At 40.2% G+C, this 144,179-nt stretch overlaps 2 protein-coding genes and 2 long non-coding RNA genes across 6 annotated transcripts; 3 read left to right on the top strand and 1 right to left on the bottom strand.

The window, feature by feature from the left end:
• The first annotated feature begins 55,040 nt into the window (after positions 1–55,040).
• LOC144042709 (uncharacterized) lies at positions 55,041–56,770 on the top strand. The gene is made up of 3 exons (XR_013290964.1): positions 55,041–55,329; positions 55,415–55,486; positions 55,570–56,770. It is a non-coding gene; the product is annotated as an uncharacterized LOC144042709 (long non-coding RNA).
• A 13,593-nt stretch (positions 56,771–70,363) lies between these two features.
• Positions 70,364–127,230, top strand: crhr2 (corticotropin releasing hormone receptor 2). 3 transcript variants are annotated; one of them, XM_077558891.1, is made up of 13 exons: positions 70,364–70,566; positions 70,653–70,772; positions 104,330–104,415; positions 107,456–107,562; positions 108,389–108,506; positions 108,580–108,733; positions 115,484–115,544; positions 115,818–115,890; positions 116,118–116,203; positions 118,997–119,132; positions 120,530–120,571; positions 121,406–121,507; positions 125,320–127,230. In XM_077558891.1, exons 1-13 carry the CDS (start codon positions 70,446–70,448, stop codon positions 125,368–125,370), a joined length of 1,257 nt encoding a protein of 418 aa, XP_077415017.1. In that variant the 5' UTR covers positions 70,364–70,445; the 3' UTR covers positions 125,371–127,230. The 3 variants fall into 3 exon arrangements, with proteins under 3 accessions (XP_077415017.1, XP_077415018.1, XP_077415020.1); XM_077558892.1 differs by lacking the exon at positions 125,320–127,230 and having other exon boundaries at positions 121,406–125,079; XM_077558894.1 differs by lacking the exons at positions 70,364–70,566; positions 70,653–70,772 and adding an exon at positions 74,736–74,814.
• A 3,190-nt stretch (positions 127,231–130,420) lies between these two features.
• On the bottom strand, positions 130,421–139,752 carry myl13 (myosin, light chain 13). The gene is made up of 5 exons (XM_077557089.1): positions 139,609–139,752; positions 134,277–134,304; positions 133,911–134,060; positions 131,930–132,103; positions 130,421–130,716 (listed from the first exon to the last, which is right to left on the bottom strand). Exons 1-5 carry the CDS (start codon positions 139,711–139,713, stop codon positions 130,610–130,612), a joined length of 564 nt encoding a protein of 187 aa, XP_077413215.1. The 5' UTR covers positions 139,714–139,752; the 3' UTR covers positions 130,421–130,609.
• Positions 131,019–134,224, top strand: LOC144043444 (uncharacterized). Its single transcript, XR_013291107.1, has 3 exons — positions 131,019–131,094; positions 131,774–132,127; positions 133,874–134,224. It is a non-coding gene; the product is annotated as an uncharacterized LOC144043444 (long non-coding RNA).
• Positions 139,753–144,179: the final 4,427 nt, after the last annotated feature.

Raw genomic sequence — 144,179 nt, 5'->3', positions numbered from 1 at the left:
CTCAGATAATATGTTTATATCATATACATCTTTGCTCCAAAAATACAAAATAACAAACGGAAATTTTGGGAAATGGGAGACAGACTTGTCTATAGCTCCGGAATCTGACTTTTGGATTCAAGTTTGTGAAAATGCATTTAAAATGACAAAACACACAAATTTACAACTTATCCAATATAAAATTATCCATAGAACATACATTACTCAATATATGATGAAGAAAATGGGGCTCTCCGACTACAAAACACTACAGACACTTATTTTCATGCTTTATGGTTATGCACTCCGGTTATGTATTTCTGGACTAAAGTCTTAGAAAAACTTTCCGCTATCTTGGACTATAGGATACCTTTATCTCCAAACTTGTGTTTGCTAGGTGACCTAACAACAACTGACTTACCACACAAACAATTTCAATCTACACTTGTAGCCCTTACTATCACAAAAAAAACAATTCTTGTTAACTGGAAAAATAAACAAACTCTGAATATTGACCAATGGTCTAACCTCCTCATGAATCACATTTTAATGGAAAAAATATCGGCCTCAAATAACAAACAAATATCAAAATTCATAGAAATATGGTCTACGTATATAGAATATTTTAACCTAATTTTGGTTATTTAATTCTGCCTGTTAGCGAGAGCCACCACATCGTGATAACTTACATTGATGTCTCTGCATTTGACAGTTTGTAACTAATGGTTGTATTTTTATAGTCAGGAACCCAATTGCTGCCAACAGGATCGAGCAGATTCACCTCCAATGGGCACTAAGGGCTAATATTCGGATTCACTGCATGCCAGGGGACTAATTCTACAGGTGCTGTCCCCCCCTGGCTGGGCGTGGGCGGGTCTGCCCCTCTGTGGGCTGCTGGGTGGCGGCTGCGTCTTGGTCGTTCCCTGGGTCTCGTGGGGGGTGCTGTGTTGCGGGGCTCTCCCTGGTGTTCGGGGCGGCGCCGCCCGGGCGCGGTCCGTCGCTCTGGGCCCGGCGACGCGGGTCGGGGCCTGTGGGCCGCCGGGGTGCCCCGTGGTTCCCTCTCCCCTCCCCCTTCCTCCCCCTTGCTTCCTCTCCCTCTTCGCCTCTCCCCGCCCGTCCTCCGCCTCCCTGTCCCTTCTCCCTTCCTCCTCCTCTCCCCCTCTCTCTGCGGCCCTGCCGCTGCCTCCTGCCCTTCCTGTCGTCTCCTTCCCCCGTCCCCTCCCCCTCCCCTGTCCGCCCTCCTCCCCCTCCCCTAGGCCGGGGGTTCCATCCGTGGCCCGGGTCTCGGCGCTCCGGGGGCCGGGAGAGTGGGCGGGATCGGTGTTGTGCCCGCCCCGCTCCGGTGGACCTCTGGGCACTTCGGGTGGACCCCGGTATCCGGGGGGCGAGCCCCGCCGGGGTCCCGGTGGGGTGGGTGGGGGATTGGTGGGCGGATGCGCCTCCCCCCCGCCCGGTTGGGGGGGGCCCCAGCTGGTCGCTCCTCTTAACTCACGGCACTAGTTTTGCACAATACATTTTAGGGCACATAACACACTTTGGGGGGGAGTGGGGTAGGGTGGAGACACCGTCTCCGCCCTGCAGCTCTCCTCCAATTTTAATGCACCACACAACTGGGGGGGGGGGGTCATCGGTTGGGGCGGGCCGCAGCATGGAGCAGTGCTGCGGTCACCTGTCCCCCCCGAGGCCCCCCCTCCCATTAATTTCTTTTAATGCATCACATACGCTCCTTGACATGCCTGGGAGGCGGGTGGATCGGAGCAGAGGGGGATATCATTTCCCTCTGCTCCGGTTCACCTGCCCCCAATTTTAATGCACCACACACACACACTTATGTATATACACTGGGTGGGGTCACACTCACGGTTTAGGGGTAGAGTTCGCCAGTCGGCGAGCTGGCGAACTCAGTAACAGGGTTAGTTTTTCACTTAGATCGTTGGGCCTCTCCCCGCTGGGCCTGGGGTTCGGGGATGCCGCCCGTCCTCCGGTGCCCCCATCTCCCCTTCTGCCCCTGGTGTTCCGTCCCTCCGCGTGGTGGGGTGGGCGCGGGTGCCCTCTCCGCTCCGCTGCCCGGCCCCTCTTCGGCGCAGATGCCTGGGTGCGGTGTGTCCCCGGGGTCTGGGGGTCGGGGGCTGGGGGGCTGTCGGTGGGTGGTGGTGGTGGTGGGGGCGGGAGGTGGGGGCGGCTTGGTTGGGGGGTGGTGGTGGTGGGGGTGCCGGGGTGGGGGGTTCTGGGGTGGGGGGGTGTCTGGGGATTTGGGGACCTGGGGGCGGTTGGGGCTGGGTTGGGGTGGATGGCGGGGGTGGGGGGGGGGTTGTGGGGGGAGTGGGGGTTGTGGGCCGGTGGGGTGCCTGGTGGGCCTGCAGTGCCACGTCCTGCTGCGTTGGGTTGGGGGCGCGGGCCGCATTGGGGTGGGGGGCGCTCCTGCTCCTGGGTTTGCTCTCCGGCCGGTGGCCCCTGCGGGGCCCGGGGGTCGTCCTTTGGCGCTGCCGCGGCCTGGGGGGCCCTGAGGTGTTGCGCTTGCTCTGTCCTGGCGGGGGTCGACGGCTCCCCTCTTTGGTGGAGATTTTCATGCATGCCAGATTCACCACACCAGCATCTATCGAAACTCAGACACAATTTGTTTCTCCCTCAGGTCATTGATTCGGTGGAGGCGGGTGTCTGTGGATCTCACTCTGCTTCGTCTGTCCTTTCTACCTTTCCTCAGTTTCTCCTTCGGGCCCTTGAGGTCTCCCTGATTTGTTGGAATTTAGATGTCTCTGGGGTTGGTGAAGGACTCTGGTTAGTGGCCCGGTGGGTGGTGTCTGGTCGGTGCTGGGCTTCGCTTTTCTTTCTTTTCTTTGGTCCCTCTTCGGGTCTCCTGGCGGCCCCACGACTCTGGCTGGATTTTGAAGTGTTCGGTTTAGGTGAACGGTATGGGAATTCTTATTTTTTTTTACAAGCACGCACGCACGCACGCACGCACGCACACATACCAAAAAAAAAAAAAAAATATATATATATATATATATATATATATATATATATATATATATAAAAAAAGGGAGAACAATGATGATGACATGTCAAATGATCAATACTGAGCTCTCCCCCAAAAAAAAGACAGAAAAAAAAAAAGAAATAGTTCAAATGAATTTTTGACGTCTATAGCCGTCAATGGCAGTGAATGAGTTAAGAGCCAATGTATGTGGGTGTAACTGTTAACCTAAAGCTAAGCACATTTCTTAAATACGCAGGTCGATTGTGAAGAAATGCCACATGAATAAACAGTACACGATGTTTCTCTCTTCTCTGAGTAAAAAGGTTGACAGTAACGGGTCACATAACCATCACTATTAATAAATCTAGATGCAGCATAATAAACATTATCAAATGGTTTTAGAAGAGTTTACAAGTACAACACGGTCAACTGTGTAAATGGTTTGGAAAGATCAACAAAAAGGGCAATGCAATAAAGTTTGTTATCCAAAGCGTACATCATTCACACTTCGAGGTTGCTGCTCTGGTTTAATGTTTAGGATGTCCTGCGATGATAAAAAGGAACAAATGTGATCGCTTATTAGACGTTCCAATAGGTTTTTCCAAATACTGTAGCGGAATCTTGAAACTGGCTGATCATTTTCACTTCATTTGTCCGACCAACATTATGAAGAGGAGTTACGTTGCATAATCGTTTTTTACGCACACAAATAAAAAAAAAAGTGCAGCAGGACATCAACAATAATCCAGAAAGTGCTAGAAATTGTGGGTTTAATTTGCAGCCATGGCAGCTTTCCTTCATTAAAATAAACAGAGAGCATTGAACACCTCAGCAGTAGATAAGGGCCTGAAGGAAAAAAGCAATGTCGAAGGGATAATTGCTACATTCGGGCCAAGGCTGTGTTGATTAAAAATGTCCGTAAGTTATTTTTTATTGGAAATAGGTCCGTCTGGGTATCTAGGATTTCGTTGATGGATTTCCATGGCAGTTGGTTTAGCTGTACAGATTAAAAGAAGGCAAAAGAAATAGCACAGTCTGTTAGTCTGTTAAAAGGCAAAAGCCTTGTTCCAGGCAATGTGCCCGTTACGCAACAGTGGAGCAATTTCAGGCAAGAATTAACGGTTATTTCTGTCCTTTACTCGTATTTATGTTCTTAGGGTGTATGTTTCCCAATAGTTACATGCTTTTGCAAATACAGCTGTCAAAATGAATCGATTAATTGACAAGTAATCGCTGATCAAATTCATTGACAACTATTTTAATAATTGAATAATAGTTTGGAGCCATTTTTTAATTTAAAATTCTCCAAAATCCAAATTTCAGCATATCAACAGTTATTGTTCATTGATTTATGTAGTCCTTAATGAAAGAAGACTGATTATCTTCTGTGTTTAATCAAAATAAGGCATTTGCTAATATCTGTTTTTACTGTAGAAAGCAATGACAAAACAGGCAAAATAGTACAACAAAGTCCCCCCCATCCCTTTTTTTTATCACTATGCAAATACGAAGTACGAAATAAACGGCAATCACTGGTTAATAAACCGTAATCAGGGAAAAAAAAGTTTTTGTAATACTTTAATGCAAAATTAAGATGATTCTGATTAGTAAGCAATAGATAAATAGATTCTAAAAATATTTGTGACAGCACTATTTACAAAATTGTTTAAAATTATATTAAGATCTTAGTAAGCAGATATTAAATGGATATCACTCAGGGACAAATCAGATAAAAAAAAGTAAGGGTCCACAAAGTTCTTAAATGTCCTTTCAGCAATAAAACGAGGTTTCCATAGTTCCTGCTAAATATTCCCGATACGGTCACTAAAATTTAAGGAGAACAACTCCAGAGGATTTAAAGCTATGTGGCGTGTTGGTTAAAATGAGGACCAATAAGGTGGCCTTGCCTTCTCAGGCTTAACTAGAAGGACCTTGTTGGAGCAGAAATCATTTCTATGAGCTTTTAGTCACTGCACAGGTCTTTGAAAGCATCAGACACACTGAGAAGATTTAGATCACAGGAAAGATGATATGATATGTGATGAGCTAAAATAGAAATGGAAGACTGTATTGACGATATATTCAACATTTTTGTGAAAGATGTTTTCTAAAAGATTTTTTTTTAATCCCAGTTGAGTTGTACAGTTTATAGGTCACATTAATGGCGAAACAGCTTTGGTCTATTTTGGGTTTTTTTATATCACAAAAACCTGGCATTCGGATGGTGTGGTAGTCTGTTGCCATTTTTCTGGTTTAAAGATGTTAAGAAACAATATTATTTCTGAAGAAAAAACAAAGTGCCACTTGTTTGATTTTGTAATAGCCCGCTTGCTTTTGTCAGAGTGCACAGATTTTGTCCGGAAAGCCTTTAAAGAGGCACTTCACACACACACACACAAGGCAAGAAAGGACTGTAGCGGCAAAAAGGAACACAAGTGGTTCTTCTCTCGTCACGTAAGGGTTGAAAATCACGAGTGCCCAAGCACCATCAGTGGAGATATTACACGTGTAATATTCATGGCATGCAGGTAAACAATAGGCATGTAGATGTTGCGCCATTATCATGTAAATCTCCTCATATTTAACTCATTCACTGCCATTGACGGCTATAGACGTCAAAAATTCATTTGAACTATTTCTACTGGTTTAACATTTTTTTCCACTTTTGTTAGCAAGAGTATGAAAACCTAGAATTTTTTTTTTGAAATACAGATATCAAATGTGTGATTAATCGTGAGTTAACTATTAAAGTCATGCGATTAATTACAATTAAAAATTTTAATCGCTTGACGCGACTTAAAGATTAAACACAAATTTTATATCTGTTCTAAATGTACAATAAAAAAAAAGGTTTTCAACAAAAGTGGGAAAAAATTTAAACTAATAGAAATAGTTAAAATATTTTTTTGCCGTCTATAGCCGTTAATTAGGGGTGTGCAAAAAAATTGATTCTCATAAGAATCGCGATTCTCATTTAGTACGATTCAGAATCGATTTTAAATGTCCCAAAATCGATTTTATTTAAATTATTTTTTACTGTCTTGCCCTTGTTTGAGTGTGTAGTTAACTCACAATTAATCATAAATTGTATATCTGTTCTAAATGTACAATAAAAAATATATAGGTTTTCCTACTCTTGTTAAGAGAAGTAGAAAAAATGTTAAGCTAATAGAAATAGTTCAAATGAATTTTTGACGTCTATAGCCGTCAATAGCAGTGAATGTGTCATGATTTGGGTCAGCTGGTGGGCTCCGCCCACCATACACACCTGCTGCCCATCATGCAATCAGACCTCAATAAAGGCCTGATGGACACAGCAAGGAGTGTCGGGTGATTACCCCGAGACGCCGCTCTCTTGACCCGACTGTACTCGTCTTACAAGTTTTCTCCTGCTGCCCATGACTTACTTTTTTGCCGCCACTGTGCGTGATTTTGAGTTTGTTTGCTATCCGCCTGTGCGCGTGAGTTTGTGTTTGTTTTCGTCCGCCTGTGTGCGTGATTTTGAGTTTGTTTGCTATCCGCCTGTGTGCGTGAGTTTGTGTTTATTTTTGTCCGCCTGTGTGCGTGATTTTGTGTTTGCGTTTATCGCCACATTAAATCAAAGTTATCCGCATCCCTGCCGTGGCTCGCCTTCCTCACTGCATCTGGGTCCGCCCTTCTCAAGCCGTGACAGAATCACCCGACCAACTATGGACCCCGCAGATCCCAGCAGCCCGCGCCAGGTCCTGGCCAGCCATGGACACTTGCTCGACCGGCACGAGCAATACTTCCAGGATCTAAAGGAGGTGATGTCGGCACTAACTGCACAGATTGGATCGCTCACCTTAAAGATGGAGCGGAGACCGGAATCCACGGCCGCGGAAGACTCACGACCTGCCAGAGCGTCTCCTGTTTTCCCCACTTCCCGATCAGCAGGCAATCTTGTCTTCCGGGAACCCAATATTCCGCATCCCCCCCGCTACGCTGGCGAGATTGGTGGGTGTGACCAGTTCCTTCATCAGTGTAGCCTGGTCCTCGACCAACAGCCGTACACCTTCCCGGACGCCGGCTCCAGAGTTGCTTTTATTATGAGCTTGCTTTCCGGCCAGGCAGCATTATGGGCGATGGCGGCCAGAAAAACCAACCCGGAGCTCCGAGCCTCAGTTCCTGCCTTCCTGACTGAATTCCGTAAGGTCTTCGACCACCCAGTAAGAGGGAAAGAAGCAGGCAGCCGCTTACTGGACCTCCAGCAAGCCGGCTCCTCCGTGGCGGAATTCTCCATCTCTTTCCGGGTTTTGGCCGCCGAGAGTGGTTACTGCGACGCGGCGCTGTGCGGAATTTTCCGGCAGGGACTAAACCCGCGGATTAAGGATGAGCTGGCGGCACGGGACGAGACGTCCACGCTGGAGGAGCTCATCGGCTTGGCCATCCGGTTGGATAACCGGTTGCGGGAGCGACGGCGGGAACGGGAGGAGGAGGAGCGACGACCGGAGGCAGCGGAGACGTCTGCTCAGCCGGTGTCGGCCACGTCCGCGGGGCGCTTCGTCGACGCCCCGCCTCCCAACGCTTCATGGCGATGCGCGCCTGCCAGAGATGGCGCGGAGCCTTTGCAGCTGGGAGGAGAGCGGCTCTCGGCAACGGCGCACACGGACCGGTGGAGACATCTAGCGGCCAAGTGTGGGAGGCGGCCTGAGAGACACAGGCACGTCGCACCTGTTCCAGCCCCAACCATCCCATTCCAACGTAACCCAAGGAGACTACTAGTCTCAGGAGAGATGACATGGGGGGGGGGGTAAACGCTAGGATGACGGCTCTGGTGGATTCAGGGTCGGATGAATGCATTATTGACCCGAGGATGGTGGACATCCTGAAATGCCCGGTGGTTGAACTCAAGAGAGCCAAGGAGATGCGCGACCTCGACGGGCGCACCCTGGGTGTGATTTCACACCGAACGGAGAGCCTACAGATGCGTCTATCGGGGAACCACGTGGAAACAGTTCAGTTCCTCATTATGCCGTCCCGGTCGGCCCCAGTGGTCCTGGGCCTGACTTGGCTGGCCAGGCATAACCCGGACATTAACTGGGGCATTCCCAGGGTGGAGAGATGGAGTGTTTTCTGTCACTCGCATTGCCTGCAGTCAGCAGTGGATGATCACCGTGGCCCAGCCAAAGCCACGTTAGAGGAGATTAACCTGGATGAGGTACCGGCAGAATACCACGACTTGCGGGAGGTGTTTAGCAAGGACCGGGCCATGTCTCTCCCTCCACATCGACCTTACGACTGCGCAATAGAACTGGTTCCTGGGGCACCGCTGCCTGGTACACGCCTATATCAGATCGCCAAGCCGGAACGTCAAGCCCTCACGGAGTACCTCACCACGTCCCTGGCGGCCGGACTGATTCGGCCTTCCAAGTCACCGCTAGGGGCGGGGTTCTTCTTCGTGGAAAAGAAAGACAAGACCCTACGCCCGTGCATCGATTTCCGTGGTCTGAACGACATAACTATCAAAAACAAATATCCGTTGCCGCTAATGGACTCAGCGTTTGCTCCCTTACATTCAGCCACGGTATTCAACAAACTGGACCTTCGCAGTGCCTACCATCTAGTGAGGATAAGGGAGGGCGATGAGTGGAAGACAGCATTTAAAACACCTATTGGGCATTTTGAGTACTTGGTGATGCCGTTTGGCCTCTCAAACGCTCCCGCCGTGTTCCAGGGATTCATTAATGACGTCCTGCGCGACATGCTCAATCATTTTTGTTTTGTTTACCTGGACGACATTTTGATTTTTTCAAGAAATCAAACCGAACATCGACAACATGTTCGGCTGGTCCTGGAACGACTGCTGGAAAACCGGCTGTATGTAAAAGCCGAAAAATGTGAGTTTCACGCCAGTTCAGTCCAATTCCTCGGCTACATTGTGGAGAAGGGTCGATTGAGAGCCGACCCAGCGAAGATCCAGGCCGTGGTCGAGTGGCCCACTCCCACATCCAGGAAACACCTACAGAGGTTCCTTGGATTCGCAAACTTCTACCGTCGATTCATTCGCAACTACAGCTTAAAAGCGGAACCACTAACAAGACTGACATCCACCAAAATTCCGTTTGTTTGGACCCAACAGGCAGAGGCCGCATTCGTCAATTTAAAAGTATTATTTTCGCGTTCCCCGGTGTTGACACACCCCGATGAGACTCTTCCCTTTATCGTCGAGGTCGACGCTTCAGAGACAGGAGTGGGGGCAGTGTTATCCCAACGGTCACCGGAGGACCAGAGGCTACACCCATGCGCCTTCTTCTCGCGCCGGCTCAACCAGGCTGAGCGCAACTACGACGTGGGCAACCGGGAGCTGCTGGCCGTTATCCTTGCGTTGCAGGAGTGGCGGCACTGGCTGGAGGGCGCGGCGGAACCTTTCCAGATCTTTTCTGACCACAAAAACTTGGCGTACCTCCGGTCCGCCCGAAGGCTGAATCCCCGCCAGGCACGCTGGGCCCTGTTCCTAACCAGATTTAATTACACCATCACCTACCGACCAGGAGCCCGGAACACCAAGCCGGACGCCTTGTCCCGAATACACAGTCCAGCCGCCGAGGGGTCTCCACCCGAAACCATTGTCCCGGAGGACAGAGTATTGGGAGCCCTCCGGTGGGAAGTGGAGCGGAAGGTGGCGGATGCAGCGGACGACACGCAGACCCCGGTCGCGTGCCCTGAAGACAAGTTGTTCGTGCCCACACACCTTCGGCAGGAAGTGCTGCAGTGGGGGCATGCGTCGAAGGTAGCATGTCACCCTGGGGTGGGTCGCACGCTATCCTTGGTAGCACAGAGATTTTGGTGGCCTGGGCTGCGCAAGGACGTCCAGGACTATGTCACGTCCTGCACGGTGTGTGCCCGTAATAGGTCCTCCCGCCTGAAGCCATCCGGCCAGCTCCGACCCCTGCCCATTCCCCACCGTCCCTGGTCGCATGTGGCCCTGGATTTCATTACCGGACTACCTACTTCCAACGGGCGGTCGGTAATCCTGACGGTGGTGGACCGGTTTTCAAAGATGGCCCACTTTATCGCCCTGCCCAAATTGCCCACCTCGCTACAAACGGCGGATATCCTGATAAAAGACGTTTTCAGGATCCACGGGATTCCAGTGGACCTCGTCTCCGACAGGGGGCCCCAGTTCGTGTCCCGGGTTTGGAAGGCCTTTTGCAAGTCCTTGGGGGCTACGGCTAGCCTGTCGTCGGGCTACCACCCCCAATCCAATAGGCAGACGGAGCGTGCCAACCAGGATTTGGAGGCAGCGCTTCGATGTGTGTGCCATCAGCACCCTTCCTCGTGGGCGTCCCACCTCCCTTGGGTCGAATACGCCCACAACACTCTCGAGTGCTCGGCCACAGGCCTGTCCCCGTTCAACGCGGCCTGTGGCTATCAACCCCCCTTGTTTCCTTCCCAGGAGGGCGGTGTTGCCATTCCCTCAGTCCAGACCCACCTCCGCCGGGCTCGCAGGGTTTGGCAAGACACTAGGAAGGCCCTGTGCCGCACCTCGGACCGCAACAAGCGGCTCGCGGACAGGCACCGGGTTCCGGCACCGCTCTACCGACCGGGTCAGAAGGTGTGGCTCTCAACTAGGGACCTACAGTTGGCGGGGAGTTCAAGGAAGCTGGGGCCGCGGTTCATCGGCCCGTTTGAGGTCAACGCTATGGTCAACCCGGTAGCGGTCCGGCTCAACCTGCCCCCTACTCTCAAGGTACACCCAGTGTTCCACACGTCCCTGCTTAAGCCTGTCTCTGCCAGCCCCTTGTGCCCGCCGACCGCGCCCCCGCCGCCTCCCCGGGTCGTGGGGGGGCAGCCGGTGTACACAGTAAGGGACATTCTGGACTCTCGAAAGCGGGGCAGAGGGTTTCAGTATCTGGTCGATTGGGAGGGGTACGGACCCGAGGACCGCCAGTGGGTTCCCCGCTCCTGGATATTGGACCAGTCCCTCGTTCGGGATTTCCATTTAGCACACCCATCGGCGCCGGGTGGTCTGCCTAGGGGCGTCGTTAAGGGGGGGGTACTGTCATGATTTGGGTCAGCTGGTGGGCTCCGCCCACCATACACACCTGCTGCCCATCATGCAATCAGACCTCAATAAAGGCCTGATGGACACAGCAAGGAGTGTCGGGTGATTACCCCGAGACGCCGCTCTCTTGACCCGACTGTACTCGTCTTACAAGTTTTCTCCTGCTGCCCATGACTTACTTTTTTGCCGCCACTGTGCGTGATTTTGAGTTTGTTTGCTATCCGCCTGTGCGCGTGAGTTTGTGTTTGTTTTCGTCCGCCTGTGTGCGTGATTTTGAGTTTGTTTGCTATCCGCCTGTGTGCGTGAGTTTGTGTTTATTTTTGTCTGCCTGTGTGCGTGATTTTGTGTTTGCGTTTATCGCCACATTAAATCAAAGTTATCCGCATCCCTGCCGTGGCTCGCCTTCCTCACTGCATCTGGGTCCGCCCTTCTCAAGCCGTGACAGAATGAGGATACATGTCAGGCTCTGGTGTGGGATTGAAGCCCCAACTGTGTCGTGAAACAATAGAGCAACAATTATCACACACATAAGACAGAATGGACGTTAGACGAAACAAGCTTTCGTGACAAACATCTATTGTAATTATGAATATGGAGTCGACGTCCAATAATGGCGCCGAATGTGGCCAAGGTTATCTAAAAAGGGAGCGAGCGATCACGTGACAAAACTCTGTTCCAATATGAGAATATTGATCTGGTTAAGAACAGAAGGTCAGACCGCAGTATGTTTATGATACCATTACGGCGCTAGATGATGATAAAGCTGGCGGAATGGATCAGAGCCAGATGAGAGCGGATCGCTTAATTGTATGTTCAACCCCCTTTTGTTGTGGCTCTGTCCTTTGTTTGCGGTGTTTTATTACATCATTAAAAACTTTTTTTTTTTAAAGAAAATCTTTACATCTTTAGCTCACACAGATCCTATCACCTCTGGAAAGTTTAGTGCCCTGTCTTTAAGGCGGCTAAACCTGTTAGCAGGGTTGCTATCAAAGCTGAAGTGAGGTTGGAAAAGTTCATTCACATCCTTGATGATCATTTTGCCTTAAAAGGCCGGAAGCTGATCGAGTATGTGTATTGATGCTCGGGAAAGTTTGTGTCCTCCACTGTTTATGGTTTAGGTCGGCTTTGCTCGTCGCCTCAACTTAGGGTACAAACTATGAAAGATACACAATTCTGTTTTTATAAAAAATAATAAGGGTTTTCTTTGGTCCTTCCTCGGGTCTCCTGACGGCCTCACGACTCTGGCTGGAAGTGTTTGGTTTAGGTGAACGGTATGGGATTTTTTAATAGGTTTTAGGGGAACTAATGAATACACGCACGCACGCACACACGCACATACACATTCTCACCCACATACAAAAAAAAAGAAAAAAAAAGAAGAGAGCAATGATGATGACATGTCAAATCGGTAAAATTACCGAATGAACAATACTGAGCTCTCCAGAAAAAAAATAAAAATAGAAAAACAAACAAACAAAAATAAATAAAAATGAAAATAAGGCCTAGTTTTGAATAATAATATCATAAAGGTGGCTATTGACACTGGCTATTGTGGTGGGAGTTTGCAGAGTTGATTAAGTGCACAAAGTAACTTAAATTTTTTGTTTTTTGCTGCACGGTTCAAACGAGGGCTCAGAGGATGTCAACATTTTTAACTTTTGGCCACTATTTTGTGTTTATGGATGGCCCTGCTTTGGGGCCCAGATTAACGGCCCTAAAATCTTCCAAACATCTGAGCATCCGAAAAAATGGAAATTGCTCCATTAAGGCTATTTGGGAAGTTTGGACATTTTTGTTCAGGTTCGTGGTTTTCTGCAAATGAGGTTTCAAGTGATTTTTTTTTTCTTAAACTAATTACAGCGTTCCCTCATTACTTAACGGTTCACTTATTGCGGATTCACTGTATCGCAGATTTTCATTTGTGCCATTTGTAATACGGGTACAATACGGTAATACGTTAAGCCATTTTAAGATTAAAAAGAAAAACGTCATCAGCATGTCGATAATGAGTCTACATTTTGCATGCTAAAAGTTAAATTTATTAATTGTAACAAGTTTTTAGTTGGGTGGGAGCTGTATGTGGGGTTCATAATGGCTTGATAGAGGTCAAAATCAACCTAAAAATAAAATAAAAAATAATTTATAAAAGTGAACCTCTTCTTTGCGAACATATCACCAGCGAAAAGGGAGGAAAACTGTAATTGCATAATTTCTGGTTCTACTGTATTCTACATTGCAGTGAATGTAAAAATCATCAAATAGAAAGCATTTTTTTCTTCTTTTTTTTTCCTGGAGAGCTCAGTATTGTTCATTCGGTAATTTTACCGATTTGACATGTCATCATCATTGCTCTCTTTTTTTCTTTTCTTTTTTTGTATGTGGGTGAGAATGTGTATGTATGTATGTGTGTGCGTGCGTGCGTGCGTGCGTGCGAGTGTGTGTGTATTCATTAGTTCACCTAAAGCCTATTAAAAAATCCCATACGTTCACTTAAACCGAACACTTCCAGCCAGAGTCGTGAGGCCGTCAGGAGACCTGAGGAAGGACCAAAGAAAAAAAAGCATATTTAATAATATATAATGATATAATATAATAATATATGTAATAGCTTTTATTTGATCTTTGAATAGATTTCTTCTCCTGTAAAATATAACTGTTGAACAAATGGACTAAAACTGGCACAGCTTTACAGGCATCTTTTTTTTCCTCATAGAAACAACTCTCAAAACTTCTTAGCCTAAACTTCCAAGTTTTATTGTGCCCCCAAGCAGCACACTCCAGCAGGGTGCAGTTGATAGGACGCAAAAGAAAGTATATGAAACCTCCAGAGTTAACGCTTTCATTTTGACAGCCCTAGTTTATGGTATTATTTGCTAATGACCTTAAAATGAAAAACACAAAGCCCAAGCACTTGAAAATCGCATTAGACCTCAGTGTGCAAGGGGATCAACATAAGAACTTGGCTTATTCTTTCAGGTCCACAAGTTCCCAAAACTGGGGTTCACCACTGGCCCTGCCGTGACCCTGAACCTTTTCAAATGGCTCTAAACACTTCTAAGATGACATTTTTTTCCGCTATATGACCACTACTAATTCAGTGGCATAGCCTTGCCAGTTGACTTGTCAATTGGGAGTCCAAGGAACAATTTTATAGGTCAGTTGGATGAGTCATAAAGTTCTTTCATCCAGATTTGAACCACAATTGAGTCATACAGTAAATAAGAAGGAATGTTGCAGAAAATGTATGAAGCTGCCAACACATTCACAGTTACGTGTATTAATTTTCCACCCATTCCAACTTAAACCCACAATGGCCCGATTATCGACCGTCTCAAAAAGTTTAACCTGCGCCATTACCCTGTCTTATGGGGTATGTTAAAGCAACACTAAGGAACTTTCTGTTTACGTTGATTATGGCAACGCCATATGGACAAAAACGGTATTGTTATGTCTTTTTTTACTTCAGTATTGTTCATTAGGTAATTTTACCGATTCAACATGACATCATCATAGCCCTATTTTTAATTTTTTTTTTATTATTTTATTTTGTATGTGCGTGTGTATATTAATTTTCCACCCATTCCAACTCAAACCCACTATGGCCCGATTATCGACCGTCTCAAAAAGATTAACCTGAGCCATTATCCTGTCTTATGGGGTATGTTAAAGCAACACTAAGGAACTTTCAGTTTACGTTGATTATGGCAACGCCATATGGACAAAAACGGTATTGTTATGTCTTTTTTTCTCTCAGTATTGATCATTTGGTAATTTTACCGATTCAACATGACATCATCATTGCTCTCTTTTTAATTTTAATTTTATTTTATTTTGTATGTGCGTGAGTATGTGTGCGTGCGTGTGTACTCATTAGTTCACCTAAAACCTATTAAAAATCCCATACCGTTCACCTAAACCAAATACTTCAGAATCCAGCTAGAGTCGTGAGGTTGTCAGGAGACCCGAAGAAGGATCAAAGAAACGAAAGGAAAGTGAAATCCAGTACCGACCAGACATCACCTACTACCCACCGGGTTGCCAACCAGAATCTTTCACCAACCCCAGAAACATCTAAATTCCAACAAATTAGGGAGACCTCAAGAGACCAAAGGAGAGACTGAGGAAAGGAAGGAAGGACAAATGAAGCAGAGTGAGATCCACAGACATCAGCTTCCACCGGTATTGTTATGTCTGAAGGAAGACCATATTTCCTATGAAGACAAGCCATAAAGCAGTCAGCACATTTGTAGTTTTTTGTGTGGCAGTATTCCTACCATCTTCCTCAAAGTTGCTTAGTGCCAGTAAAAATGATACAGACCCCCTCAGGCTTCGGCAAAGGTACCATTCAACTAGTTTTAAGTCGATGCTTCATCAGAAGAAGAGTCCCATTTTTATAATCTTTGGTATGATCCAGCCGGGGATCGAACCCACAACCTCCCAGTCTCAGGGTGAACACGTTTACAACTAGGCCGCTGAGCTATGGTAGCAAATCAAAGTTAAAACATAGACCATTCAAATTGAGGATTTGCGGTACTGTATTTGCAATATCGTACCAAAAAAGAACCACACAAGCGGCAGAGGGGCTCGTCTGTGCGGCAATGAGGGTTAATAATAAAAAAATAAATAAAGCTTCACATTGACAGGTAGCGCCAAAATCTTTTAGCAGCTGCAAAAATTCCATTGTTGAGGACTGCGCAAGTTACATTATGGCTGCACAAGCAATGTTTTTTTTTTTTTCCTGGAGAGCTCAGTATTGTTCATTCGGTAATTTTACCGATTTGACATGTCATCATCATTGCTCTTTTTTTTTTTTTTTTTTTATACATGTGGGTGTGTGTGCGTGCGAGTATGTGTGTATTCATTAGTTCACCTAAAACCTATTAAAAAATCCCATACCGTTCACCTAAACCGAAGACTTCCAGCCAGAGTCGTGAGGCCGTTAGGAGACCCGAGGAAGGACCAAAGAAAAGAAAGAAAGGAAAGTGACTTTCCCACAAGCAATGTTTTTAATGTCTTCCTCGATGTAAGACAGTTCTGTGAATCCGCATGATGTGTGTTGACATTATTAACATTTTTAATTCTTTATTTTATATTTTAACCATGTTGAAATGTTTTATAGATGTGTAGAGCAGGTGAAATAGTGTTGAACTCAGTATAACTTGACCTTAACCTAACTGGTACCTTGTTTTGTCTAAAATTCCTTCTCAGTGTCCTGCGTGAAAACATATTCTGTTCGTGAGAGAGAACGCACGCACAGCTCCCACAACTATACTACATTAGGAGCTGTCAAGTTCAATTTGTTTGTGAGATTTTGTTTTGGGAAAAAAGTACGAAAAGTACACTGAGAGTAGATTTTGTCTAAAAGATAAAAACAGGTGTGACCTGTGTACTGAAAATTCTGTTTTTGTTCTCTGTTTTTCTTCTGTTATATAACATATTTATTTATTCATGAGGGGAGGAGAAAGAGGCATTTTTCTTTCAAACTTGATTGTAATAAAGAGCTCGCTCTTCGAAGGAGGAGGGGCATTCTTGAATGAAACTGATTCTGGTTCTATTCAATGATGTGACTGGAGGCCTCCGGAATAAATGTCCTTGCAAGGAACCCTGTTCACAGAAATCTCATCATTTGATTTATTGGACACGCAAAAGTTTATAATTGGTAAGATAACCTTCTTCATGTGCCAACAGTCCAAATATGTTGCATCATTCCAACCACTTACCACGTCACATGTAGAATCCTTGTTAGATCTTGACTGGAATACAACGGTCACAAAGTGGAACTAATCAGCTGAGCGTCTCCTGAAGTACGCTGCACCCGCTGCTGTGTCGTCAGCTGTGCCCAAGCGGGTGATTTCCACCGCAATCAATATCAGCCATGTCTGGGCAGGAGACATAAATAAGCAACTGAAGTCTGGAATATTTAGATGCTTGAAGAAATGGGAACATATAGCAAAGAGCACAACAATACGGTTCCAATAAGAGTGATGTGCTACAGAGCAATCAGCATCTTACATCATCACTGACAAAGGGTCGAACCAGCGTTTGGCTGAGTGACAATTTGTCACAACATCTGTTACGGCGTGAGTTAAGATAACAGCAGAATGCAAGCATATGTGTTGATTAAAGGTGGTCAAAGGTGAACGCCCCCTGGTGATCTCATTTGGAAGTGAGATAATAAAACGGATCTTAGCAAACATCTAATTAAAGATGCTTTCTCTCAGGCCATCACAGCGGTAATTAATTGGTAATTACTTGACACAATAAATCCCAGAGTGCTTTTGCCAGTAGGTTCTAAAGGCAATTAAATCCTTGGAAAATAGCACCACCATCATGGGGGAATTGAGGTGGGCGCCAAACCTCGTGTAGTGGAGTGACTGCGTAGTCATTAAAAAATTGATGGTTCAGCGACTGCTTACCAGCGGTTATACGATGTGATGGTAGCTAACTGGAACCCCCCCACCCTAAAAGAAATAATATTGATTAGCAAGTTTTGCATTAAAGAAGTAGTTAACCGCAGACACGAATGGTGCTCAAGCTTATATAATGGAGGAGGTGCGACATGTCACATGCCCAACTAGGGGTGTGAATTGCCTAGTGCCTGGCGATTCGATTCGTATCACGATTCATAGGTCACGATTCGATGCCGATTAAACCCGATACGAATCTATAAATTGATTATTGCGATTATTATTTTTTAAACTCAAATTTAGAAAATACAAATCAGTAAACTTGTACATGTACACTGTAAGATTTGTATGAAAATTTATTGATCTTAAAATTCAGGCTTATAACTGAGCCACTGCATTTAACAAACAGGTTGCAGTCTGTTTCATGTTTGAACAGCACTGAAATCAAATATTAAGGCTTAATGTTCCACTAATATAACATTCTTCCATGCTTAATGTGTGAATCCTAACCCTTAGTAAGACGTTTTGTTGAATATTTCCATAAAAAATTTGATGTTTAAAAATCTATTTGGCCGCATATTGAATCGATTTGAGAATTGCGTGCTGTAATATTGCGATATATTGCCGAATTGATTTTTTTCTAACACCCCTATGCCCAACCAAGTGCGTCATTAAATGTCATTTTAGCACCCCCCCCCCCCCATTGTTTTTTTTTTATAGAAGACTGAAGTAGTCAAAAACAGTGTAATGCTTTACCTCCACATTTTATCTACTATCTATCAATTAGGAGCTGAACTCACTCCTAAAATCCTGATTTGCTAATTGTGTCAACATCATTGAATACATTTTGGTTGGATTCGTAACCTAATATGACGTATTTCCGTGAGGGGGAAAAAGTACGTATTTCCCTAAATTTGACATGAATAGTAAATGGAGAAGACTTTTAGCGCCTTATCTACACCATATGGTGTCAAAAATGCTTTAAGAAGATTCACTTATCTGAAAACTTATTATTATAATCAGCAGACGTATTGCTGCCGCATTGATCTAACTCAGAGGTGGGCAATCTCGGTCCTCGAGGGCCAGAGTCCTGCAGGTTTTGGAGGTTTCTCACTTCCAACACAAGCTGATTCCAATCAACAGGATCGTTATCAGGCTTATGCAGAGCTTGCTGATGAGCTAATCATATATCAGCTGTGTTGGAGAAGGGCAACATGCAAAACCTGCAGGACTCCGGCCCTCGATGCCCACCTCTGATAACTCATAGGTCTCAAACTCCGGTCCTCGAGGGCGCAGTCCTGCATGTTTTTGAGGTTTCCCTTCTCAAACACACGTGATTCAAAGGATCAGCTCTTAATCAAGCTCTGCAGAAACCTGATTACAATTTACGATCCTGATTATTTGATTCAGTTGTGTTGGACGAGGGAAACCTCTAAAACATGCAAGACTGCTGCCCTTGAGGACTGGAGTTTGACACCTATGTATCTAATGTTGAAGAAAAGGATCTTTTTCTCCGCGTGTTCGTTTTCTTTCGGGTAGCGAGAATGTTGGTTATCCGAATGCAGGCTGGAGATCGATGAACAGTCACTTCAAAGCTTTTATTTCTTCAGAATATTCCGGGCACAAGCGAGTTCCCAGACAATGGCTGCAGCCTCTCGCAAGTGCGAAGATTACAGTGGACTTACAACATTCTTATACTATCTTGAAGGGCGGTACCACAAAACCCCCAAGCCCCCAGAGTTCACCAGACATGAGATAAGATTTTTACAGACATCATTCAATACACATTGACTTCAAACACAGACAAATGGTCTATTGTTGTGAAAATAGAGGCCATACAGACATGACGGCACGAGCAGAAATTGCGACAGCACTCACAAAGACACATCCACAGATAAAGGTTCTACTAAGGAAATAAGTAAATTAAAACAGTTATGACTAAATCTGGGCAGAAGACCCTCTTCACTAACTACAGAATAATTGTTCTTTAAAATTCCAAATGGCTTACATAAAGTATAAAATCATGTGCTGCATTGTAGCAAATTATAGTATCTGATAATTGCACACTTTGGTGTTGTAAAATACAAATAGTACTCGTCCTTGCGGCAAACATGTTGATTAAGCTAGCCTGTATGCTACTTTGTACATTAGCTAGCTGCGGAGACCATGGATATTAGATAGCTAGAGTAAGCCTCAGCGTGTTTTTGGCTCCAATAAGTTCATAACGCATTGAATTCCTTAGCAATTTTGATGCAGATTGGTTTGTTACAAACATCAGACGTGCAGCTATGATATAAGCCACGAGTTATTTTATAACTCAACATCGCAGCCACTCAGAGTGAAGACACTATGTATAAGATAGCTATGCCGACAGCCACTTGCCAGAAATTTATGCGTTTTGCTTCCTTTTTCTAAACAATCAATCTTACGCAGCTTGGCAACTAGTTGTCGCGTTTGAACTAATAACCGGGAAGAAAAAAGCCGCTGGATCAAAACGCGCATTTGTGTTTACTTTATGTCAAATCGCCAAATAATATTTGCAGGGTGCCATGAAAAGATTCGGAGCATTGTCAAAAGAATATCTGGTATGATTTCATGTGTATGGACTCCAAACACATTCTCTTGTAAAATGCATCAACTGGCGCCCCCACATGGTTTAAGTCTGTAACTGTCACAGAAAATAGACTTGCGTTAAACAATTACCATATAAACAAAACACCGGTGACGTCACACCAAGTCAGCAAATTATGATTCAATTATTAATTTGCCACATTCACTTGAATGAATGTCCATATTACCATGCATTCATGCACTAGTATCTATCCATCCATCCATCCATCCGTCCGTCCGTCCGATCGATCAATCGATCGATAGACGATCTATCTATCTATCTATCTATCTATCTATCTATCTATCTGTCTGTCTGTCTGTCTGTCTGTCTGTCTGTCTGTCTGTCTATCTATCTATCTATCTATCTATCTATCTATCTATCTATCTATCTATCTATCTATCTATCTATCTATCTATCCATCCATCCATCCGTCTATCTATCTATCTATCTATCTATCTATCTATCTATCTATCTATCTATCTATCTATCTATCTATCTATCTATCTATCTATCTATCCGTCCCTCTATCTATCTATCTATCTATCTATCTATCTATCTATCTATCTATCTATCTATCTATCTATCTATCTATCTATCTATCTATCTATCTATCTATCTATCTATCATCTAATCACCTATCCATCCGTCCCTCTATCTATCTATCTATCTATCTATCTATCTATCTATCTATCTATCTATCTATCAGAGCTGGGACAAAATATCGTTTGGCAATACATAGCGATACTTGTTCACACGACCCGCAGTATCGATCCATTAAGTGGTATCGCGATACTTAATTGATACCATACATTGCCGTGCAGTGCAGCTGCATTACAAATAGCCAGCCATATATTAATCTGCTAATCCCAGAGGGGGACCAGCATTGCGCCACCACAGTTTAGAGCAGAGGTGGGCAATCTCGGTCCTCGAGGGCCGGAGTCCTGCAGGTTTTGTAGGTTTCTCACTTCCAACACAAGCTGATTCCAATCAACAGGATCGTTATCAGGCTTATGCAGAGCTTGCTGATGAGCTGATCATATATCAGCTGTGTTGGAGAAGGGCAACACGCAAAACCTGCAGGACTGCGGCCCTCGATGCCCACCTCTGGTTTAGAGGCAACTCCAAAAAAAAAACATGAACAAGAGTGTAGCCTACTAGCCATTATGTTCGCCTTGGACCGGGAACAACCAAAGACGAATGGCACTTTTCCTCTTCACTCGCCGCTACCGGTTAGTTTTTTCCCCTCTCTTTTTAGTAATGTGCTTAAATTCAGCAGGTCGTCTTGTCTGATCTCAGGTCTGCCTCGTCTAGGTTTTAAGGTGGCCCCCTCAGCCGAGCCCAGCGGCCGCAACTTGGGCTGCAGGCTATGCGCGGGGAAATATATCTTCCTCCACCGGCATCCGCGAAGTGCTGCGCTTGGAGGAACGGAACGGAGGTCGAAGCGGCCTACGACAGCCCCAGCCCCTATTAGTCACTCATGCTATCACTTGTTAGCATATTAATGTCACGGTGTGGTCACGGAGCGGCGTGGTGTCTGTCGGTGTGTGAGGTGGAGGACCCAAAATGCAGGGAGGCAGGAGAACCACAGCAGGAGTGCAGGCGAGACTGGCGTGCTTTATTTTACAGAACATGAGAACACACTAACCAGGGTACTGGTTAGTAGTGATGGGACGAACAACACTGGCGCGCCAGCACTGTGCCGAGTGCGCAAGTGTGAAACCCCGTATCGGCGCGTTTATCGCTTTAATAAAAAAATCACGTGACCGAAACAGGAAGTGTGTCGTTTGGATGTGCCGCGCCAAATTGTATTTATAGGTAGACAAACTGTATCAACATGTTGCGTGTTTGTTGGATGGAGATTAAACTGTTTGCTGTTGCTGTAAATTTACCTTTACCTGTGCCTGTTGGATTTTTGTTTGCTTCCACTCATGGATCGTTCTAGAAAATTTTCACAAGTCTGGAATCATTTTGATCAAAGAAAGTATCCACACCTTTATCAACTGGCACTTAAATATTTATGCACGCCAGCTTCCTCTGTTCCCTGTGAACGAGTGTTCTCTAAGGCAGGGGAACTGGTGTCCAAGAGAAGAAATCGCCTTGGAGCAATCACACTTCAAAAACTTTTGTTTTTCAATAAAAATGTATGACAGAATCAGTTTTTAGTGTGTTATTAACATTTGGTTTAAAACTTTTAACAAAATCCCATAAAGAAGTTAAACATTTAAACTTTTATTATTTATTTTATTTTATTTATTATATTAATATTTTTTTATTACATACAAATTTGCTATATTTTACAAGCCAACTCATATGAGCATCTAATAAACAATTTAACTCAGCAAGCAAATGGACCAACTGAAATTATACAAAGATGGGATCATATTTTAAGTAAAAGACTAGCAAGTGAATAAATAAAATGTATTACATTTATTTTATAAATATAAATTCATAAGCTAATATTAAGGTTTACAGCATGCACGTTTTACCATCTTATTTTCATTTTGTTTATCTGCAATGATTTTAGATCTACAGCAGAGGTCACTATTGAGTGACCAACACAGTGTCAATACAGTTTGTGTAATGTGTCAATACACTCCTTGAGGTATCATCGTCCCATCACTACGAATAAACAAGGAACTGAAAATATACCAAATCAAAGTGACAGACAAGACTCCGGGGGTGACCGTGACAAGCGGCAATGATCCCACACGGACTGATCACCACCCGGGAACTAAATACACCCACACTAATTGGGTAACAAGCCACACCTGGGGCCAGGCACAAGTGGCTGAGGGCCCGGATTGGTCAACCCGCGGAAGGGTGGGAACCCACTCAGGGCCCTCAACCAAAGCCAGATCTTCCCAGACATGACAATTAATGCGTGATAGAACCTAGATAAGTGAAAGGCGTCATTTTGGAATAATTTTTATATATTACCTGTATTGGTTGTCACCTGTGTATAGGCCTTCATACTGGTGATGATTTGAGAACAGTTCTGACAGACTAAACTGATTAGAGAGTGATTTCCAATGCAAAATCTCATAAAGTTCCTACAGTATGTATTATCTAATTAGAGTACAATCCGTTCTTAAGAAGCAATCACTTACTGTAAGCGAGTGACATTTAAATTCAGGCTGCCTACCCCCAGAGATTCTGCAAATATTACTCTCGCGACAATTATTCACCTTTGCCTTTTTCGCAGAAGTCAGCAAAATAGAGATAATGAAGCAAATGTGTGTCATAGGTCTGGCAAAAAAAATAATTTCAGGAATGGTGTCCGTAACCCAAAACAAATCCAGGTTTTCCCCTCAATGTTGGCTAGACAGTCAACCAACACGTTTTCAAAAAGTTCCCATGATCTTGGCTTTGCTCAATGCGTGAGAAGAGGTGAGATTTCTGGCAGGTTCACCATCTTTTGTGAGACCAGTCCTGGAACCTTTCTGACAAGCCTCACCTAAAAAACTTGTCTGCCAACAAAAAACAGCTTGGGTGGTGGGTGGTGTCTGGTCGGTGCTGGATTTCACTTTCCTTTTTTTTCTTTGGTCCTTCCTCGGGTCTCCTGACGGCCTCACGACTCTGGCTGGAAATGTTCGGTTTAGGTGAACGGTATGGGATTTTTTAATAGGTTTTAGGTGAACTAATAACACACACACTCACACGCACGCACGCACACATACAAAATAAAAAAAAATAAAATAAAAATAAATAAATAAAAATAAAAATAAACAAACAACAAAAAAAGAGTGCAATGATGAAGACATGTCAAATCGGTAAAATTGCAGAATGAAGAATACTGAGCTCTCCAGAAAAAAAAAAAACAGCTTTCAACTCAACAGGGCAAAACAAACATATTTTTACAGACAGTGTCTAAGGAGCTAGTTAGCAATAGTTTAATCTACGGCTAATTCTGTATGAGACTGTTTTCTACATCAACCGATCCGGACAAAATCTAATGTCAACCACTCCATTGGAGGTGCTGGAGGATTCTGCTATTATGTTCCTCATTCCCTTTTTTTTTTTTTCTGGAGAACTCAGTATTGTTCATTCGGTAATTTTACCGATTTGACATGTCATCATCATTGCACTCTTTTTTTTTTGTATGTGGGTGAGCACGTGTATGTGCGAGTGTGTGTGTATTCATTAGTTCACCTAAAACCTATTAAAAAATCCCATACCGTTCACCTAAACCGAACACTTCCAGCCAGAGTCGTGAGGCCGTCAGGAGACCCGAGGAAGGACCAAAGAAAAGAAAGGAAAGTGTTGTTCCTCATTCCAACAACATGAACTTTAGATTCATTAAAGACTGCAAAGTGCTCATTGCTGTTAATGTCTACTTATCTATATGTGCCCGTGCTTGGTTGGCAAAAAATCCAGAGAGTTATCACGCAAAGTCAGCAGGAATAAGCTCCAGCTCACCCGTGACCCAAATGAGGACAAGCATTATAAAAAATGGATGGATGAATGATTCAAGACTTCCCGAAGAGGGTCATCTGACAACTTTGAGATTAAAGGAAGAACAGAGAACCTCTTCAGTGGGATATCATTACAATCTAAAGGCCTTGATACACCAATCCGACGTCGGCCAAATGTGACGACGCCTACCCCCGTGGTGTCGGCCCAGACGTCGGACGTCGAGTAGAAAAATGACGTGAATACACACCGCACCGACTATTATGTACCTTCAGTGCATACCATACCATCGGCGGTGGTAGTCATTGTCCAGTCACGTCCCCATGTCATGCCATAGTTTGGCTTTCATACCTTTGTCGGCATACCCTTTAATGGTAATATCATACAATGCCCGTCTCTCTTGAACCAAAGAGACAAAGTCATCTTTCCAATCTTCTGTCCAGACTAACATTGTTCAAATGCGGAGGGTACAGCAGGGTGACAATGCGCAAAAATGAGCGGGAAAAAAAAATGTCCCAGGCTTTCCATCAGTACTATTTATCCGCATTCGTCACTTCCTCTTCTAGCCCCGTGCGCTTATTCGCTAGCTAACAGCCAATCACAGTGATCAATTGCCCCGACGCCGATTCAACATGTGGAATTTGCTGAAAACGCCTCCTGACTTATTCCAACTCGATCCGACTTTTGCGACAGTAATTTATACACTGATCAGACGGCGCATGCCCTCGGCCCAACGCTGTCCGACTCCCAACTGTCAAGAAGGCAAAGTTTGGTGGAGGACCCAGTCGCAGGGAAGCAGGGCAAGGAGGCGAAAGTGATGTACAAAAAAGGACTTTAATTACTACAAAACAAAAGCGAACTCCAAATGGCAAGAGAAAACAAAACGTGGGGAGGCCAAGGCAAAAACTGGTAGCATGACGGGAGGGAAATGACAACGAACCGGCACAGACAGAGGGGAGACAGGAGACTAAATACACACACGCTAATGACACAACAAGACACACCTGGGGCAAGACACAAGTGGCTGAGGGCACTGATTGGTTCTGGTTGACACGAGGAAGGGCAGGATTACACTTAACAAAACCAAGGGAGACACACAAGGAAAAACAGAACCCAAACATGACACCAACGTCGGATTGGTGTATCTAGGCCTTAGCAGGCTTATTGTTTAGAAATGGCTGAATGACTGAAGGCTGCTGTCTGAGTCTTTGCTTGTTCATATTACTAAAGGTGGTCCCCAAGAAAGCCCACGCACAAAAGGTCTGTGAGTAACTTGGCAAATGACATTGTTTGTCAAACAAGCAATCTGTACTTTTTTGCGAGCCATAGGCTGACCTGATGGGAAATTTAAACAGTAGGTGCTCCATATCCATCCTGGACGAGTCACCAGCCAATCATAGGGCATAAGACAATAATAAAGACCCACATTCACACCCATGGACAATTTAGAATCTCCAATGAGCCTAACATGCATGTTTTTGAAATATTGGGAGGAGGCCTGAGAAAACCCATGCAACTATGGGGAGAACATTCAAGCTTCACACAGGAATTGGAACCCGCAACCTAAGGGCTTTGAGACAGATTCAAAGCATTTGAGGAACACTGAGCTAGACATTTAGAATAAAAAAAAAACAGCTGTCATCAAACCCCTCATTCAGTGCCCTATAATTTGATTCTTATTTGCATATTATGATAGAACACTGTGTTTAATTTGTCACCTGCAAAATATCCTGCACAGTGAGACACACTTTCAAAACATGATTGACGATAAAAAAAATGTCTTAAAAATGCTTTTACCTAGAGCGTTGAACTTTTGTTGTTGTTGCCAATTTCCAGTCCTTTGGGGTAAGTGAGATCAATGTCAAAAATGTTATGCAGCATAGTGCACAGTACAGATTGTTGATTCTCTCAAACCATGAAGTCTGCTATTTGATTTTATAATGAAGCAAGCTTTCAACTCACAAATGAGCTCAATAAACAATTAATGGTTCAAATTAAAGTACAGTGGACCATGGCTATTCATGGGAGATAGGGACCGAACCGTCCCGCAAATAGTGAAAACTAGTGAAATGACACAGTTATGCTGGAATTGCATAAAAAAAAAGACAAAAAAATAATATACCGTCAAGCGTATAAAAAAAAAACCCGGGTTGGTTACTCTACTAAATAAATCAATAAATATATTTTTTTTTTAAATCAGCAAATAGGTGAATATACTGCTTTGTGTTTAAAAATGTAACCTTCAGGCAAATTCCTGCATGATATGCTCTGTTTACTCCACATGGATAACCCCTACCTAATTGAATTGGAGGGGAAATGTGATTGACGTGTTGTCCCTGCAAGGCATAAAAGCTGATTAGTAAATCACCGGTGGCCATCTGTACGGCACAATTAGGAATTTTGCATATATACAAGCACACGGCCCCAAATTGCACACAAATGCTTGTCTTGGGATTTCAAGGGCAATACATGCAAATAATCCTCTTATGCGTGTGAGTAAACAGCTGATGAGCCAGCGTTGTACATGTCGGCGGATCCACACAGGACAAATCAATGGTAACGTGTAGTGCCGGGATGTTATTAGAAAATTCTCCACAGGCAAATGTTCTTTTGCTGGCAACATGGCACGCCATATGTCACGTCTTTGTGATAAAAGATGGAGCTGATCATTAGAACATGTACAGGAGGCGACTCGCCCTCATTACGTGGCAGATATGTCGGAACTAGCACGCATGGCCATCACTCGGGACCAATCGCCAAACCGCCGCGCAATAAAAAGGATGAAACTCAACGGATGGAAAGGGTGGTCTGAGAATAATTGCATTAATGGTATGTATTGATCAAAGCTTGTACCCACCTTCAGATAAGCAGCATTTTCCTGTTGATGTGAGCAGTTTGGATGGCATCCAGAATATATGCAGACGACCCATTTGTCTTTCAGACACTGGCACTTTTGTATCAGCTAATCTCCTAAAAGTGATTTAGAGAAGGAGATGTTTGCACTACCTGACAAATAAATAGATTTTTCTGGGCAGGAGGTTGGCATTAATTTGTTTGAAATAGAAAGAAACAGTTCCCCCCAAAAAGACATAGCGAAGATTGTGGGTATGGGAAATTGGGTAGATAATGGATGGTATAGATTAGAAAAATTAATGGTTAAAAAAAAGGAAAGAAAAAAAGAAAAGAAAAAAGGAAATTAACTCTTTGACTGCCAAAAACGTTAAATAACGTTTCGTAAAATCCTACGGAGGAGCGCCAAAGACGTTAAATGTTCACGTTAAAGCTTTTTCTACATGCTCAGTGTTTAAAAGCCATTAAAAGTTCACTACTAATTGTCGCAAAATAATAGAATGCAGCCGAAGCGCGTGCATTTCAAAGCACTTGCACTACGGTGACTCGGAGAGACCAATCTTCGCACTTCTACCATCAATTATTTGGCGTGAGCGAAGAGCATCACGGCGAGCGCCGAGCGACTTGGCAGCCGGTGAGAACCTTTGCTTAAGCGACACTGAAAGACTTAGCGATCCCAAGTTAGCCGGAGCAGCTAGCAAGAGTGGCCAGTGGGAGTTACCCCGAGGCATAGGCTGGATCGAGTGGCTAACACTAGCGGCCCCCTTGAACTTGGAAATCCCACTTGCAGTCGGAAAAAAGTACCCCGACTTCACTGACGAACTACAATGAGACGTCACTCTACAATTGGGACCCCTTTGGAAACTGAAGAGGGTCTTCTGCCCAGATTTAGTCATAACTGTTTAAATTTCCTTATTTCCTCAGTAGATGCTTTTATCTGTGGATGTGTCTTTGTGAGTGTTGTCGCGATTTCTGCTAGCTGCCGGCATGTCTGGGGGGCCTCCTCTATTTCCACAACAATAGACCATTTGTCTGTGGTTGAAGTCAATGTGTTAGTATGATGTCTGTAAAGTATCTCATGTCCGGTGAACTCCGGGTGGGCTGTTTGCTGGGGGCTTTGTGGTACCGCCCTTCAAGATAGTATAAGAATGTTGTAAGTCCTCTGTAACTTCGCACTTGTGAGAGGCTGCAGCCATTGTCTGGAACTCACTTGTGCCCGGAATATTCTGTAGAAATAAAAACTTCGAAGTAACTGTTCTTTGATCTCCAGCCTGCATTCGGATAACCAACATTCTCACTACCCGAAAGAAAATGAACACGCGGAGGAAAAGATCATTTCCTTCAACAAAACACAGACCATGAATGGTAAAACATAATTTACTCGAGCATAAAACTAGAGATAGCTTTCTTCATTCATTAATATTCTACAGTATATAACTTCACGCAACACAACGTATGTAACAGTATGCCTCTAACTCTTTGCATGAAATTATACGGTGAACTACTGAACTGTATGAAATGCTTGTGAAATATGATACAAATTTTAAAAAAAGAAAGCAAAATTGTAAGAAGTCAAGTTTGCTGGAGGTCAAGGTTTTGAAGACCAAAATAAAAAACTGTTTATCACTATCTGCCATTTTAGTTTACTTTCGCCTCGAACGCTTTCAGGTCGGAACTGGGAAAAGCCAACTTGGATAAATGCGACTTCCGACCATCCTCGAATGCAGCAAATGTATACGTTGATGTGATAGCACTTTGTTGAAATGAATTGTGTAGGTTTTAAATCCATGAATTATTAGCTCACCACCAGATGGCGCTAATTATTACACACTTTGCCTTTAAATCTTCCAAGCAGTGAATACGCTCTCTTTTGTTCTATCACCAAATAAATTCATTCCTTCAAAGACAGATCGTCATCATGATATTTTTTGTGGAAATATCCAACTCAACTTTATTTATGCAGTGCTTTAAAAACACAGCTGGAAACAAAGGGCTGTACACAGATAAGAATCAAACAGACAAGTAACACATACGAATAAGCCCTCCATCCATCTATTATTCAAACTGTTTAAATTCTCATGAAATTTTAATTTCAACAAGAAGGATAAAACAAAAAACTTGAATTCCATTTCCTCATAGCTTTAATCTAAATCAAAGCGCACGGCTGTGAATAATGGAGAGAAGGTCAAATTCACCATGGGTTAATGCATAACTATTGATTAAGGGCACTTTGAGGCTTGTTCATTGTAGTGCAGCATAATGTGGGGATCAGTGGAATCGAGTTAATCAAAAGAGTTGTGGCCTTACCACGGAGGACCGAGGAGCGGAACCTAAAGAGCGCATACATATACAAGTAAGTAGTATATTATCATCATGGAGACATGCATACATAAAGACATCGGGCCAGCACAAGGCACTCTCTCACATGACAGCTCCTGGAAAAGGTATCACCCTCCGTCATCCATGATTTAAAAAAGCGAGAACCTCGGTTTTAGTCGGGTGCTCCTTCTCAAACAAGGGACAAAGAGATAAGATGTCCGTTAGGTATTAGACATGTTTATTGATGTGAGAGGTTTTTGGAGCACAAATAGGGAAAGAGGCAAACTGTCATAAAAACACAGGTGAATATATCCACCGTAAACAACCAGCATAACTTACATAATGCTATAAAGTTTGGAATTAAATATCGCTATTGAAAACTAGGCAGTCCACACTGGACAATACAAAGACAAATGAGTAGACGGTCAAAAAACAAAACAAAACAAAAAAACGGTTAATTGTGGCAACTAGCCCAGAAACACCAAGGTTGGCACTTAATTTGTAAAAAATCGAGATTTTATTATCTGTTCATGCCAGTAAGAGATTATAAATTATTGACGGAAAAGACATGACATTGGGCAGCTGCTACAAAAATAATACACAAAACTGCAGGGATTTTTGTGTGTGCATTTAATAGTTTTGTCCTACTAAACCCATGAACAGAGTCTTGCCAGGTACTTTGTTATTACACACACAAAAATGTCTCCACTAAATATGTAGCCTAATGTAATATGTTTTTGTAACGAGGAACAGTTGGCCCCAACCCTAAGATGAATACTAATGTGTCCTTGTGTCTTTTCAATGGAACTACACTTTCAGAGAGCCACTTTACTTTTCCCGCTGTGTTGCCTAACAAGTGGTGCGTAATAGCAGCATGACTGATAGTACGGGTTCCACCTTGGCGTTTAAACATTCTGCTCCGAGAGTATTGGAACAGTGAGACCATCTTCCTCATTATGGCTGTAGACAAGATGAACGTCACGAAACAAGTGAGCAGCATCTACTATTTTACGGTAATTGCGTCTGGCTCTGATACAGAACCTTTTTGTTCAGTGTGTTCTGTTGTCTTTATTGGAACAGATAGACATAGTGTGTGCATAGATGAAATTGAATTAATGTAGACTTAGAATTCATATTTACAGTGGTAACTTACTTACAAGTTTAATTTGTTATGTGACCAAGCTCAGAAATTAGAATTCAAAACACTTTACTTATTTCAAATCATCTTTACCAATTGAAATAAATGGAAAGGGAGTTAATCCATTCCAGTCGCAAAAAAGCTAATATTTTTATAACAGACTTTTTGAAATATTTTTAAAATAGCACTATAATATTATATTCAACAAAAATATGCAGCAACTGAAAGTCATTTTTTTTATTTAAAAACAAAAATCAGTATAATACAGAAATGCATGATAAAGAGTTTGACAACCACTGTATGTGTCTCCCTAAGCTGCAGTAATAATATTTGGGATTCACAGAGGAGAACGACTATACCTATTGCCTGTCTACTGTTGTTTTTTCAAACATCTGTTCCTTAAAGACTTATAACAACTACATCATCCATGCTAGTTTTGTTAGCCACTCAATGGTAGGGTGATCAAACAACCTCTTTTGCCCAGACATTAGTGGTGCAACGGATCATCATTGATAAAAAAAATAAAATAAGTGCGCATTCAGTCAATACTATTCTGACATATCAAGGAAGATGAAAATGTTAACATTATTAACATTTTTAATTCTTTATTTTATATTTTAACCATGTTGAATTTAGTTATAGATGTGTAGAGCAGGTGAAATAATGTTAAACTCAATATAACTCGACCTTAGCCTATCTGTTATCTTGTTTTTGTCTGAATTTCATTTCAGTGTCCTGCTTGAGAAAGTTCAATCTGTTTACTGAGATTCTGTTTTGAGAAAGTGCACACTGAGAACATGTTTTGGCTAAAAATGAAGAAAGTGCAAGCTGGCATATTGAGATTCTGTTTTGTTCTCACATGAAAGATCAACATAGCATATTGTGAGAACCAATCTGTTTTTCTTATTTGATGGGAGGAGAAGAGGCGTTTTCTGTACAAACTGGGATTGTAATAAAGGGCTGTGTTTCATGGGGGGGGGGGGGGGGGGGGTCACACATAATTTGGATGAAACTGATTTGGTGATATTCAGTTATGTGACCAGAGATCTCTGTAATAAATCCTTGCAAGGGCCTTTCCACAAAGAAGTCTCATCTCCAATTTTTTGGAACACGCAAAAGATTACAAATTATTGTTTACGCCTTCAAAACGTACTCAACTTAACACGCTAAGCCTAACTTCAAAATAAAGTTGACCAAATACAGTAATACATAGACAGCAAAGCAAATAGCCTTAGTACACTTTTACTTTGAAGTTCGTGGCGTGATGGCTAGCTTGACTTCCCTTTTAAACGTTACTTTATCGTAGTTGACATTGTAATTGCGACCAACATCAACACAACGCTATCCCAAACTCATATTCAATCGCTCATTTAGGACAGTAAGAAACCGCTAATTAATTACGCCATCATTGTACAATAGAGCAGAAGTCTCTGACGCAACTGGCTAACGGCTACCTGTTAGCATGACCAACGAGTGCGCATCGTGTCCTCCTCAATTGTGAGTTGCTTGCTGTCATTGTCTTTTTCTCTCTCCTCCAAACTGGCCTTAATTCAAGCCCGCACAAGTTTTATAATAACACTGAGGTTGAAGGCTTGAAAGGGGTTTGAAAATGTTGGCTGTGGGGAGAAACAGAGCAAAGCAAGTGGCTGCCGGCTGCTTAGTAAGTTTGGCAGCTGGTATTGTCTACTTTATTTATTTTTCAATATTCTGGACCAAGGCTACTTTGTAATTCACTCTCCATGTTTAAAGGAAGGGAATGTGCCTTAAATTGCACGTTGAGATCTTTTCAATCTCAAAATGTTAAATTTAGCTGTTTAGAGTGTAGGAACACAACTTTAAGCCATTAATACCTTATTTTACAAGTGAACCATGTAAAATGTTTCTGCCTCATATTGGACTTAAAAGTTATGTTCCTAAATCCTAAATGGCTCTACTAGACATTTAGAATTTATTTTAATTTAATGGGACAACACGCTTTACAACATAAATTAATACAAAGTACTATTTATCTTCTTTTTTTTTTTTTTTGCTGATCCGAAAAACCATCCGTGACTCAAATCCATGATCCGATCCGTGACTTTTGAGATCCATTGCACCACTACGTCACTATGTAATTTTTTTTTTTACATTCTGTCTGGGCGTCCGTTTTTTATTTTAATTTTATTTTTTTATTCATGAAAATGTTAGTTTTCCATTATTTCGCAACAAATGAGAGGCCAAGAGCACCATGCTGACTGGTAAACCGCGGACAGCTTCCAAGTTGATCTTGAGGGGTGTAGGGAAAAAAGAATGGCAGGTTTTGTGAGTGTATTTCACAATTTTTATATATAAAATGTATTTTATTTTTTTTCTAAAAGAAAAAAATAGGTCAGCATTTTAAGTACCTCACATTCCAATATGGTCCTGAGATTGTGTTGACAGCCGAGAATTTTAGCTCACTGGCAGCACTCTGCATTTGAAAAACAGAGGCCGTGGGTTTCATACCCGTCCACCCCCATAAGAGAGAAGTTGGGCTTGTAACATTGTGTCAATATTTATTTATTCATTTGTCAAGTAAGACTTCAAAAGAGAGTTATGTTGTTGTTGTTGTTTTTAATTTCCTATACCTGTACAGAGGAGGAATATATTAAAATATTTATAATGTGGTTATAATGTGGCATCTTTGATTATATTTTGAGTTAGCGCTGCTCGATTATGAAGAAAATATTAATCATGATTAATTTGGTAATAATTGAAATCACTTTTAGGACACCCCTCCGTGAGTCATCACCTTATCGTGGTGGAGGGGTTTGCGTGTCCCAATGAGCCTGGGAGCTATGTTGTCCGGGGCTTCATGCCCCTGGTAGGGCCACCCAAGGCAAACAGGTCCTAGGTGAGGGACCAGACAAAGCATGGCTCAAACGACCCCAATGATGAACACAAACCTTGGATCTTTGTTTCCCTTGCCCGGACGCGGGTCACCGGGGCCCCCCTCTGGAGCTAGGCCTGGAGGTGGGGCTCGAAGGCGAGCGTCTGGTGGCCGGGGCTATACCCATGGGGACCAGCCGGGCACAGCCCGAAAAGGCAACGTGGGTCCCCCTTCCCATGGGCTCACCACCGGTGGAAGGGGCCAAAGGGGTCGGGTGCGCAGTAAGTTGGGTGGCAGCCAAAGGCGGGGGCCTTGGCGGTCTGACCCCCGGCTACTGAAGCTAGCTCTGGGGACATGGAATGTCACCTCTCTGACAGGGAAGGAGCTCGAGCTGGTGTGCGAGGCTGAGAAGTTCTGACTAAATATAATCGGACTCACCTCCACACACGGCTTGGGTTCTGGTACCAATCCTCTCGAGAGGGGCTGGACCCTCTTCCACTCTGGAGTTGCCCACGGTGAAAGGCGCAGAACAGGTGTGGGCATACTCATTGCCCCCCAGCTAGCTGCCTGTACGTTGGGGTTTACCCCAGTGAATGAGAGGGTAGCCTCCCTCCGCCTTCGGGTGGGGAGACGGGTCATGACTGTTGTTTGTGCTTATGCACCGAACAGCAGCTCAGAGTACCCACCCTTTCTGGAGTCCTTGGAGGGTGTGCTGGAGAGCGCACCCCCTAGGGACTCCCTCGTTCTACTGGGGGACTTCAACGCTCACATGGGTAATGACAGTGAGACCTGGAGGGGCGTGATTGGGAGGAATGGCCCCCCCGATCGAAACCCGAGTGGTGTTTTGTTATTGGACTTCTGTGCTCGCCACGGACTGTCCATAACGAACACCATGTTCAAGCACAAGAGTGTCCATATGTGCACCTGGCACCAGGACACCCTAGGCCGTAGTTCGATGATCGACTTTGTAGTCGTGTCATCGGACTTGCGGCCGTATGTGTTGGACACTCGGGTTAAGAGAGGGGCGGAGCTGTCAACTGATCACCACCTGGTGGTGTGTTGGCTCCGATGGCGGGGTAAGATGCCGGTCCGACCAGGCAGGCCCAAACGTACTGTGAGGGTCTGCTGGGAACGTCTGTCAGAACCCCCTGTCAGAAAGAGTTTCAACGCCCATCTCCGGCAGAGCTTCTCCATTGTCCCGGGGGAGGCGGGGGACATTGAGTCCGAGTGGACCATGTTCCACGCTTCAATTGTTGAGGCGGCCGATCGGAGCTGTGGCCGTAAGGTGGTTGGTGCCTGTCGTGGCGGCAATCCTCGAACCCGCTGGTGGACACCAGCGGTAAGGGATGCCGTCAAGCTGAAGAAGGAGTCCTATCGGGCCTTTTTGGCCTGTAGGACTCCGGAGGCTGCTGACGGGTACCGGCTGGCCAAGCGGAATGCGGCTTTGGCGGTCGCTGAGGCAAAAACTCGGACATGGGAGGAGTTCGGTGAGGCCATGGAAAACGACTTCCGGACGGCTTCGAGGAAATTCTGGTCCACCATCCGGCATCTCAGGAGAGGAAAGCAGTGCACCGTTAACACTGTGTATAGTGGAGACGGGGTGCTGTTGACCTCGACTCGGGACGTCGTGAACCGGTGGGGAGAGTACTTCGAAGACCTCCTCAATTCCACCAACACGCCTTCCTTTGAGGAAGCAGGGTCTGGGGACTCTGAGGTGGGCTCCCCTATCTCTGGGGTCGAAGTTGCCGAGGTGGTTGGAAAGCTTCTCGGTAGCAGGGCCTCGGGGGTGGATGAGATCCGCCCGGAGTTCCTAAAGGCTTTGGATGTTGTGGGGCTGTCGTGGTTGACACGTCTCTGCAGCATCGCGTGGACATCGGGGACGGTGCCTCTGGATTGGCAGACCAGGGTGGTGGTTCCCCTTTTTAAGAAGGGGGACCGGAGGGTGTGTTCCAACTTTAGAGGGATCACACTCCTCAGCCTCCCAGGTAAGGTCTATTCAGGGGTGCTGGAGAGGAGGGTCCGTCGGGAGGTCGAATCTCGGATCCAGGAGGAGCAGTGTGGTTTTCGTCCCGGCCGTGGAACATTGGACCAGCTCTACACCCTCAGCAGGGTCCTCGAGGGTGCGTGGGAATTCACCCAACCAGTCCACATGTGCTTTGTGGACTTGGAGAAGGCGTTTGACCGTGTCCCTCGGGGAGTTCTGTGGGGGGTGCTTCGGGAGTATGGGTTACCAAGCCCCCTGATACGGGCTATTCGGTCCCTGGTCCGCATTGCCGGCAGTAAGTCGAATTTGTTTCCTGTGAGCGTTGGACTCCGCCAAGGTTGCCCTTTGTCACCGATTCTGTTCATAACTTTTATGGACAGAATTCCTAGGCGTAGCCGAGGCGTTGAGGGGGTCCAGTTTGGTGGCCTCAGCATTGCATCTCTGCTTTTTGCAGATGATGTGGTGCTTTTGGCTTCTTCAAGCCGTGACCTCCAGCTCTCACTGGAGCGGTTCGCAGCCGAGTGTGAAGCGGTTGGGATGAGGATCAGCACCTCCAAATCCGAGACCATGGTCCTCAGTCGGAAAAGGGTGGAGTGCCCTCTCCGGGTCGGGGAGGAGGTCCTGCCCCAAGTGGAGGAGTTCAAGTATCTTGGGGTCTTGTTCACGAGTGAGGGTAGGTTAGAGCGGGAGATTGACAGGCGGATCGGTGCAGCGTCTGCAGTGATGCGGACGCTGTATCGGTCCGTCGTGGTGAAGAAGGAGCTGAGCCGAATGGCAAAGTTCTCGATTTACCGGTCGATCTACGTTCCTGCCCTCACCTATGGTCACGAGCTGTGGGTCATGACCGAAAGAACAAGATCCCGGATACAAGCGGCCGAAATGAGTTTCCTCCGCAGGGTAGCCGGGCTCTCCCTTAGAGATAGGGTGAGAAGCTCGGTCATCCGAGAGGGACTCAGCGTCGAGTCGCTGCTCCTCCACGTTGAGAGGAACCATTTGAGGTGGCTCGGGCATCTGGTTCGGCTGCCTCCTGGACGCCTCCCTGGGGAGGTGTTCCGGGCATGTCCTACCGGCAGGAGGCCCCGGGGACGACCCAGGACACGCTGGAGAGACTATGTCTCTTGGCTGTCCTGGGAACACCTTGGGGTCCCGTTGGATGAGCTGGCTGAAGTGGCTGGGGAGAGGGAAGTCTGGGCTTCCCTGCTAAAGCTGCTGCCCCCGCGACCCGACCCCGGATAAGCGGAAGAAGATGGACGGACGGACGGACTTTTAGGACAATCATTTGGTTTTTTTTTGGTACAAAACAAGAAAATGTTTAGACATGTAAAAAATATTAAGACAAATAAATTTCTTTGAAACACTATAATTATGCATGTTTCTTTTGACCAAAAACATTTATTAAATTAGTCATTTTAAAATAAAAAAAGGGGCAAATATATACATTTTAACAACTTAAATTGAGTAATAATTATCTTTTATTTTTGTTGACGACTATGCTGATTATGTAATTGTGGCTTGTAATAATTGAAACTGTCATTAAATTCTGATTAATTACACAGCCCCGCTTTGAGTATTATTTAAATGTCTCAAGGCCGGGCCGAGTGTACAATTTTTGGGGAAATGAAAATAGTCACCATAGACAATGCCGTTTTGCATTGCCATTGTGCGTTAGCATTAAGCTATCTTGAAAAATGGTACAGAAAATAGATGATTGGATGAAAGAGGTCTATAAATTCACCATTTTACCATGATCTTCTTGAGTTATTTGTTTGCTGTTCTGAGATTATGGACTCAAGATCAGAATAACAAGCGGTTGCAAATAACTTTGAAAACAGTGACGGCCAAAATAAATGCATTGAGATAGCACCAGTGCTGTACGATGCTCTGTAGTGAGAAAAGGCCCAGAGAGTTGTTTTGCATTTTCACCCTAATAAATCACAGCTCGGTCTGAAATGTCAGGTCTCGAACAACCCACAGTTGCGAGAGATTATCCACTTGCACACTCTGAATGTAATGCTCACTGGGGAAAATATATCACATCAACAAAGACAAAATGTAGTTTTCTCATTCTCGACCTTCATTCTTAATTTATGACTTGAAATACTCTACAAAAGGAGTAAGTGCATAATCCAATAGGATCCTGCTTTACAGTGACGTGCGGTCAGGATAGGCAAGGTAGGCACTGCCTACCCTAGGCTGAAATGAACGTTGAAACCGTTTGGCTTTTTCTATTTATTTGAATTATTTATTTTATTTCAGAAAGTCTACACTACCTATAGGTTTAAAAATGACAACATTTGGTGATTTTCATACCTCAATTAAAAATGAAAAAACGTCATCTTTTGAAGGATGGGAGACCAACGCCTTGGCCTTCAGCTAAGTAAGGGACAAAAAATTATTCGTACTTTTCACAAAGAATGGTGCAAAAGGAAAGATTGGCCTTGTGGATGTGCTTCGATTAACTGGCTGTTTCACTTTACATGGTGTTTGGCATTGCTATTGCTAGCTTGATTTTGTGATGAATTGGGCTGTTTTACAGGGAGATACTCACTATATTATGTTCTTTTAGCGTCTGGGCGAGTTTGAAATTGTCTGTTTTTCATTGTGTGGCGTCCGTTTTTAAAATTTTTTTTTTTTTTTATTAATTCATGAAAATGTCATTTTTCCGTTATTTCGCAACAAATAGGAGGCCGAGAGCACCATGCTTTTACCGTGACTGGTAAACCGCGGACAGCTTCCAAGTTGATCTTGAGGGGTGTAGGGAAAAAAGAAAGGCGGGTTTTGTGCATGTATTTTTATATATTAAAAAAAAGTATTTTATTTTTCTAAAAGAAAAAGTAGGTCAGCATTTTAAGTACCTCACTTCTTGAGCATTCCAATATGGTCCTGAGATTGTGTTGACAGCCGAGAATTTTAGCTCACTGGCAGCACTCTGCATTTAAAAAACAGAGGCCGTGGGTTTCATACCCGTCCGCCCCCATAAGAGAGAGAGGGGGGCTATCAATCACGGAGGAAAAAAAGTTGGGCTTGGAACATTGTGTCAATATTTATTCATTTGTCAAGTAAGACTTCAAAAGAGAGTTATGTTGTTGTTTTTAATTTCCTATACCCGTACAGAGGAGGAAAATATTAAAATAGTTATAATGTGGTTATAACGCGCTGGTTGACGGTGGCCCAGAACTTAAGCTGAGTACGAACCCCGCTCGAAGTAAGGAGGCAAAAAATGTAAGACTTCAAAAGAGAGTAATGTTTTTTTGTTTTATTTTCTACCCATACAGAGGAGGCATATGTTAATATGTCCTCTTTTATTGGAAATGAAAATATGGTCACCCTAGGATACGTTGTACACTCGCCTGCCGACACACAAATTTGTAATTGGTGTATGTGTCTCAATTTGCGACTGCCTGCCTACCCAAACCTCGAGCTCACTGCACGTCACTGCTGCTTAAAACCAAAACCGATGTCTTCCTGTTCCATTTCAAGCGGTGGCCCTTGAGACTTTTTTTCTGCATCCTGTTATGAGACACCTACCAAATTTTGTGTTGATTGGTGAAACTGGTGTCAGGTGCCTACACCAGGGGCACTACAGAACGATTTTGAGGGGGCGTATTCAGCATTGAAATATTTCCGCTGTCCTGTCATTCGGTGAATATGTTACACATGCTTTTTTTCTGGTATTTTGCGCCACATGCCTCCATGGCCCGGGTCATATGTGGCATCGAAAATCCAATCGGGGTTGGTGAAGGACTCTGATTGGTGGCCTGGTGGGTGGTGTCTGGTCGGTGCTGGATTTCACTTTCCTTTCTTTGGTCCTTCCTCGGGTCTCCTGACGGCCTCACGATTCTGGCTGGAAGTGTTCGGTTTAGGTGAACGGTATGGGATTTTTTAATAGGTTTTAGGTGAACTAATGAATACACACACACTCACACACACGCACATACACATACTCACCCACATACAAAAAAAAAAGAGAGCAATGATGGTAAAATTACCAAATGAACAATACTGAGCTCTCCAGGAAAAAAAAAAGAAAGAAAGGAAAAAAAGAAATCCAATCGGCCAACTGGAATGCTCTGATCCTCGGCCTAATGAATCTGGGAGTCAAGCTGTTGCCGCTTATCATGCCACCTGAGCAACTAAGCACCGCCTCAATAAAGTTGTACTGAGGCCCGCGTAGTGAGGATGTTCAGCCGGCAGCGGGCTTTTCACTGTAGGCGCTAAGTAGCTCTTGCTAAGCCGACGTGCTGTCACGCAAAGCTGCTCGGGCTGACTTATGACTCCACGAGTGCATCATCACAAGGCGTTGGCTTTTAACACATGGTCAGGCTTGTGGCTTGTCACGCAAACATGCAAACACTATACATTTTTAGTACTGTGCTGCATATGATAAGCAGAGGTGGCAAAAGTAATTACTCTGTACATTGTTGACAGTCTTCTGCCCAGATTTAGTTATAACTGCTTAGATTTAGTCATAACTGTTTTGATTTCCTCAGTAGAGCTGGGTGAGTTTTTAAATGATGTTTGGGGGAGCTTCCTCTATTCCGACACCAATGGGCCATTTGTCTGGAGTTAAAGCAAATGTGTTAATATGATTCCTTTGAAGGTCTTATCTTATGCTGGGTGACGTCGGGGCTGGGACCTACTATATTTCCACATCAAGAGGCCATCTGTCAATGTGAATGAATTAGTCTTGGCTGGGGGCATATGGTGGCTGGGGGGGGATGAAGGGCTTGGGGGAAAAAGAGGCGTTGTAATACTTTTTCAAGATAGTATAAGAATGATATGAGTCCGCTGAAAAACACACACGCGCGAGAGGAACTGCAGCCATTTGTCTGTAAACTTGCTGTGTCCAGAAGATTCTGTAAAATAAATCCTTCGAAGGACCTGTTCACCAATCTCCAGTCTGTATCTCTCTACCCGAAAGAAAACGAACACGAGGAAGACAAAGTGTGTCATTCCAACAACGTAAAGGTAGAATTTGCAATGTTGAAATGTATGAAAGTAGCCTCTCTTCAATAACTCACATGCATGAGAATTATTCTTAAACGTGAACATTTTGTAAAGGCGTGCGATTGTCAAAGTGCATATTTGTGATAAATAGCACAGCTAGGTTCAATAAAATAACAGAGATAGCAATATTAAGCTAGCATTAGCACTGTCAACATGCCCATGCTAGCCATAGCTGCTATTCAATGGTGGCATGCCTTTTTCATAAAGCCACGATTGTCACTGAGGGTGTTTGTGAGTGTTGGCAAAGGTAGCGAATGCGCGCTCCCGTATGGGTTCGTTCAAGGTTCACAAACATTTTGCCAAACGTTCGCTGGATGTTCGTCTAGAATGTACATTTTTTGTCGCAAGAATAACTATTAAAAAATGTTTAGAGAATGTTTGGAGAATGTTTAGGAAACCTTGACAAGAAAATCAACATTTGCTAATTTTGCAAATTACAACACGAACTGTTATTTGGTTTGAAGTTTTATTATTTTGGAATGCTTAATTAATTAAAATTCTAAAAGAGCTGAAAACCGTACCAGTCGAGAATATCTGTTGGCAAAATTTGAGAAATGCTTACATGCTAAAATAAATTATCCATTAAAAAAAACAACATTAAATCAATCTTCCAATTACATCAGGTTCATTTTGATAAGTTAAAGTAGCACTAAGGAACTTTTCAACCTTCCTAACTCTTCTGCTGAAACATCAACTTAAAACTAGTTGTATGGTATCTTTGCCATGGCCAGAGGCATTTTTGCTGGCACGAAGCAACTTTGAGGAGGATGGTAGGAACACTGCCACACAAAAAACTACAAATGTGCTGACTGCTTTATGGCATACGTCAAAAGCTACATTGGATGAAAGGACAGTCAAGGATCAACATTGGCCCGGATTTCACTCGCTGGAGTGAGCTGAAAAACGACGCAATGCGCTCATAGGAAAGGTGGTCTTCCATCCGACATAAGTATACCGCTTGTGTCCATATGGCGTCGCCATAATCAACATAAACTGAAAGTTCCTTATTGTTGCTTTAAATGAGTAAGTAGAAGTATAGTTACTTGTGTAAAAAAAAAGAATGTATTTCACTTCAAAAGTAGAATGTGAAAATTAGGGACGCACCAAAATGATTTTTTTTGTCCGAAACCGAAAACCGAAAATGAGAAATGCTTGGCCGAAAACCGAAATGCTGAAAAAATAATGCCAATTTTTTATTATCATTGCATTTATTATAATTAAATAAAATATTTAGGCCTATTTAGCACGGGCATTTTAACAAAGCACAATATAAATTGAAATGCGCCACAGCACAGACATCAGAGACATGTTGGCGAATGCTACATTAAAAACCAAACGCGGGGTAAGCAACTGAGCATTTTCTGGCGATGCAATTGCACTTTCAAGTCAATGTACAGTACTTTGCACCAGCGGGCACGGATGCGTGCGGTGCGGATGACGCATTTGTAGGCTATTTAGAGCAGAAATGCCGAAAATGCACATTTTTGCCATTTTCGGCTGAAAAATTTCAGTGGCCGACTATTCAGTGCATCACTAGTGAAAATGAATTCAACTTATAAAATGTCTCAGGGGTAGAGACGGTCGTCCAGTAACCAGAAGGTTGACAATGTAAATCTTTGAGTGTCTAGAAAAGCGCTATATAAACCTGATGCATTATTATTATTATTATTATTATTATTATTATTATTATTATTATTATTATTATTATTATTATTATTATTATTATTATATATAAAACCCATTTTGCAAATTAAATAAACTTGAAATGAAGCCGCCAAAGTTCTCCTCGAGGGGTAGACTCTGTATCATTGGAATCACTTGGAGAAGATATTTTTCACCTAAATGAGGTTGCTCCAAACATCTGGGATTTCAATGTGCCAGTGGCAATAGAGTTGCCAAAGTGCAAAGAGACATTAATATTCATATGTTTTTTTGTTTTGTTTACCACAACATCCTGACCAACCAAACACAAGTCAACATAAGCCACTCCACAGGCCACCTTCCAGGCAGTGATTCATTCTAAGCCACATGAAGCCGATTCCTTAACTGCTGCCTTTTATTATATTACATGACCAAAACAAGTTATCCCTGAGCTACACCCCCACGCTGCGATTCATTAGAGAAATCCCAACTTAATTGCATAAAGTATGTGCTTCTGACTTAAGTAGCATTGGGCTTTAACATGCGTTGTACTGTATGTGAAGAAGCTACACACTTGAAATTAAGTGGTGACACAAGCATTGCAGACAGGTTAATTGTTTAATACAAGCCGTTTGTTGAAGAATGTGCACATCAGAAGCAGGGAAACTGTGACGCACGACAGTTTGTCGTGACTGGTCCACATGAAGTAATTGCTGATTTACAGCGAGGTAAATTGAAAGACCCCGCGATGTGCCACCAATCAGAAAGATACATGATGGAAATAGACCGGGTCCTATAAGGCTAATACATCTCAGCGACATTACTTACGGAAAGGTTTCAATATTCCCTAAAAATGGGATGGAAATTCACCAGAACATGTGCTCAAATTATGTCTTTGTTTTTAGACTTGGAGAGACAGAACGTAGCTCATTATTATTATTATTATTATTATTATTATTATTATTATTATTATTATTATTATTATTCCCAGTAACCGTAAACATTTGTGTGTTTGGATTACTTGATTCCCCTAATAAATGTACAATAACAATCCAGAAGTCTAACTAATGTCTGATATTAATCAACTTGTGAATATTTAATAGGGATATTAGGCCGATAAAAGGTCAAGCTAAAACCATTTTAATCTCAGGGAACGATTTATTTTAAAATTTCACTTAACTTTATAAGTGATGCTGCTGACCCTGGGAACCTTCTGAACCTTTTGTTTTTGTTTGATATTAAAATGAAGAAATGTGAAAGTTTAAGATTTCAGTGTTTTTGTTTGGCAAAAACAGAGCTACCTCTTTCAGTTTCAATTTAACTTTTTAAGACGTATTGATACCCTTGGGAGCTCCCTGAACATTTTTTTTTCTAGAAATTTAAAACAAAGTATATTGTCAAAGAAAAAAAAAAGAAAACTATAAAAAAATTCTACATTTTGAAAAGTCTGAAAAATTGTTTAATTAAGCATTAATGCGTAAAGACATTAACACAAAGTCAAGATTGGCATTTGTATTTTTAAAAATTTTGACACGAATATCAAACAAACCCCCCCCCCCCCCCCCGCCACGAAAATTATTATTGGCTTCAAATATCGGTTATTGGCCTCCTTGACTACTAATAATGGGTATCGCATCGGCCCTGAAAAAAACATCTCGGTCTATCTCTAGTATCTAATGTCAGGAATGTTCAAGTCATTTTGGTCGCAGGCCACATGCATATTCACGTGTTGGAATTCACATTATCTGCTGTCTTTTGTACTCAGGCCAAAGTAATACTAATGCTTTTCCGCCATCTTGTGGCCTTTGGTGCCAAAGAACTATGTTGAAGTGAGTTAAGAGTTATGTTTCGGGTATGGCAATGCGTTTTTATTCATTAATATCGCACATTTCATACACAACGTAACTCAATGTGCTTCATGAAATTAAAAAGTTAAGTAAATAAATAACCATTTTATTTACTTACATTACTAAAAGAACAATCAGGGCTCACCTGTTTTCTGGGTTTGGTCATGTGACATTCACGAATAGCCATGATTGGTTGTTACCAGAGCCCTGAGCACAGGTGATGTCATTTTTAGCCGAAAGGAAGTGGCAAAATGTGTTTCTTTTAAAGGTATTAAATGTACATGAAAATTAATGAAGTCATCAAATTATCCCTGTAAACATATATAAAAAAAACAAAAAAATGACACGGGGAGTCCTCGAATTACGAACGAGTTCCGTTCCTACGCTGGCGACATCGGATTTCACCACTAAAGTCTGAATTTACGTCAAAATACTTACAAAATACAGTCATTTTAATAAACATATTTGTGGCACCCGGAAGTTGCTGGAACCAATATTTTGTGTTTCCGCACAGACATTTACTGCTGATGGACAGCAAAACAGAGCTTGGGAACTTAAACACAGAAATGTGACGCGATTGACCTGCTCGATGGACTCCCATTGCTGGAAATAACAATAACACAACTCTGTGATTAAAGTGGGAAATGTTAACGAACAAGAAGGTGCTACGGACGAGGCACGGGAATCGTAAAGTCGAAATATCGTAGGTCGCATACGTCGTAATTAAAGGACTCCCAGTACTGCTTTTTTTTTTTAAATACATATTTTGACCATTTTTCATTTTCTGTCAATAAATGCGCATGCTTTTGGAATGTGGGAGGAAATTTTAATATTGGGAGAAAGCCAAAACAAGCACGGGACCACGTGCACACTCCCAAGCAGGACGAGCTAGGATTCAAAACATGAAGCCACCCAAACTGTGAAGCACAAGAGCTGATTGCTTGGCCCCCATGCACCTCTTTTTCAAACTAAATCCAAAATTAGATTCTTAAGACGACCAACGTCATTGAATGGATTACATTCCACCTTTCATTCCAACAACATTTCTTGATACATAAAAGCATGAATGACAGTCGCCCTGCAATCATACAAATTACAGGGTTCTTTCACAGGGTAATGATTGGCACTTGAATGCACTTAGTGGTTACATCTAACAAAGTGGCCCCATCTAACTTACAAAAATAGATTTGTGTGTGATTTTAAATGAATAAAGCTCTTTGTTTGACATTGAAAAATATCCTCAAATGTCTGGACTGGTTACTTAATCAGGTTTCGAAAACTGTCATGATCCTGTGTTTCTCATTAGGTTGTTATTTCCACCTGACCCTCAGCACTGTTCACACGGAAGCAAAGCCGGCGTCGTTCCTCAAAAGAATCTTGTACAGACAGAAAAGTTTCAAGACATGCGTGTGTCCAAAAGAAGACGCTGAAGACGTTTAACGGTTGTAATGTGTATGCCAAGTCTGGAGTGGCGCTGTAGCGCAGCCACAGGGAGTTAACGGAAAGTGTAGAAGAAGAATCAGCGACGAAGACGAACCACTGATCTGACTTTTGAAGCCGCGAGGCCGCCATATTACTCCTCCCAAGAAACGTTTCTTGGCATACGATCCTATACATTTACAGTATCAAAATATATAGAGATATATGTGTAAATATATATCTATATATTAGTGCTGTCAGGCGATTAAAAATGTGAATCTAGTGAAGACATTTAACATTTTCAATTTGTGGTTTTACTGTTTTTGAATTTACTTATAGACATATAGATGTGATATAATCATGAGTGTTTAAAAGAATACAGTGGTCAGATTTTGATTACTTCTGCTCCCCCAATCAAGAAGGGGAACTGTATAAAGATGTCTGTTTACCATCAACCTTACACCTTTGTTCAATCTAGGAGATGACATGTCTGTCCTTTGTTCAATCAAGAGCCGGGAGGAGGATCCTTTTATCCTTTGGTTATAAATGAGTGGATGTTCTGTAGACTGTTACACACTTGGGGGGTCCACATCGCATTCAGATGTGGGTGTCGTAATGGTGTCTTTAGAAGCTTCTAAATAAATTTTGCCAAGAAAACTTCATCAGATCCTGAATACAATTATTTGGACACGCAAAGATTACACTTAATATAGTAATCAAAATATTCCTTCAAAATGGTGACGCCCCGACGTGGACGTATTGAGACGTTTTTAAAACAGCTGTGATTGCTTCTGCACACCGGATTTCTAAAGCGCAAAAATATTAACAAGGTGAGTGGACATTTTATCCACGTAGAGAAATTCTGGTTGTTTAGGATCAATACAGTTGCATTTCATCTGTGCTAGGTTGTATTTGGGATCTGTGAACAAGTTAGGGGGGTTAAAGTAGTATTTGTTACGGAGGGACGCGAAAGTCCTCGATTTTGAAAATTACTAACATTGAACCATGCATGGGAGTTTTTTCCGCGGTGGAATAGGCTGTCTTTTTCATTTTTTCGTATGAATAAGCCGTCCGTATAATTCTACGGGGCGTGCAGAGTGGATTAGCCGCCCATGTGGTATCATTCACACAAGGTGTGTGCTGTGTGGAATTGCTAAACCGAGGGACATAATTCCTCGGTGTGTGTGTTGTGTTAAATCAAGCCGCTCGTGTGATATCATTCACATCGGAGTGAGAGCTGTGAAGAAGCCGCGAAAATCCTGGATACGTTTTTATTAAGTCGCACATAAAGATGCCCCGTGTTTACGAAAGTGACGTCAAGTCGGAGCGCTCTGCCATTTGAAACAGCATAAGACATTGAGTACCACGGAGGAATAGGCTGTTTCTGTTGTTGTAGTGTTATAAGCAGCTAGTGGTGATCGCACTAAGTGTATGCTGATGTGTGTTGTGAAATAAGCAGCTCGCGTTGATCACGCGTAGTGATTGCTGACTTAAACGCCCGTATATCGCTACGGTGTGTGGAGTGATATAAAGCCTGCCGTTTCTACGGTTCAAGTGCTGTGTGAAATAAGCCGCCCGTGAAGATCCTGGATATATTTATTAAAGTCGCGCAGAAGGTATTTAATATCTGTTTTATTTTCGTCTTGTTTGTATTTGTCTGAAAATAAATAAATAAATAAAATAATAATAATAATAATATTTTTTTGGGGGGGATTAATGAGAATAGTTTTGATCTGTTATATCGTAGTATCATAAGTGAGACGTCACTGACTTTATAAATATTAAAAAACGACTAATTACTACATATAATGGACGACATTTTTGATCAAGACTCCGGCTGGTTTGATTTGCATAAACTTCCGGTCCATATTCTGAACACTTCGCTGAGCAAACAGATAAAGGCTGCAACGCTTGTGATGATTGAAGCGCTCCCACCACGCCAGAGAAGTAAGTCGAAAAATCTTTTATATGAATGGATGCGTACTAATTGTGATGATGGTTGGTTTCCATGTCTGGAGTCTAAAGTATGTTTGATTGCATTAATGAAATCCGTGGAGCTTGCGTGTATAAAACAACGCCGGTGGCTGACTAACTCCGTGAAAAACACATCTATATTTTCTTTGAATGGAAGGAAAGTTAGACGACAATGTAAGGTCGTGGACCAAATGTTGGTCAACGCTAGAATGCTTGCTTTGGGCAGCTCTGTGAAAGTTGCTCGAAAAGCTGTGTTGAGCGAGTCCGCTAGCCACGGCTCGGCTAACGGCAACGTGTTTGATGACCGCATGGCTAATGCTAGGTTAATGACTCCTCCAGCGTATGCGGAAGCCAGTGCGAGTGATGTATTTGGTCCTAAGAACCCGTTTACTGAATCACCGTATAGTACGGCTATTCAGATGCTACAGGATTTGCAAGCTCCTATATTGACAGTAAATGGTGGTAATATCGATGTGAAATGGGAGTCGGGGAATCGTGATGAGGCGCTAACTGGCGACTCCGTTGAGAAGGCGGCTAGTGCATTATCTGCGGGCGTAAGTGCTTCTATTAAGCGGTTGGAATGGAATTTGGATAAATTGTTAGACATGAGAAATGACCCGGAAGACAGATTAAATAAGGCAAAAGATTTCGGATTGGAATTGGCTCGGCATGCGGAGATTCCACAGTCTTTTCGTTCGAGATGGCGTACTAATCTGATGCGTTTCGAAAAGGCCGCTAGAGATGAATTGATTGAACAAGATTGTGCATTGAGGGCCGAACGTGAGGAATTGATCCGACAGCGAGAACATGAGATGACCGGAGAAGCATCTGTTAGCTGTCAAATTGAAGATATACATAGAAAATTAGCAAAGCTAACATGTGCGGTGGAGAATGTTTCTGGGTCATGTGATCCCAGCGTGCCAGATGGACTTTTAGACAGTGCTTCTAATGAAATAGTGACTCGCTCTAAGTCAAGTTTGCAGGCACCCATGTTGACGAAAGTTGATCCGGCCACTGGAACTTCTGCTACGATATATAAGCCATTTCTGCCTACAGATCTGAGCGTGTTACTACAAAGACTGCCGCCATTGCAGGCGGGGGGGCAGAATTGGCTGAGGTCTTTGCAGAGAGAGGTGATAGGTCAGATTTTGACAGCGGGGGATGTGCGTGCATTGTTAACTCTTTGACTGCCAGACGTTTTCAAAAACGGGTTGTCGCCAGTGCCAGCCGATTTAAGCATTTTGAGTGATCTTTCAAGGTCCACAGAAAATGTTGTGTTTGGACTATGGAAACACACATACTACCAAATGAATACGAATGAAGATTGGACTCTCAGCTTTCATCAGAAAAAAAAAGTTTGTTTCTACCTTATTCCGTTCTTCAGTAATCAACAATAGAAAATGGTTACTTTCACCGAAATTCTCTCTTTTGAAACAAAAAACGGAGAAAAAGAGCTTTTTGTGAAACGATGTTATTTCATGCACTCTAGTGAATTGTACACTTCTTTTTGTCCATGAATGATGCCACAAACACCTAAATAGTGCTTTACTTCTGTAAAACGCTTTCACCAACAATGAAAAAGTGTTTTTTGATTGCAAAATACGTTTATTTCCATTCAACAGTGTAACAATTTGACAAAACAATTTCGCAAACTATTTACAAATGTGTGCAACTGTGGTACTACTTACAATTATGTGGATGTTTCAAATACAGTTTTTCCTTTTGTAACGCTCTCCTGCGTGCAAGGAGACGCCGGGACGCGCACAACAGTTTACTTTCACTTTCACATTGGTCCGTTTTGCGTGCAAACGTTACACTTTCTTGACGGCCTTTTTTTCCGGGGAATAAAAAGCAAGTAGCAGACTGTACACACTTCCTCCGATGAATATGCATTGGACTCGGGGCACTCTCCGTCGTCCGATCGAACGTCCGCCTGTGCGTGCTCGGTTGCGTTCCGCGTTACGACACCGTCATAGCCGCCGCGTCAGCGGTTCCAATTTCGCCGTCAAGCTCGGATTCACCTTCATCATCATCGAGGATGATCACCGTCGTCATCAATGTACTATTTTAGCGTTGGTCGATGCCTTTCGTCTTGTAAGTGTAGAGCTGCTTGCAAACGCTCGCCATTGCCCGTTCCCTCCTCCATCTAGCTCCATCTAACGTCTTCTACTGCCGCGTCAATGCTTTCCAACCACGGAGTCACCATCATCTTCATTATCGATAATGATCATCGTCATCAACAATGTGCTTTTTTAGCGATGCTTTTGGTCTTTGAAAAAAACGGCTCTGGCGTTAGCTCCTCGCGACCGGCCGCCATTTTTCCTTTGTTTTCCATTCTGATCTCCTGCTCAACGCTCTAGCTCCGCCTCTACTGACGCCCACCCGATCTTGTCAAAAGAGAGTCATCGCTGCCCTCTAGGGGCCAAAAATAGTCATTAGGCTCAAAAAACCTGCTTAAAACTTTCAGGAGAGCTCCGCAAGCCTTCCCAGCACCCGTTTCAAAAAAAAAAAAAAAAAAAATGGGAGGACGTCTTTTAACGTCTTTGGCGCTCCTCCGTAGGTTTTTGCAGAACGTCATTTAACGTCTTTGGCAGTAAAAGAGTTAACACAGGCGTGTCCCTTGTCTCAACTTGAGACCTTAATGTCTAATTCTGGGATGCCTTCTCTACTCAATGGTGAAGCGCTAGCACGTGAGAATTATTTATCACTTTTTGAAGTATTAGGTGAATTATTTCCGATTCCAGAAATTGTCATTTCGGATTTATTTTTCACTCAGAAAATTTATGAGGACGCTGCTACATTCATTGATCGGGCACTTGTCGAATTCTCCTTAAAGACTGGACACTTGCCAACCGATTCTGTATTGTATTCACAAATTTTTCGGTCTGCAATTCTAAAAGGAGCTCCAAAACCAATTGTGCAAGCTATGGAAACCAATCCGGACTTGCCAGGCGCCAAACATGTAAGGTGGTTAAGTCATCTTAAACATCATTTGAGAAGGTATGCAAAAGATATCGTATCAAAAAATGAAAAACTTAAGAATACTGAATCACAATTGACAATGCTACAATTACAAACTTTGAGAAAACAAGAGGAGGACTTTGTGAGTTCGGCTTCTGTGGATATGTCATCCCCTAATACTGTTGGATCAGATTTGATTGAATGGGGCATCATATGATCGGCATCGTTGCTATATTTGTGGAAGAACAGGCCACTGGGCAGACACTTGCCAGGAGGAATCAGTTGTCAGAAGCAGAGGTCGGCGTCAAAGAGGACGGCAGAATGAAAGGCAGAGAGGCCGTGGCTTCTTTCACCAGAGGGGGCGTGGCGCTATACGTGGCTGGTCAGCGCCACGACAACAATATCCCTCCATTCCCAACCAGGAGTTCCTTCCGCCAACTGGGGGGCAATATCCGCAATGACTGAGCTCTGAATCTGCTCTCTCAGAACCGATGCTGGATATTAAGATAGGGGGCACAACTCTATCATTTATGGTGGACACAGGAGCACGACATTCTACCATAATGACATTGCCGCCAGAATGCAAGCTCACAGAAAATGACATTTCGCTGGTTGGATTCAAGGGAAAAAAAACTGTCCTGAATTTGACGAGCCCTATACAAACTCAATGCTATACACAAACTTTCCTACATGAGTTCGTCTATGCACCAAACTGTCCGGTGAATCTAATGGGACGGGACCTGCTCATAAAAACTGCGCCACTGATCCAGTGTGGATCGAAAGGACTCTCGCTAAAATTCCCAGATGGAAATACCCTCTACTGCAGCGGAGCCACTACCTCTGAAGTCTCCTCCCAGTTGCCCGTGATACCTCAACACGCCATGTCCTGCATCTCGGCTGACATCTACTGGGCAAAAATTGACACTGATTCCTCCGGGTGGATGGATGCTGAGAATTTTTGGTCAAAATGGTCCCGTTGGGTTGGTAACCTCCGAACATATGATGTCGTATCAGATTGTATGCATTGTACTCTATATTATGACAGGACAGGGGATGACATGTACAGTGAAGCCTTCCAGAAAGTTGTGGGTGACACATGGGAATTGCGGGTAGGTGATCTGTTCGCAGGAAGGCCTGGTGTTGCATTTTCGGTGAATCTGACTGAGGAACAAGCTCAATGGTATGTAATGACAGAACCACCTGACAAATCTGTGCCGACATGCCATCCTCATATATCATTGAGGGTGTCATCCCAGCACACAGCGAAAGATCTGGGTCCATTTGTCCTCGCGTGCACAAAGGCAACTGATTGGCAATGTTCAATACACTCGGATTTGCTGTATTCAAAATCACTTGACGCCTATTGGATTAAATCTGACATGTTTGCTCCAATGTCTGTTTTAGAGCATCAGCTCTTAGATCGGCATCACGGAAGAGAGTCATCCGATAGCGATTTTGCTGTTGAAATGTTAAAAACCTTGCCTGATGCATTCTGGTCTACAGACTCGACAGATGTGGGCTTATGTGACATTGCTCCGGTAACCTTTGAAGTAGCACCCGACTCCGTTTGGGTGTCGCAGTACCAAATGAAACCTGTCGGAAGAGCTGGCATCTCAGAAACAATTGCTGGATTGCTAAAAGCGGGAGTTCTTTGCAAAATTGATAGGTCTAACTACAATACTCCTATTCTCCCAGTAGAAAAAAAGAATACCGGAAAATTTCGCATGGTGCACGATTTAAGGGCTATCAATTCTAAAGTTTTGACACCTGCCTTGCCGGTGCCAAATCCTCATTCTGCGCTGTCACAAATCAGTCCTCTGCACACCCATTTTACCTGCATTGATCTGGCGAATGCATTTTTCTGCATCCCTCTTGACGCGTCTATGCAAAAGTATTTTGGGTTTACGTGGAATAACGAGTGTTATTCATATACCCGTCTGCCTCAGGGATTTGTGTTGTCTCTTGGAGTTTTCAATGCTTCCCTAAAACAGTTGTTGTCACCTTTACAACTCCCTAATGATGTTCTCCTGCTGCAGTATGTAGACAATCTGCTCCTGGCTGCGCCGTCCGAGGAGTCCTGCCTTCAAGCTACACAGCTCTTACTGAGCCACCTGGCTAAAGTCGGTTTGAAATGTTCCAAGGACAAACTTCAAATTGCCCGACCGCAGGTTGCATTTTTGGGACGTCTCATATCAAAACATAGAACAGGTATCTCTCCATCACACAAAGATGACATCTTGCACCATCCCAAACCGACAAATGTAAAGCAAATGCTATCCTTTTTGGGTTTGTGCAATTACTCTCGCCATCATGTTCCTGATTACGCAGAACTGACTCATTCCCTCAGACAGTTGGTGAATGAGAAAGGTATGAGAAACCTGTCACATGTACTTGATTGGACCCAAAATGCTGAGACTTCTTTTGTCCTGCTAAAGCAATTTCTGTCATCATCAGCGGCTCTGGTCATTCCTGATTACACTAAGATGTTTTATTTGGACGTTTCTGAAAAGTCATCAAGTGTATCGGCTGTACTTTTCCAAAAAACGGTGGATGGCAACAGACAAGTCTGTCTGTACGCATCAACACCTCTTGAAAAATATGAGCAGCGTCATCATTTATGTGCGGCATTTTCTTCCGCATTAGCACGATTGATTCAGAAAACATCTCATATCGTGTTACACCATCAATTAACGGTAAGAACGTCACATAGCACAATACAATAAGTGACTAGCCAAGCGTTCACGATGACAGGAGGAAGGCAGAGAAAGATTGAGTCCGTTTTGACACAGCCTCACATTCTGTTTATACACGAAGGAAGAAATATGGCGGATGGTCTTCTCGAGGGTCAACTGCACTGCTGCACTCAGCGAACTCTACAAGACAACTCACTGAGGGATGACTTTTACGACATCCCACTTGACAACCCAGACTTGACGTTATTTACGGACGGCTGTTGCTTTAAGGGAGAGAACGGACTTCAGTCAGGGATTGCAGTAACGCAGATGACAGGTTCAACTTTTAAACTGAAAATGGCAAAGAGACTGACAGGGACACAATCGGCTCAACGGGCAGAAATCATCGCCATGACTTCAGCATTAACACTAGCAAAAGATAAGATTGTGAACATTTATACAGACTCAGCTTATGCTCATGTTGTTTTGCATACTGCCATCCCAGAATGGCTGAGAAATGACTTTATGACTGCTTCTGGGACTCCCATTAAACACCAACGAGACATTTTTGATTTAATGGATGCATTATTATTACCAAAAAAAGTAGCGGTGATTAAATGTAAAGGGCATTCAAAAAATGATGATTTTGTCTCAGTAGGGAATGATTTCGCAGACAAAGCTGCGAAATACGTGGACGGATACAGCCCAGAACTTCAACTTGTGGTGAGCGAAGGTGAATTAGGAGGCAGACAAGAAATAACTCCAGAAACAATTAAACAGTGGCAGCTGACCGCCAGCCCGGAAGAGAAGAGTGTTTGGCTTGCAAAAGGAGCGAAACAAAATGATGCAGGTATCTGGCTGAGAGAAGGTAAATATATCCCACCACAGAAACACTTAAAAATCCTAATTTCTGAGGCCCACGGAATATGCCATGTTGGTATAGACGAAACTTTGAGGAGGCTACAAAATTGGTCTCATCCCTACATGAAACAGATCGTGAAAAGTGAGCTGCAGGACTGCAGTGTTTGTAATAAATTCAATTGTTTGCCCACAACCAAATCCCCTCCGGGCACTCACGATCCCGAAGTCACAGCTCCGGGTCAAGTAATTTCAATGGATTTTACTGATATGTTAAAGCCAATTGAAGGTTACCGGTATTTACTGGTAATTGTGGATTCCTTTTCCGGATGGCCGGAACCATATCACTGTAAGTCTGAAACAGCAGAAGTTGTGGTGAAACATTTAATTAATCATTACATACCATCACATGGGTTCCCCAGGAAAATTCGGTCGGACAATGGCAGTCATTTTAACTCTTTCACTGCCACTGACGTTTAAAGACGTCAAGTAAAAACCTACGCTTCACTGCCAATGACGTCAAAAGACGTCATCCAATGATTTTTATTTATTTTTTTGAAACGGGTAGAGGAAACCCTCCCGCATGTCTGGTCAAAGTTTCAAGTCTGTCTGTTGTGCCTAAGGACTATTTTTGGCCCCTAGAGGGCAGCGATGACTCTCTTTTGACAAGATCGGGTGGGCGTCAGTAGTATAAAAGGCCAGGCGGGGCTAGAGCGTCGAGGAGTAGACGAGAGTTGAGGAGAGACGAAAAATGGCGACCGACGGTAAGAAGCAGACCACGCTTGATCGATTTTTTGGAAAAGGAGAAGCATCAACCAGTGCTAAAGTGCACCATTATGATGACCGCGATGATGATGGTGATAAGGAGGTTGACGCCGAAGCTGCAGCGTTGACGCGGCGGCAGCTTCGTTCACGTCCTCAGGCCTCAGAGGCTAGCGGTGCTAGCGCCGCAAAACGTCGTGCACGACCGAGCACTTCTGCACGCGAGGACGTTCAATCCGACGAAGGTGATGATGATGGCGACAATGAGGTTGATGCCGAAGTTGCAGCGTTGACGCGGCGGCAGCTTCGACCGCGTGTTAAGGCCTCGGAGGCTAGCGGTGCTAGCACCGGAAAACGTGGTGCACGACCGAGCACTTCTCCGCACGAGGACCTTCAATCGGACGACGACGAAGAGTATCCTGAGTCCGATGGATATTCTTCGGAGGAGTGGGTACAGTCTGACCACGGAGAAAGTGATTCGGACAGTATTTCATCCGCAGAAGACGTCGAAGGTAAGCACAAACTTGCTATGAGATACTTTTCTAGCACGCTGCTAGCACCTCGTGTAACGTGAATGTGCATTCATAGATCGTGGATCGTGCTCACAGCGACGTCCCACTGCAAAGACGACAAAGAGAGGTATAAAAAAAGTGTTTTCAATACACCGCAACAACAAAAGAAAACGCTCTTTCGATATTATTGTAATTGTATATATTTCTTTCAGCTGCAGCTCAGAGTGACGCTCCTCGGAGTGAGCAGAATAAAGGTCCATCAACCAGTGGATCCAAGAAAAAACGTAAATATATATATTTATATATATATATTGCATCACACTGATCTAAAATGAATATTATATGATATTGAAATGTATATTTGCAGATCCCCAAAAATCTGGCTGGCATGAAGCAGGCTGGCAGCCAAACTCCTTCCCCTTCACTGTGGAGCCAGGACCAAGAGGTGCCGCAGCAGAGCTGAATTCAACCCGGCCAGTTGACTTCCTGCAGCTCTTCATCACAGACGAACTTCTGCAGCACATTGCTGATCAGACAAACTTATTTGCACGTCAGTCAATGCAAAAACGGGCTGAAAGTCTGCCACACTGCAGGAGTCGTGCTTGGAAGCCAGTGTCTGTGTCTGAGCTCAAAACGTTTTTTGCACTCCAATTCCTTACTGGGTATATAAACAAGCCCAGTATCGAAATGTATTGGACTCAGGACGAAATAGAGACGACACCATTCTTCAGTCGCGCAATGCCTCAAAACCGCTTCCAGCATATCTGGAGTTTCCTGCACTTCAACGACAACGAGACGGCACACAGTTCAGACGACAAACTATTTAAAATTCGTCCTGTGTTCAATCACGTTGTAAACAAGTTCAAGGAACTGTTTCAACCGGGCAGGAATATTTGTATTGATGAGGGAATGATGAGTTTCCAGGGACGTCTTTCGTTCAAAGTGTACAACCCCCAAAAGCCGGTCATATATGGGATCAAATCATACATTTTGTGTGACTCCCAAACCGGCTATTGTTTCAATATGCAACCCTATGTTGGCATTAGTTGTTCTCTCCCCGATACAGTGTTCAACTTACTGGATCGTCTGCCAGGAAATGGGTACACACTATTCATGGACAATTTTTATAACTCTATTGCTTTGTGTGAACGTCTCCTGGCAGCGCGCACCAATGTTTGTGGAACGCTGAGGAAGAACAGGGGTGAACCCAGTGAGATAACGTGCCTAACCAACACTGGCCTTGGGGTGGGGGGGAAACTGGTAAGGCACAACACAAATGTTTTAATTGTGGCATGGCAGGACAAACGTTTGTTGAGGATGGTGACAACGTTTCACAAAGATGAAATGCGGACAGTGGAGGTGTGGCGGAAGGCACAAAAAAAAAAGTGCCTTTCGAAAAACCAATTTGTGTTGTGGACTACAATTCCAAGATGAATGGAGTGGACAAGATGGATCAAAACATCTCGTACCACCCATTCACACGGAAAACGTTGAAGTGGCACAAAAAGTTTGTTGCCTATCTTTTCCAAATATGCATGTTCAATGCTTACATATTGTACAAAAAAAAAAATGGGACAAGTCAACCTTTTTTGGAGTTCATCCAGCAGGTGGTGAGAGGGTGGCTGTTGCCACAAGACCAGGAGGAAGTTGGGATGGAAGAGCATGAGGAAGCCAGACAAAATACTAGGTCACCGTATTTTGATCCTGAAAGCCGACTTGATGGTAACATGGCCAAACACACGCTGGAACACATGCCTGCTACTTCCCGGAAAAAAAAGCCAGCAAGAAGGTGTCGGGTCTGCATGCAAAGGGGCATTCGCAGTGAGACAAGGCTGTGGTGCAAATCTTGCAGTGTCCCCTTGCACGCAAGCGAGTGTTACACTGTTTACCACACAAAAGTAAAATTTATGTAGTTCAAACATCCACACAATTGTAAATAATCACACATGTACTGTTGTACACCTTTGTAAATAGTTTGTCAAATTGTTACTGTTTTCTATGTAAATAAACTGTTTTTTTTGTTATAAAAAAAGACTTTTTCATTGTTGGTGGTACTGTTTTATAGAAGTAAAGCACTATTTAGGTGTTTGTGGCATCATTCATGGACAAAAAGAAGTGTACAATTCACTGAAGTGCATGAAATAACATCGTTTCACAAAAAGCCGTTTTTCTCCACTTTTTGTTTCAAAACAGAGAATTTCGGTGAAAGTTACCATTTTCTATTGTTGATTACTGAAGAACGGAATAAGCTAGAAACAAACTTTTTTTTTCTGATGAAAGATGAGAGTCCAATCTTTCATTTGGTAGTATGTGTGTTTCCATAGTCCAAACACAACATTTTCTGTGGACCTTGAAAGATCACTCAAAATGCTTAAATCGGCTGGCAGTGGGGACAACCCGTTTCGGAAAACGTCTGGCAGTGAAAGAGTTAAAAATAAGCATTTACAAGAAGTTGAAAAGGCATTGGGGTTGAAACACACATTTGGCTCTGTTTATCATCCTCAATCACAGGGACAAGTTGAACGAATGAATAGAACTATCAAAGAAAAATTGGCAAAAGCACTAGCTTCATCAAAATTGAACTGGTTGCAGGCTCTGCCTGTCGCGTTGATGAATGTACGCATGTCGTTAAATTCAGCTAAAAGTTGGACTCCTTTTGAGGGTCATAAAAACAGGCCATTTCCCGCCCCCAATGTTTCGCTGGGAGAGTCACATGTTACCAGGCCCCCAGTAATTAAGGAGATAGTATCTACATTCTCCAAGCTAACAGATAACCAAATAGATGTTCCTTCAAAAATAAATGATTGTGAATATGTGTGGTTGAAAGTGACTAAAGGTAAATGGTCTGCCCCCAGGTGGTTAGGTCCATTCAAGGTGAAAGAACGTACATCCCGTGCCTGTATCGGAGAGGGGATACTTGGTTTCATCTCTCGTCTACCAGGCCGGCTGGCTCTGGCTCAACGCTGCCACCAAGGGCAACCATCTGCTGATCTACGCCCACACCAGTTGGAGCCATCTAACGGATCCCACCACACCCGGTTCCAGTGTCTACCTGACAAGCTGCCCAAGCACTTAGCGCTTATATGATGATGGAATCTGTAACTTCTAAAGCTATGACCGCTGTTGCAACATCCGATGAAGATCCAGCTGGAATTTTCTGTTTTGAGGGAATAAATGTCTGTATTTTGAACATATATTTGTTCAACTAAAGGACTGAAGACATTTAACATTTTCAATTTGTGGTTTTACTGTTTTTGAATTTACTTATAGACATATAGATGTGATATAATCATGAGTGTTTAAAAGAATACAGTGGGATGGTGATTTGGTGAACTTTATTTGATCTTCGTACCCTCAATGCTGTTGGAGGGGGAATGTACATGATGTTGTCAGAGTCTCTTGTCACTTAGGGACTGAAGGTCTGGGGTCAGATTTTGATTACTTCTGTTCCCCCAATCAAGAAGGGGAACTGTATAAAGATGTCTGTTTACCATCAACCTTACACCTTTGTTCAATCTAGGAGATGACATGTCTGTCCTTTGTTCAATCAAGAGCCGGGAGGAGGATCCTTTTATCCTTTGGTTATAAATGAGTGGATGTTCTGTAGACTGTTACACACTTGGGGGGTCCATTTCGCATTCAGATGTGGGTGTCGTAAAGGTGTCTTTAGAAGCTTCTAAATAAATTTTGCAAAGAAAACTTCATCAGATCCTGAATACAATTATTTGGACACGCAAAGATTACACTTAATATAGGAATCAAAATATTCCTTCACTAGTTAATTACAAGATTTTTTATTAATTAATCTAATCAAAGGTCCCCAAATAAAGAATTTGAGTTCCAGGATATTACAAAATTGTAGTGCATGACTAATCAAATGAATACACCAAGAAGAAAAGAGTGCTTCATAAATGAAATTCAAAAGAAAATGTTTAAGCACATCAACAAACCAATTAGGCCATAACAGTACATTATTTTAAAAGATAATCTAAACATCAATTTTGTTCCCCCCAAATTTTTTTTTAATCTAAACTTCCACAAACTAATCTAAACTTCGGTGTATGGATGGCATGAGATGAACTGATAATAAATAGCTGTGGTGGTTTTTGAGCTAAACTAACAAACTGGTAATCAAGAAAAGTTAGAGGTTAGGAGGAGAGGTTAACAAAAATCTAAAGCTACAATATGTATTTCATAACAACTAAAACCCAAAAGACAACAGACAACTAATGCTATGTGTCCTTGAGCCAGTTGCTCAAACGAGCTTGTTTACATTGAGAGTCTTAAATGATATGTCAGGCTGGAGCTGCTTTTTTCTTTTTCTTTTTTTTACAAAAGGTACAAATCACTGCGCTCTTGTTAATAGTCCCGGCTTTGTTCTTTTTATAAATAAACTTGCGTTTAACCACTAGCACTACCAGAATTTTAAGACAACTAGATCTCCCAGAGGCGTCATTTTGAGCCTAATATAGTTATTACTTGCTGTTTTAAGTAGCTAATAAGATCCTTCTCTTGCTTTTCTGAGGCGGACGGGTGGTGGACCTTTATTGATTTTGATTATCAGGCTTGTACTGCCAAAAACATCATGACTCCATCACATCTAGCAGCCTTTTTTTTTTTTTTTAGGCTTTACTATACCTTGAAATCATCAGTCTTGTGTAGGTCTTTGGGCGGCCGTATCTCTCGAACCGTACGTCCTACCAGGGTATCTAAGGGCATCCCCAGGCTCATCTTGACGACAGATTTCCAACGATGTTGGTGCCATCGCTCCACAACATTGCGTTCCGGAGATAGAGGGCCGACAAACCCGTGATTTTACCCGAAATAGCAACCATCGTATGCGGAGTAAGTGTTTGATAATCATCGGTCTCCTGGGGGTCTTTGTGCGGCCGTATCTCCCGAACCGTATGTCCTACCGGGGACATAAGGGTATACCCGGACTCGTCTCGACGACAGCTTCCCAATGATGTCGATGCCATTGGTCCACGACATTGCGTTCCGCCATGGTGATCTATCTTGTAGCCTCCGTGATGAATGGCAGCAACTACGGAAGCCCAGCGGCGCAACCCCGCGGGTCTCGGCGAGGTGAAAGATGTACATTGAAAAGAATAGAACCGTCAAAATAACGGCTTTGGGACATATAGGTCCAAATAAGTTTGCCTCGCTCTCCTGGCTGTGCTGCACTTGCGTCCTTGTCTGCTGTTGTCAATGCTCGTAGTGGCTAGTAGTGCTCTGCCGCCAACGGGTACCTCTTCGATCAATTGCGTTATTTTTTTTAGCGCACTTATTTGCGTGTAATTAATTAATCTATATTAAGGCGTTAAAATGACAGCCTTACTATGTATATATACTAGCCTAGGAGCTGTACATGTCTAATCTGTATACGTATACGTATCGTTTATATAGTAGCCTGCTCGCGAGATGGGAGGAGTAAGATGGCCACCCCGTCACTTCAACGGCTTGCACGGTGAAGAGGAATAAAATTCTTTTGTCCTCTTTGCGTGTTCCAAAAATATCAAAACAGATTTAATGTAAGAAAAAACACCTTTGCAAAAATGATTTAATCTAACAGAGATCTCTGGACATCGTGACAGGCTCCAAACATCACATAACAGGTGGAATTTCAGAGTGCCGAATGTGTCTCTTCCGCGTGTAAAATGGCTTCTTATAGTTAAACAGACCGCCTCTCTTTTATTTGTAGACAAAACATACTCTCTTGGTACTTTTCCGTGAGCGATGGCGAAAACAGAGTCAGGGTCAGGGGTGTGTGTGTTCGAGACAGATTCTGTTCTCAAGGACCAAATGTGTGTTTTCGCACAGAACACTGAGAAGGAATTTTTTAGACCAAACAATATGTTCCAGCTTAAGGTCAAATTATACTGAGTTCAACACTACCTCACATCTACAAAACATTTCGACATGGTTAATATAAAGAATTAAAATGTTAATAATGTATAACAATGGTTAATATATGAAAATAAAGAATTTAAATGTTAATAATATCTAACAACGGGCGTGTATGGGCTATCGACTATCCAGTAGTATATACATATCAGTGAGACAAACACAGGAGAAGTGACAATGGCTGGTGATTAAAGTACAACATCACGCAAAATATTTTGCTGTAAAGCTAAGGAGGTTGCGCAAAACGACTACGACGGCTATTTGTCATTGTTGACAGACTGGCGGTTTACGCGCAGTCACGCAAGAATTGGAGCATACGTGCTGCGACCACTACGTCATCACTGGAGGAATATTCCGCATAAGTTGTCCACATTGGAACGTACGGGGCGCGTTTGAAAATCTTTTCACTCTGGCGCCCGGTTTCAAGCTCCGAAATGCCGCTGCCGTGTGGACGAACTGCCCAAGCGGTAAGAAACCTGTGCGGTTACATTGAAACGGGCTTTCGTGTGGACGGGGCCTCAGTTAGCTACCTCCAGCTACTCGTCTGGTCCAGGTGTGCCTCATTTTGTCTTGTTGGTTTGTATTTAGTTCTCTGTGTTTGTTACTTTAAATATATATTTTTTAAGTATATTTTTTTATTTTTCCATGTTCTTTTGTTTGCCTTTTTTTTTTAATTAATACTTTTTACTACTGATCAAAACTTGGCGTGAGGTAGTTCGCACCTGTATGGAAACTTGGACCAATGCATACGCACATTTTAGAGACGGGGGAATATACAGTTGGTGAGAAGGTAAATTAAAGCTAGATTTTAAAACGACGCCTCTCACACATCCAATTTCACTTTATGTCAAAAATTAATCATGGATTATATACAGATTAGCATTTTGTGTATAATTTTGTTGATGTTTTGTTCATCTTTGATGACACTTCTCAAGCCTTTTATTGATTGATTACATGCTTGATTGAACTCCCACGATGTTGCCTCCCATATACTTTTGTGCATGATTGTCCACAATCCTTTTTTTGAGTACTGTAGCTACTTTTAATCATAGCACTGTTTTTTTTCCTTTCTCACCTACAGTCCTCCACTCCTTTTACCGCAGGACTAACCACTTGCTACTCGCATTTTCTTTTGCTCATTATGGTGCAGCCGAGGCGAACAAAAAGAAGAAAAAAAGGCCTACGTGGCCTCCACTTTGCTGATAAGCGCCTCAATTTTGTTCTTTGAGAAATTACTTTTTTTCCCTTTCGTTTCGCTCATCGCTATGATTCACCCATCACATTGTATTGATTAGCATGGCTCATTTGCATTTGTGTGGTACTTCTTATATCTGCTCATTTGTCTTTGATTACAAAAAACATGCATCAGTCCTCAGTTGACTCTAAAATGTCCATAGGTGTGAATATGAATGTTTAGCGCTCATTTGTTCTGTGACTGGTTTGTGACCAGTCCAGGGTAAAGCTGTATAAAGAAAAGTCTGGGTAATGACAAGCTATAAACAAAATAGCATTTGCTTATGTCATTGTCAAGACCTTCCTAGATACGCTTTGTTACGGCGTGGTCACGGAGCGGTGTGGTGTCTGTCGGCGTGTGGAGTGGAGGACCCAAAATGCAGGGAGGCAGGAGAACCACAGCAGGAGTGCGGGCGAGACTGGCGTGCTTTATTTTACAGAAAACAAGGAACTGAAAAGATACAAAATCAAAATGACAGCCAGAACTCCGGGGGTGACCGTGACAAGCGGCAATGATCCCACACGGACTGATCACCACCCGGGAACTAAATGCACCCACACTAATTGGGTAACTAGCCACACCTGGGGCCAGGCACAAGTGGCTGAGGGCCCGGATTGGTCAACCCGCGGAAGGGCGGGAACCCACTCAGGGCCCTCAACCAAAGCCAGATCTTCCCAGACATGACACGCTTTGGGTAGAACGCTTTGTATGCCACATGTAACTGCTTAGCATAATGTTGAGGGTCTTTTGCCCAGATTTAGTTATAACTGTTTAGATTTAGTCATAACTGTTTTAATTTCCTCAGTAGAGCTTGGTGAGTGTATTGAATGAGGTCTGGGGAGGGGGCCTCGTCTGTTTCCACATCAATGGGCCAGTGTCTGGGGTTGAACTCAATGTGTATTGGATGATATGCTGTAAAAGTGTAAAAAGTCTTATCTACTTCCGGCTGTCGTCATGTGTATTGAAGGCTGTTTCCTGGGGGCTTGGGGTTTGGAATACTGCTTTTCAAGATAGTATAAGAATGCTGTGAGTCCGCTGTAACTACACACTTGCGAGAGGAACTGCAGCCATTTGTCTGTAAACTTGCTTGTGTCCAGAATATTCTGTAAAATAAATCCTTCGAAGGACCTGTTCACCGATCTCCATTCTGTATTCAGAAAATCAACATTCTCTCTACCTGAACAACAACGAACACGCGGAAGACAAAGATAGTCTTCTAACAATACCAACAACCCAAATTAGTTCAAGCAGTATATGGATGGATGAATTGCACCACATGGTGCTCAGGCTCTGATATTATTCAGTGCACATGTCTATGCTCAGTAGTTATGTCAACAAAAATGTCATGTTTCATGTCAAGCAGGTAAATAACGAGGACGTCACACAGGTGTCTTGTCCTCACGTTCCATATCCAACTGCTTTAGCAGTTTTCAACGACTCATTGAAATGCGAAAACGTCCTGGGAGACCAAAAAAAGGTCAGATTTCTAATGTCAAAATATTCACAGAAAACTCCCAACGATCGGTCCAAGACTTTCTGACAGTGTTTTTACACCCATCAGGTCTGCTGTGCAATGTGTTGTATGTTGGTGTAGTGCGTGAAGGGGCGAAATGTGTATCCTTGAAGCAGGTGATGGGAATGGAGCACCACTCAACCTTCTACAAGTGCAGAACCGGATGCTAATTTCCAATTCAGATGAACCTTCTTTAAATATCAAGAGGCCAATTCTGCTTTAGGGGGGAAATATTTTAGCAACATAAAATCATATGGTTTACAGTTTACATTTCAGACCAAGAAGAAAGGCCGCATCTGTACTCGCTCCTGCACTTGCGCGTGATTTTTAACTATATTGATGATTTTTACATTCTGATTTTAAATATATATTTTTTAATATCTCTAGAGGAAAAAGAGCTGACAAGATTGAGGAGATAAAATCATCTCTTGCAAAACTCAACGAAATGGTGACTGAAATACTGGAAATGAAAAAGAGCATCTAGGCCACTTTGTGAGATCTTGCAGGAAATTCAGCAGTTGAGGAGAGAGACAAGAAAAAAATTGACGCATTGTCACCTTGGAACAAAAAGTGATGGATAACGATATGAATCAATGACTATCATAATCAATGTATATGACTGATGCGTTTAGTAGGAATCGATGGGAACGGGTAAGTCAGCCATACCTTCTACCCGTCAGACCTTCTTTCGGATGTTAATGTTGCAAATGATTTGCTCGATTTAACCGGTTGTAATAATGTGTCCGAAAGGAAAAAAAATAAAAGAAGGAATTAATTCACTTTACGTGGTTTTGACGGGGAAAAGAAGGTAGGATGACAAAACGTCTCCTTAAAACTTCTCACAGCGTGAGGTGTCTGCTTTAGAATCCATCCACCCGTTCAATTGTAATTGAAAACGGACACACACTGCTTATTTTAATTAGACCTTGAAAATATGTGCAAGAAAGTCGAAGGGGGTTGTAGTAATCTACCAGACGGTTTGTCGTACGTGACAATCAAAATGATTCCTTGGAATAACAGTCGGCTGTGATCAGCAGACTAAGGCCCTGTCCGGACGGAAGCAAAGCTGGCTTCGTTCCTCAAAAATCTCGTACACAAAGAAGCGTTTCAAGACATGCGTATGTCGAAAAGAAGACGCTGAGGTCGTTTAACAGTTGTAATGTGTATGCCAAGCCTGGAGTGGCGCTGTAGCGCAGCCACGGGGAGTTAGCAGAAAACGTAGAAGAAGAATCAGCGAACAAGACGAACACTTTTTTTCTTTTTAACTTTATTGCAATTTACAGAACAAACATGGCTTTGCATGTATCAAAACAACATGAAGAAGACGAACACAAGAGAAGTGACAAAAGGCGGGTGATTCAAGTACAACACCGCTTGTTGAACGTGGGAATAAAGCAGCAAAATATTTTGCTGCAAAAGCATAAGCAAAGCTAAGGAGGTCCGCCATTGTTGTTGAAAGACTGACGGTTGCGCACAGTCACGCGAGAATTCGTCATCGAGCTGCGACCATTACGTCATCATTGGAGGAGTATCCTGCGTATGCTGTCCAGACGGAATCGTGCGGGCGCATTTTGAAATCTTTCCACTCTAGAGCCCGGTTTCAAAAGTGATTGGTTTCAAGCTCCGAAACGGCAAACGGCCTAAACGATAAGAATCTTGTGAGGATACATTGAAACCGGCTTTCGTGTGGACGGGGCCTAAAATTGGCCTAAATGGTTCTTAAACTGGGGTTCATCATCTCCGAGCTGTCAATTAGCTTACATTTGGGCCAAAGCTTCCTCCATAATTTTTCCCCCCAAAAACCAAAAGGGTTAATTTTGTTTTCTACAGGAAACTACATAAAGACACACATTTTAGAGTTCCCTTTTATTGTGGACAACCTATGCAGCAATCATGCTAATTAGTATGTAGATATGCCACACTTGTGCACTTGCGTGACAGAATTAGGCCCCGTCCACACGAAAGCCAGTTTCAATGTATCCTCACAAGTTTCGACCTAGGTAGAAGATTGGTCTATTTTTTTACCTATAGTTAGGTTATTTTTCACCCAACTGTTTTTAGAATGTACTGTACATTTAGAACCTGCTTCAAGACCCTTGACCCCATCAGTGAAGAAAGATCCTACCTATCTCTTCCTCCCAGTAACGCTATGCATGTTTAAGATTTAAAAAACAAAACAAAAAAAAAACTAGCAGTTGAAATGGTCTAAATCATAGCTTCCTTTATTGGTTCCAGCTAGTTTTCAATAAGTTTGGTAGCCGCCCTACCCATAATGCACCGCGCGGCTGAGATCCGCCCTTCGCTCATTGTCTTGTAAACTAGGTTAAATGCCAAAGTTAACAACACAATTTGTTGACCATTTTGACTTGATTATCGTGTTAATAATCTTTAGAAAGTTTGCCGAAGTGATGCTTGTGAAATCTTTTGTGAGGTTGGTTTGGTAAGCAGAAGGAAAAAAGTGGTCCGCTTTGTGTCCGACATCCACCGAGTAAAAGTTTGAAATCGACATAAATGAAAGTTTTAACTTGCAGGATAAATATTAGACACAAAAATACAAAGTCTTACAGCTGAAGTACTTTTCAGGCAACCCAAACAAGCAAAGCCAGAATGAAGGCAGTTTCGAGGCAATGACTATAAACAAACAAGTTCCAACAACATTTGAACGGAAATTGGCACTCAGTCAAATTACATTGAGGGAAACAGCTGGGCCAACCACAAGTGCAGGGCGAAGGAGGTGATTGGTTATCCCATGAGGGTATGACTGATGGTACCAGGTGAAACTAATCAGACAACAAGGCGCGCAAAATGGACACCGGCTACATTTCAAGTCCTAATTTGCAACCTCAGCCCCCGATCCTGGCCCAGCGTGTTTGTTGCGAGGTATGAGTATTTATTCAGGGTTATTTGTGGTCGACTAAAGTGAGAAATTATTTTTGATTTTTTTAATTGACAAAATAGAAAATGATAGATTGATACTGCAATTGTGGTATTATTAGGACTAACAGAATCTTATCTGAATATACATACACAATATTAGGAATAACAGAATCATCAAAATTTACATTAGGGGACAATTTTCTATTCTTGAGGTGGCCTATTGCCTTTGTCAACATTAGTTCGAATGACAGACTTTAATTGCCTACTTGCCTATTACTTTAGCAATGATGAGAATTTGATTACTGAAGAAAAGATGTTGGAACTCTTTCACCCATCCGCACACGACATAGTTGTAGGACTCCAGTGATTTGTAAGCCTTCATGTCTTGTAACGTAAAAGCACTCGCATTGTTTAATAAATAATTCACGATATCGGGCTACGTAATAGTCGGCAAGTCTCCAATGTCTGTTGAAAAGTCCCCCTTCGCTTCGTAGCGATCGAGTGCATTAATCAGTCGAAGTTTGTACTTGTACCACCCCGAGGGCTGTTTATCTAAACATTCCGCATACGTCTTCTTTGCAGAAGTAACGTTAAAGGCCAAGGGTGACATTATCAATGACTGAAAGTAACACTCGGTGGAAAGACAACGGAAGCACAACTATGGCGCTGTGAAAGATGACCCAGCAAGATGACGTCATCCTGTGACGTCAGTGAATACTATGTATAGCTCCTCCGTGGAGCCTCTTCGATCCTCACTCATCGACAGGGTTGGGAGGTTTACTTTTAAAATGTAATCCATTACAGTTACAAGTTACTTGCTAAAAAATGTAGTTAGTAACGTAATCCAAGTACCATAATATTAAAGTAATGTAACGGGATTACTCCAATATTGAGTATGCTCATGAAGACAAAATAAAAAAAAATATCACCACAATATGTATTCTATACAATGTGCCCCTGCTATTTGCGGGTGATAGGGACCCGGGCAGGCTACAAATAGCAAAAATCATTGTGTTTTAAAAAAGGCCATATGCTGTTTTCAAATTGTCACTGAAAGCAACCGCACCTCACAGATAGACAAATAGACAGATAGACAGACAGACAGACAGACAGACAGACAGACAGACAGACAGCAAAAAAATATTATCTCGCTAGCTAACAATAGAAAAAGATGATGATTGCTTACTAGCAAATGAAATTAGCTTGCTAGCTGACGATAGATAGATAGATAGATAGATAGATAGATAGATAGATAGATAGATAGATAGATAGATAGATAGATAGATAGATAGATAGATAAATAGATGGATAGATAGTCATCCAATGAGGATGACGATATGTGACATCAACTGCAAAATGAACTTTTATCCCAGTCACAAGTTTAGCCGTGTATATGTTGTGCATGATGTTTAAATAGTGAATTGGTGGGAGGAAGATTTGTTTGGAAGGTGTAACTCACATTATGGTTGTAGGCTAGCGGGCTAGCTAGCAAGAAGCTACAGCGCATCGCATGCCGCTGGAGTCTCAGCTCAAACTTTTGCTCCGAGTAAGTTCCAGTGAATACCGGTCGCCATTTCCTACTCCCGTCCGTGAAGCTTTTTCAAACTGCCCGCGTGTGGAGGACACGACTAGTCAGTTCGTTTGTTCCCATCTCCCCGACATGTAGCAACGGTCCTACTCGCGCGGGCGTGCACGTGCTCCCTCTCGCTCTGTCCTTCTCTCTCTCTCTCTCACCCTCTTTCGCATTCTCTCTCATCGTATAAATTGTAATCCCTTGAAGTAATCCCCATTTTTAATAAATGTACCTGTAATCTGATTACATGTTTTTTTCCTGTAACTGTAATAGAATACAGTTACATTTTTTTCTGCAATCTGACTATGTAACGGCGGTACATGTATTCCATTACTCCCCAAGCCTGCTCATCGATGTGCATTTAAGACAGCTGAGCTCCTCCCAAATATGGCGCTGTGACTTCTGGTCACGGTCAAAGCCACCAGAAACAAGCAGGGATGCAAGTAAAAGACTTGAGATGCAGCCTTTGGGAAAGAGACATATTTAGAATGCTATTTAGCAAATTGTGGGAAGCATTCAACTCTGTCACCCTCAATTTGGAAGTAATTGTACATAGAACCCAAGGGCACTTGTTGATGTAATGTGTACACTAGTAAAAGGGAATCTAAAATACAGGCGAGATTAAATATGTGCCTTGTTTGCGCTGCATCCATCTCAAGTAAGATTTCATACATTCAAACCAACCATCATTCCTGCTGCATAACAACATGGAGAAAATCAATTGAATTGTTGATGTGACTTCAATTTCTAACAAATACATGTTAATTAGGACATACTGATTGACAGCTGGTTTAAAGTGTGTGTTTTTATTTATTCATTCATTTTTACGTATAATTAATTAAAAATCAAAAAGAAGTAGCAAGTCAGTGTAAGGCTGTTGGTGTAAGCCAATTATGAGGATGTCATTCCTTCTGTCTCTGAACTGTTGCTTTCCCTCTTGCATGACGATTGCTTGAAAATTTGAGATACAAAATGGGGCCAGAGTGAGATGATTTTTTTCTTCTTCTTCGGATCATCAGTCAGTTCATAATTGACAGTTATGACAAGTTTGATGAAAATTGCAAACTCCCCTTTTTCAGCATTACCAGTCTTCATATAGACGAATATCATTATGGGATGGGCGAGTACCGACAAAAGGTATAGCCGGCCTGCATCTGATACCAGAACTGGCCGCACTCTTGTGGCCATTTTAAGATCAGGAACTAGAATATGAAGATTAGAAAATTGCCATTAATTTCATGAAATTCTAAGGAAAAAAGCTATTTTATACATGACAAATATCTATTATCTGTTGGGTTTTTTTTTGGGGGGGGGGGGGGGCAATTTTATTTATCAAAAGTACTCGTTATATTGGTATCAGTGACTACTCGACAATTGAGTGCACGTTCTGGTACTAGTCTGAAAACAGCTGGTAATAAACATTTCTAAATATGTGTCATTGTTTTGGGGGGAAATGTTATGTATCGGTATGAACAAACCTCAAAACGTAGTAAGAGTGAATTTGTTATATCCGTTTAAATTAATCAGGACCCAATAAGCAGCTGTCAGTTTCATACTGATTGGTGACCCTGGTTTAGAGTTTCAACAGGCAGTAATTGATTAGGTGGCGCTCATATATTCCAAACTGCCATTTAACGGCTTTTAGGCACTACTTAATAGCCTGTTATTAGCAACCCCCATTTGGAGCATAGTAAAAAAAGAAAAAAGAAGAGTTAACCTTTTTATTTCCCTTGGGTCTTCCTCAGGCTCGAATCCGGAAGTCAACACGCACCAGACATTATTATTAGTCGCTAATTAGCAATTCCGTTAGAACCCTCATGGAAATAATTTTATAACCTAACAAAGCCACCTGCTTATGCAAGCTAAATATAAAGCCAGAAAACTCCTAAGAGCGGCAGTAACAATTTAGCTGGGGTCTTGACGTTGATTGACGCGTTATGCCATTATATGACGCTTATTATGATGGGGATGATGAGAGGCGTCTCTGATTGGCCATCGCGTCGACACGGCGAGCAGCAGGAGCGCAAGCGAGTCGTCTGCTCGTCGAGGGACCCAAGCAGGCAGCCGCTCACTTGCTCGCGCACTCGCTCGGCTGCGCTCAGTGCGCGCGCGCCCCTCCACCCGCATGCACTAGCCGTTACCATGGATGCGACCCTCTACCAGATCATATTCGGGGAGCTGGCGGACTTAAATTGCTCTTTGCTGGACGGCTTTCAAGACACTTTATGGGAAAATGCTTCATTTGCATTAATGAACACTGACGGTAAGAAATAACTTTTTTTTTTCTCACCCCCCTCTTGCGTTGATGAGAGGTGAGGAAACGGCAACTTTCACCCCACTCCCTTTAAGGTTTCTACTGTAACGCCACCACTGATGAGATTGGCACCTGCTGGCCACGGAGCAGCGCCGGTAGGATTGTGGAGCGACCCTGCCCCGAGTACTTTAAAGGAGTCAAGTACAACACAAACGGTAAGAAATACCCTCATGGGGGGACGGGGGGAGAAAAAAAAAGTTCCTGATTTGTGTTTGAGGTTCATACATGCTTACCTCGCTCGCTGTGGTTTGATGCAAGCAAATATGGCAAGGGATGACAATTGTGAGATCACCTCCTGTCACTGGAACCGACGCTCCACACTGAGAATGTGTAATGCTACAAGACAAGCCACTTAAAGAGAGACGGCAACTCTTGGGTTCTGAGAGGCAGCTTGAGTTTTGACTTGTCGTGGGAATTGTCGTGGGTGCTCGATTAAGAAGGGGGAAAAAAATGCTCTCATGGCAACCGCGTGAGAAGCTTGCAAAATAAACATGTATTGAGTTCAATACAAAAATTTAATGGAATATTTGGGGCAAATGTCCAGCAAATGTATGTAACCTATAGAAAATATAAAAAATACAATTAAAAAAATAAATATTCTTTAATAAATCTGTATAGTGCTTCATCTTTTGTCCCATTTTGTTATGTCAAAGCATTATTACAAAATTAAAAATATTTTAGAATGGGAAATCCTTTTTTTTATCATTATTTCTGGGTGTTGTGTGTAGATTTGCAATACATTTTTGAATAAGGGTATAACATAAATGGCTCCAGGCTGTTACTAAATGGTTGCATTTTGCCCCTAAAATTTGAGACAATGCCATTAAATTATTCATTTGCTGGAAATTTGCAGATTAAAAAAAATATATTCTTGATTTTTTTTTATTAATATTTTTTAATATATATATTTTTTCTTAGAGCTATGGCATTTATCATGTCTCAACCAAAGAAACCTAAAACGTACCTTGGATCTTTTTTGTTGTAGACAAATTCAGCCCAATTTATCAGTAATACTTTATAGTGAAAATGAATGGAAATGTAAAAATGTGAGTTAATTTACAGTGTGCTCCCCTAAATTTTCTACTTGCACCCCTAAAATTTCAGGTTTGCGGCCATTGTGTTCCTAGTTAAAAAACTAACAAAAAAAAGTCAGATTACCTGAACGGAACAAAAGTGGGAAAAGCAGTAGTTTTGCATCTTTTGCTTGTTCCATTAGGGGGCGCCACAGCAGATCAATACGACTTGTCTAGGATGCCCTTGCTGATGCAACTCATCCATTTTTTTTACCGGGCTTGAGAACTGAGTATTGGAGTAATTATGAATGCAGAATTGCTACTTACACTCATCCAGGAAGCACCAAGCTTCCAAATGATACCTGTTGATGAGTTTGCTGATCAGTCCATGTGGCGCATGCAGTAGACATGTTGATAACTTGGGCAAACATTCAGGTATTTGCAGGTTATCAGATCTGTGCTTCTAATATTGCAGCTCTGCTTACCTTTTGGCTCTGACATGTTTGGGCTGCTTCCAACCCTGCAGCTCTGCTTACCTGTTGGCTTTGACATTTTTATGCTCATACTGTAGAGATATTTTCAGAAACAGGAGGCCACAAAAATTTACTCACAAAAGGTTTCTCTAAAAGCAATTAAAAAGTGAATCTTCCACAATCTATACCCTTTTAAAACAGTTAATGGATGAGCAGTACTTGAAATTCAAATTGACATCACACTGTAGAAGAATGTAATTTTCAACTCACAAAGGCTGTCATTTCTCTTTGGGGAGTGGGTGGAGGGGGAACTGCTTCCTTTTGGTTGGTCGTAGGCTTTTTTAAAAAAAATATTTTGATATATACGGTCTATATATTATATTAATTTTTCATATAATGTGTATATAGAAGTTCAGTAATTAAGACCTGCAGTCCAAATTTTTGCATATAATTGTTTCATGAAACAACAAAATTTGAAGTGATGAAGCCACATTTGTTTGCATGATTGTAATCTGATTTTTGACTTACTGGCGTCTACTGGCCCGAATATTTATGAATCATGAATTTGATATTGTTTATTGTAATACATATTAATGTATTGCTTGTGTTTATTAAAAATGCAGAGTAAGAGGACATTGGGGGAAAAAACCCTGCGTTTATTAATCGCAATCACTATCTATATTAGAGGGGGCAAAAATCGCCATTTTTCAAAATTGTCCAGCCCTAACACACACACTCGCATACACAGAGGAGAGCAAACTTTTTCTTTGCAAAATATTCACTTCAAACAACGCATATGATTCATCAGGACCAAGGTCCCAAGCCTTTCCCAAAGTGTCTCTTTGCTATCGTACAGCTCTTATCTCCATAATAGGCTCACGTGCAATGTCATTATCCTTGCCAAACACTTACACTGTCTGCTTATCTCAATGCTGATACACCCACTGCTTTGCTGGCGTTTCCATTTTGAGGTCATGACTGGTGTGTTGACCCTGCTCCTTCTGTGCTGCCACTTGCACATCTATCCAAACATTTTGTCCGTATGGATTTGTAAGATGTCTGATTGTTACTTTATGTACAGCACTTTGTATGCAGCTAAGGTTGCTTTTAATTTAAAGTGCTCCAGTAATCAAGTTAAAATGAGAAATTCCTTGCAGGTCCTTCTATATGTTGCTGTCAGCCTCTTAGCAGCCTCACTGACCATTTTTCTTCTCGCCTTGTCATCAATTTTATACGAACGTCCAATTCTTGGTATTGTCACTATTGTGCCATATATTCTCCACTTGATGATGACCGTTTTGTTTCCTGGTATATTTAATGCCTTGGAATGTCTTTTGCGTCCTTCATCTGACTTGGGCAATTCAGAACTATCAATTTGAAGATCTTTGCTGAATGGCTTATTGTGCTGTTGTGACTATGAAAATGAGAACAGCTCGACTTTATTGCTTCTCAATCATTTTTTGTTCTACCATGGAAGAAGAAATATTTCATGCCCCAACCCCAAAAAAATCTCCACCGCGACTCTAAGTGGTATCATTTGTCTATAGAATTGTTGTAAGCACACTTTTGCATAGGAGCTAATACTTTTTGTACACGCTGACAATGAGAACGCCACTGCCACCTACTGCAGTGGATGTGCAATTACACTTTTTTTTTGTGTGGCAAAAAAAAAAAAGTTCACTGGTGTCACAGCCCGACAACGCCGAATTCGGATTACAGCCACATTTGAAAAGGGGAGTGTCGATTTTTTTCTATCCACTAGTTGTACTGTGTGTATGTATCTATCTATACTCAATAGAAATATAAACCACACAATTTTTTGTTTTTGCTCCCATTTTTTGTGAGATGAACTCAAATATCTAAAACTCATTTCCACATACACAATATCACCATTTCTCTCAAATATTGTTCACAAACCAGTCTAAATCTGTGAGAGTGAGCGCTTCTCCTTTGCTGAGATAATCCACCTCACAGGTGTGCCATATCAAGATGCTGATTAGACACCATGATTAGTGCACAGGTGTGCCCACACTTAGGCCCCGTCCAGACGGAAGCAAAGCCGGCTTCGTTCCTCAAACAAATCTCGTACACACGGAAGCATTTCAAGACTTCTGTGCGTCCAAAAGAAGACGCTGAAGACGTTTAACGGTTGTAATGTGTATGCCAATTCTGGAGTGGCACTGTAGCGCAGCCACGGGGGAGTTAACGGAAAGCGTAGAAGAAAAATCAGCGAACAAGACAAACACTTTTTTTTCTAACTTTATTGCAATCTACAGAACAAACATGGCTCTGCCTGTATCAACACAACATGAGAAAGACAAACACAGGAGAAGTGACAATGGCGGGTGATTCAAGTACAGCATCGCTTGTTGAACGTGGGAATAAAGAAGCAAAATATTTTGCTGCAAAAGCATAAGCGAGCTAAGGAGGCTGCGCAAAACGACTACGACAAGTCTATCCGCATTTGTTGTTGACAGACTGACAAACGGCCTAAACCATAGGTGTCAAACTACGGCCCTGGAGGACCGCAGTCCTGCAGGTTTTGGATGTTTCGGTTCTCCAACACAGCTGATATATGATCATCTCATCAGCAAGCTCTGCAGAAACCTGATAACGATCCTACTGATTGGAATCAGCTTGCGTTGGAAGCGGGAAACCTCCAAAGCCTGCAGGCCCTCGAGGACCGGAGTTTGACACTTATGGCCTAAACGGTAAGAAACTTGTGAGGGTACATTGAAACTGGCTTTCGTGTGAACGTAGCCTTAGGCATAGAGATGGGACAATGAAGCCTTGTGAAGCTTTTGAAGCTTTCGGCTGATTAATTTGGAAAAAGAGTCGAAGTTTCAAAGCCCCATAAGATAGATCGTACCGGTGACATCTGGTGGTCAGCTGGAGTCATAGCAGCTATAATCTTCAAAGTGATTCGCCTGATTGATTTATATTCCAACATAACACCAGTACATTCAGTCTTACATTTGTGTCTGTCTAATGATCATCAGGTACACATGGAAGTGTTGCAATATTTTGACACTGTACCAGTACTATGGTTCAATGTGATGTCCTGTTACTCATTCGATTTTTATAAACATGATTTGGATATGACACAAGTGCGCTGTGAAGCCAGATAACAAGTATTTCAACATCAGTCTTTGGGAGATGTGACTGAGGGTCTTGGAGAAGCGCTTATAGCAACTCGGTGGAAAATACTTGGGTCAAGCCTGTATCTTCTACACACGATTTAAAAAATAATGCATAATTGGAAACTTTAAATGCATCATTGTGGGAGTACTTTTGTTGGAAATATACCGAATAACTAACTTTTCCAGGTGAACATAAAGTGAAGCAAATATCTACATGAGGTAATTGTGCTTGTGTCCAACTTTTTTTTTGTTTTTGTTTTACAAGTAATTATTCAAGAACAATATTTGCTCTATTGTATTCGTTTGGTGTTTCCTTTTGACAGCTGACACCGCGCCAAAAGGTTTGTTACGTAAGTTACGTAATTTCCGGTATCTCATTAGCGCGCATAAAGCCGCATACGGCATCAGCACGTGATCACGGAGGTTTGATCGGGGCTTTTGATACATTGTTTCGAGCAGTCTGTCTCACTCGGCTGACACATGCTCCGGAGTCTCAGTGTCAAACGTCCCATCTCTACTTAGGCACACCTGTGCACTAATCATGGTGTCTAATCAGCATCTTGATATGGCACACCTGTGAGGTGGGAAGGATTATCTCGGCAACGTGCTCACTATCACATATTTAGATCTAAGTTTTAGATCTTTGAGTCTTTGTTCATACAAGCTCTCCAATCAATGCTTGAGAGGTGCAGTTTAATATATATATTTTTTTTTTACATATTGAGTCACAGCATTGATTGTTCATGTCATTTCTGATCCCATCAACTTCAGCAAATTGCCAGTGTCCTTGAGAGCACGCGTTAGACGCTGCTGCATTGTTGTATGCGCCTTCAACGCGAGGCATGAGCGACATGTGTGCGACAACACAATGTTTTCTCTGCCCTTAAACAAAGTCTTCACTTTAATGTAATCGATAACAGATCCCCTTGTATCCTCGAGGAGCGGCGCGATTTTAATTGGCTGTGAATTCACCGTGCAAAGCCTCCATTGAAATCACTTTATCGTTTCAGGAGGCGCTGACATGTAGACAATGGTGGCACATGCGTCCCGGCGGGAATGTTGATGCTGCAGCTGCCGCACTTGAGACGCCACGCGTTTCGTCGTACACGCTTTTAAAAGGTTTGACAGGTGCAACCAGGCCATACCGCTGGCTCTATGCGGTGACTTTAGTATGTTGGAAGCAATCATGTGTCACAACAAGTCACAAGTGTGCGCTCTCTACTCATCTCGAGGCATCCATGACGTGATTAGACGAGAAGCTTCCGAGGGGAGGTACTGGAGGTTTGCAGAGTAGGCTGACTTGATGACATTTTTTTTTTGCTAAGTCAACCCCCCATTTTTTTTACAATAATACTGTATGTTATATGCAGCCACACTAGTCTAAATATAGTATTCTGGTTAATATTGTTTTAGTGGAATATGAGTTGAGGAGCAAAATCCAGCTGTTTTTATCTATCTCAGGGGCGGCCATTTTGCGACTTGCTCTCGACTTATGACGACATCACAGTTGCTCGGGGCTAAAGCCACGACCAATCACAACTCACCTGTTTCCTTTTCAAATGCAATACTGAATACTAATCATTGTCAAATGATTTCACATCAATTACTTTTGACGTCATTTTTCATTATTTAGTTTTTACTCCATTCTATATTCAAATTCAATGCAAGCTTACATTATAATTATATACAATGTCACAGATTCTTCTATTCTTTGAGCAATTGCCTGCCACACCAAAAGACCTGGGTTTAAACCCCTTTGGACAACTTTTCAGCTAGTGCAGCGGAGGTTTAACCGGTAAACAGGAGGCGATGGTTCGAATCCCACCTTAGACAGATTGCAGTTCAAGTGTTCTGTTTTATTAGTTAGTCTTTCAACTACAATTAATACATTGTAATTTTTACATAATGTATCTTTCAATTGACTTTATAAGCATTCAGCTTAGCATTCAACTATTAGCATTCAGCTTTCAGCATCCCCATGCAATTTTTGCAGAAATTGCACTTAGTCTAGTCTGTAAATGCACTTTGCGATCGCTGATCTCCTGCATGGACTCCAGTGAGTCTATGTAGAACGCGCCTCGATCCGGATGGAAATGGATTTATAAAGGGAGCCGCTTCGATTAGCCGTGAGTCGGCTGTGTTCCCTCCTACAGCGGCCTCTTCTATCTATGCTAGCAAAATACCTATAGAAAGAAAACTCCACCCATTCGTACAATCTGAATGCCTTGCGCATGGTACAAAAATAGGGCCTTCTTGGGTGAAGTGCCTCTGACAGGAACAGTTCATGCAGCAGTTTGCTTCAAGTGGGTTAATGTTCCTGTAGTTCTCTCACAAACAAAACTCAGTCACATTTTAGGATGTTTGTAATGCAGGCAAAATTACGAAACAAAATTAAATCACTCTCAGATTCAACATGCCCTCCCAGGTAAGGGGATGTAAATTCCCTTCCATGTCTTGCAGCCTATATAAATATTAATGTGCGTGGAGAGTGGTAAGAGGTTTATGCATTTTTAAAGCTTCCTGTGTCCCTCGTTGTGTATTTATAGTTCTTTAAGTCGGCGTAAAATAGACGGGGCCGTGCACTTTTTAGCTGTTTGGAAACATTCATTTTTTTCTGCCGTGTGATCTTGTGTCTGTCAGGCCTCAGGCGAGACAAAGTGCTGTTTGTCAGCTTTGCAAAGTCGAGCCGTATCTCGGTCAGACGAGCGCTTATTCCCCCCACTCGGCAGCAGATCCCGGCTGTAGCTAATTATTCGCTGAATTGCATTGTCTCCCCTGGATGAGCACCACCTCACTCCTCGTTTCTTTGTCACGCCGAGGACCGCTGTGGTCAGCGCCGTGAAGAGGCAGGATCACTATTGATTCCCTTATCTGGATTAATAAAGTCTGAGTCGTATCGGGGTGCGCAAGGCTGCTGCATGTAGCTTTACACTACGTCTGAAATGAGCGATGAGAATCATGTGGCTTTTTATGAAAGTGACTGACCTTGATTCGTCTTTTTCGGGGTGTGGTATTACAGCTGTGGTCACATTAAGGGTTAGTTTTCGGTTGTGGTTTTGGTTATAAGGGGGAAGCCTTAATTTGACAGAACACATTGTTAGAATATTGTATAAAATTCTTAACGATATATTACAATTTATGTTAAGTGAAAGTTTGTAAGTTTTTAAGTGCCGTAGTGAAACGTAGTGCTCAAAGAGGCCACACTTCGCAAGGCTACTCGCAAATTACTACCAATTATAATTTGAAGTGAGCGAGTGAGCAGGAACTAGCGGGAGCCGTGAGCATGAGTGGCTAGCAACAACTAGCTGGAGCAGCTCACAAGAGCGTTTAGCGGGATAAGATAGCAAGCGAGGGGAGCCCTATTCACAGGACTCAAACCGCCTGCAGGCCCCAGCTATGGAAGGTAAGCGGCGGTCGACCCATTGGGTCCGACACTAGCTGCAAGCACCGCTAAAAGCTAAATACGTTTGTGAAGTTCTTCTCCTTTGAGTATGAACTACGATTGCCGGTATATATATATATATATATATATATATATATATATGGTGGCACGTCCGCCTCCCAGTGCAGAGGACGTGAGATCGAGTCCGGGCTTCGGCCTTCCTGGGTGGAGTTTGCATGTTCTCCCCGTGCTTGCGTGGGTTTTCTTCGGGTACTCCGGTTTCCTCCCACATTCCAAAGACATACATGGCAGGTTGATTGGACACTCCAAATTGTCCATAGGTGTGATTGTGAGTACGGTTGTTTGTCTCTGTGTGCCCTGAAATTGGCTGGCAACCAGTTCAGGGTGTACCCCGCCTACTGCCCGAAGCCAGCTGGGATAGGCTCCAGCAACCCCGTGACCCTTGTGAGGACAAGCGGTTAAGAAAATGGATGGATGGATGGATATATATATATATATATATATATATATATATATATATTTAGCTACATTGATGTGATAGAACTTTTTTTCTTTTTGCATATTCTTGAAAAAAAAGTTTTTTCAACACGGTGAAGTGATTATGTGACACAGAGATGTGCCGGGAACAAAATTTGTTCCAGGAAAATATTCGCTGATACAATAAAATGAAGTTTGAAAATGTAAACAAAAAAGCTGTATTTATTTTTTTTAAATCAAAATTTGCCTTCTTTTGCGAAATAGGATAAACATTCGGAGATAACCGATTTTCTTTGGACAATATTAAAACAAAATATTCGGATATAAGCAACAAAAAAAAGGGCACATTTTGCGAGCAATCAGCCCCTGATGGAAACGTCATACTTAACCTGTATTTTCTTAAAAAGCTGACAATCCGTACAGCTGCTTGTATACTGACATTTACTACTGGATCAATTTTCTACTTTTCAATACACAAAACCTTTTAGTCCGGTGGCTGCCTCTCTTTGTGTAAAGTCATTCTCCCACAGTGTGTGTGACTCGGTCACCGGATTTGTTCAGTGTGTATCGTAAACATTCAACCCACCATTGCACACCCAATTTCCCCATGAGATTTAATCAGCTACAGCAGACGCCGACCCCTCCACCAATCTCCTCCACCCGCAAAACTTGAACAACTATGTGGACAATAGAATTATGGACATACTGTAATTAGCCTTTTATGGATTTTATTTGTCAAACTGAAATACAAATCTAATGTCACAGTGTCTTGTTTGTTTCAATTACAGTAGGCCTAATATGAGTATGATGTTCTAAATCTTCTAAAATAACTTCAATTCTCAAATGCCATAAAGCCTGTCCTATTTAAGATACCTCAGAAGATCTTGTTTAAGATAGCTCATCAATTGATTTTTGTCCAGTGTCTACAAGTCTTAAAGTTCCATTTCCAGTTTGTCTGTTCATGCTAGACACTTGAATCAAGATGTCAACTGCTACATTAGCTTCTCACGCTAGCTAGGTTTCAGGCTAGTTAGCTGCCATATGCTAGTCACTAGCCATCAAAAGTCAATGTTGGTTCTGTGAAGTGATGTTAGGCACTGTTGCTGTTTCACTTTTTGATAGTTAGGATAGTTGGCGTGAATGTTAGTGTGATGGTATGCTTTGTGATTGGCTGACTAGTCCAGAGTTTAATCTTCTTTTTTTTTTTTAGAAGTAAGATGGCATAATATTAAATTTCCCTCATCCGTTCACAGGATAAGAAAGTGAATAATGGATGTATGTTTTTTTTATGCCCCCCATCGGCTTGATGGGACTTTCAGCCTCACCAAAGGTCTTGATTTGGATCTTTTGTGTCTGGTGTTGTTTTGTTACATGTGTTTGTTTGTTTGGCCTATGTAGACAGTCATAGTCACAATCAGTCCACTGGTTAGCTGCCATATTTTTGCTGTTGTACTTCAAAATCAGACAATGACCATAATGGTGGTTATATTCAGTGAAATGTATAACTGACTGTTGTTATTTTAGTAGTTTTCTATTCCCTGATATTTGTTCTAATTCCTGTTGGTATATTGGACTTCCAGATGGAATTCTGTGCCGTGCATTTGAGTCCAATTGTTCTGCTATTTGACAAAAAACAAGCCCCGAGCGAAGATGTGGGCCGCCACATTAGCTTATCACACTATCCACCGAGCCATGGACTGGCTAGCTGCCTTGTTGCGTGTCAATTGTGGTCAAAATATATTGTTGTTTATATTTAAATAGGTTTATGTTATGAGCTGAATTTTAAACTCCTACTTAGTCTAGTATAAAATGCTAGCGAATCAGAGATGTAACAGTAGATTGTGTTCAACTTTAGAGGTTGTACCAAAAAAACACATCCGTCACATGGTAATTTTATTATAAACAATTAACTAGACTGTTTTTCTTTCTCTGAAGGAAGGGGGTGTTGGTCAACACTGCTCTAGATATGCTGATGTTGTTGTTGGAAGTGTTTCTGTGGGACATTTTTTCATCTTCTTCTTATCACTCAAAAGATAAAAATCTGTAACAGCCGGTTTCTTGCCTTTAAAGCTTCTCTATGGAGCTTTTGCCTCCAGGTAAGCCCGTTCCTGTTGTACTCCATTTTTAATACGATTCTTTGAAGAAGCGCCTCAGCACATTTGGCACTGGGAAATGAGAAGAGATCTTTAGATGCAATGTGACAATGTCGTGAAAAGTAAAGTTGAACAACGCTGAGGACATAGGCTACAATTTTGAATTTCAACAACATTTTGGGAGGGAAAAGGGCACAAAAGTTTGATAGAAGACTTTAGATTGTCCGAATTGCCAAACAGAAGGAAGGCACTGTATAGTATATTAGGCTACTATATAGCGCACGAATATATAGTGAATGAGGGGGTTAGGGGTGAAAATTCCGACACAGGCGATAAAAACATTTTCACTCGTGGAAGCAGCACTTCTACTGTAACTGTTACTTTATGATTATGTCAGTGCATGTTCGTGTTTGACTATCCCGCGTTCCAACTCGTGTACAAATTCGGGTTGTCTCGCCACAGTAGGGTTGAAGTTCCATCCTAAATGGAACCATTACGTTTTTATGACTGCATTACTTCTTTTGGGAAAACGGTTTTGAAATCTAAACTAAAGTAGACAACAATAAGACGAAGTCTAGTTTCCAAATGAGCAAAGTTGTTTTTGAATGCTAATATGAACTAACTAGTTTTTGCATGATCACATTGATCAGTCTTACCTAAGTTATTTGTACATTAAATTGTAAATTGTCATTCACTACCCTGGGGGGGAAGGGGGTGGGTGTTGGGTTTTACATAATATGGACATTGGTTGCGCACATCAAAATCATGCTTCACCAACATGAATATTGCACCAAATAAAATCATTCATGTTGGTGAAACATGATTTTGCTGTGTGCACCCAATGTCCTTATTTTTATTTATTTTTTATGTAAATCCAACAGACTTTCACCCCCCCCCCCCCAGTATATAATGTGCAAATAAGAAATAAACAGTATGTACAAATAAGCTTTGGAAAATCACAACTTTTAGATGTCAAGTGTAGGGTTCCTCAGGGATCAGTGTTAGTACCATTGTTGTTTATTTTATATATTAATAATATTTGTGAAGTCTCTGGTTCATTAAAATTGACATTATTTGCTGATGACACCAATTTGCTCTGTTGTGGGGACAATTTGGAAAAACCCTTTGATGAAGTTGGTGATGAGATAAAAATCACTAACCTTAGCCAAAACAAAATTTACCGTCCGACTTGTTCAACTAAATAGCTTATGCTAAATGATATAAAAAAACCTGGTAATTTTAAAGAAACAACAGCTATATATCCTAAGATAGCATTTTCCCTTAAAATTGCATGAAATCAATTGCAATTTAATATTCTTCGAATTGCTAGTTCCTGATCGTAAAATGCTTACAAGAGGGCGGGTATCGATACCTTAAAATAAGACATGGCACCGGCACGATACAGATACCCCGTATGGGTACTCGCCCATCCCTAGTGTGAATATATATTTAAAGATGTCAGGAATGTTGTGATGCCAAAAAATCTTAATAAATGCCTACATTGTTTAGTTTTGTAAAGCTGAAGGGCAGTGATCGTCAGACATTTATAGAAAGCGACGGCATGTGCATGCGTCCCGCTCGCGCAATATGCTCTCATTATCCCGACACGCGATTCCATGTTTGGCTTATTGGCTCCACCTCGGGGCCTCTTGACTCTCGCTCATGTCTCTCACCAACTGATTGCGGCAAAAAAAGCGACTGACAGCAAATGCGCGGCCGGCGTACATGGAGCGAAGATTGTATTAATTTCCTGATGGGACAAGAAGAAAATGCGTACAGCTAAAGAGTAGCACATGAGTCATTGGCTCGTCTCTTCCAGGGACTATTAACACGCTTGTAATGTGCGATCCTGTCAAATGCATGATACAAGTGCTCGATAAAATAGAATGGCAGGCACATTTTAAATGGCGCTTGACAAAAATTTAAATATTCATCTCACAGAGCGACAATGGTCGGATGCGCTTTCCTTTGTCCTCAGCTTCGTCGCGTGCACTTCCAGGCGACTGACTCCTGACTCTTAAATTCAGTTTTCCCGAACCTTAAACATCAACTGTAAGCAAGATTTCCTCACATACAGACTTATTTTCAGTTCAGACTCATCTGTGTTGTAAACGCATACACTGTTTTTTAAAATTTATATTAACCACATTTTTTTAACCCTGGAGAACCCAAGAAACTTTTTCTTCTTTGGAAAATTATGAATTATACATTAAATGACTGCTATAAGTTCACTGAACACCAAAATATGTTTTTTCAATTTGAACCCTTGTTTTTTTAACTAGCTCAGAGTTGCTAATTTATCAAAAAAAAAAAAAAATAAAACATACTCCTAGGTATTCTGCAACATGATATGAAATAGATTAACAAAAAAAAAAACAATTTTACCATCTGATGGTTTGCTGAGAAGATGGTTTTGTTTGGATTGATTTCCATCTCAAAAAAACAGCATGTTGCCAGCCATCTTGTCACCACCACTCTGGCTCATGTAAGTGCAATATTCATCCACTAGATGGCCCCATGCAGGGGTCAGAAGTGGCACTCTGGACTTTTGAAGTTAAAATTTGTAAAAAAAAAAAAAAAAAAAGGTCTTTGTTATTTGAGTAGCAGAATTCATAGGGGCCAAATTTGACCCCGTGGGTTCTCCAGGGTTAAATGTGGGAGACAAATCTGCATGTGTGTGCTTAGTGTTTACTGCTTTCAACGGCTCTTGTAATATCCCAAACTGCGTGTTCACTCTTTTGGCAGCCATATTGTGTACTAAAGTTGCAATCACTGACTAAAGACCTCAAATAGTGGGTGCTAAATGCTCACGCAGTCTCTCTGCCTTGTCTTGCATGCTTTTGTTTGTGGGCGAACTGCACGGGTGGTGCTTCAAGATCACTAGACAATCTGGTAACTAGTGGTTGTGTTATTACTTTGGCAACTGTAGACAAGGCAATACATAAATACGCAGTATTAAAAAAAACAATTTTAAAATCACCATATGCGTGCTAAATTATTGCATTTGCGTATGCTCTTCAAAGAACGCCCAAAATGAACTGCGCAACAATGAAGCAAGTTTTGGCAGACACGACCTTGGGTGGACCCGGTTCGTAGGTCAGCGTCCACATCTGTTTGAGTGAGCAATCGAGTTTGTGACCGTTTTTCAAACCCTTGAGTAAATAAATGAGTGTGGCCAGAGTTATGCTGCTTCATTTAGATTGCTGGAAAATACAAAGAAGAAATAGATCAAATTTCCTGCACATGTCCACTTTTTTACATTCCTGTCCTTTAAAAAAAATTTTTTTTAATTTATAAATTCATTAAAATGTGCTGTTTTGATTGCGCACTAAATGAAAGCTGGTAGACCGCAGACTGCTCCCAAGTGGATCGCGAGGAGTGTAGGCGGGGAAAAAAGGGATTTGTGTGTATGTTATCGCTATATGTTAAAGAAGTACTTGAATTTTCTAAAAGAAAAAAAAATCGGTCGTTATAGTAACCTACTTCACTGAATTGTGTCGGTGGCCCAGGGTTTTTGTTGTTGTTTTTTTTAGTTCACTGGTATTTTTCTGCACTCACAAATCAGAGGGTGCTGATCTGATCCACAGCCACTCCAGTAAAAAAAAAAAAAAAAGAAGAAAAAAAAGGGTAGATTGTGCTGGCAAAAAAGGTTGGGAGGATGCATACATTAAAATGTTATAACCAATGGCGTCATTGAGTAAACTTTGAGTATCACTTATTCACCCATGTTATTTTTATTGTGGTGAATGATGTGTGAAACAAATAATCAATGAACCTCAAGTCACTTCCTGATTACCTATCATTCCTTTTCACATCACAATAACAGAGTGAAACAACTCCATTTTTTGGGTTTTTGTTGTTGTTTTTTTTAGTTCACTGGTATTTTTCTGCACTCACAAATCAGAGGGTGCTGATCTGATCCACAGCCACTCCAGTAAAAAAAAAAAAAAGAAGAAGAAAAAAAAGGGTAGATTGTGCTGGCAAAAAAGGTTGGGAGGATGCATACATTAAAATGTTATAACCAATGGCGTCATTGAGTAAACTTTGAGTATCACTTATTCACTCATGTTATTTTTATTGTGGTGAATGATGTGTGAAACAAATAATCAATGAACCTCAAGTCACTTCCTGATTACCTATCATTCCTTTTCACATCACAATAACAGAGTGAAACAACTCCATCGACAGCACACGTGGATTTCCCCTTTTAAACAATTGAATAATCTGGGAGGAATAATTACTTGATGCGCAACCAGGTAACCCTCAGCCTAATCTTTTAAAGACATTCGACAATTGAGCTTTTACCTCAACATCTTTAACCAGCAAGAACATATTAGCCTCTACCTTTTTAGTTTAAAACAGGCAGTAGGTAGCCGGTTGGTAGCTAGCTAGCGAGATGCTAACATAGGCACTGGGCAGCACAAACAGATGGATGAAGAAGAGGAAATCCACAACATCAGTTGCAGATTATCCAAATCAAGTTCTTTGTTCACAAAAGAATGGTCAATTCCGTGTCCTGTCCAGCCAACAGGAAAGGGAATTGATCAAAGTTAATCTTTTGCTGTTGCTCTACTGAGCTGCTTTGTTTGGTCGTCAAACTCCCAACTTCCTATTTTTATACCACACTTTGATCTAAATCCAAATTGTATGACATTCAAGGGCATCTGAAGCGCCGCTAGGTTTCCGTGATGTTGCTCGCAACTCTGTGAACCATCTCATTGCTAATCATAGTTCTTTCCTTTCCTCTTATTGCTTTTAGCATCCTCTCTAACCTGCGCCAAATTGCAATACCGAATGCACCCGGCATCCAATTAGGCTGCCGACGACCTTTTGTCACTGCCTCTTGAATTTGAGCCCGCATCCTAAACAGCTAATCCCTGGCACGAGCGGTAGGATTTCCACAACATTGCTCTGCGTGTTTCCCCCTTTCTGCAAAAGCTCAACTGATTTGCTGCGTGGCCTTCAGGGGGAAAAGCTCACTGCCTGCATTATCATGTGGGCAAAATTGATTTTGCAGCGCCGTTCTGGGCTTATGACATGGAAAATATTATTCTGTGGAACTTCAAGATGTAGGCAACTGTATTCATTTGGTGAAAAGGGAACACTGGTTAGCAGTTAGGAAAACTGTCCATGAGAGCACTGATTACAACAAAAAAGTAGCGATTTGACACGTGACCTCCTGCCTTGATTGAACATTGTACAGGTTTGAAGTACCTTTAGTGGGAAACTGTCCTCATTAGAGATGGGACAATGACACATTTTGTAACGTGGTTTACTTAACCGTGATTTACTTAACCATGACCGGGGGTGGAAGCAGATCTCCAGGTGTCCACTTTGATCGTGCACCTCTTCTGTGCTCACCCTTTTGCTGATGTTGATTGGAAGGGAGGGTTTAATGCTCAAATTGTGTTTACTTGATCCAGTATATCTCGAAATCTTTAACTAGCAAGGACATATTAGCCTCTACCTTTTTAGTTTAAAACAGGCAGTAGATAGCCGGTCGGTAGTTAGCAAGCAAGATGCTAACATAGCAGCTTCGATTGGCTGGTAATCAAGTCGGCGGTGTTCATTCCCACATTGGCATAAACGGCCATTTTCTAACTGCACCCACATACCAAAATACCAAACTCGATCATAACCGATTAATTATTATGTTAGAATTTACTCAAATAGGCGAAAGACATTTAACTCATTCACTACCAGCCCAGTTAAAATTGATTTTTGACGTCTATAGCCATCAATGGCACTGAATGAGTTAATAATGACAATGAATTATTTTTATGATTAACAAGCCAATTTGGTGGAGTGCTAACCCCTGAAGGCTAACTTAAGAAACTATGGCCCATACCACCACTGTAGATGGACTGTGTTTGTTATGGTGTTGGTATCTTCAAAATTTATGGTGAAATGGTGTTTCATAAAACTGACATTCTAAAGATAAGTTTTCAAATACAGTGAATAATATGATGCCTATTGATTGCAACTGACATGCACACCTAATGTAGCAGTAATGGACACAAATGTAAGTAAAAGGAAGTACTGCACAAGCCTTTAAGAAAAAAAAAAAACTGTAATAGTGCCTGATATGGCTTAGGAGGAGGTTGGTTAACTACCTTGATTGAGTTAAATGTGAGTTTGAGCTTATTTGAACATGAAAATGAATAAAAACAAAACAATAACAGTAATCAACATACAACAACAAAATAAAAAATAACTACAAAACAAGCAACATTTACGATTTGATTTACGATGGAGTTCCGTTTCTATGGCGATGATGTAACGTGAAGTAGTGCAGAAATAAACTCACAGTTACAGTAAATATTTGTGACTTAACCGAGGACGTACTTTATGCACTTTGCGGGAGAACATAGAGAATCTCATAAAAGGAACATAAAAAGGTTTCACACTATCAATGTCACTTGCAATGATAACAAATCCCACTTGCAAGAGAGTGGACCTCTGCCAAGGCTGAGCAATCATAATTTTGATTAAACACCAAATTGTCCGCCTTCTTAGATACACACCTCCTGTTTATGCATAGATCTCTTCATTAAGATTCATGATTGATTCAGTGGAAAAAAAAAATGCGAGCAAAATGTCCTACCGCTATTTTTCGTCAAATCTAATGAGATTCTGTATTCCTTGGCCCTTCCACAGATATCCCTGGAAAGTGTTATTCACGGTAGCCTACCCTGCTAACAAACAAACAAATGGAACACAGATCGAGCCAATAGAAGCATCATCTGCGCACACGTGTGCGAGAAATGAAACGCGACTCAGTTGTGGCAGCGATCGTCTCTATGCGGGGCGGCTCCAGCTGCCTTCTTGGCTCATCTCAAATGCCAAGAATTGAGAGGCGATTCTCCAACGCAGCCTGGGTGGCGGGTTTGGATTAGCAGAGTCTAATACTTTATGATGGGAATTTGAGCGGGAGGAGTTTTGCTTCACTTTGGATTTGGAACTTTAGTATGAAATCATGTAGCTGTGCTGTTCTTTTCTCTCAATTCTAGGTTTTCCCCTAAAAATGATACTTTTCTATTAAAAATGTATTCAGCAAAACATACAAATAGAAACAGATCCAAATGTGAGACCTTTAAAAAATACCGTGGCAAGTGAGTCATTTCTTTGCCACTCAGCCGGGAATAACACCTTTCCTTTCTGTTCCTTTCTGACTGTTCGGGGCAAAGTGATTTTATCTTCAGCACAAGACCAAGAGCTTTTCTTAACTGTTACCTTACAGAAGGGGAGGGGAGCCTTTCAGTATTCAAAAAGTCTGTAAGAATGTGTTTCATTTCTGGAGGGGAAAGGATGCCAAGTTGTATTTAACTCTTATTTATGTATTTATTTTTTAACGGCAATGCAAATGACAATGATGACGCATCCCTCAGCCGTCTCTGATTGGCTAGTTTTATTCACGCCGTGATGGCTATAGACTTAAAAAATTTGAACTATTTCTATTAGTTTAACATTTTTCTCCCACTTCTGTTAACAAGAGTATGAAAACCTATAATTGTTTTTATTGTATCAGAACAGATATAAAATTTGTGATTAATCATGAGTTAACTAGTGCAGTCATGCGATTAACTCATTCACTGCCATTGACGGCTATAGACGCCAAAAATTCATTTAAACTATTTCTATTAGTTTTCCACTTTTTCCACTTTTGTTAAGAGTATGAAAACCTAAAAAAACAACACACATTTAGAACAGATATAAAATTTGCAATTAATCGTGAGTTAATTATTGAAGTCATGTGATTAATTACAATTAAAAAATTTAATCGCCTGACACGATTTAAAAAAAAAAAGAAAAGATTATTAAAAATTAGGGGAGCTAGGCGATTACAATTTTTAATTGTAATGAATCGCATGAATTCACTAGTTAACTCGCGATTAATCACACATCTTATATCTGTTCTAAATGTACAATAAAAAATCTAGGTTTTCACACTCTTGTTAACAAAAGTGGAAAAAATATGTTAAACTAATAGAAATAGTTAAAATGAATTTTTGACGTCTATAGCCGTCAATGGCAGTGAATGAGTTTATCATGTATTTCTTCTTTCCTTTGAGATTTTATTAGTGGCAAAATGCACAAGGTGCAAAGGCCCTCTTGAAATGGCTTTCTGGTCATTATTCTTAACACAGTCCTTCCCAAATAGTGGGCCGCGGTGCGATGCCACAGGCACAGGTGTCGCTCCGGGGAACTTTATTTATTTATTTATTTATTGCCGTAGTAGAATAAAGTGTAATTGCACATCCACTACAGTAGGTGGCATTGTTAGTATGCAAGGAGTATTAGCTCCTCTGCAGAGGTGCACTTCAACAACTTTACACACAAATGGTACGATTTCTAGTTGACTCGGAGAGTTGGGTAGTGGTGGCTCACAAAAATACTTGAATAATACTGTTGTAATGAGGAATAAAAAAAAAAAAAGAGCTTTCCCAAAGTCAAAAATGCACAATATGTTGCAGGCGTGTTAAACTTTGTGTTTCGTACAGGTTGCGGGTATGACCCCCCCAGAAAAGCAATAAGATAAATAGTGAACCATTCATCCTTTAAACACTCACAGTAAAGTGGTACGTAAGCGGTTCAGATATTGGATGGATGGATGCTACCAATCTTCATGTATGCCATGTTCTCACGCTTGTATGGGTTTTCTCCAGATACTTTGGCTTGCTCCCAGTGTGATGTATTAGGAAGGTGGGAGGCTCCCACCTTTCTAATATACACATGTTATGTTAATTGACCTGTTTATATGTGACCTGCTATTAGCTGGCAACTATGGAGGATCAAAATTGCCAAAATTCAAAATAAATAAATGACTAAATAAATGACTAAAAGTGAAAATAAATAAATAAATATATATATATATATATATACGCTTGTATTTAATTTTTAAATTATGATGATGGGAAAGCCTCCTACGATTACCGTTGCTCTCTTCAAGTTGGTGTCAGTCAGCTCAGTAGTGTGCACCAGAATTTCAACTTCAAAATAAGAGTACTAACAGGAAGTACAGTATTAGCTGCCTTATTTTTGCTGGTTTAACTTCATTTGGTAAGTGTGCCTTGAAAAGTGTAAAATGTCTTATCCCATTTAATGTTCACGTGTTCAAATAAAGAAAGACCATGCTTTTGTAAGAGCATTCAATTGTAAATTACATTTTTAATCAAATGCAATATGAATTTTGTTGGAGGGAATGCTCATCTATTGTACATTGATACACAAACTGTAAAATTGTGTATGTTCATTAAAATGTTAACCAAAGTGGGCCGGTCTGAGCCCTGAAACTACAGGGCTGAAAATGAGTCCCTTCACGGCAGCCCCAACAACTGACACGCATTTTCATTAGCAACTCATTCATCATGTCATAATTTACAACAATCCTGGCAATGTTTTCATTATTCTATTTTGAATTATTCAAACTAAATGAACAAAATATAAGACCCCTCTAAAATACTACACAAAAAAGCAATTGAATTATTCATTGAAATCAACCACAGGATACGAATAAGAGCAAAATGAATTGTTGGAGAAAATAAAATACAAATGAATAAATGATGGCGATATAATCATGTGTGTGTGTCTTCACCTGGTCCCTGACGTGTGAAACACTCTGGCCTTGCTCCAGTTGCCGCTGCCTAAGCGAATCACTTTATCAAACTGCCGCATTGTGGCCTAGTTCACTCTGTGCCTTGTACGCTAAATTAGATTTCAGCAGGCTTTCGTCGCCTCATATGAGCCGTTTTGGTTATGCAACGTTAATTGTAGCGACGCCTTTTCATCGCACGGCTACCTGTGATTTGAACATTCGCGTGGGGGGGGGGGGGACAATTTGCACAAAGCAGCAAGCCTCAGCTGGCCACATCCAGGAGGCGGGAGGGCATCCTGTTTGGTTTGAAAGTGTGCCGATGCCTGATGTCAACGGACGGACTTTTCACGGTCTGAAACAGAATATTTTTTGTAGCCATAGATTTGTATTACCAAAAGAATATCAAATCTACGTTTGGGAAGGTTTATGGTCATCTTGCTGCATTCTGATAATGTGACTGTGACTAATCAACAATTCATAACATGCCTCATTAAACTATCACTTCACTGTCCCCCGATGAAGCACGGCTTGCGTGAAGCGTTTCCAGGAAAAGAGACCCGAGACAGTTTTTCATGCGCTTAATACATTTACTAGACCGCCTGTCATAAAAGACCAGTAGAGACCATCCAGCATCAGCTCTTTAAAGTGAACATTTTAAAAATGATTTTCATTCTTTATTCTACCAAAATTTAAGCCAGCTGTCTTAATAGATTCCTCCCTGCAGCTGCAGTTGAGTAATGTTGAGTATCATTTTTAGTAATTTTCAGGGCTGAAAGCAATACAGATTATTAGCAGTCAAGAAGGCCGATATTTATTTGCAGTAATAGAGAAAATATTAGTGTCAAAATAAAAAAATATTTTAATTAAAAGGTCAGCATCATCTGACTTTTGCCAGCTTTTAGGCCACATGTTGCATCCCTTTGCCAATAATAAAACATATAAAGAATAGACTGTTTTGTTTAAAAATTATAACAAAAATTGCAGGGAGCTTCCATGGTCATCAGCATGTGTTAAGATAAATCTAAAACTAAGCAAGTAAATAGCTCCCGAAAGTGTACTGTAAATAAAGTTTTCCAAAATTTCTACATAATTCCTTAGTTGTATTTTATTTTTTTAAATAAAAAGTGTAGGGAGTTACTAGTGTCGACATTTAAAAAAGAAAGAAGAATAAATACATACATGAAAATGTCCCTGTATCTCACTGAGCAACAAATGCATGCAAATGTACTGTAGCTAATTTGGGTTTTTTGTCAGCGTTCATAAAATTTTGAAAATATCTTCGCAGACATTAAAAAAATTTTGAACAAAATTCTAAACAACAAGTAAAAACTGTCTGTGAACATCTTACAAATCCTGATGAAAACCCAAAATTCGCAACGTTTGTAAGCATTAACCGCTCAGTGAGATACCAGCTTTATCGGACTTCAGATTCGTAAAAAAGGCCCAGCCGATAATCGGCCTATCTCTAATCATTTTCATTGTTTTTATACAGGCTGAATTTTTTAGACACATGTGTTGAGTCTTGGGCCTACAATGTTTTGTCATCAAAAGGACAGCTTCAATATGTATAGAAAAATAATCAATAATCAATCCGTTTTTCAGGTATGGTTAGGTTTTCTAGTTTAATCAATGCGATAGCATCCTCTGAGTCACACTCACCTCCTGTGACTGTCAATTGAGAAGGCGGTTGGCTGTGAAACTGCTGCACCAACCAGCAAATAGAGACACATTCTGAGCACTGACAAGGAACACACAACATGAAGTACCAACACCAAACACCGAGTAGCCTGAAAGTGAGCGTGTTTCGGATGATTTCTGTTTTTTATTACATTCTTGCGACATTCTACTGGAGTTGGAGTGTGAAACATGTCTGTAGGCTTAAAGGTAGCGGTTGCAATGATTAAAAACTTTTTGGGGGTCATATGTTGAAGCCTGGGGTGGACTGGCCATTGGGAATTTCGGTATTTCAACACCCCTCCCGCTCATCAACGAATAAGATTTGCCTCATGTCCGTCCCCCGTTGACAAATAATTTCTTGGGCTGAATTTTGTTCTCAGTTTGTCCCTGGTTAAAACTGTATGACCTTTACAAAATTAAAATGTTTTGGGGAGAAAAAATATCTCTCTGCCCGCATTTTATGCCGCTAATTAAATTAAATTAAATTAAATATATTTATTAACTCATTCACTGCCATTGACGGCTATTGACGTCAAAAATTCATTTGAACTATTAGTTTAACATTTTTTTCTACTTTTGTTAACAAGAGTATGAAAATATGAGATTTTTTTTATTGTACATTTAGAACAGATATCAAATTTATGATTAATCGTGAGTTAACTATTGAAGTCATGTGATTAATTACAATTAAAAATTTGGAGCGTCGGGCAATTAATTGCATGGCTCACGAGTTAACTCACGATTAATCACACATTTTACATCTGTTCTAAATGTACAATAAAAAAATTCTAGGTTTTCATACTGTTAACAAAAGTGGAAAAAAATGTTAAACTAATAGAAATAATAATAATAGAAATACATTTTTGACGTCTATAACCGTCAATGGCAGTGAAAGAGTTAAATATCACGGCGTGAATAAAACTAGCCAATCAGAGACGGCTGAGGGATGCGTCATCATTGTCATTTGCATTGCCATTACAAAATAAATACATAAATAAATAATTTGTGTTTATGGGGAGGTTGGAATGAATGAATTGCATTTCCATTCATTTCTATCGGAAAACATGATTTGAGATTCGGCTACTCTGATTTATGAGGGTGGTCATGGAACAAATTAAACATGTAGCTCAAGGCACCACTGCATAATAAATCATTTTTCCTTATTAAAATAAAATGAAATGCCATGAATCTGGCCCAGCCCCTCAAAAACAAAACGTGACAAGGCTCACATTTTTTGAATTGTAGAAAAATAGGACCGTATTGTGTCAAAACGTACAGCAGCAAAAGAGAATGTAAAGAAATGAACTGCTTTTATGAAGTGTCATCACGTCTGACGTCTCGCACCCGCACTGCAGGATTCTTGTGTTAAAGTGTGCCTTTAAAGGCCACGGCCAAGTGAGTGACTTCAGGAGCTGGAGTCGATAAGGTCGGCTGGTAGTTTAGTGCAAGCGTTTGCACCCTGCAACCTTGTCCTGATTTCAATTCATTCCTTGCCTTTTTCCTGTTAAGAGTTTGTGTGTTTGTGCACTCGCGACTGTGGCTCTGCTTGCCAACATGTGAGGACATTTCAGTGCCTTAATCGCTTCTTTTTTTTTTCTTAACACTTCACTTGAGTGGCGGTCTATCTGAAGCTTAGCAACACGAAGCGGAAAATCAACGGGAACTTGGAAAACTGGCATTACATGGAAATGAAAGTGTTTTGAGCTCCATTAACTTTTGTTTCACGTATTGCTATTCTTCTGGGGACTATACTGAAAATGGCAGATGACACATTTTGAAAGCTAAGGTTGTCCAGCATTTGCAAGCATGTTTTCTTCTTCCCTGCATTCGGTGCAGATCCCCAACCAGAGGCTTGGGAGCTTGAGGATTGTGCGCAGGATTTTAGTGTTCTTGTGCTCTTGCGGAGCTATCCACCCATTTTGGGGGTTACTGGATTTGCCTCCTCTGCTAGTATGTTTTCTCAATGTCAGCAGCCACTTCTTTCATTTGTCAGCGGTACATGCCATGCAGGGGCTTGTTTTACCCTGAGAGTCCATCTGGCTCCTTCTCCTTACTGGGCTTCTGTTGCCTGAGCATGATTTGTAAATGTTGCAGTTTAAACATTATACGATGTGTATTTGGAAAACACATACCGTGTCAACAACCTCACTGAACCTATCAGAAGCTAATGCTGTTAACCAACGCTAGTCTGCTAATCTACTTTACACGAAGCCTCGACTGGCTAATTTAACCATATACTAACTCAATTCTCAAACATTCATCCCATTGTCATCACATTCCCAAATTTCCATAGTGAGCTGCTTACCACTGTTTCCCAAAATCACTTTTTTTTTATTGCAGGCTTTCAATTACAAAATGAATGTATTAAAGGGGAAGTCAACCCCCCAACTTTTTTTCTGACAATAATATGTTCTATGCAGCCCCACTAGTCTAAATATGGTATTCTGTTTAAAATTGTGTAAGTGGAATATGAGTTAAGCATATACATCCAGCCATTTTTATCCATCTCAGGGGGCGGCCATTTTGCCACTTGCGGTCGACTGTAGATGACAACAATGTTGCTCAGGTATCAGGTAACAACCAATCACAGTACAGCTTCAGAAAACAGGTGAGCTGTGATTGGTCGCTGCATGCCTGAGCCCTGAGCAACTGTGATGTCATCTTCAGTCGACAGCAAGTGGCAAAAATGGCCGCCCCCTGAGATGGATAAAAATGGCTGGATTTTGCTTCATAACTCATATTCCAAAAATGTAATATTAATCAGAATGTCATGTTTAGACTAGTGAGGTCATATATAAGATATTATTGTCAAGGGATGTTTAAGGTTGACTTCCACTTTAACTCATTCACTTGCCATTGCTATTGAACTATTTCGAATAGTTTAACATTTGTTAGAGAAAACTATTTTTATTGTACATTTAGAACAGATATAAAATTGATGATTAATTGTGAGTTAACTATTGAAGTCATGAGATTAATTACAATAAAAAAATGCAATCGCCTGACGCAATTTAAAAAAAAGAAGAAGAAAAGATTATTAAAAAATTAGGAGCGTCAGGCGATTGAAATTTTTAATCGAGTTAACTCACGATTAATCACAAATTTTATATCTGTTCTAAATGTACAATAAAAAAAATCTAGGTTGTCATACTCTTGTTAGCAAAAGTGGAAAACATTTTACTAATAGAAATAGTTCAAATGAATATTTGACGTCTATAACCGTCAATGGCAGTGAATGAGTTAATGATGGTTTCATGCAAATCTACGTCTTCCTTCCTCCACATTTCTCAAGTGATTCAAGCCATTCCAACTTCAAGTGGCAAAGTCTACATTTTAACAATTCAATTCCGCATCATTTCATACATTTCAGCTGCAATTTCCAGTTATTTGTTTTCTAGCACGTCATTATGTGCTCCAACCGCCACGATGTTCAGGAGTGTCTTATGCGTAAATATTATTTTGTCAGTTTTGTAATATCAGATAACAATGTTATCGTCGCTTCTGAATGTTTTCACACCAGAAACATAATTTGCTTCCCCGGCTCCTCTCGATCATAATAATTGCACGGAAAACAAGTTGCATTTGCATGAGCCGTGCATCCTGCAGAGGTGCGAATGGATGGAGCGCGGAGGCGGTGCGAGATGTTGGCAGCCAGTGAAAGAGCTGGCGACGCCCATGACAGTGTAGGACACCAAAGCATCCCTGTGCTACACCAGGAATGACTTGTAAAAAGTGGTGCCAAAAAGAATAATAGCGTGAGTACTGCTTTTTCATGCGTGCTGTGCAGATGGTTAGAAATGCATTTTCCTTGCACCGGCGCTCGGGAATTAGCCGTGCGTCAGTGGAAGAGCTCGCACTACTACCCCCCACTTTCTGTTTCAACACCATCTCTCCTCGCTTTCACAAACGCGGTGTGATAGTTGCCTGCAGAAGCCCACAACTCCGGAAAGCGCCGCCTGACTCTAAAATTAGCTCCTGACAACTTCAAGGCTTACTTTTGTGTTAGTTTTCATGTCAAGTCAGATGCGTGTAGCTTGTGGTAAGGGAATGTGCTGTTTAACGCTGACTGGTCGGGGGATGCTTCCGATTTGTTTAGACCGACTGGTGGATTTTGAAGCGTTAAGTGACGCTCGTCTCCGGCTGGCACTGCCGCAATGACTTAGCAGTAGGTGTCACAGCTGGAAATGTTCATTGTTGTTATGCGTCAGCGGGTAACATCAATCACGGTGATGCAGGAAGTCAGAAATTTCCGACTTGAAACTAGGCAAAGTGGAATGGGAGTCGACGCGGTAGTCTGATGTGACAAAATGTGTATGGCATGTGCCAACGGTGCCTTAAGCTCTACCACACACTTAGTCTGTAAACGCAGTGCGGCTCAGCTTCTGACTAGCTAACGTCATTGCTAGTAGTGTTAATCTTATTTTGTATCACAGTTAGTCAACCTCATTCTGGAGAACCCACGGGGTCAAATTTAGCCCCTATAAATTCTGCTACTCAAATAACAAAGACCTTTTTTTTTTTTTTTTTACAAATTTAACTTCAAAAGTCCAGGGTGCCACTTCTGACCCCTGCATGGGGCCATCTAGTGGATGAATATTGCACTTACATGAGCCAGAGTGGTGGTGACAAGATGGCTGGCAACACAACATGCTGTTTTGTTGAGCTGGAAATCAATCCAAACAAAACCACTTTCTCAGCAAACCATCAGATGGTTAAATTGTGCTTTTTTTTTGTTAATCTATTTCATATCATGTTGCAGAATGCCTAGGAGTATGTTTTATATATATATTTTGATAAATTAGCAACTCTGAGCTAGTTCAAAAGACAACGGTTAAAATTGAAAAAACATATATTTTGGTGTTCAGTGAACTTTTAGCAGTCATTTAATGTATAATTCATAATTTTCCAAAGAAGAAAAGGGTTCTTGGGTTCTCCAGGGTTAAGTAAATTTTTAGTCAACTATAAATGTAGTCATTTCAGTCCAAAAAAGCATAATTTTATTTGTCTAGTTTTAGCCAGCAAAATCGGTCAACGTTTTAGTCTAGTTTTAGTCAGGACAACTATTTAACCTCTATATATTTTTTGTCAGCAGATAATGTCAAACATTTTTGATCTCGAATTATTCCACATAAAATGTATCTCTTTTTTTTTATTTATGAAAAACACCTTCACACACAAAGACAGTCAACAAGTGGCTACTATGGTGGCATGCTATGAGCTAGTGAGTTAGCTAGCATTAGTTAGCAGTCGGATTAACATTATAGTTGTTGGAATGTAATAGCTGTTGGTTTAATGTTACTTTATAAATATAATTTACTATTTTTTTTAACCGTTCACTGTGAATCCATCTCCTTTTTGTCCCGTGTTTGTGCATGTTGTACTCGCTAGCTGCAGATTTGAAAGGGTATGTGTCACATGACAGTGTCACATGACAGTGTCACAGAATAGCAGAGATAAGATTTTACAAAATCATATAATATTTGTCTCATTTTTGTGGACGAACTAAAATGGCCATACATTTTAGTCCAATTTTAAAATTTTCGTTTCATCTTCATTAGGCAACGAAAATGCATACTGATTTAATCCCAGTGTTTTTTAATGAGGGCTTTAGTCTAGTTTAGTGTGTGTTAACGTGTGTTGTCGAAATGATTTTTGTTTTGTTTCGGTTGACGAAATGAACACTAATTGCTAGCGACAAATTTGCAGACTTATTTGAAATGTTGTCATGCAGTTGTATGTAAAACAAACTAAGACTAACTTTTCTTACTATTACTTACAAAATAATAATAATTAAAACAAAGAAATACTAGGGCTCGGTATTGATTCTAATTTCTTCAATCGATTCGAATTCAATTCACAAGTGTTCAGTTCGATTTGATTTCGATTTATTTTTTTTCCGATTCAATCTGATTCGTTTCACTTCAATCCAATATTGATTAATTATGGAACATCAATTCATCTTAAAAATCAAGAAATTATATAAACTCTACAAACATTACATTTTGTAAGTGTTTAAATGATTTAGTTTATTAATGAAAGTAACACGTGTTATAGTCACTGAAGTCAAGTGTTACATAAGCACTGACATAAGCAAGTATGAGATGAAAATATTTTCATAATTTTAATTCAATAATTGTAAATATAAATTTATTAGCTCCTCAATTGTCTTAGAGTGCGATAAGTCAGATCTTTCATAGATGTAAGAAAATGCTTTTAAATTTGTGCCAACATTAAATTTCTAGAAAACAACAAGATACAAAAAAAATTACCTTTAAAATTCTATTTTATTATGAATTTATGGGAAAAAGAGATATTTTTATGAATCAATATCAGCCTTGAAAAGGAAAATCGATTATTTTTCCCCCTTTTTTTAAAACCCAGCCCTAATAACATCAACAACTAATGGACTTTGGCTTGACTTCCATCAAGAGCTGCTGCTTAAAATTTTTTTTAAAAAAATAAGTTGTTTAACCTCTACCCTGTGACAAAAACAACACTGATTGGCACCACTGCAACAACCAAGCGAACACAAATGCAAAAGATACATCCGCTTATCTTTTGTGTAAACAGGAACTGATTTAATGAGACATAAAAACGGCAAACTAGTAGCAGTAAAGTCTCCAATAAATGAAAGCTTCTCAAGTACGAAATCGATACTTGTAATCGTGTTGTATGTCTTCTCTTTTAGGTCACAACCGAGACAGAGGATTACAACACTTACAGTTTAAACCGTGTAAATTATGACTCAATAAAAACATCAATGGCATTTATTGGTTTGGCTTTATCTAATGCGGACCAGGCTCCCCCCCCCTAGACACACACACACTGATATTCATTCACATTTCAAAAGAGTTAGTCGGTTTGATGTACTAAATTTTTTTGCTATGCATGACCTGCTTTGTAATTGTTTAGCAGACTCATTTTTTTTTGCTAAAGCATGATGACGTTACAATTTCTGCTCCATGCAAGAACGGAAAACATCCGATTCCGGTTTGACCTTTCGCTAAGGCAAACTCATGCATCTTGGATCTCATTGTGTTTACCTCTCCGCATCGCTTCTTGTATGCATTGCTTGTCCCAGTCCAGAATGTGGATGTGACACATGCAAAATATGGGAATACATGGAATGCGTTTTCTCACTACGCAGCTGCTCCAATCGTCTTGTGTGTTTGACGAGAACACCTATTGTGTACGCCACAGGAGACAGGTTCCACTCAGTCGACCGTTTCCGTGCTCATGCTTGTAATTTACGCCCGTGTTCTCCACTAAGAGGTACGCGCCACTGACTTTTAGCTCCCGTCTTCCTTTATCCTGCAGCACAAAGCGGCAACATTTCTTGTGTTTTCCAAAATGTGTATTGTTCCTTAAAGTTTGGAAGCGGATCATTTCCCAACTTTCTGGGTTCCGAATGTAAGCTACAAATGCTAAAATGCTTACTGCGTACTAGGGGTGGGGAATCTTTGAATGTCTCACGATTCGATTCGATTCCGATTTTTGGGGTCTGCGATTCAATTTAGAATCGATTTTCGGTTAAGAACGATTTTTGCTTCAAAATGATTTGATTGCCAATGATTTTTGCTTCAATCTAAAGATGTACAAGGAATCTACTCCAGTCTGACTCGCTAATGCTAATTAGCGCGCTACTTGCAGCACTTTTATTAATCAAAAGAACGGCTCCACGCTGAAAAAAAACAACTTTTATTAGAATAACTTGATAGTGACTTTTTCCTTCTACTCTCTAATGTGGCTACAACTTAACAGTGTATCAGACCGCGTGGAACCACACTGCCCCTCAGTGGCCAAACCGGGTACAACATGAACAGTGCTCCCAATAAAGGCACACACAGACAAAGGCAAGACAGTGTAAAATAATTTAAATAAAATCGGTTTTGGGACATTTAAAATTGATTCTGAATCGTACTATGAGAATCGTACTATGAAAATCGCGATTCTTTTGAGAATCGTTTTTTTGGCACACCCCTACTGCGTACCATATCAATCCAAAAGGATCCAATTGTAAGTGTATTGATTGCCTGGTAATGACATCATTACCTTTGAAATGGCTGACACATTTCACACTGCAGTCCTCCAGCTTTATTTTTATAGTGTCAATGGATGCCGTGCTCTTAATAAATTGATGGGGGTGTACTTAAAATAAACATTCTTTTTACCATCAAGGGAAAAACAGGTAGTAATTGTAACTAGAAAAATTCCCGCGGAAATTTTGAATGGGACTGCTGACTCTTGTAATTGAGCTGAACAAATTTAAACGACTGGAATCGGTCAAGAAATGTGGAAGTTAACCATAATCAACATAAACTAAAAGTATCTTACTGTCCCTTTAAGAAAAATGCACTTTCATGCACACACATTTGACTTGGAGACGTCACGCACCCACATTCCATTGATATTGTATGAGAGACGCACACCTCGAACAAAAGCCTCTCACGACTTAACGGTTGAAGTTGCAGATTCAAGAAATGGCTCGTTGGAACGGCAAGGGTTTGGGGAACGCGGGCATGTTCTCACTTTTTTAATCGGATGAAAAATGACCAAATGAGAGCAGGTTGAAAACTTCTGATTTTATCAGAAATGAATGGGGAGAGGCGCCTCAATTTAACATGGAAAAGATAGGCGAGAGAGTCCGCATTCTCCTCGCTTAAAGTGAAAATAAAACCCTCAGCCAAATAAAAGTTAATTTGTCTGAAAGAAGAGACTTGTCACTATAAAATGTGAGAATTTGATGTCTAGTGAGCAAAGATTGTGGCCATGGTGACGAGTTGAAGTGAAACTTTTGGAAATAGAAATAGATTGTTTGGTTCCCGCCACTCAAAGCCTAATTGCTCAACAGAGTGTAATAGAAGGCTATTTCACTCACTGTCTTTGAACCCGTACAGGGGGGAGAGCTTTCATTCCTTAAAATAAATTTCGACACTGAGCTAAAGATGGGAAAAATTGCTACAAAACGAGCTAAAATTCATATCGGTCGGTTAACGTATGCGCGCGCAGCGTGTCTTGGAAAAAGGTGCTTGATGTGTGATTTTTTCTTGCCTTTTCCCATTCATTCCTATGGGACTTTTTGGGGGACTTTTTTGGGAATTGCGTCGCCATGGTAAGTCGGAATTCCTAGAAAAGTAATGCCGCACCGAGTCAGATCGAGCCGCATCGTTTGATACCTCATTTGTCCCGGTGCGATCTACGGTACGGACCGCATTTTTGCGGAAAAATCTGGGGATTTTCTAGGATGGAGAGTAATATGTGCTGCTTTCAGCAGTCCCATAATTAGCTAAGATCATTGATGCAATTGTTCCAGCAGGACACTAAAAACCTACTAGTATTAGATTCTGACGGTATGATAATTGTGAGAAATAAAATATTGCAGTATCATGGTATTAAAGTTGCAGCTGTAAAATGACCTTTTTTTGAACTATTTGATTAAATAAAAACAGCATATCTTCCATTCCGTCACTTCAGGACAGAGAGGAGAGCCACTTTTGTCCCCAAAGCAATTCTGCATTTTAATTCCAGTAGCTAATATTTTCTTACACATCTACAGATCTTCTTCTTAATATATATACATGTTGGCAGTTGGAACTTTATCCTACTCATTGAGTCACCTTATTGAAATTGTGTATTTATATTGTATATATTTTTTATATTACATGTATATTCATTTATACTTTTTATTCTCTTTTAAATGTAATGCTGCCCAAATGCTGCTATTTCTAAATTGCCCCTAAGGGATAAATAAAGTTATATTGAATTATATTGTTAAACACAATCTATTTTTAAACTAAATACACAATATTTTGTACTTAGATGTGTATCATGTTAAGTTAAATAAATAGATAAATGTTGACATTCTTGTCCTGTCTTAATTCTTCTTAATAAGTCACAGTGTCCAATCACTGGTGAGCTATTTTTAGAACAGTTGTGTGCTACTCATGTTGTCCTGGGACTAACTAGTACCCACAGGCACCTCCCTTTTTTTTCTTTTTAGGACAATGCACATTAAAGAGTGCAAAGAGGTATCTGTGTTTGCGGTATCTCGTCTTGCTCGCTTCTCCTCCTCCGTTATGTGCCAAGAATGAGGGGAAAATGTTAATTAGAAGCGATTAACTTCAAAGAGGCAGCTCGTTTACTCAATTCTACAAGCAGCCAATCATATTTTGCCCTGCTTGTCCCCTCAAAAAAGAAAAGACAAGAGCTCATAACTGGTGACATCCAGTATTTACGGGTATTGAAAACTTACTTTAAAAAAAAAAGAAGTAAAACATCAAACCGCAGACTTTCTATTCCAGGTTCCTATGAGGAAAACATAATTAGTTTCCCCCTTCTTCTGCCCAAAAAAAAAAAAAATAATTCTTCAAATGACCTTCCATGATTAAAGAAAAGAGCAAAAATGATCCAATAAAAAATTGTCGGCATGTCAGTGAATAAAAGAGTTTCGGAGGTCAAAAGTTTATCATTAACAAATACTTTTGAATTCTATACAGAAGACAAAATGCATAGAAACAATTTTCGATAACATATCAAGCCAAATGGATTGGAATCGACATCCATAGAAAAAATAACTAATTAAATGATGAATATCTTTACCAATGACTTATATTAAAGTCGGGTTCTCAATGAATGGATGGAAATAACTAGGGCCCGCCTGATATGCATTTTTTTAGGCCGTTACTGATTTTTGGCAGAAAAAAATGACAATTACCGATTTATCGGCAGATTATTTTATTATATATATATATATATTGCATAAAACTATCCTCCCTTTCCTAACTTTCACTATTAAGATTTACTCTGCTTTGAATGACATCGCATGACTTTAATAGTTAACTCAGTTAAGTACTAAGTACACGTGATAAAAGTTTGTTTTTTTAACTCATTCACTGCCATTGACTTCAAAAATTCATTTTAATAATTTCTATTAGTTTAATATTTTTTTCCACTTTTGTTAACAAGAGTATGAAAACCTAGACTTTTTTTTAAAAAATAATCTTTTTTTTTTTTAAGAAAAAAAGAAAAAATTAGGGGCGGCAGGCGATTACAATTTTTAATTGTAATTAATCGCATGACTTTAATAGTTAACTCACGATTAATCATAATTTTATATCTGTTCTAACTGTACAATAAAAAAATCTACGTTTTCATACTCTTGTTAACAAAAGTGGGGAAAAAAATGTTAAACTAATGGAAATAGTTCAAATGAATTTTTGACGTATATAGCCGTCAATGGCAGTGAATGAGTTAATAAATTTGCACCCCAAAAAAATCACATCGCCATTATGATGTGAGTAGAATTTTTGATGGGAGATGCACTAAACATCTAATGTGAAGCATATCGTAACATTTTGAGCCCCATTTTGAGGAAAGCAATGCGAGGACCCAATTATCTCTGCTCGTAGCTTTCATTTGTTTTTAGATTTGCATCGCTTGACAGAACTAATGTCTCGCACCCTTGTTTTAAGACATGAAGCGCCGACTGCCTTTCGAAAACTTGCACACTGAGAAATGGCTTCCGCCGGGAGTATTTTATGGAAGTGACTCAGAGAGAGGATTTGCATGTCTTACTTTTGAATGGGAAATACAAAAACATTGCGGAATTGGTATTCCGTGTGGGAGTCGGGCAGATTGTCGTGCAAAACTTTGACCGTGGTGCTGAGTTATCATGCCACTTACTTTCTCACAACCGTCACCTTGTCACAAGCGATGACTCACTTCAGTGACTCAGCACGAGATAAGTTTGGCCGGCTGAATGCAAATGGCAGCTAAATGAAGCGCGCATTTTGGAGTCGTGTGTGTTGACAGTAATTAAATTGTCATCTTTTTTTTTTCCAGGTAGTGCATACAGGGAATGCATGGAAAACGGCACATGGGCACTAAAGAGCAATTATTCAAACTGCGTGCCCATTTTAGAGGAGAAGGTAAGTGTTTGTTTTTGTTCTATTTTTTAAAATGCCACCCAAAGGAACCGCATTTTGCGTTGGTTTCGCACAATTAAACACTTGAGACGTTTTGTTTCCGGACGCTTGCGCTGATCTCCAAGTGCAATATCAGTGTCTGGATGAGTTGAAGCCTGCAGGCAAAAGCGGGAGAGCGACATGCAGCCCGATAGCTCGTCGCGTCTCCCGACTCAAGTGTATTTCTGGCTCTTGCTCCATTTTTCTTCTGGCAAATTTAGACATCCTGAAGTGTGTGAAGTGTGTCACTGACATTTACTTCCCCTCCTTGTACTAAAAGCAGCAGGATAACAAGCTAGGACGAAGAGGCTTGTGACATATTTGAAGGAGTGCCAAATGAAACTGGAGTAGTACCACGAGGAGTGACATGCATGTCGTTAGCTGCCATTGACGGCTATTGACGTCAAAAATTAATTTGAACTATTTCTATTAAAATTCCCCACTTTTGTTAACAAGAGTATGAAAACCTCGATTTTTTTTTTTATTGTACAGTTAGAACAGATATAAAATTTGTGATTAATCGTGAGTTAACTATTAGTCATGCGATTAATTACAATTAAAAAAATTTATTGCCTGCCGCCCCTAATTTTTAACAATCTTTTCTTTTTCTTTTTTTCTTTAAAAAAAGAAAAGATTATTTTTAAAAAAGTCTAAGTTTTCATACTCTTGTTAACAAAAGTGTAAAAAAATGTTAAACTAATAGAAAATATTAGAGAGTATGAAAACCTAGAAAAAAAATATTGTACATTTAGAACAGATATAAAATTTGTGATTAATTGTGAGTTAACTATTAGTCATGCGATTAATTACAATTAAAAAATGTAATTGCCTGTCGCCCCTAATTTTTAACAATCTTTTCTTTTTCTTTTTTTCTTTAAAAAAAAGAAAATATTATTTTTTAAAAAGTCTAGGTTTTCATACTCTTGTTAACAAAAGTGTAAAAAAATGTTAAACTAATAGAAAATATTAGAGAGTATGAAAACCTAGAAAAAAAATTGTATTGTACATTTAGAACAGATATAAAATTTATGATTAATCGTGAGTTAACTATTGAAGTCATGTGATTAATTACAATTCAAAATTAGCAGCGTTGGGCAAATAAAATCGTAATTAATTGCATGACTTCATGAGTTAACTCACGATTAATCACAGATTTATATATCTGTTCTAAATGTACAATAAAAAAATTATAGGTTTTCAAACTCTTGTTAACAAAAGTGGGAAAAAAATGTTACAATAATAGAAATAGTTCAAATGAATTTTTGACGTCTATAACTATCAATGGCAGTGAATGAGTTAATAGCATAAAAGTCATTTTAAACTTACTGTCACAATATCAATTAAAAAACACACACCAATGTTACTGTCTTTTTTTCTTATTCTCAATCAAGGCAACCAGACTCTTCTCTTTTGTTAATTTTGTTGTTTTTCCTTGTTTTCCGAAAACTAGGGGTGTTAGAAAAAATCGACTCGACATTATATCGCGATATTACAGCGCACAATTCTCGAACCAATTCGATATGCGGCTGAATCGATTTTTAAACATCAATTTTTGGAGGGAATATTCAACAAAACGTCTTACTTAGGATTAGGATTCACAAATTAAGCATGGAAGAATGCTATATTTATGTAACATTAAGCCTTAATATGTTATTTCAGTGCTGTTCAAACATGAAAGAGATGTTATAAGCTCAGTTATAAACCTGAATTTTCAGATAAATCAATACATTTTCATACAAAACTTACAGTGTACATGTACAAGTTTATTGATTTGTATTTTCTAAATTTGAGTTTAAAAAAAAATCCCGATAATCAATTTATAGATTCGTATCGGGATTAATCGGTATCGAATCGAATCGTGACCTATGAATCGTGATTCGAATCGCCAGGTGTGAGGCAATTCACACCCCTACCGAAAACATTCAAGAATAACTTGGCAACTAATTATGCTATTAGAGCTAACCCAATGGTATGACAGTCAACAGCTAGCTTGCATGAGAAGCTAGCATAGCGGTCTTTATCTTTACTCCTTTTGCTCCTTGTAGAACGAGTCGTCCTGCTTGCAATTTAAAAAAAAAAGATGGAAAAAAATGCTTGTATTTTAAACAACTCGCTAAGCACTCATTTTGCAAGACATCATCGTGTTTATGTACGGATCGAGTAGATGTGTGAGTAGAGTGCGAGGCAGTTGATGCAAACATCGCTTTCCCTTTGCTTATTTGTTTATCTAATTTAATGTCATTTTATTTTAGGTTACTTTATTATACACTAGTATCTGTGTTGGTGGGATGTTGTTTCAAATGTGATAGCAAGTTTGACCTCCTGGCATTAGCATATCGCTAGCCAAAATGTCCCCTTGCTAGAGTGTGAGGCAAATACGCACTTTCTCTTTTCTTATGTGTTTAATGTTATTTTATTTTAGTTCCGTTTATTATACACTGATATTTATGTTCACATGATGTTATTTCAAATGTGGGAGCAAGTTTGATATCCTGCCAATTCCACATCACTAGTGTAAAATGTCCACTAGCAAGAAGTGCGACGCAGATACACATTCGTTCCCTTTGCTTGTATGTTTATTTAGCGTAATTTTTTATTTTATTTTAGTTCAGTGTATTACATACTGCCATTTATGTTTGCGTAATGCAGGTTCAAATGTGGCAAGTCTGACATCCTTCCAAGATCATATCGCTAGCTAAGATGTCCGTTAGCCAGAGTGTGATGCAAATACACACACTTTCCCTTTGCTTATATGTTTATTAAATTTAATGTCATTTCATTTTAATGTTGATTATTAGACACAGAACTTTATGTTAGCATGATGCTGTTTCAAATGTGTTAGCAAATCCTGCCAAAAGCATAGCTAGCCAAAATGTCCGCTAGCCAGATGCTAAGCTGGACTGCTGACAGAGAGTGTTTTATTCTATTTAATTTATAATTTAAAAAAAATGGAGATATATTGTCTGGATGTAAACACGTGTATTTATTGTTTGTTATCTTTCAGAGAATGTACCCCGTACATTATAAGATAGCGCTGATCATCAACTACCTGGGCCACTGCATTTCTGTGGGGGCGCTATTAGTGGCCTTCATCCTCTTCTTGTGCTTAAGGCGAGTACAGAAATAGCACACAAACATCTCTACGTTGCGCTGCGTGCCACCTCAGAGCTGCAGACGTTCCGGAACATTCCTCTCATATTTTCTCAGTTTCTTGTCATTAGGTTGCTTATGTCAACTGACTAGATTGCGGCGTTTTATAATACTGACCCCCCAAACACACACACACACACACGCACACACACACACACACACACACACACACACACACACACACACACACACACACACACACACACCTCCTCCGCTTCCTCTTTCTGGAGCCTTTGTGGTTCTATACATGTCCTGCTTGAAACACACACCTACAACTGCTCGGACAGAGCGGGCCTCAGCTGTGCGATTTAAAGGCCGGAATAATCAATATTAGGTGGGGATATGAAAAGATGGCAACTGCTTGTGCTTGTGCTAAAATGTGGAGTCCGCTTGGATGTGGGCCCAAAAGGCACAAAGTAAGCAGCCCACTTAAAGCGTCTTTGATCAGGTCTTTTCCTCGAAATATACACGATGATAATGAAACAAAACTGTGGAGAAAGAGAAACAAACGGGGGGGCGATAATCACTCAGGATCATCTTTTCAAGACATACAACAATCATGACCTTTTTTTTTTTTTCTGGAGAGCTCCGATTTGACATGTTATCATCATTGCTCTCTTTTTTTTTTTTGTATGCGTGCGTATTCATTAGTTCACCTAAAAAATCCCCAATTTTTTTTTTTTAATCATGACCTTTGTTGACCCTTAACGCAAGAGAGGAACATTTGTGTCAAGTGTCCCAATACTTTTTTTGTCCCACATTAAAACCCATCCAACATCCTTCTCAGGAGCATCCGATGCTTGCGCAACATCATCCACTGGAACTTAATTACCACCTTCATCCTGCGGAACGTCATGTGGTTCCTGCTGCAGCTCATCGACCACAACATCCACGAGAGCAACGAGGTAAGCGTCACCCCGCGGCCGTCTCGGGTTTCTCGTCGCTCGACGGCTGACCTGCCGATTGCTCGTGTGCCAGCCGTGGTGTCGCCTGATGACCACCGTGTACAACTACTTTGTGGTCACCAACTTCTTCTGGATGTTCGTGGAGGGCTGCTACCTGCACACGGCCATCGTGATGACCTACTCCACCGATAAGCTGCGCAAGTGGGTCTTCCTCTGCATCGGCTGGTGTAAGTACGTCTCACAAGCAGCCATGTGTGGATCTCTGCTTTGAAAAGGGCACCTCTAAACACTCGTAACATACTAAATAAAAACATAATTCGTGACCTTTCACGGTTCCTGTGAGGACGTGTCGCTGTTCATTTGCAGATGGTGTACCGTTGCCATAGCGATGCACAGTTTTGATTTGATTTTCTTTCACAATTTCAGTCATTTTCCAGGTGTTTAACTCATTCACTCCCAGCCATTTTCACTGAAGCAACTCCCTTCACTCCCGGCTGTTTTACTGGATTTGGACTGATTTTCAGGCCCACAGAATATTGTGTTCTATTGCTATAAAAACATGGAACCTACCAAGGGAAGAAAGATTAGAGTTTCTTCTTTCATCAGGAAGAAAAAGTCTATTTCTATCTGTTTCCATTTTTGCAGAAATTAGCATTAGAGCATAGCTAAATTCCATCATTATTCACAAATCTATTTAGAAATGTGAGTAAAAGAGCTTTTTTCCAACATGACCCTGGTTGATCTCTTTTGCTCTGCGGCCACCCGTTGGCCGTTTGTGTAATAACTACCATTTCTTCTTCATCTTCCTATAGAATAATAATTTATTGTTTTGCAATATTGTGAGGTTTTACACAGTATCATGAACTTTTTTTATATTGCCAACCTCCCCACGATATTGTGATAATTATCGTATCATGAGGTTCATATCGTGATATTTATTGTATCATGTTTAATTTAGGAGCCCTTGACACCCTTAATCTGTTGTTTACAATAAACTGGCAGAATATCAACGCAACACGACATGCCTTTAATCAAGTCCCACGCTGTCCATAATGGCAGAAAAAATAGCGTTATGGTTGTCATATGTTACGGCTTTAGTAAGTTGAACCGGAAGTTCAATGGGTTCACTGTAAAATTCCATGTTAACATTTTTAACTTCCACTGTTGTTTGAGTCCTTGCCTTATTTCAGCCTCCAGATCTTGATTTCATACGAAAGCCACGCGAAAAATGTCACTCCCGTATGCATTGTGGTCGCATTGTCGTTTCTGAGCACCAGCGTCTCGCCGCGTTTTTTGCCTCCCGGCGTAGGAAATGCACACGTAAACATTCTTGGACGCATCCCTGTGAGGAAGTCTGACATTCTTCCTCTTTATGTCACGCTCAATATGCGTGTTCCCTCTCTGGCTATAAGTAGAAGGAAAGGGGGAGGGGGGGGATGCCTGTAGGTCAGGCAAATGTGACGGTGCCTGAGTTAAACAGCAGATGAGACAGATGCTAGATCATCAGCGCCGACAGTCAGCTTGATGAGATTGTTCTCCGAGAAACAAATGGCCAAGTTCAACGGCAAACAGACCTACATTGATATTCAGTCGATGTAGGGATCTCTTAAAACGTAAATTTCTCCTTAGTCATAGCAGAAGCGCAGTCCTTACTTTTAATAGTGAGTCCAATCGTAGTTTTCGGAAGAACCTCTGGTCATGCTGTAATTTTTTGCGCACATGGGTTTTCGCTTTAGAAAACTTTTTTTTCTTTTTTTTTGCACCCTAAACCAATACTTGGTGCTCTAAAAATTTTAATGAGCAAGATCAGGATGATTATAAAAATATTGCAAACGTTGATGGAAGGTCAGCTCATCATTTCTGTCAATCATTCTTATCTGGCTTTATATTATTCACGACATAATGAATTTAAAGGGAGGGAAAAAAATACCACATTTTCCCAATGGTGGCTGGGGACAATTTTATTTAACCAACCACAGAAAGTACCAGCTGCTTATTAGGGAGGATCTGTACTGATGCAATTATTTTTGTGTGATTTCCCCCCCGTGAAAATAAAACAAATATTTTTGCTAGGGTTTGACTTAAATGCATAATTGTATAGTCTAATAAGTGTATATATATAGAGTATTAAAAATAAAGAGAATTTTTATCTATATTAGGTTGTCAGGGTTACTTTTAAAATGTAATCCATTACAGTTACAAGTTACCTGCTAAAAAATTTAGTTAGTAACGTAATCCAAGTATCATAATATTAAAGTAATGTACTGGCTTACTTTTGGATTACTCCAATATTGAGTGTGCTCATGAAGACAGAATAAAAATAAATATCACCACAATATATATTCTAGACCCGGGCAAATAGCAAAAATCCTTGTGTAATTAAAAAGCATGTAAACTATTGATTGATTGATTGATTGAAGGCCATAAGCTGTTTTCGAACTGTCACTGAAAGCAACCACACCTCACAGTTTGATAGATAGATAGATAGATAGATAGATAAATAGTCATCCAATGAGGATGACGATATGTGACATCAACTGCAAAATGAACTTTTATCCCAGTCACAAGTTTAGCCGTGTATATGTTGTGTATGATGTTTAAAAAGTGAATTGGTGGGAGGAAGATTTGTTTGGAAGGTGTAACTCACATTATGGTTGAAGACTAGCGGGCTAGCTAGCAAGAAGCTACAGCACGTCGCATGCCGCTGGAGTCTCAGCGCAAACTTTCGCTCCGAGTAAGTTCCAGTGAATACCGGTCGCCATTTCCTACTCCCGTCCGTGAAGCTTTTTCAAACTGCCCGCGTGTGGAGGACACGAATAGTCAGTTCGTTCGTTTCCACCTCCCCAACATGTAGCAACGGTCCCACTCGCGCGGGCGTGCACGCACGCACTCTCGCTCTCGCTCTCTCTCTCTCGCCCGCTTTCGCACCCTCTCTCATCATAATTGTAATCCATCGAAGTAATCCTCATTTTTAATAAATGTACCTGTAACCTGATTACATGTTTTCTCCTGTAACTGTAATGAAATACAGTTTTTACATTTTTTTTGCAATCTGATTACATAACGGCGGTACATGTATTTTCCGTTACTCCCCAAGCCTGATTATACTATTATACTATTATATGCTGTATAAGTATTCATTTCTACTCATTCATTTGAATACAATTGAATACATTTCTATTATTAATTAAATAATTATTTATATTTGAATAGCAATACTCATTGCATTATTAAACAATATTCATTAAAAGTAGATATTCGATTTAAAAATGAAATAAATTCAGCCTTACTTTCACTCCATTTTAATCAATAAAATAAAATATTATTATTATTAAGGATGTTCAATATCACTTTTTTTAGACCGAAACCAATATGCAATGCTTGAGTGTCATGATACTGACACAAAGAGTACTGATACCACTAGTAATTTTGAAAACAACCAAAAACAATGACGGATCAAATTTAAAGAAAGACCTATATATTCCAATTTAGTATTTTTCCTTAAAATTGCATGAAATTAATGGCAGTTTTCTATTCTTATAATTTCTAGTTCCTTAAATAAAAGTGTATCTAGTCCTACCCCTTATTCGTTTTATGTTAATAAAATAATAAGGTAATGTATTTCAACAAAAGGAAATGTATCAACCTAATCATATATACAAGTGCACTTTAACATACACACATTTGCCAGCAACATATGTACATGAAATTCATAGACATATACCACAATACATTTATAAGTCATATCCTCATACTCACATATACAATTTTCATTACACTCATACCAATACATCCAAAGAAATTACAGCATATATACATTTTTAACGGCTCATGTCTGATGTAATTATTATTATTATTTTTTTTACTTTGCTTTTAAACCATTTCTTAAATTCAGCAAGCGACTGACATCTTTTCAGGTCAGTTCCAAAATCATTCCGCATATTATAACACCTTTTACAGAAACACAACTTTGCTTAATATTTGTTCTTGTTTTAATTTTTTTGTAGACACTTATGTTATAAGGACTCTCTCTAATTTTAAACAGCTTCGGAGTACTGTGACAGAGTAAATTGTTGTATACTTTATACATTATTTGTGCTATTTTAAATTCAACAAAGTTGTAGAATTTTTTTGCTTGAGAATGAGTTGGTTCTGCACATTTCCATCGATTTATAATTCTTATGGTTCTTTTTTTGCAGTTTGAAAACAGGATCGGTATTGGTTTTATATGCGTTTCCCCAGATTTCCACACAATAGGAAAAACGGCCACAAAATGGCGGCCAACACTGGTGTCGGCCACTGTTGCGAGTACCATTACGTTGAGATAAGGCCAGGTATCGGCCAAATACCGATATCGGTGGGTGTTCCAACCTATTTATTATTTTTATTTTTATTTTTATTTTTATTTTTATTTTTATTTTTATTTTTATTTTTATTTTTATTTTTATTTGTATTTGTATTTGTATTTGTATTTGTATTTGTATTTGTATTTGTATTTTTTTTTTTTTTATTTTTTTTTTTTATTTTTTATTTTATTTATTTATTTTTTTATTATTATCATCATCATCATCATCATTATTTTTATTTTTTATTTTTATTTTTTATTATTGTTATAATTTTTATTATTATTATCATCATCTACATCATTATTATTATTATTATTATTATTATTATTATTAAATAGATTTTATTTTACAAAGAGTAATAATACAAAATATACTAATGCAGTATTTTATACTACAATAGTAAACATATTGAATTCCTGTCAAAGATTATGATTACACAACTCTTGTGTTGGGTCTTGGGCTCATACTCTACACTTGAACGTGTATGAGTGTATAAGCAATTAGTCACAAATGAGCCTGCTAAACATGAATCAATCCAATCAATAGCAATGTAGGAGTGGTTTTTTGAGGGGGGGGGGGATTTTTCCCCCCCGGCTCCGCAAGTTAAGCTAATGCACCACAGCACCAGATGGAGAATTAAGCACATTTGTCACTCCGGATGATGCAAATTGAACCTAACGAGGATTTCTCATTTTAATAGCCAATGTCTGCACTTGTATTGTATTAGTCAATTTCGTAGGACCGCCGGGTCCAAAATTGAACACATGGAACATGCCGTCTTTTCTCACTTGATGATGTTTTATGTCTCATATTTAGCTTGTACGGGTACAAATTAGAATTTTGTGGAGTTGGTCATTTATTTAGTTCACTTTAAAAAGTGAGTTTTGCAGATGGTGGATTTTCAGTTTTTTTTTGTTGTTGTTGTGATTTATACTTGCCTTTTCCACATGTGGGCATGTTTTGTTTTTGCCATCTTAACTTTTTGTTGTTATTGTTGTACATTGTGTGTCTCTTGCAACTGTTTTCAAATGTGGTGCTTCAATGTCAAATCAAATTGATTCTTTGCTCTTGATTCTTTGAGTATGTTTAAAAAAAAAAATGTCTGGGGGGGAAAAAAACTTTCACCTGGACAAAATGGCCGCCCCGTGAGATGAATACAAAAGGGTAGATCTTTCTTCTAAATTCACACTACACAAACGTGTTTAGACTATAGTGGGGGCGCATAGAACATTTTTTGACTTGGCTTCTACTTATGAATATTAAAATGTTGCCGAAAATATCACCTATGCTGCTAAAATGTTTTGTGATGACCACAGGTTGATCATATGGAATGGAATAATATTTTATTCATTGTGTTATTAACTCATTCACTGCCATTGACGGCTATAGATGTCAAAAATTCAATTTAACCATTTCTATTAGTTTAACATTTTGTCCACTTTTTTTTAACAAGAGTATGAAAACCAAGAAAAAATGTCGTTAGCTTAACTCATTCACTGCCATTGACGGCTATTGACGTCAAAAATTAATTTGAACTATTTCTATTAAAATTCCCCACTTTTGTTAACTAGAGTATGAAAACCTAGAATTTTTTTTATTGTACATTTAGAACAGATATAAAATTTGTGATTAATTGTGAGTTAACTATTGAAGTCATGCAATTAATTACAATAAAAAACTCCGGTTATGTATTTCTGGACTAAAGTCTTAGAAAAACTTTCCGCTATTTTGGACTGTAGGATACCTTTATCTCCAAACTTGTGTTTGCTAGCCCTTACTATCGCAAAAAAAACAATTCTTGTTAACTGGAAAAATAAACAAACTCTGAATATCGACCAATGGTCTAACCTCCTCATAAATCACATTTTAATGGAAAAAATATCTGCCTCAAATAAAAACCAAATGTCAAAATTTATAGAAACATGGTCTACGTATATAGAATTTTTTAACCTAATTCTGGTTACTTAATTCTGTCTGTTAGCGAGAGCCACTACATCGTGATAACTTACATTGATGTTTCTGCATTTGGCAATTTATTATTATATTATATTATTAGTATGGGATTTTTTTTAATGGGCTTTAGGTGAACTGATAAATACACACACGCTCGCACGCACACACACACGCACATACACATACTCACCCACATACAAAAAAAAATAATATATATATATGTGTATATGTATATATGTGTATATATATTTAAAAAAAAAAGTTTTTTTTTTAAAAAAATTTTTTTTTAAAAAAGGAGAGCAATGATGATGTCAAATCGAATGAACAATACTGAGCTCTAGAAAAAAAAAGGGAAAAAAATTACAATAAAAAAAATTAATCGACTGATGCAATTAGAAAAAAAAGAAAAGATTATTAAAAATTAGGGCCGTCAGTCGATGTAAAAATTTTAATTGAAATTAATCGCATGACTTCACTAGTTAACTATTTACAAATCTCACTAAAAATTCTAGGTTTTCATTCTCTTAACAAAAGTGGGAAAATGTTAAACTAATAGAAATAGTTAAAATGATTTTTTTTACGTCTATAGCTGTCATTGGCAGTGAAAGAGTTAATGAACTTTTTTTTTTTTTTACATCTTTTATTATTTAGTCACTTGAAATCTGCCTTCCTTTTCAGGTATTCCATGTCCGATAATAATAGCCTGGAGCATCGGGAAGCTGTATTATGAAAATGAAAAGTAAGTGTTTGAATGATTGAAGACATATCGTTAGCCTGACTTTATCGGAAAATGAAAATATAAACAAGAAGAGTCCAGTGGACTTGATTGTATCTTTGATTACTTACATGATTGACATTCTACACAAACATTAAGAAAAAACACAATTTTTAGCAAGCATATTGGTATTTTCTATTGATCTTGTGACAGGAAATTTAAATGATTTAGTCAATTATGCTTTTAAGCTAATTACTTGTATTGCCTTGCCGTTCACTGTGTGTGTCCCCTCAACAGGTGCTGGTTCGGGAAGGACCCCGGGAAATACATCGACTATATTTACCAAGGGCCTGTCATTCTTGTGCTACTGGTCAGCATCACTGCAGGATTTTGTACTGAACATTTGGAAAAAATTTGCAATTGATCCACAAATTGACATGAAACTCAATGGACATGTCTGTCTCAAGAGGACACATGAAAAAGTCTTAAGAATCCATGTTAAAAAGTGAACAGGAAGTCCTCCATTTTGGGTTGAAACAGCCCATTTTGGAGCTTGCATTTTCACAAAAGACTGAGCGCCGTCTTTTTCTTTTCTAGATCAACTTTGTTTTCCTCTTCAATATCGTCAGGATACTGATGACCAAACTGAGGGCGTCGACCACCTCAGAAACCATACAGTACAGGTGAGTGGGCTTTTCCTTTGGCTTTTTCGTGTCTTAGCACATCTTTTCTAAAGGACGGCTTTGATACATTCCGTTCATTGCGCGTCTTAATCGCTGCGTTCAGGTTTAAGAGCTTCCTCTCGCTGTAGTCAATGAGATTCCATTCAAAAACATTTCATTAACGTCATAATGATGTCTTTGTTGTTATTTCAAGATGTGTTTTTTTTTTTGTACTCGAAAGACCTTTTTAATATCCGTGAACGCCTTCGATGCTCACATTAGACGACGCGTTTATTTAGATCGGATCTCTCGTTGCAAGTAGCTCCGGGATGCATTATTGATATTAATCGAGGTTTATTAGCCGAGCTCATCTCACGAGTTGAGCTGCTCGCCATCTGGAAGCGCATTATTTTCATTTAAAGACATGTAACCATGGTGACATTTTTAGAAAAGGAAATATCACACTTCATACCGCATGTGTACTGGCTGCATTCATGTGATAATGTGTCAAGCTGTCTGGGTGGCGTTGTGTTAAGATCACTGATTTGTTGTTGAGCGCAATTTAACAAACACCCACACACACATATATAAGGCATACGCACACATTTTCCTTGCTAGTTTTTTGATTCATTATTATAAGGGCCCAACTGATCATTTGCTTTTTGTTTATTGTTTTACCTAAGCCTGCATTGAAACCCTAACCTTAATTTAAAACACTACTTACTACCGTACCGTACCTTGAAACCCTCATTCTAGTTTGTAACCCTAATTTGGAACTCAATACAATACAAAACAATAGTTTAAAAACCTCATTTCCAAACATACTCCATGTTTAAAACACTACTCTGGAACCCTAACCGTAGTTTAAAACCCTTCTTTGGAACCTTACCCAACTTAAAAAAAACTTCATTTCAAACCCCATTCCTAGTTTGAAACCCTAACCCTAGTTTAAAACCCTACTTTGGACCCCTAACCCTACTTAAAACCCTCATTTCAAACCTTATTCATAGTTTGAAACCCTACCGTACCTTGAAACCCTAATTCTAATTTGTAACCCTAATTTGGAACTCAATACAATACAATACAAAACAATAGTTTAAAAACCCTAATTTCGAACCATACTCCATGTTTAAAACACTACTCTGGAACCCTAACCGTAGTTTAAAACCCTTCTTTGGAACCTTACCCAACTTAAAAAAAACTTCATTTCAAACCCCATTCCTAGTTTGAAACCCTACCTTGAAACCCTAACCCTAGTTTAAAACCCTACTTTGGACCCCTAACCCTACTTAAAACCCTCATTTCAAACCTTATTCATAGTTTGAAACCCTACCGTACCTTGAAACCCTAATTCTAATTTGTAACCCTAATTTGGAACTCAATACAATACAATACAAAACAATAGTTTAAAAACCCTAATTTCGAACCATACTCCTTGTTTAAAACACTACTCTGGAACCCTAACCGTAGTTTTAAAACCCTTCTTTGGAACCTTACCCAACTTAAAAAAAACTTCATTTCAAACCCTATTCCTAGTTTGAAACCCTACCTTGAAACCCTAACCCTAGTTTAAAACTCTACTTTGGACCCCCAACCCTACTTAAAACCCTCATTTCAAACCCCATTTAAAGTTTGAAAGCCTACCTTGAAACCCTAACCCTAGTTTAAAACCCTACTTTGGACCCCCAACCCTACTTAAAACCCTAATTTCAAACCCTATTCATAGTTTGAAACCGTACCGTACCTTGAAACCCTAATTCTAGTTTGTAACCCTAATTTGGAACTCAATACAATACAAAGCAATAGTTTAAAAACCTCATTTCCAACCATACTCCTTGTTTAAAACACTACTCTGGAACCCTAACAGTAGTTTAAAACCCTTCTTTGGAACCTTACCCAACTTAAAAAACCTTCATTTCAAACCCTAACCCTAGTTTAAAACCCTACTTTGGACCCCTAACCCTACTTAAAACCCTAATTTCAAACCCTATTCCTAGTTTGAAACCCTAACCCTAGTTTAAAACCCTACTTTGGACCCCTAACCCTACTTAAAACCCTAATTTCAAACCCTATTCCTAGTTTGAAACCCTAACCCTAGTTTAAAACCCTACTTTGGACCCCTAACCCTACTTAAAACCCTAATTTCAAACCCTATTCATAGTTTGAAACCCTACCTTGAAACCCTAACCCTAGTTTAAAACTCTACTTAGGACCTCTCACCCTACTTAAAACCCTCATTTCAAACCCTATTCATAGTTTGAAACCCTAACTGTGGCTGGAAACCCTACTTTGAAATATCAACTCTAGTTGTGGGAAACCTAATGTTTGTATTATTGTAATTATTATTATTGTTATTATAGCCCACTGTCACAATTTGTGACCCCACTTTGGAGCCCCAAAACTAGATTAAAACCCTAATTTCGCCCAACCCAAAACACAGTCATAATACTAAGCTTCTAATGCATACAAAATCATTCATCTACACTCAAAAGTTATATATACAAGTGTATTGTACACACACAAACACACACCCCGAAAACGGTATACACAGAGAGAGGGAAGTAAATGCAAAAACATGAAATGGGTTTACAGTAATCCCTCATTTATTGAGACCACCCCCGCAAATTACGAAATCCATATAGTAGTGACCCAATTATTTATTGTATTATATATATATATATATATATATATATATATATATATATATATATATATATATATATATATATATATATATATATATATATATATATATATATATATATATATATATATATATATATATATATATATATATAATCTTTTAATCCACAGAAAGGCCGTGAAGGCCACGCTGGTGCTGCTTCCTCTGCTGGGCATCACCTACATGCTGTTCTTTGTGAACCCGGGCGGGGACGACATCTCGCAGATCGTCTTCGTCTATTTCAACTCCTTCCTGCAGTCCTTTCAGGTAAGCGTGGCGGCTCGAGCGCTGCGGTTTCCGTGTGACTCATGTCGACTCCCTACTGGTTCTCGCTGAAACTTTTTTCTGCGGGTGTGTGCGTGCTCGTGGGGTCCTTCCGGCGGGGGAGGAAGATGCGAGGAAGGGAGACATCCCGATACTGTTCTGCGCTCTCGGCTGTCACAAACAAGTCGGCCGTGTGGGCACGATTGCTCTCCTGTTGCCATATTTTCCTGCTATCTTCAAATAATGCACTGTTTGAGTAATACAAATATTGGACCTCAAGCACAATGTGTTCTAGAAGGCTGTTTGATCAATTTATTGATCCCTGTAGAAGATGATTAACATTTTAGAATGGACTTTTAATAAATTATAGTAACTGGTAACTAAACATCAGATGTGACAAGCATCATTTATCATGCATAGGTAGGTATACACACAGACACACACAAATACATGCCACACACTCAAAAGAAACACACGTATATGCAGAAGGTATACACAGACATTTATACACACAGTATTAGTTTTACAGTGCGGTGTAAACACATACACAAAAAATGGTATACACACAATTACAAGGTGCACAGACACACCAAAATGGTATACACGCGGTTGTGAATTAAACTCACATCTAAATATGGTAGGTAGATCGTTTTAAGGTGTACACACACACACAGACAAGCACACACACACGCACACACACACACAAATAGTATATGCATAGGTGTGAAGTAAATACAACAAATAATGGTATGCACACAGTTACAACGCTCTTGGTACACAGCCATGCCAAAATGGTGTACACGTGTAGAAGGTATACACAGACATTCACACGCACATGTATTAGTTTTACAGTGTGATGTAAACACATACACAAAACATGGTATAGACACAATTACAAGGTGCACAGCCACACCAAAATGGTGTACACATAGTTGTGAATTAACATACCTAAATATGGTACGCACACGGTTACTGTATAGGCACAAACACACACACACTCAGATACGGTATACACACATTTGTTAGTTGAATGTACACACAAAAATGGTTTACACACTACAAGTTATACAAATATGCCAAAAATGGTATACACATAGTTCCAAAGTACATACTGTCACACAAGCCAAAAGTGGTATACACCGAGGTGAGGACAAAACTTATACAAATATAAATAATAACCAGTAATGCACAGATAGGTAAGGTACATACAGACACTATAAAGGGTACACACACAGATGTGACGTAACCGTGTAGTTATTGGAGGCTAAGCCTCACAAACACTCAAATGCCGCATTGGAGTTCACACCATTTGCTCCATGTAAATGTCTTTCATTCTGTAGAGAGCAATAATGTGTCATTAGTAAGTGTGATCTAATTGCGACGTGATGATTTTTCCGCAGGGCTTCTTTGTGTCCGTCTTCTACTGCTTCCTTAACGGGGAGGTGAGTAGAACACATTCATTCATTCATTTGTAAAAAGATGATCCATCTAAAATCAATTATTTGGTCTAATCTAAAATCCTCGCTAGATTTCTTTGTTTAACCGAATTGGACTCAATCGTGTGTGGCGTAGCTTTCATTAAGAAAAACACAAGAGGAGCTAACGTAACTTGATGCATTTTCATGAGGTTGTTTAATGTGATCTAACTCTAATTGGATCGCGTCTCTCTCGTTTCTCACGCCATCCTGAGTGCATTTACAAGCTTGCTGCCGTTACGGTAATCAAATATTCTCTGACTGCTCGCTAATCAGTAGAAACCCGGAGTGCAGATAGCTGAGCAATTACCGTGTCTGTTTTTTAACACCTCGAACAGTGGCTGTCTTTGTTGTATGCTAACCAAGCAAAAGTGCTAAAGTTGTGCTTATTATTATTAGTATTACATTTGCTCTTTTTGCAGTTACAATAATAAACATGCTGAAGCATTGCCCTCAATAGTCTTCACTTTTCTGCAGCGCTCAAAATATGTTTACATTTTTTGTGATTTAAAAAATATATATTTTTACCTCCTAGGCGTTATTGTGACCATTTTTTGGGCTTTTTGTTGGTTCTGACCAAGCCATTTCAAAATAAAATACTGCCCGCGGGTTAATGCAATCATAATTATTAACCACTCAATAATTAAGGAAATAAATATGTAAACATTATTTTACAATTTTTTTCCAATACTATTATTATTATTTTAGCTTTCCATTTTAACGTGCTAATTTTTTTCTCCTGACATACGTCATGCTTGACCTCCCCTGGCCCATCTGTAGCCGTCTTTTTTGTCGCCACAGGTTCGCTCGGCGGTGAGGAAACGCTGGCACCGCTGGCAGGACAATCACGCGCTGCGGGTGCGAGTGACGCGGGCCATGTCCATTCCCACGTCCCCCACGCGGGTCAGCTTCCACAGCATTAAGCAGACCACCGCTGTGTAAACGCGCACACACACATGCTGGGTAACACGTGGTGGGGACCGGCAGCCGCACATCGGCGTGCTCATGTGGTCATGGGCTGTCATGGCAAAACTGCTGTCGGCCATTTTATGAAGAATCGGGCCGGGTGATTGCGTTTTCAACGGCTCCTTGGCTGGAGTGAAGCAAGTCATTGGTGGCTGTGGTATTTAACTCATGCACTGCTGGCCATTTTGAAAGCAGACTTCCCCGTTATTGTCAAGACTTACAGAATATTGCGTTCTGTGGTAACATAAGCACCAGAACGATCAAAAAAAAAGAGGAGACTTTCTTCTTTTAGTTGATTAAGTTTTTCCATTGGGGTCAGTTTTACCAAAACAAAACATGAAATGAAACATGTCAATCGAAACGGTGAATTTTTGCTTATGTGACGGCAAAAAACTATAAAATAACATAAATAAGGCTGTGAAAGGCCTTTGATGAAGGCAAAATAGTTTATTTACATCTACAGATATAAAACTGACATGTGGCATTATACATGTCACCGGTGTTTTTATTTTCCCCATGGCAACTGTTTGACAGTTACGGACTTGAACTATTTGAGAACGGCAGTTGATGCATCTTAAAATAGAACGAGTCCATACACATTCAATTATATACCCGGTGCTCTTTTGATATAGTTCTGTATCTTTTCATGGCACCTCCTGCAAATCTTCTCGGTGATTTGACGTAAAGCAAGCACAAATGCACGTGGTAGTAGCGGGGCTTTTTTTCTTCCCTGTCATTAGTTCAAACGCTAATTATACGCAAGACATTTTGAAATACCTGGACGGACAATTCAGTCATTTAGAAAAAGGAAGCAAGACATTTCAGGGAAACGACTGTCGGCATAGTTATCAATGCTCTTGTTAAAGCCCCGATTATAAAATATCACGTGGTTTGTATCATAGACGCGTATCTGATGTTTATAACAACCCAATCATCATGCGTCAAAATTGCAACCAAAAAATATATCTATTTAATGAACTTATTAGAGCCAAACACACAGCTTGCTCTAGTGCTAACATATCAATGGTCTCCGCAGCTAGCCATTGTTGCCAACTTGGCAACTTTCTCGCTAAATCTGGCGACTTTCCAAAGCCTCTTGGCGACTTTTTTTTGTTTTTTTGTCAAAAGAGACTATCGACAAATCTAGCGACTTTCTTCGTGTCAGGTTCAGTCAACTTAGAACATTTAATAAACAACAGACAAGGAAAAAAGACAACAGACTAAAGCCTTGTTTCCACCGCCGGTATCTACTCTACTCTACTCTGCAAAAGCCCCGTCTCCACCAACAAATCTACCCGGCTCTACTCTACTCTACTCTACTCTACTCTACCCGCTTTTTCTGGTACCTGCTCCTGTGTGGTTCTAAAAAAAGTAGCCCAGTTGCAAAAGGTGACGTAATTATTTTGGAGGCCAATGATTGGTTCGAGACATGTCGTCATCAATGTGCAGCTGCGCAAACCACCACCCCGGGAAAACAGCTGCCATTAACGATGACGAGAGGACAACAATGGCTTCCAAACAGATTCATGCTTGGACTTTTGAGGAGGTGCAAACCTTTTTAAGATTATTGAATGCAGTCTTCTGGTTGCTGCAATATTTATTTGATGTCTTCAGGCTGAAATAAACTGGCACAAACCATTGTTTGCGCTCTCCGTTGTTTTTGCCTGTGTGTTCAGTGCACGCTGGCTGCGGTTGCTTTAGCATGACATCACTGGCAAGGTGAGGCGGGTGGTGGCCGCGGCAGTGGAGACGCACTGCTTTTTGGTGTGGAGCCAAGTAGAGCAGAGTCGAGTAGAGTAGGGTAGATACCGTCGGTGGGAACGAGGCTTTTGATTCTTTTTTCTCGTGAGGAGAACGGACAGTGATGTGCTCAGCCCGCTCTATTTATTTATTTTAGGGCGGTCCCTGGTTACAGAGTCGTTGCTGCTCTAAAGGTTGGGGGAGCACACAGCAGCAACCATCACGGAAATGAGTCATTGTGCAGATAATAATACAGATGTGTCTTTCTTCGGCGCTGAAGGTTTCAACAGTTAAAGTTCAACAGTTCATCCGCAAAGTGTTTCAGCCTGCGTCTTGTGATAAGGGCACGGTTCTTGTTTTGCAGCTACAAGAGCATGAGTCATGCTCTTTCTCACGGGGCTCTGCTCTCTTCACAGATCATTTCAATTTACATAATTCAAACAAGGCTATAGTGCTAAATTAATGGTTTGCAACACTATAAGAGTAAATATGCGATAACTTATGTACATTTATTTTAACAATTCTGCGTTTTACTCACTTTTTGCCTCTCTCGGGACGTTATTCCGCTCTCCTACAGCAAATGGACAATTATGCAAATTAGGCTATGACATCATTTAGCGACTTCTAGTGACTTTTAGGACAGCCAATATCTACTTTGTTTACAAGGGAGTTGGCAACACTGCAGCTAGCTAGTTTACCAAGTAGCATGCAGGCTAATCCATCTAGCATTCAGGATGTTTCCAGTAAGGAGTTTTTACTACGGTTTTACGACAACAAATAACCGACTCAGACTCTAGGGTTGGCCACAATGCAATGGGAAAATCTACTTAAGGACCTATTTGAAACCTAAAAGAACAACTTTTCTGTAGTTAGAACAATGCTGTGTGTCTAAATACGTTTTCAAATAATTTTATGTTGGGCTTTGTAAAATGCTTCGGACATAGTACATACAGTATGATGTAGATAAAGTCTTCTCCATTTACTATTTAGCTCAAATTTGATTTATTTTCAGGTAAATACATTTCACCCCCCTTGGAAATACGTCATATTAAATTAAGTTCAGAATCCAACCGGAATTCATTCGCTGCCGTCATATTGAGCCCTTGAAGGGAAAGGGGTAAATTTAAAAAATGCATCTCTATCTCTAAACCAGCCAAAATTAAATATGCATAAATCGCCAACAAATTCTAATGAATTACACGAAGAATGTTAAGAATACAATACAATATATATATATATATATATATATATATATATATATATATATATATATATCATGCCACAATCCTGCGTGACTGCTTCAATTAACTGTTTGCAAAAATGCTTTAAAATGAATAAATTAAAACACCAATGGGCTAATTAGCTTAGCCTAGCCCATTAACTGAGCATTGGCATGGCATTATTGAAAATACATTTCTTTAAGGCAGCTAAAATGTTTGACGGTCACCTGTAAAGACAACTTCTTCTGAAGTGGCTTAGCGTAGCTTAGTTTAGCATGAAAATTAAAAATTAACAAAATATTGGTACAGTTTATCTCCAAGACAGTTTGGAGGAAAGGCAGCTAAGAAGTTTGAAGTTAACCTTCAAAGACAACTTTTACTTGTGAGTATGTGAAATCAATACACTTGGCTAACAACTTGGCTCGCCAGCTTGCATCTCCATCTGAAGCATCTCAGTCTCTCAACTGACCCAAATGCAATGCTTTCTTACATTTTTGTTTCTGCTTGACCTTAAAAACATAAAGTATTCCTTTTTGTACCTTTTTTTTTTTAAACAAAATATTTTTTTGCTACATGTTTTCATTTTTCTATGCTAAGATAACCTAATTTTATGTTTGACAAATGTGTCAAATTCTTCATCTTGTTTACATTGTTTTAGCTATTTTGATATTGATTTTGTGCTAACTTTAACTGGAAATGAGTAACATTTATTATGATAAGTGGTTCAATGTTTGTGTTTGTTGTACTGTGTACAATTAGAGCTTGACATTTTTTCGGGAAATCTCGTAGGAGTTTCACGGGATGGGAGTCAACTTTGCCTTCAACCACGGTACAGGATAAAAAGTTCTCGGAAGCAGGATTATCCAGAAGGACCAAAAAAAGGAGAAAAACCTCAGACACATGTGCAGTCATTTATTTTTATCTTTCCATAAGCGTTATGTTAGCCAATAGAATTACATGTTCCACAAGGCAATGGTGTCGAAACTGGACGAGAAACGTTTTCATAAGGGGATGGGACAAGGTTTTTATTTATTTATTTATTTACAATGGTCCGGAACTGGGATTTGGATGGGATGGGAGTGAAAATCCACTCCTGTGTCATCGTCTAATGTATATTTCCACAACTCCTCTTAATTAATATGCATATGTAAAGTGTACATTTTATTACATGAATATTTTGTATAAATTTGATATATCACTCCGGGCATTGCGCTGTACATCATTACTGTATGGGAACTAATGTGCAGATACATTTATTCTGAAGTGGTGCCTTGACTTACGAGTTACTTTGTTCCTTGACCACGCACCAGCACTCATATTTTAAATAAACTTTTCCCATTGATATGAATGGAAAGGCCAGTTATCAGTTCTAGCTTCCCATAAAACATTAACAAAACATTTGCTCTGCTCTACTCTACTCTACTCTACTCTACTACTAATACACCACTGTGCTAAGGCGTCCCTCAGGGTTCAGTACAAGTCAACTTGCTAAGCTATGTTGCTATATGCTAGCATAACAACTGTTCCAACTTACCATTTGATAAATTGTGTTAGGGTAAGATGGCATGTCAGTATATTAAGTGTTAATGTTTTAGCTTAATTTCAACATGTAGCAAGATAATGTTATACCAACTGCTGGAATATTAGCATTGTATCAATTCTTATCAGAAATAGTAGCAGAAAACAGGGCAAGATGGAACTTATTGAGCTACCATGCCACTTTTTTTTTTTTACCAACTGTTAGCATGTTAGCATTCTAGCTGTTTTACTAGACTTTAGCATTTTTACACATCTGTTGAGGTACGAGATGCTCCAGAATGTAATTACGGATATGGGTTCATGTAGTTTGTTAGCATGCTATGAGTTATCCTTTTAGCATTTGTCGTTTTGTTGGGCCCCGAGTTTAAACAGAAGAAAATGCAGACCCAACTTCCGTGGGAAGACGGCTTACATAATTCCAACATTTCCTGGTGAAGTGGAGCAGAAAGTAGGCGCCTACCCTCACATAAATGCCCCCAGGACCCAGCGCAGTCCCCGCCGCAACCCCGTCCTCAAACAATTAGCTGAAACACCACTAAAGCACTCTAATAATGCTTTGTTGTGACAAATCCTGCTTCCCATGCTTTGACAACAGTAGGATGGACGTGATGCAAAGGCAGCGTCCAGTCGCGGTGACAGTACAGTACAGTACACTTTATTGTGCCCACGGCGTCTTTGTGCCCTTTTTAAAATGCTTCGCTAGCAATTAGCTCCAATGCAAAAAGACAGAGGTCATGTGTGCATATTAACGTCCATGTGATAGCAGTGCTTTCTCGCTAGCAGTCCACTTTAACAGAGTTACACTTACACTGCTACTCCCAATGGTTTAAATAGTATTTTGCTCTGTTTTATAATATGTATTTTTATTTAACATTTAATGCTGGCATGCTAACAGTTGGTATGCTAACCCACTCAGTGGAATGACTATTAGCATGTTAGCATTTTTGTTAATTTTTATTAGAAATAGTATCAGACTACGTACAAAATGGCAAAATCATTCTGCCCTGCCCTTGATAGATGTTAGTATACTAATTGTTAGTATTTTACCAACAACATTCATGTATTTGTAATAATTTCTATCCTAATATTGGATGTTATCACTCAATACCACCAACAAAAAGAAAACATGATGACATATATTTTATCGATAGGATTCTTCTTCTTCTTTTTACTGCCCGAATGATATGTGTGTGTGTGTGTGTGGGGGGGGGGGGATTATAAGGGGAGATCGGGGCTAGTTGTATCACGTTTTATACTTTTATATATTTCTTGCAATCGATACATCATATATAAACAAAATGTATACCAGATCAAAGACTAAAGTGTCAAGTATATTTTTTGTATTCATGTCATTTCCATACTTTGTGTCAGTGCAGAGTTTTAAGCCATCAAATAGAGGGAGTGAACATGTGACATGTTGCCCCACCAATGGGTAAGTTGTCACACTATATGGGGTAAGATGTTACACTGGATTTTGCAACTAATAAAACAAGGACAAAATTATCCTTGTTCTCTTGTTTTGTTTTTACAGCCAGAGAAATTGTTTATCATTGATCTTGAAAATTGACCATAGTCATTGAGCAAACTTTAACATAAAATATTATGAAATAGATTAAAGTCCTTATGAACTGCTGGCATATAGGTCATAGCTCTCAGCCTCAAATGCCTGTCTTGCTTCCCTTAAACTGGAAATTTGAGATTAGAATGAATATTTAAAAAATAGCCTTTTGTTTAATGGATATTTCATCACGAAACTTAAACCAGTCCTGACATGTAGGCATACTGTAGTTCCAACAACAACTGGCAAATACATTTTTAATCAATGAAACAAAACCTAGCAAACTCATTTCCTCACTCTTCAGACTCATCATCTGAAGGGCAATTCTGGCATATGTATACTGAGTTGCCAGAGGTGAATTCTTCATTGGCCAATTCTTTGTATATGTGACAACAAACCCCAAAATTACTGAGACAAGTTGCCCCAAACTACCATGTTGGCTAATGCTTGCTCTAGTTTAAAGTTAGCTTAATACAGAGCAGTGACTGAGGCATGACAAGATGCCCGAATCTCTCCTCTAACGAGTCCACATGATTTGCTGCTAGAATTTGTCTATGCACTACGCCTGTTTCAAAATATATGAAGTTAAAAAAATAGATTTTTGGTTGTGCAAAACAGATAACTGGCACTCAACTCAGCTCACAAAGTGCTATTCTCTTTTCAGACAATACACAACTCCTGACCATTTACACGAAGAAAACTAGTAATCTGCTTTTTCATTGCGCCCTCTGGTGGAGAAGAAAATTGCAATGTGAAAACTTACGCGTGATACAACAAGCCACAGTCTCCCCCAATATAGATTAGTAATTATTATCAGTATTATTTCTGTTGTTAATTAACTCTTAACATATGGGTCAATACTCACTTTTAATGATACAAATTTGAATGGTATTACCAATACAATGTAAAAAAATCTCCTGAATTATGAAAGTAAATATTTATTATAAGGCTTAAAAAAAAAAGCGATCGTGTGTAATAAGTGACCACTAGATGTATATATATATATATATATATATGTCTATATCATAGAATCCAGCCGAAGCGGCGAACGCACACTACGGTGGCTCAGAGAGATCACACTTCGCAAGCCTACCCACCGATTCTCATTTTACGTGAGCGAATGAGCATCTTGGCGCGCGACGGCGACTTGGCAGCCAATGTGAAGCATGAAACGACGCCGAAAGAAAGAGCGAGCTGGATTTAGCCGCAGCAGTTAACACGAGCGGCTAGTTGGTGTTAGGCGGAGCCATAGGGCTGGAGTGCCTAACGAGAGCAACTAGCGGGAGAAGCTAATAAACAAAAAGCTGGTAAAAGCTTGTGAGAGCAAAGCAGAAGGTGACAAGCGGCGGGAGCCTGAATGACGGGACTCAGCGATGACCACCTGCAGGCCCAGCTGTGGAAGGTAAAGCAGTAGTTGACCCCTTGGGTCCAACACTAGGTGCAAGCACCCTCAGCGCTAACTATGTTCGCAAAGTTGTCCTTAAGGCATCCGTAGCAGGAAGATGGCGGTGAAACATGTCAGCCTCTTCAGTGGATACACATTGTTACTTTGATCAGTACCAACCATTTTCAGATCCTCCTTTACCCTGCTACATGTTTCTTTGTTTTTGTGCCTGTGATTGAATGTCTGGATACATGAAAATATGTCTCTGGCATTGAATGAGTTTTAAATGCTTAATACGTATGCCTGTGCAAAAGATGAAATAACATTGAACAACAGCGTCCTCATGCGGACAAAAAGGAGAGTTACCACTACCGGTACTTCTCAACTATAACTAATTTGTTCCATATCAAAGAAATTTACAGTATTACAATATTCTACAATAAAATGCCAATTTGTTGAACGACTATTTTAAAGCAAATAAAGATAGGCCTAAATAGATTTTCATAGAAGTTGCTATCTTATACTTTAGTGGACATTGTGTATACAATTTATGTCTTGGAATACATTTACTTTATGTATGAAAATAATACAGAATAATTATTACACGTGTAATATTTACTTCGTGTAGCATGCCTTAAAAATCTTAAATATATATATATATATATATATATATATATATATATATATATATATATATATATATATATATATATATATATATATATATATATATATATATATATATATATATAATTTAAAGAATTTGCATTAATTAAAATATTTTTGTAATATTTTCTTTACATTAGCGTATACACACAAATTTGATTATTTAATTTACAATTTGTGTAGAAACTCATTTAATAATAATCAACATTTATTTTATATGCTCTATAATAATAAAAAAAATTACTTTAGTCCTAATAGGACCTGATAAATTTAAGTTACTGTTATGATTAACAATTTTTTTTTCAATCCTAATGATTTCTGAAAACTTTTGAATAATGTATAGTTAGAATGATTAAAATGTATTATTCTTGGCAATTAGTACACAATTTGAAATAGTAATTTAAAGCATTATATAATTTTAAAAGACAATTAATATTATTATATTAATATATATTATTATTATTATATATTATTTGTGCATAATTTTAATGAAAAAGTCAAAATCATTATTTGTAAATATTAAAAAAATAAATTACATCTTTTTATTTGCAATCAGAAAATAATTGTAGATTCTAAAATGTAAATATTTTAATATTAATTTCTGATTAAATTATAATTTTTATTATAACTAGGTCTCGGTAAGCTTCCCCCCGATTATTGCTTATTGTAATACAACACTACAGTATATCCCGTAGGCGCTTCATATAGAAAACAAATACACATTCAAACGTAAGTATTTGAAATGTTCTGTATTTCTTCTCTTCCTTGCTTGACATTATGAACAGGGCAATTATCACTGATCCACTATCGCCATATGGTACTATACAGACTGATATTCACACAGATGGTATTGTTGTTCCAGTGAACTGAAGGAGGACAGCCAATAGGAATTGTCATCATAACGCACAGTGGACTCTGAAATCATGTTTCGTTCAAGAGGCCATGAGGTATTTGACAAAAGCTTCATAATTGATGCATCCGTTGGCATCCTCTTGGTTCTGCATCAGCTGCTCCACCTCATCCTCACGCATCTTCTCACCTAAAAGACCACAAAACTATCACATTTTATGACATCACTGTCGGATTAAAAGTAATCCCCAATAAGTGAAATTTGTCATATGGAAATACTGTAAAACAGTTTTACAGCATATACAACACTTATGTTTTAAAAAGTGTTTAAACAAATTTTTGAAGTCAAACTTTTCTGCCCCCTCATTGTCTGGTATAAAAAAAAGTTATGTTCTTTATTAGCCAGCAGATGTCGCTCTTTGTCTTCTCTTTTTGATGGTAGCAAATAGTGCCACCTAGCGGCTAAGCAGAGTTCTAAAACAATCACAGCACGGGAGCTTGATTGAAGCACGGTGAATGACCTCATTCAGCATTGTGTTCAAATGGTAAACTTGGCAAAACAAAATCTGTAAGTCATATCAGCCATAATGCAGTCATAGTGTGTTCTGTCACTGTGCGTTTCTCATTGTTGTACTTTTCTATGTACAGAAACTGTAGTTAAAACAAAGTTTAGCCATTAGCTGCTAGGGTAATTGCTAAAAAGCTAATGTTAGCCTAGGGGGAAGAACTACATGTCCTTCCATTGCTAGAACTCTTTAGATGCTTAACTCGCTCGGTTATGTTTTTTTACGCTTACCGGGGGCTTTCTTCAGCAAACACATTTTAAACACATGTAAGAGCAAGTCAAAAAATATTGTTAAAACATTGTTACAATGTACCAGTGACGTGCAGTGAGCTCTAGGCTTGGGTAGGCAGGCAGGCGTACATTGAGACGCACACACCAATTACAAATTTGTGTGTCGGCAGGTGAGGCAATGTATCCTTAGGGTGACCATATTTTCATTTCCAAATAAAAAAAAGTTTTTTTTTATTGGAATAACTTGATTGTTCTATCGATGATTATTGATTAGTTCAATAATCATGGCAAAATATGTATATTATAAAATGAATCTACAGCCATCGTTTTCTTTCAGTGTAGAAAGCAAAGCAGGATTAAAGAGAATTAAACATTCTATAATCATCAGCAAAAATTTGGGCTGATCTTGAAATACTTTCAATTATTTCAATTTTTGTCATCCACCATCTAGAGGCTGATCATGAAATTACACCCAAAAAAAGCAGGAGGCAGACCAAAACTGAGTTATAAACTGTCTGTACAAAAAAAAGAAAAACAGCAACAGAACGTGAACTCGGAACCCAAGATGGAGTGGGGTTATGACTGGAAATGAAATGATGGTGTTTACCCAGCGTGGCCAAGACGTGTCTCAACTCAGCGCCCATGACGGTGCCGTTGCCCTCCTTGTCGAACACCCGCAAGCCCTCCACGAAGTCCTCAAAGGTGCCCCGATCTTTGGCCCTGCAGATATGCTGGTGGATTGGCAGGAACTCCTCGAAGTCCAGCATCTTGGACTGCATTTCTGCAGCAGAGGACGCTTCATTAGGTACACAATCAATCAACCAATCAATCAATCAATCAATCACACGCTATTTTTGTTGTTCTATGAATGTTAACATTTGCTCATTTATTTACCGGTACCCACTTTGATATTATGTATGTATCCAAATTGATCACATGGAAAAAGGTTTTATTGAAAGGAAATTTTTATAATTAGAAATGAGATATAATATAAATATTTGCTACTAGAATTGATCATTGAAATTAAAAATCTGTTTGAAAGATGTAAAATGATTATTCCAGTTAAGTTAAAGCTTTACATTTGTTGTTTTTAAAATACAGTTTATTGTTATTATAGAATCATTAAAGCTTTTAATCTTTGGTAATATGATGTGGCAAAAATTTAAACACATTTTAAATTATTGCCGGTACTGTTTATATTCATTCATGATTATTATGTGCCAATGTTTCATTTAATTTAGAATGTTGAAAATTATGTTAAAAAATCATTCCTGGGATTATTTATAAAACGTTAACTGTACATTTTTTTAATCATATATATTTTTAAACATTTATTTTTATACTTCTATGGAAACGAACAAAAATAATTATTACAATTAATTTATTTATAAATTATTTACACTAATTTAGCACTATTGATATTTGATAATTGACCATGTAGTAATCTAATTTAGCATGTTGAAGATGTTTTTTGTTTGTTTGTTTGTTTATTGAACACATAAACCAGCAACAGAAATACAGTTAAAATTAAAATTAAAAGATTTAAAAGAAAAGCATTTTTTTGCATACATAATCATCATTAAGCACATCTTACATGTTCAAAAGGGAGTAGGAAGAAGTGAAAAAAACGTATCGAGTCCTCCCCCCTTACAAAAGAAAAAAAAGGTAACACATAAACAACTGCACTTATACGTGCATAGATATGCCAACAGTATTGAACATTTAGTTGATAAGCAAACATTTTTACAGATATATAAATCAGCACAAAGGCTTACACATACAGTTTTAATTGCACTCTATTTTCTACATTTGTACTGACTTATACCTGATTAAATACAAATTTTACAAAGTTAATTCCAAAATCATTCCACAAATTTACACCTATAATTGTAACACACTTTTGCTTAATATTTGTTCTTGTTTAAAAATTTTTTTTATAGACACTTCAAATCAAAGTCACTGTCTCTGATTTCAAACAGCTTCTGAATATTGTGGCAAAGTAGGTTGTTGTGTATCTTGTACAGTATTTGAGTCATTTTAAACTCAACTAGATCATAAAATTTCATTGTGTTTAATTTGATAAATAGTGTATTTGTTGGTTCTGTATATTCTGATTGGTTAATAATTCTTATTGCTCTTTTTTAACATCCATTAAATTAAATTTATTTTTATTTTAAAAAAAATATGTAAAAAAAGGTAATATTTTCATTTCAATTTAAAAATCATCAACAATAATCACTACTTATAAATTGTAATAATGTAATTAATTAATTAATAATTATGTTATTAGCATGATCAATAATTTATTATCAACACACTGTGTTTATTTGTTTAATTCTATTGAAATGTCAGGAAAAAATGTCTTCATTGTTGTTATAAAATAAATGTATTATAAATTATTTGAAAATGTATAGATCCATTGATTAAGAGGATTTTAGATTTTCCCAGCAATATTATTTACGTGTTACATGACTGTATATTTAGCTCAAACTATTTCCTGGTTCATGAGGGAGCCCAGAAAACTCAATCAATCAATCGCATTTTTTTCCAGATTTTTGCCAAATTATAAGGAAGCAAACTTGACACACCTTCAGCTTTGGGCTTCCCGAGCACGTACATGATCTCGGCGTTGGTGGGATTCTGTCCCAAAGCTCGGATGAGATCGCCACACTGGCCGTAAGTGATCTTCATCTCGCTGTTGGGAGTCCTATCGAACAGCTGGAATGCGTCTTTGAAGTCTGTTTGAGCAAACAACAACTTTTCATCTTTAGCCTCAAATGTTTCCCGCCGTGAAAACTGAAAAACCTCCATTCACTCTAACTGACTGTTGAATTAGAAGCACTGATGATCAGCTGTTGTCTCAATGTTTTCCCACACATTAGTAAAGAGATTAGTCAATGCACTGTGTCGCCCTTCTGCAAATAGCATGCAAGACGACGGCCTTAAAAGCATACCTTCGATTTGCTCGGGGGTGAATTCCAACTGGAGAGACAAAAAAAGGCCACATGCATCAGATTAAAAAGGTTGAAAGAAAAAAAACAACAACCGCGCTTACATCGGATCGGGTTGCAGGCCCGCTGTCATCGCTGTGCATTACCACTGACCTTGGCTCCTTGTCAGCTACTGTCTATTTAATTTTAGACTATGCAGTGTGTCAGCACCGCAGGGTCGGGGGGGGGGGCTCCAGCAAGGTCGAGGGTGCACATGAGGACCATGAGCTCATGCGACGGGCGCTATGATATCTGGTGCAAATCGACTCGTTACAAGGCATTAGCAAAACTTTTTTACATGTTCTTTTTTTATATTATATTACTTTATTTACTTAATTTATCAGAAGGATAATATGATTTTAAGATCATTCATTCATGCTTTAAAATCAATCTAGTTAGTGCATGAAGTAGTACTGCATTTTATTTGTTTTAGCTTGTCAATGAAAGTACTGTAAATGACAAATACAAATACTTGAAAATAAGGGGAAAAAAAGGCACAACACAGCACAGTTTTAAAAATGTGATGATTAAAAAATATTTCCAAAAGAAAATCACAAAATAAACTAAAACTTGTAGTCACAAAATCATAACAAATAAAAAGATCTCAGTCTAAAAACGTAATGTAAATAAAATCAATGACAATAAAAAATAATAATTTAAATCACAAAAATGAAATAATCTTAAATATTTTATATTTAATTATATTATAAACGTAAATGAAATATACAGCAAACCATCCTAAATATTAAAAGAAAATAATGAAAATAATAAATAAAATAAAACTAATCACAAAAACGTTTATTTCCCCCCAAAATAAAACATAAATTCAAATGATCATAAATGGTCCAAAAACCCAAATCCAGCAAATGGTCCAGCTCCACCAATCACAAATTAATCGTCTCGAAAAAGTCACACCTTATGTATAAAATTTAGTTGTGTGGAATTGCTTGGCATAAGAAAGGTGAAGCAACCAAAAAATAAGTTGTTTATAAACTAATATTTTATATGTCCAACTTTTCTAGGAAATTGTATTTGGTTAAAAAAATAAATAATAAATCAGATTTATATTTTGAAATATGCCGATCAGGATGAGTACACAGGACACGGTTCTTCTCATTCCGTGTATTATTTTTGGGACATTTTAAAAAGAAGTATGAAAATGTAAATATGAGGGGTATTTCTTTTCTCCTTAGCCTTAAATCAGCTGAGCTTCCGACTTTCTTGTCATAAAAAGCAGCCGTTTGAGAGGTTCTTCGTCATATAAAACAAAATATGGAATAATTCATGACTCCTTGCGCACACGTTTTCACATGAATGCTGTGGGTGGTCCGTTATTCTCAGACATAATAAATACCATGTGGCTTCACTCCAGAATATTGTTACATGAGTTAACAATATACAGTAGAGAGTATTCAGCAATTTTATGTTGCTGCCAACGTCAATACTGTAACAATAAGCTTGCACTACTACGTCTCCAGCACAAGGTGTCTATATTGCTCTTTTAAAACATGATTGCCTTTGCCTGACTCCTGTGAAACATCACTGCCAGTCAAATCGGACCAATGGAGTGAGCAATATTGTTTGCTTCCCGTTATCATCATTCCTACCTTCCTTTTAGACACACTTGGCATCCAATTCACAAGTAAAGATCAAGAACAAGAGCTGAGCCGAAAGGCAAAGCTCTCGATTTACCGGTCGATCTACGTTGCTGCCCTCACCTATGGTCACGAGCTGTGGGTCATGACCGAAAGAACAAGATCCCGGATACAAGCAGCCGAAATGAGTTTCCTCCGCAGGGTAGCCGGGCTCTCCCTTAGAGATAGGGTGAGAAGCTCGGTCATCCGGGAGGGACTCAGCGTCGAGCCGCTACTCCTCCACGTTGAGAGGAACCAGTTGAGGTGGCTCGGGCATCTGTTTCGGATGCCTCCTGGACGCCTCCCTGGCGAGGTGTTCCGGACATGTCCTCTCCCTTAGAGATAGGGTGAGAAGCTCGGTCATCTCGGAGGGACTCCTCTACGTTGGGAGGATTCAGCTGAGGTGGCTGGGGCATCTGGAAAGGTGTTCTGGAAATGTCCTACCAGCGGGAGGCCCCGGGGACGACCCAGGACACGCTGGAGAGACTTCGTCTCTCGGCTGGCCTGGGAACGCCTCGGGATCCCGTCGGAGCAGCTGGCTGAAGTGGCTGGGGAGAGGGAAGTATGGGCTTCCCTGCTAAAGCTGCTGCCCCCGCGACCCAACCCCGGATAAGCGGAATTGAAGACGGAACGGAAAGATCAAGAACACTTGAGCAATGATCGCGTCACATTGGATGTCCCAGCATGCCCTCTAAATTGCATTCAATCACACTGCTACATTGTCAACCCTAGTCTTGTCAACTTTATTTATATAGCACCTTATCATACAACTGAAACTCAAAGTGCTTTATAAAAAAAAAATATTAAAAAAAACAATCTAAAATCAACCGATAAACCGCTAATTGTTTTTGGTAATATTTTGTGCTGGATTTCACTTTCCTTTCTTTTCTTTGGTCCTTCCTCGGGTCTCCTGGCGGCCTCACGACTCTGGCTGGAAGTGTTCGGTTTAGGTGAACGGTATGGGATTTTTTAATAGGTTTTAGGTGAACTCATGAATAAACACACACTCACACGCACGCACATACACATACTCACTCACATACAAAATAAAAAAAAGAGAGCAATGATGATAACATGTCAAATCGGTAAAATTACCGAATGGACAATACTGAGCTCTCCAGAAAAGAAAAGAAAAGAAAAAAAGAACACTTGCGCAATGATCGCGTCACATTGGATGTCCCAGCATGCCCTCCAAATTGCATTCAATCACACTGCTACATTGTCAACCCTAGTCGAGTCAACTTTATTTATATAGCACCTTATCATACAACTGAAACTCAAAGTGCTTTATAAAAGAAACAACCCAAAAACAATTTAAAATCAACCGATAAACCGCTAATTGTTTGTGGTAATATTTTAACTGTTAGCTTTAAACCAAGCTAGCTCATTGTGAATGCACTCAGGGACAGTTGTAACAAATTTACCTGGGGGAAGTTGTACATTTACTGTATAAAAATTGTGCAATTGACCACTACCTAAATTTGACTGAATGCATTTGTGACAAATTTGATTTTGTTTGGAAAAAAATAGACCTTATTTGATGATTGAGAGTTAGCATCTTTACAAGTAAATGATCATCCAGGTTCAGCTCTACCAACTCACCAAGCTTCTGTTGCTCCAACTATGACCCAAGCCAGAAAGCTACTGCCTCGACTGAAACAACTCTGACTTGGCTGAACTTTAGCCCACAAGTTGCTCAACCCTTCACAAAAGGAAAAAAGAAAAAAGAAAAAAATGGAATAGGAAATCTACATCGTCAATAACTAACACACCTGTCAAGCTGACACTGGAAAAAGAGCAGAAGATGAGTTCTGAGAACGTGGAGTGGAATATAATCCCCCCACCCCACCCCCGCTACCCCCAAATAAAAAAGCTATTTTATTTAAACGCTTACATCCTGTCCTTATCATGGCATTTATTTCATAATGTTACATTTCACCCCAAGGTATGCTCCAACTGACCCCTGACCTGGACTGTGGGGTCAATTGTAATATTTGATTTTATTTAAAAAAAAATTGTGGCACATCCACTTTCCATGACACTTATTAGTAGAGACTTGAAGTTAGTTTGCGTAGCAGTTTGAACACCCTCGTTTAAAAGAGCTCAAAGTTAGACGAACAAATGTCAAAAATGGTCCAATTGTCCCCGGTCATCCTTATTTAACTTTGCAAAAAAAAAAAAGAGCGAGCAATGATGATGACATGTCAAATCGGTAAAATTACCGAATGAACAATACTGAGCTCTCCAGGGGAAAATAAATAAATAAATTAAAAAAATTTAAAAAAAATTTGCATCCATGTGCATGTTGTATTCATTATTAGTTTAGTTTTATGTATGCTTAAAAAATGCTTTCTTTCCCACACAGCAACACCATACATCTATTAGACAACATCTACATAATCTTAAATAATGGATGCTATGGCATGCTGTGATGTTTTTACAATCGAAAACATACTCTATTTGTAAATCTCAGATAATGGATGTCATTTATTTGCCATTTCAGGCCGAGTGATGGTATCGCTCAGCATGACGCTTCTGAGAGGCTTGCATTTTCCAGTGATTGTTTATTTTTAATCTTAGATCATGGACACCATGATATGCATCTTCTACCATTATAGCCCTCCATCGGTTTGTTTTAATGCCATTTTGACATTGGGCCTGGTGACATCATCGTTCAGCATCCACGTCCGTGTTCTCGTTACCATGTTGCAGACCAGCGTTATAGCATTTTGTGTCTGCATCTGTCAGCGTTTTGTAGTAATAATTCATGCCCACAATTGCAACACACCTTTCAGACTAGATGGAGAAATTTCTGTGAAATTGCGTCTGAATGCTGAAATGCTGAATGGAAAAATATAGAAAAGTGGAATCATACTGAATGAGGTGAAATGTTTTTGGAAGATATTAAATATGTCAAATGTTATTGAATGATATTTAATGATGGAATTAGGTGACATGATATTGGTGGAAATGTGCAATATGTGGGTGAAAAAGTGTCGAATTTTTAGTATGTGGGAATGTTGAAAACGTTTGAATGTTTCATTGGAAATGTAATTTGTGGGTCAAAAATGTAGAATTATGTGAAACGTGGAAGACTTTGCATGGGTAAAATATATCAGATTGAATGTGTGATTGAATTTTGAATAGGAACGATACGAAGCCTAACTCTAAATCCTAACCCTCACGCCTAACACAGAAAAAAAGTGCAATATTAAGTGGAAAAATTTGGAATTTTTGCTATGTGAGAATTGAGGGAGGGCTGAAGATTGTTGCCAAGGTGAATTAAATGAGCGGAACAGTTTGAATTTCCAATGGTAGTGAATTTTTTAATGTCTCATTTGAAATGAATGGGGAATTTTTTTTTTACGGGGCAGGGATTGTGGGAAAACAGTGAACGTTAGGAAAGAGAAAAATAATAGCCCACGAAGTATGAATTTTTGGAACATGTTGCCGTTGGAGTGGTTTGAATCGGTCAAGAATTGTAGAAGAATTTGAAGGACCAAAAAATGGTGGAATGAAAATCTATAATTATAACAATAATAGTAGTAATAATAACAATTAAAATAAAGGTAGAATAACATGTGTTATCAATCTCTAATGAATTAGAGCGGTTCCGTCAGTATTTGTTGTTGTTTTTGTGTGTGTTTTTAAATTTTATTTACCGTGATAGATGAGGGGGTGAACACCGGGGTCTTAGGGCGCTGAGGTTCTGCCGGCGGTTTGGGCGCAGCCGCAGGTGCGGGTTCATCCTTCTTCTTTGGGGCCATGGCGAGAAGCTGTCAAGAGGTGATGAGGCGGCTCGCTCCAGCTAGAAGTGACTCCCGATGGCCTATTAGGTCTCTTTTATCTTGTGGCCCCAGGTGCCATCTCCACCCCTTACATGCCTGCTAACCCTGCCAACAACTGTGGCAGCTCTATAAAAGGATAATGGCTTGGAGTTTCTATTTAGGACAAAGTTTGGAGTGGGTGTTGACAACATCAGGATGTCAGAAAAGCATGTTTGGACGGAATTTTCGCAATCAATAACAAATACAAAAGCATACTTGCATAAAAGGACTACAGTAGACCAGAGACAATGTTTCACGTTTTAAACAGAGAAAGCAAACATTTGTGCTCAGCGGATTATTCAAACAGAATAAAGCAACACAATCTTCGTCTTATTTATTATTATTATATATAGTATTTTCCCATTGCAATGAATGGAAATGCGTTACGTGACCAAATTTTGTTTGTAATTTAAAAAATATATATATAAATAAAATCACTCGATAGAGTAATAACTTAGTTGAAAATAATGTAAAAAAAAATCAATAGTTTGTGCATCAATTCAATTAATTTTACTGTTCCTGCTGATGTGCCTACCTGCCATGGTGGAGCAGTGTAATACAGTCCTCCAGACTCAAACCACTCCTCTCAGGGGTTCAGTGCTGCAATATTAGTCCATTTTTTTTTGTAGGGGAGAAAAAATATATGCCCGACCGATATATTGTAATATTGCCCGACATCGACATATAGGAGTGGGGTGGCCATCAGGAATATAGGAATTTCCTGAACGGCCAGTCCATATTCTGGCCAGTTGCACCCCACCACCAAAAACAGAAAATATCGTCAAAAAAAATCACATATTTTTTCTCATTATATTTAAAACGTTTTCCCTAATTTGTTGGAATTTAGATGTTTCTGGGGTTGGTGAAAGACTCTGGTTGGTAACCCGGTGGGTAGTAGGTCGCTGCTAGATTTCACTTTCCTTTCTTTTCTTTGATCCTTCCTCGGGTCTCCTGACAACCTTACGACTCTAGCTGGATCCTGAAGGATTCGGTTTAGGTGAACGGTATGGGATTTTTAATAGGTTTTAGGTGAACTAATGACTACACACTCACATACAAAATAAAAATAATAATAATAATAATAAAAAAAAAAGAGAGAGCAATGATGATATGTCAAATTGGTAAAATTACCAAATGAACAATACTGAGATATCCGGGAAAAAAATAAATACAAATAAAACAGTTTCACTTTGTCAAACAAGGAACCAAACATATTTTAGTAATGTAACAGGTGCCTAAAATTCTTCATAATGAGATAAGGATGAGTCATTTCTCCAAGTCAGTTGATTAAAAAAAGAAACAAAACAAAAAACAATCGACTCAAAATTAAATAAAAATATATTTGTCCTTGCCAATCAATGTATGATGGTAATGTACTAAAATGTAATGTATTCTAATAATAATTATGTTTAATCCAATAAATATGTCATTTAATACAAAGAAATTCCGCCAAATGCTGGAGGTGCGTGTTCTATGGAGGTGAACAATTTTGTGCTGATCAAAATGAGGACTATTTGGCCTTGGCGGAGGTCGCTCCTCTCCAGACTGCATTATTTTTCCAATAGTGAGACAGTGTGGATGTCACACTGGAGCTGACCCGCAAAGAACATATGTCACAGCGCAAATGTCCCGCATTGCGCGCCAGGTGCTCGTCATAGACACTGCGGCAGTCTGCCACAAGCTTTCGGAGCATCCAAGACACTCTGCTATTCTGGAGCAGGCACCGTCGCGCGACTGGCACGTCGTGTGGAAAGCCTCCTCTGGGCCGCAACAAAGGCGATTGTTTGTACGACCTTGGACGCAGCTGCGTCCTCTGGCGTCGCGCTCATGCAATTCCCTCGGTGCGGTTGGAAATGTGTCACTCAAACTCGAGTCTTATGTATCACGCTGATAAGTCAATTTGTTCGTCGGTGGAGAAGAGACTGAAAAAAAAAAGTTCTTCTTCTAGTGCTGTTATGCAGTCAGCATTTTTACTTCTACGGTACTATTTTTTACTAAGCTTGCAACTGATATTCACTTGAGTAAAGATGAGGGTTAGAACCCTCCCAGAAACAAACAAGAACTGAGAGAGGCTGCAATAATGGCCTGGAAAAGCATTTCAAATAAAGAATGCAGCAGTCTGTTAAGTCAGTTGGTTCGCAGGCTTGATGCAGATCATGCAAATAAGGGATATGTCGCCAAACATGAAATGTTACTCACTTTAAAGGTGCATTGTGCCGTATAAAAAGGTCATATTAAATCTTTTTCTACATCATGCATGCTCCACCAATGCCCAGATGAGTACGAAGAGCCCTGACTGTTTTACTCCGACTGCACCTATCAGCTTTTATCTTGCCTTTATAGTAGAATGTGCGGACCCTCACACTCCACAGTTTCTTTGGGGAGGGGAGGGGCGGAGTTTTTCTGACCTCATTCGAAGTCATGTCTTCGTTTGTCAACTGTGGCTGTCGCTTTAAGGCTACGTTCACACTGCAGGTTTTAATGCTCAATTCCGATTTTTGGGTGAAATCAGATTTTTTATTTTTTTTTGGTAAGCATTCACATTACCTTTTAATTCAGTCTGTCTGCTGTGTAGACGTAATGTGTCCCCAGGTATGGTCCAGCGTGTCAGGGCCACAGACTTTTATAAGGCTCATATTTTAAACATCTCATATCTACAGAGGAGTGATGCAGGAGGTAGAAATAATATTTTGTGAAAAAGAGGCGAGCCTGTTCGAGCGCCTCAGCTCATGGAGACCTCTATTTTTTTCTCCCCAACATTGCCGCCCGTAATAAATGAGCCGTCTGCATGGCTAAATTACTAATATCACCACCACAAATGTCATCTTTAGACTTCACGTTTTAAGTGGGATTAAATAATTCAAATATAAAGTCACAACATGTTACTCAAAACAATTTTGCTGATTCACGTACATCTCCCAAGCCGAGCGGACCTCGCGGATGCGTCAAGCATAAATCAAGCTTTATGCTCCCGCCCGCTCGGAGCGCATATTGGATTTTTGATGACGTCGAGGTCGGATATACAGACGCTCCCCTACTTACGAACATTCGTGTTACGAACAACGGTACATACGAACATGTCTGCGCGCATGTCAAAAAATGTTCGGAAAGAGATGCTGTAAGTTCGATTTTGTATTGCGCACCTTTTTCCGAGTACTGTAGTGCTTCTTTCCGCCGCTAATACCGCCGCTTGGCGCTGTGAGAGCTCACCCAGCATTGGAGGCTCAGCAACGTGTCGAGGAGGAGGAAGAAGAAGAAACGCCTGTCGCTCATAGATAAAGCCATCGCACTCTTCGAGCAGCAAGACCCAAATATTGAACGTTGCACAAAGGTTGCAAATCAATTGAATGATGCCATACAGTGCTACCGCATCATTTATGATGACAAAAGAAGAAAACTGTGCAATCGTCGTTAGATCGCTTCTTTCGGCCAGTTTCTAGTAAATCCTCCAAGGAAGATACTCATCAACCCTCATCTTCTTCTCCGCGACCCTCAACTTCTTCCTACATTGAAGTTACGGAGGAGGAAGTAACTTTTGAAGCCCATTCCAGCGATGACGAAGAACCTCTCATGATATAAAATCCTCCTCTTCCTCCTCCTTCTCTCCTTAAGCATCAAGTACATCTTCCAAAAGTAAGTCAAACTTCATTTTATTTATCTTATTACGTACATGTACATACTGTGTGTGTCTCTCGCTCTCTCTCTCTAACATACGTAGTACAGTACTGTACGTATTCTCTTTAAACATAAATTATAATACAAAATATAGCACTGAAGCAACTTACGAACAAATTCACCTTACGAACAATCGCTCGGAACGTAACTCGTTCGTAAGTTGGGGAGCGTCTGTATGCGACTTGGCCGCAAAAAATTCAGATACGTATTCAATCTAGGACCACATGTGAAAGTCACCCAGGTCGGATATGAAAAAATCGGAATTGAGCCGTTCAGACTGACATAAAAAAGTCCGATACAGGTCTCATTTGGGCAAAAAATCCGACCTTGGTCGCATTTGCCTGCAGTGTGAACGTAGCCTAAGATTGTGCACGTACTTGCACGTGCACCATGAACGAGCCTGACACAGATGCTGCAGTTACGCTTTGGGCCAGAAGAGGCAAACACGAGTAAAAAAGTGACAAACTGCACAAAGATCCTTTAAGTTCAATTAATGATGTCCGTTCCAATACTTTTGAAAAGTGGGCGGCTTCAAACAAAAAGTGCTCTGTCCTCAACCATTATCCAAACCGCTTATCCTCATTGTATATATTTTCAATATGAACATCATCGTTCCCCTTTCAATTATTCAATGGTAAATAATTGTGATTGCTCATGACTTTTTTTTTTGCCATGTCGAATTTCATGCAAAGCACAGTGCTGTTGTTAACTGGAGAAATGCTATCTAGTTC

The sequence above is a fragment of the Vanacampus margaritifer genome, chromosome 2 (genome assembly GCF_051991255.1).
Source record: "Vanacampus margaritifer isolate UIUO_Vmar chromosome 2, RoL_Vmar_1.0, whole genome shotgun sequence".
Taxonomy (NCBI): domain Eukaryota; kingdom Metazoa; phylum Chordata; class Actinopteri; order Syngnathiformes; family Syngnathidae; genus Vanacampus; species Vanacampus margaritifer.
Note: the sequence above shows the minus strand (reverse complement) of the source record. Positions and strands in the feature narration are given on the sequence as shown.

Excerpts from the sequence above, each read along its gene's own strand:
- myl13 (XM_077557089.1), bottom strand. The coding sequence starts at position 139,713 with ATGGCCCCAAAGAAGAAGGATGAACCCGCACCTGCGGCTGCGCCCAAA. Across the intron at positions 134,305-139,608 it reads TCACCCCCTCATCTATCACG|TTGGAATTCACCCCCGAGCA; the intron begins GTAAATAAAATT and ends TTGTCTCTCCAG. Across the intron at positions 132,104-133,910 it reads CGGGAAGCCCAAAGCTGAAG|AAATGCAGTCCAAGATGCTG; the intron begins GTGTGTCAAGTT and ends CCTCTGCTGCAG.
- crhr2 (XM_077558891.1), top strand. The coding sequence starts at position 70,446 with ATGGATGCGACCCTCTACCAGATCATATTCGGGGAGCTGGCGGACTTA. Across the intron at positions 115,891-116,117 it reads CTGTCATTCTTGTGCTACTG|ATCAACTTTGTTTTCCTCTT; the intron begins GTCAGCATCACT and ends TTTCTTTTCTAG. Across the intron at positions 120,572-121,405 it reads ACTGCTTCCTTAACGGGGAG|GTTCGCTCGGCGGTGAGGAA; the intron begins GTGAGTAGAACA and ends TTGTCGCCACAG.